At 37.9% G+C, this 144,179-nt stretch overlaps 1 protein-coding gene across 1 annotated transcript; it reads right to left on the reverse strand.

Annotated features, from left to right (window-relative positions):
• Nucleotides 1-1,055: 1,055 nt before the first annotated feature.
• Nucleotides 1,056-114,605, reverse strand: LOC136858752 (lysosomal cobalamin transporter ABCD4). Its single transcript, XM_068226737.1, has 11 exons — nt 114,437-114,605; nt 101,884-102,011; nt 98,013-98,152; nt 87,495-87,611; nt 57,932-58,057; nt 44,850-45,117; nt 23,907-24,064; nt 23,750-23,826; nt 17,107-17,303; nt 10,450-10,580; nt 1,056-4,005 (listed from the first exon to the last, which is right to left on the reverse strand). Exons 1-11 carry the CDS (start codon nt 114,603-114,605, stop codon nt 3,747-3,749), a joined length of 1,770 nt encoding a protein of 589 aa, XP_068082838.1. The 3' UTR covers nt 1,056-3,746.
• Between the last annotated feature and the right edge of the window lie 29,574 nt (nt 114,606-144,179).

Raw genomic sequence — 144,179 nt, forward strand, 5'->3', positions numbered from 1 at the left:
TACAATATTGCGAGTGTTAGAATTCACGTAGAAAGGTGTATTCAAAGAATTAAAATATACAATATATTACAGAAATTGCCAACAGAACTGTTTCCACACGTGGATGACATCGTGCATGTGTGTTGCGTGTTAACGAATTTGCAACCTCCAATAATTAAAGAATAGTTTAAGAATTGTTCTACCATCAGTTTGTTTTATATATTCTTTGTTTACATTTTGATCTGTTCAACGTTCAAAAAACAAGAATTGGCAAATAAATACTTAATTATTTTTATCATTATTATTATTATTAGGAATACCGCTAATTTTTGGCAAGTAATTATTGAAATAGAACTTTGTCATTTTGGTAAGACATTCCTCGACATACTTATTGTCCTGATAAATAGGTATTGTCAACTGTTGTGCTTTGCTATATACATATAGATCACATTTTTCCAAGCCAGTTATGTACATCAGTATTTGTATTTGTGTGTAATACATATGACTTGTCTTTAACTGTATGTTATTTTGCTCGTCAAAGTAAAGATAACGTACTCGCACATTTCCTGACTCATCTACTATTGGTTTATCTTTACACGAAAATGGACACTTAACTTCTAACACTCTGTCAGCTACATTTCCTCCGAGAACTATGCCATCTGGAGATCCACAAATCCAAGGTTGTTTCTTGTGGATTATTAACCCACATCGAATAACACGAACACCAAATGAACTTCCATAGCATTCTGTTGCTTCACTTTCCATTTCACTTCCGTAAGAAAGATTGTTCAAAGCAGCTCCCCCAATTGGAGATTCAGTTACAAATGCGAGAGCTAAAGTATCAAAGTTATATCGCCTAGTTTTGATCCGATGTGCTTTCGTGCTAGCAGATATTCTTATCTTTCTTTCTTGAAACCACCGAGGGCTTCCTGATTGAGATAGAGTATCCAGGGAGATTTTAATTATATGATCTGTATCAACCTGCATTTTGCTGGTAAAAAACATTTCGCCACTGCGAAAGGTGTATTTGTCTGGCAAGCGCTCGTCGTTAGAGACTTGTAAATGTAATAGCTGTGTCAAAATTTCCTCACATTCTTCTCTCTCCACATCATTCACTACCCTGTCTATCAATGAGATGACTACGGCCCTGCACGATTGTTCGATTTCAGTACTTGCTTCTGCTCGAAGCATTGTACGAAGACTGCAAGGGATGTGTTTTAAAATATTCTCAGTTAATTCGAAGCGGGGAAGAGATGTCCTCAAAGTCTTTTTACCGAACAGTTCTTTTACGCGTTTGCCTTTTCTATATTTTTCTGTTGACATTGTTTTCGGGCTCGGTTTTCCCCCATTGTTACGGACGGTCTGTTTTGGAGACAACACTTTCATTATTTATATAATACACTACCGCAGCCACGTGTTTGCAAGTTCCTCTGGCGCCGGCAGGACAGGAACATTCGCTAGTAGAGACATTACGATTCTGGTCAACCTGAACACAAAATAAAAATGCGTACAACTTAGCAAACATGCATTTAGTAATCCTTACTAAATAAACTTTATAAATTGTTACCTAACTATACCTTGCCCATCTCAAGTTTCACGATATAAGGCGACAAACTGACAGACGTTTGCCGGGTGACTTTTCCTGTGATGTATTCGAAATTAACTCTTCAACGCCGTTCACGTGGCCACTGACAACAAGGTTTCTTCCTTTATTGCATGATGATTCACTTAGATCCCCGAACTGAATCGCTTTAAACCCGCAACTTGTTCGAATGTCACACATGTTGTACTGAGACTCTCGCACTACACCTCACCTCTTGTTTCAGAACGGGCCAATATGTAGCGCTAGTAGTAGCATTTTGATCTATTTGCACGGTGCCTATAGTGAAATGTACAGTATACCCAACGTCTGATGTAGAACAAGCACTGACTTGCTGTTTTTTATTTTTTCTACATCAGATGTAGAACAAGCACTGACTTGCTGTTTCATTACTTTTTCTGCACGAGACATTGGGTAGGTATACTGTATATTTCACTATAGAGATTTACTTCTTTGCCTGAGTCCTAAGTGAACTTAAAGACCTCATATTATGACAAGAAGATCACAACAATAATTTTTGTTATTATATGTATTTTAATGTTCTAATTATTTGTGCAAAGTTGTCTTTGTCTGGTATACATGTGTTTTAGCTACCACATAAAGTGTTTAATTTTTATTTGGCTGAAGATGGCCACTAAGTGGCTGAATCTAGTCCAAAGACTGATGTATCATTATTTACTTGATATATTGTATTGAAAAGTAGAACCTGTTGTCAATTTATTTCTTGTAAGACCCCCCCTTGATGTTATTCAACAGGAGTAGGCTACATGCCGACACCAGGTTTCGCGGTCGCCTATGGGCGTCAAATAGAAACACCTGCACCAGACGAACCGAACAAGCCCTTGGACACTCCCGGCACTAAAAGCCATACAATAAATAAATTAATTAATTAATTAAATAAATAAATTAATTAATGTTTGTTTATTCTTCTTTAGCAAAATGGTACTTATAGAATATATATGTACACACAACATTTTGTGTAGTTTTACACTTAATTCCTCATACCATATGGAAAATAATTTTAAACATCTTCCAGAAATGTTGCATGGAATCTTTACTGGATTATTCGTCTCTCATGCAAACTAATTCAAATGAAAAGTTCTACATTTTTGTGAAGACCATTTCAATTTCTTTTTTTTTTTTTTTTTGCTTTACGTCGTACTGACACAGGTAGGTCTTATAGCGACGATAGGACAGGAAAGGCCTAGAAACAGGAAGGAAGCAGCCGTGGCCTTAATTAAGGTACAGCCCCAGCATTTGCCTGGTGTGAAAATGGGAAACCATGGAAAACCATCTTCAGGGCTGCCGATAGTGGGGCTCGAACCCACTATCTCCCGTTTACTGGATACTGGCCGCACTTAAGTGACTGTAGCTATTGAGCTTGGTACTAAGCATGCAGAGCTGTGGTGAGAAGCTGGTCATCATTTAATTTTATTTACTGTCTATAATGTCTAAGTTCCAGTGTCATAAAAAGTACTGTGTACCAAAAAGGCAAATATTTATAGCCACGTCTTTGTAATTTAACACTGTATTTGTCTCCAGTGAAAACTTGACATCAAAATACCCTCTCACCTTCCCTTCTCCATTATGATGTCTTGGAACTAGAATTTACCTTATCCCAGAGTCAGTCATTCTTCCTTTTCCTGTTCCCAAATGATAATCTATATTTGATGCAGTAGAATGTGTTAGTACAGTAATACATCACTTAACCGTACTGAAGGGGACAGAAGAGAGCCACTGAGATTCGCGCTTCAAATTTCGATCACTCAACGTGAGATTTGTGGAGGACAAAGCGGAGGCGGGATGGGATTTCCCCTGGGTACTCCAGTTTTTCCCATCATCTTTCATTCCAGCAACACTCTTCAATATAATTTCAGTCATTAATCATTGCTCCAGAGTGCGACAGATTTGGCAGCTGGCACAATATCTATCCTCGCCGCTAGATGGAGGCTACATTCATTACATTCCAGACCCAGTCGAATGACTGGAAACGGGCTGTGGATTTTCATTTTCAATTGTTCTAAATCTAATAAATCAAATGTTCAGGAGGTAAATTTGTTAAAAAGATTCTTTTCAGCAACTGAACAAAATGTTTTGTATTTTATAATAAAATATTTTAAAATAATTCAGTATAAATAAAATATTCACTAATATACAAAATAACATATTAGTCATTTTCTTGAAGAGTCCAAGCTCCATCTCCTTCCAACAACAACACTTTGTGGTGATACTGTGACAGTCTATCAGAGGTAACAGTTGTCATAATTAGTGTTATTCCAAGTCCAGAACAGTGATGTAGGAGAGCATCTTCCACAGATGGTAACAAAGAATCTGTAGCTTCATCGGTGACGAGAAACTTTGGACGATGATACAATGCTCTGATGAAACACAATGCCTGCTGCTGTCTTTGGGAAAGGAAGACATTCCTAAAACAAAACCAAGTAACATTGTTTATAGAATGATACTACTTTTGGCATCCTTTGGGATCCTTACCAAGGATATAAAACAAACAAACAAACAAACAAACAAACAAACAAACAAACAAACAAACAAACAAACAAACAAACAAACAAAAAAGACAACAGTAAGATCTCCCTTCACAATAATTGTGATATAGCCTTCAAGACATTTTGTTAAAACAGCACCAACTTATGAATTAATATATATAAGGGGCGACCAAAAAGTTTCTGTTCGATAGCCGTTCAATCCTGAATCTGGATGCCAATCAGGCAAAACTGCCGTGAGCATTGAGGCAATTATCCAACTGACGCACCAGGTTGAAGATCCCCGTGTAGTAAAACACCATGTCCTGCTGCGTGAAGAATCACCCGTTGAACATCCTCATCCGATAGGAAGCATCAACCCTCCAAAGACTTTTTCAGGGAACTGAAGGCGTGATAATTGCATGGGGAAAGATCAGGACTATAGGTCGGTGCTTGAGTGTTTCCCCTCTTATTGTCATTAATGGATGAGGCTCGCCTCCCACATCAACCGGCGTCTTGTGTCGAAATGCAACCTGCACGGAACTTGGTGCACCATTCCACAACGGTGGTTTTCGTCAGACATGCTGCCCCATACACAGTCTTCATTCTCCGATGAATGTCGACCGGTGTTTGTCCTTCGGCAGCCAATAATAGGACGTTGGTCCTGTTTGGACGCATATGGTAATATCGTAGCCAGAGTTCACATTGATGCATTTAACGCACGCATCTCGGCACAACACGACTGCCACACTAATAACTTTGCCTATATGTCCGTGCTTGTATACTCGCATCGGAGTCGCACTGCAATAAATGTCCGCTGCAGCAACGCCCTCAAACGGAAACTTTTTTTATCACACCTTATAGAAATTGCAGGCATTTTAATGTGTTACATGCTGGTAATCAAAGTAAATTATATGGTCCATGGTCTTCTGAATCACAGATGACCTAATTGTAGAAGCCAATAGTAATCTACTTATACAGGATGGGATAAAAGTCACTTTTCTCAAATTTTCCTCCTCAGCTTTCATACTTGTGACTTGAGAAAAATAAATAACATGAAAGCTAAAGGCAGGCCTTTTTAGAAAGTAGAGGTACTTACCGTATTTCACGACATAATCGTCGCACTTTTTATACCGAAATTTTCGAAAAAAATTGTAGGGTGCGACCATTATACGATGAATATTTAATACCAGTATTTGTATTACTCAAAAAATGTATTTATAACTAAATTGTATTTGATACAAATTTAAGATGCACGTAATACTCGCGTTTATACATCAAAATAATTAAAATAGTCTAAAACAAAATTCATAATTTTTCGCAACAAATCGGCGAACGTTTTTCCAACCTGAAAATAAAAATGAACGTATTAAGTTAATTTGTCATTAATTTGAGTATTAAAGTTAAAATATTACACTTGCAAAAAATTATCGCTTTGTTGTGAAATGCGGACTTACCGGTACGCAATTTATTCCAAATCTTCGGTGTCGCTATCGCAGGTTTCGCTATCTGATGTGCCGTCCGCGCCTCTGTTAATACCAGTATCAGATTCTTCGTCTCCCTGCCACACTGCGTCATCTTCGGAACCGTCTAGTGCATTCGAAATCCCAGTCCTTTTGAAGCTCTTGGAGACTAGTTCAGGTGGTATAAGATCCCAACTCTTCTTCACCCACGAGCATAACAAGTCCAAGGGTGGACGCCTGATATTTCCGGCGGGCGTCAATTGCTGATCGCCGCTCATCATCCACTCGTTGTAAAATCGACGTAAGTGGTCTTTAAAGGGTTTATTAACACATACGTCTAGTGGCTGCAAAGCAGATGTTAGGCCACCAGGAATGACTATCTGTCGTGTCTTATTTGTAGTGAGAATTTGCTTCACTTCGTTCACGAGGTGACCTCGGAAACTATCTAAAACAAGCAGAGCTGGTTGTTTTAGTAGTGCACCAGGTCTTCTATTTCACACAGTTTTAACCCAGTCCATCATGAGTTCTACGTCCATCCAACCCTTTGGTTGCACTCGCACATGAATTCCACGGGGAAACTGTATATTCTTAGGCATCGTTTTCCTCTTGAAAATGATGTAAGGCGGCAACTTTCTCCCGTCAGCTGTAATGGCTAGCATTGCCGTGCATCGCAACTTCTCACTACCGCTGGTTTTCATTAATACACTCCGTGATCCTTTTAGCGCAATAGTGCTGTTGCGAGGCATATCAAAAAAAGATTGGAGTCTGATCGGCATTACCGATTTGAGAAAGCAAGTACGAAGTTTCCTTGCGCAAACGTATGACAAATCGGTGAAAATTTACAATCTTGTCCGTGTAATCAGCAGGCAACTTTTGGCTTAGTGTTGTTCTCCTTCGCACTGACGGATTGTGTCGTCCCATGAACCCCTTAATCCACCCACGAGTCGCCTTAAACTGAGTTACCGGTATGTTGTGTTTGCGTGCTACCTCCTGTCCCTTAATTTGTAACATTTCATATGATACACTGCAGCCATTGTTACGTATTTCACTGACGTACCTAAACACTTCTTCGTCAATTATAGGAAACTTCCCTGTTTTAGGACCTCTAAACGCGCGTCTAGAAGGGTTTGTGCTTTTTAGCTTGTTTTTTACTTTCCGCCAGACACGCACCAACTTTTCACTCACAGAAAATTTTATTTCTGCAGCTCTGTTCCCGTGCTGTTCAGCGAAGGCAATTACGCTTAGCTTGAAGCCCGCAGAATAGTTTCTGTATTTACCCATAATTGCTTATAAATGCTTCACACGTTAATGTTTTGCGATATAAATGACTTTCCGTAATTGTTCACTATTAAAACAAATTATTTCTGCAAACACCCAAAACACAAATTAAAAACTTAAATTCTCACGCACACATGTCTACATTTAAAGATAAAAATTTCATTGTTCCGTATTGAAATTATTGATGTTAAAAATTAAATAACTGGAGGTTCAACCTGTTCAATACTCAAAAGAAAGAAACGTAGCAATCACATTTCTATTTAAATGGGACCGGTTTCGACCTTAGTCTAGGTCATCATCAGCCATAAAAAACATGTAAAATGTTTAAGAATGTTGGAGGTCAGTTTTTCACTGTTAGGCACAAAGACACGACATCACATTCTGTTAATGTTGTGACTTTGTGCAGAACAGAATGTGATGTCGTGTCTTTGTGCCTAACAGTGAAAAACTGACCTCCAACATTCTTAAACATTTTACATGTTTTTTATGGCTGATGATGACCTAGACTAAGGTCGAAACCGGTCCCATTTAAATAGAAATGTGATTGCTACGTTTCTTTCTTTTGAGTATTGAACAGGTTGAACCTCCAGTTATTTAATTTTTAACACATGTCTACAGTAATCACGTAAATCTGAAACAAATAAATGCATCTGTGATCTGTCAATTCCAGAGCAGCCAATACTGTTAGGCAGCAAGGAAGCATGCAACAATTTATCAGTTTAGCTCGTTGGTTGCGACACACTACTGCGCTTGCGCAAAGCTCGCAAACCGGAGCTCTAGCTAGCGCGGTGTAGATCTACTGTATAGTTGACTGTATTCCGAGACGTCAGTAACAAACATTCATTTTTTTCAATTTCTTTTAAACATACGGTAATTAGGTTAATATTTCTTCCCAGTTATTGATGATTTTACATTACATTACTGACGAGTTTATAAAATAAAACTTTAATAGCATTGGATAATAATTATCTTGACTGCTTGGATAAAAGTTTTCATCCCATGCCCGGACACTTATGACGTAGTAGTAAGATAAGAGTCTAGCGATGACAACTGAGACATCGTAAATAATTCGGCTGAATAATTCCGTGGAAATCTGCGTTATCGTCTTGGATTTCACTTCGTGCGCAATAACACAGGAGCCGGCCCCATGGTGTAGGGATAGCGTGCTTGCCTCTTACACGGAGGCCTCGGGTTCAATTCACGGCCGGGTCAGGGAATTTTACCTGTATCTGAGGGCTGGTTCGAGGTCCATTCAACCTACCTAGCCGGTATTTCCTGGCGACGTTGCCGATAAGCGATCACTTACAGCCTTACGTATTTCAAATGGGAACTCATAATATGTAGGTGGTGAATAAATAGTACACTGTCTCGCGACCACGTTGTCAAACTGCCGATAGTCTACCGGTAAGCCATGCGTCGTACATATACCGGTATTATTTATTTATGCGTTGTGCAACATGTCGCAAACGTGACTGTGTTGCCAAATTGCCCATAAACCATACACGTATTTAAATTGCGCATTCATGTGCAACTTACGTTGCAGTTCCATTTACCTTTTAACCAGATTAGTGAACAAAATTTGGACGTGCGACGATTATGTAATTAAAGGTTTAAAGTCCGATTTTTGTATTGAAAATAAAGGATGCGACGATTACGCGGTGGCGACGATTATGCCGTGAAATACGGTATATCTCCTAGTGCACTGAAACTGCACTGTACTGCTTGAAGTGGTGTCTCAGCACTGTGGTGGTAGTGTTTGCTCTCTCGCTTGACTGTGATGTACACTTGCTATGTAAACTGCCCGCACTTCAGTCAAGCCAGCCAGGCCGCAGTAGGTTGGTCTCAGCGGGCATCCAGCTGCACAAATCTGATTTATAGGAAGGGAAATTAGGGATTGGAATAGTTTGCCATGGTCATGTAATAAATTTCAAACTTCTTTGAAATTAAGAAAAGAATAGGTACTGACAGCAAATCTGCCACCTCAGCAACAGCCCCAAATGCAGATCAGTGGTGATTGACTGATTGATTGATCCAGTTTCACAGGTGGCAGATTCCCTATCTGTTGTTTACCTTAAATAATTGCAAAGAATTTGAAAATTTATTGAACATATCCATTGTAAATTATTCCAATCCCTAACTTCACTTCCTATATATAAATATTTGCCCCAATTTGTCCTCTTGAATTTCAACTTTCAAGAACATCAATCAAACTCTACTCACATCAACTGATGTCATTCAATGCCATCTCTCCAATACCAGCTCGGAAAATATCACTTATTACAGGTCTTTTTTCTCATGGTTACTCCGTATTGAATGACGTTATTCAAGGCAATTATATGAGTATTTCTTGTCCACTTATTCAATACAAATCCCCTATTTGGTGTTTACACTTTCATACAATTAATTTCTCTAACGGACATGTTTCACTCTTATCAAGAGCACCTTAAAATCTTAAAATCTTAAAATGACGTTCTTGAGTAAACATATTAAAAAGTTAACAGTCAATATTAAAATTACAGTAGTCTAAAAACCAAATTACATTACATCTAAAAAAAAACATTAAAGCTCTTCTTAAAGACGTGATAACATGAACAATTAAAATTATCACAATGTCAATTTAAAACTTTGTAACTGAAACTATTATTGAATCTTCGTCTTAAGAACCGTGGTAAATGTCTTTCTATAAAACAGCACCAAGGTGAACACCAATCTTACGGAAAAACGAGAATAAAATGCAACTTAAGTGACGTGGTGTGTCCAGAATGTGTGTTAAAATAGAAAACACAATAATCTACATTGCTTTAAACATAACAGACAGGACGCAGAATATGAGCAGGAGTCAAATGTGGGCTCTAGTTGAAAATGCTGATCAACTTGTTTACAAATGTCGGTAGTAAATTATGTTGCGCAAATTTGTGAGGTACAGAACATCGTGCTCGACCTCCGGTCACATCAGTTGCATTTTATTCTCGTTTTTCCGTAAGATTGGTGTTAACCTTGGTGATGTTTTATAGAAAGACATTTACCGCAGTTCTTAAGATGAAGATTCAATAACAGTTTCAGGCACAAAGTTTTAAATTGACATTGTGATAATTTTAATTGTTTATGTTATCACATCTTTAAGAAGAGCTATTTGTTGTTTTTTAGATGTAATGTAATTTGATTTTTAGACTACTGTAATTTTAATATTGACTATTGACTTTTTAATATGTTTACGACTGTTCAAGAACATCATTTTAAGATTAAGATTAAGGCTGAAGATGCTCTTGATAAGAGCAAAACATGTCCCTTAGAGAAATTAATTGTATGAAAGTGTAAACACCAAAAAGGTGATTTGTATTGAACAGATGGATAAGAAATACTTCTTATTATAATTGCTGTGAACATACCACTTAGTCGAGCAGTTCGTCTCGTTTCTCCCAAGTTTTCCCAGCCCACACTTTGCAACATTTTTGTAACGCTAATATTTTGTTAGAAATCATCCAGAATAAACTGATCTGCCTTTTTTTTTGGATGGATGGACGGATGGAAAATAACTTCAAAATTATTATGCCTAAACAATAGACACACTGGTAAGTCTAGGTTGAATCCTTGTTACTCTGTTGCAGTTTTCACCTTTAAAAGAATACTACAGATTCACAATTACCAATCCCAAAGCACGTGTGTTTCCAAGTCTGCAGTGTGGAACAAGAGACTTTCTAAATCTGCCAGATGTAGCAGTTCAAGCAAAAGGCTGTCCTCGTCAACTCCTCGGCTTCTTTTCTCTGGATATGTAATCTGAAAAGTGAAAAAAAATAATGGATGAGAATGGGGAAGTATTCACCAACACTAAATATAATTACTATCTACGTATAAAACTTAAAACTGGAATCTATTTGCATGGTTGCTTATTTTCAGCTCTTCAAGTCTCAATTATGAAACTATATCCAGAATGATCTAGCAACTATTAAGGTACCATTTGGTTGCACATACAGAGACAAGCAACCAAGACAGAAGACAGAGTTGCGAGACCAAGACAGGTTGCTTTCCATCTGCTCCCCAAAGAATCATATGAACTACATTTGAAAGGACAGAGGCAGGCAACAGAAACCGGCGACTGAGACAAAGCGTAAGAGACCGCTCTCAGACCAGTAGTGTCTCATGCCAAACTGATGCAGCACGTGCTTTCTGAAGTGATATAATGCCGGGAATTAAATTTACTGGTGAAAAAGACGAGTTATTAGTAGAATTTGTTGGAGAAAACCCATCGCTATTCGATCCTGAAGTTGAGTCATAAAAGATGGGGATATCTGTGATAACAACTGGGAGGATAATACTGGGAAATTAAGCAACAGTGGTAAGTAGTTTATAACTGTCTTAATACAATGTAATATTCATAATATATTAATTACACATATTGGAACAAATGGATTATTACTACGTCTATTCGTAATCTGCAATCTTCATTTCCGTATTGACGAAATAGAAATAGGAAAGGATTTCCATCCATCAATGCTTGTTTATTGCACTGTAGCAATTGTCCTGTAACATAATAAGTGCAATAAACAAGTATTGATAGGTGGAAATCCTTTCCTATTTCTAATTGTACTACGTCTATTGGTTAGTTTTGTTTGTTTATGTGACCTGCCCGCCAGAAAACTGCACCAACGTCTATCATAAAATATTTTCAAGTAGCCTTTTTATTAGAATAATTTTCATAGCCATTCTTCAAAGAATATGTGCATGCACATCTGAGCAAATATCTAGGCATGTCGTCTGTCGCGGTCTTCATAAAAAAATGACCGGTGACATATTCAGTTGTCTCCGTCTCTTCCCACTATTGTCTGTATCGTCGTCTCTGTCATGTGCAGCCAAACAGTACCTTCAGGGACAACAAAATTATATTTTCAAAATTTCAGGAACTTGGATCCATCATGAATAAAAAGTGGAAAGACTACATCACTAATATTGCTATACTCAAGAAAGCTCATGCTAATTGTTTAGAAGGCTCCGCATGAATTTTGAGTGTGTGTACTCTAAGACAATTAATAACAAAATTATGTCTGAAATGGTCCACCTTTTCAATACTATATTACGTAATGTTTACACTACATCCTTCAGTCGAGGAACTACGTTCTTTCTTTCTTTCTCTCTCAGATTTTTTAATCTACCTGAGCGTAAATGCAAGTATGAATAGGGGAGCTCTCTCAACCTACTTTCATTAATTTCAATATGTCATACTTATTCAAGCCCTCCGTAAAAGACTGAAAGCATTCGAAACATGGGGGTACAGACGGATGCTTCGCATTTCGAGGACAGACAGAATCCGGAATTCAAAGGTGTTGGATCAAGTTGGAAAGAAAAATGAAGTAATGTTGACCATTAAAAGGCAGAAGCTGGAATACTTTGGCCATATAATGCGGAATGATAAGTACAGAATCCTGCAGCTTGTTATACAAGGAAGAACAGAAGGACGTAGGAGTCCTGGTAGACAACGAACTATATGGATGAAGAACCTCGTAGACTGGTATGGGTTGGACACGATGTCTCTGTTCCATGTCGCTGCATCCAAATTCAAGATCGCCATGTTGACTGCCAACCTTCGCTAGAAGATGGCACATTAAGAAGAAGAAGATACATAGCATAATATGCCTCAACAAGGATCCTGAAAAAATAGCATGTATCAGCAACGATATAGACTAAGAAGGAACACAGTACCTGTTAAGCAAATTACAGAACCTCATTCTACTGAACACAACGTTCCCCACATAACTGAAAATGAAAACCTAAAATGCACCTTGATTCTATCTATACAACAGTTGGACATAAGGTTGGCATACTGCACAGATATTTGAACTTGACACCAAAACCCCAGTGACCCTTTGTTCTCTAAGAACTGTACCACATTTTTAACCTCTCAGCTATACAATTTTTGGTATATGAGACATTCATGGGACTACAGCGAGTCAAAGCCCTTTAATTGCACCATATGTATATATCTGATTTGACATTATGTTGGCATACAGCATAGATATTTGAATGGGACTCCAGCAAGTCAAAATTAAAGAATTGTACCATATGTATATATCTTAACATTAGTATTATATTAGAATAAGGCATTCTTGTTTAAATTTTTTGTAATGTTTTATCATGCACAGTCACTATTAAGCAGGTTCATCAACAGCTGATGATGACCTATTTACAGGTCGAAACTGGTACTGTCTTGTAATGTAAATAATTCTAAACACTTTGTAAAATAAAGTAATGATTAGGTGGAAAACTCATCCTTCATACTTGTGTGCTCAAATTATCAATACAGACCATGAAGCTGATAGATTAAGGTACACATATGCTTCATCTAATGTCGCCACATTTTTCCATCTGTCCCGTGCCAAACAGCCCTCATACAGCTTTCTTGTGTTAGTGCGACATTCCAAAATGTTACATGTGATAAAATTCATTTTTGGGCCTGTACTGAAAGTATTTGTATTAAATAACACTAGTATGTTTTTATTGTTCACCCACCTATTCAATACAATACAATCTTAAAAATTAGGACTTTGTCCTTACCGGTATCAAAATTGTTAACATAAAATTAACACACTGGATAGTAGATGTTTTGCCTATCAATAGTAGGCATCATCAGCCATATTTCTTACCTTAGGAATAGATCAGGTACCATCAAACGGGGTGATTTCGGACAGTTTTGAGGTTATTTTCGTCTTAACTCACGAAGGGAATCTTAAATTGTATTGTTGATCATCCTAATAATGAGGAATATATCCAATTAATGCAATACCCTACAAACAAAAAATATACGCCAATGCATGTTTTCCTGAGAAAACAAAAAGGACTGTTCGAATTCACCCCTTACTTCGGGGTGATTTCGGATGCACATGCATTTTAAACCGCTGTCCGAAGTTTCATACCGTATTAGGTGATTTCTGACACAAATAGTCCTTTATTTCAAATCTTCGTTCTTTTTGCTTTAGTGTTGTGATATTTAAAGTGTTCCGAGGGTGTCCAAAATATGACTAGCTGGTTAAAATAACTGTAATGATAAATGGAATGTGTTACTGATCGATCTTTATTTCCTAACAAGGTAAATGTAAAGTTTTCCAGTCTGAATTGAAATATTAATAGTTATTAACTGCACAGAGATCCTACTGAAAAATCTTAATTTTTCTTACAAGTGATACAAATCTTGGTGCAAAAAAAGGCCGATACAATGAACATGTCGCTGCCACGGCCTATAAATCTAAAATGTGTTTTCTTTGAAAATAAACATTCCTCTGTTCTAAACTTGGACTGGAAGTATTTTCAAAATTTGTTCTTTAGCTCTTGTATCCTCAGCAGAGATGTTAGAGAACACAAATACTTTTCTGCTGTTTTTGTATGGGCGCAAGTATTTGACATCCACATCCCTTGAACGAATATTTCAGGCCAGGCCAAAATACTGGCTGTATGCTACTTGTTCCTCAACTTATATTTATAATCTGCAACAAGGAAAGCCTCTTCTTGCAACACCAGAAAGTCATTACATTCATTGTGTGCTTCATCACATTCATTTTCACTGCTGCTGCCAGTGCCATTACTTGTTCTGCATTGCTTTCATCTCGGCGGAAGTCACGGCCAAAAATCGACTTCCCAGGAAGAACCTTTTATTTGCAGCAGCGGCGGAAAGTAGCAGGTTGTGTTGGAACATGGCCAGAGGGTGATGAGCTTCCTTGAACATTTCCTTTTTCCTCGTTTAGTATTGGTTGTCTTCCCTTTATTTGGATGTACTTGCCGCACTTTATTTTGTAGGCTGGACCTAGGCATACCATACAAATCAAATGCTTTCCTGTAAGACAACTTGCCACTTTTAGCATCACGTGCCGGTAGCGCTTTTTCTAATAATTTTGGTTCGTAATTACACCTCGAAGCAGCTTCTTTCTGCCTCTGATAATTTCTAGGCATTGTCCGAATTCACCCAAACTGCTTTCAATTTTCAGTAAAATGTGCAGAAAACACTATTTTTCACTAAATCACACCCAAATTCCATAGCAATCGTTTATAAACACTTCAGTCAGTTGATCTCTCTAAGAACGATAGTTATAATGCATTCCTTACGGGCATGACAATCGAAAGTATCCACTTAATGATAATGCATTAACTTTCAACAATGCCAGTGCACACGGAAAATTTTCCAAAGTATGTAGTTGATTCGCAATAAAAAGTGCAGAACGCAGGAAACATAACCTCAAGGTCAAACTAAAACACGTGCGGAAGTGCAAAGCACCGGCGGCTCATTGCTATGCGACAAAATACGGCAATCCTACCATACTGTCCGAATGACTTATGAATACTCTTAAAAACTATGTCTTGTAAAATGGATTAGAGATCGTTAAACAATTATTAGAATATAAAATGTAGTATACTATTACTTAACAATATTTGTGTTAATATTTGAGTCTAAAAACATGACAGTTATTTGAGGATTATGACATAGGTGGTTGGTTCTGGATATTAAAAGATATTACAATAAAGATAAAAATCAGAAAGCACATTCCATTTAACTGTCAAATGGCCTGTTGTTAAAAACATGAGGAAAGTTGAGCATTGGTAATGGTTCTTGGTCCTTGAAGTTAATAAATATTGATTTTCATTTATATGCTTGTAAATTTTTAAGAATTTTCTAGTGGCCTGGTTCTTTTTGAGATAATACTAGCTGGAATGATGGTGCCGTAGGCTATATTGAAGTTTGTGTAGACGTCATTAGGCCATCTTCTTTAATGTAATATTTGTGGGAAGAGTTTGTGATAGGTGTGGCTCTTTGTTGTTGGACGCGTTGAGGTGAGTGTACTAGTCGAAAGGGAACGTTGTTGTCAATCGGTGGGTAGCCAAGTGTGTGATGAAATTGTGTAATTAAAGAGTTATTTTGAAAATTTAATGAAGGACCATAATTGGAATGAAGGGCCTGAATAGTGGAAGTTAAATGAAAAATGTTAACACTTACCCCTTCGACTGCTGAGATGTTAACTTATATTGAAGGCTTTACAGCAAATGGCAGTCACCGAGCTCTTACTTCGTGTGTTCCCACAAATACTACATCAAAGAAGATGGCCTAATGATGTCTACACAAACTTCAATATAGCCTACGGCACCAGCATTCCAACTAATATTATCTCAAAAAGAACCAGGCCATATGAAAATTCTTCAAAATTTATAAGCATATAAATGAAAATCAATATTTATTAACTTCAAGAACCAAGAACCATTACCAATGCTCAACTTTCCTCATGTTTTTAACAACAGGCCATTTGACAATTAAATGGAATGTGCTTTCTGATTTTTATCTTTATTGTAATATCTTTTAATATCCAGAACCAACCACCTATGTCATAATCCTCAAATATCTGCCATGTTTTTAGACTCAAACATTAACACAGATATTGTTAAGTAATAGTATACTACATTTTATATTGTAATAGTTGTTTAACGATCTCTAATCCATTTTACAAGACATAGTTTTTAACAGTATTCATAAGTCATTTCCAATCAGGTACCTGATCTATTCCTAAGGTAAAAAATATGGCTGATGATGCCTACTATTGATAAGCGAAACATGTACTATCCAATGTTTTAACTTTTTGTTAACGATTTTGATACCAGTAAGGACAAAGTCCTAATTTTTAAGATTGTATTTTATTGAATAGGTAGGTGAACAATAAAAACATACTAGTGCTATTTAATAATTCCAAGATGTGACGAGGCAACAGCTTGTGAACTCGGCGCTTACGCCACTTTTTTAATTGCAGATCCTTGTTGATTATGGTTTTAACTGTTGAAAAGACATCCCCAACTTACGTGCGATAATCCTTTTGGGGGGCAGGGTTATCACTTTAGACAAAGGCCTTGACTTTCCTCACCACTTCTGGTGTACAGCTGGTGGTTGGTGGTGGTGGATTTGCAATTTCTCCCCTCTGGAATTAAGCCCAGTTGGCCTTTGCCTTTTTTTAATCAATACAGCACTGCTCCCATTCTTTGGTATAAAGAAATCATGCTTCTTGCACAGTCCTTGGATTGCAGAATAGCTATATTTAGCACCGTAAAGGGCTGTTATGTAGCCCTCCCAGTAAGGGTCAATCTGCTTTGGCATTGTTGCAGCTAATGTCATGAAACTCTACACACACGTTCTCAGTACTGACGTGAATCATCACTCCCCATTTTGATGCCGCCAGTGTCCTTCAAACACGCCACCAGAGATACCAAACGACCTTCTGTATTGGTTTTTGGAATATTATCGCTTTCATAAAAGGAACAATATACCACAGAAAAATACCTGATCCTTTAAGCTGCCACTGGTAAAGACAGGTACTTGAGGTAAGAAGAATACATCAGATGAGCTCACGGTACACTCAATGTGCCCTGAAGAAGGCTGCCATAAGCCTCGCAGAACTCTGAGAATGCTAGTTTTGCCAGTGGATTTTGCTCCAACAATCAACATGTTCTCACCAGGTAAAATTTGCAGATTTAGATCTGAAACAGGAAGAAAGCAATTCTTCAGCATCAGAGAATGTGGGAACTGCAAAGACACCAAACTCATTTCACACACCCTCAAAAATTCCTGATGCTATTTACAATGACACTCTCCCAAATTGCCGCCATTACTAGCAAGATTGCATGTGAGGGAGCGACATGTCAGTGTGCTTATGGTAGCGCACCACCCAAGGTTATCAAGCAAGACAGTTTGGCGGGCTACATGCTGCATAGGCTGACAGAAGTAGCTCATGACTGAACTTACATTTCTTTGTCAATTTTCTGGTCAGCTTTCACTACAAGGAAATAAAATATGCTAGAGATTGATTTTTGTTTGAGAACATTATGTCCTCTTACAAAATCTGTAATTTATTTTCAGACACTATGTATATACCATATACAGGGTCTCTCATATAATCCCAGACCGAGCGCACGACGTTTGTACTCTGCGCTACAGCAGCTGCTTCAGCCGAACTTATGTCGCGCACGGCCGCCTCGCTTTAAGCGTGTATACAGTCTTATATGAAATCTTACCTTATAAAAGATGCTGGAAGTTTTGTCCTTCCTGGGTTATACAGGCATTGTATCTGGTAACCACATTCTGGCTGATGCGAGTGAGTTCTGCACTGTAATGTTTCTGATTTCATTCATAAATTTTCTTTCAGTTCCTCCAATGTGTGAGGATTGGTTTGATACACTTTTTCTTTCTGTTTACCCCACAAGTAAAACTCACACACTCCATTTACTGTTGTCTCGAAAAAAAAAATAGGCCCAATTTTTCGTCTTGCACTAAAAGCACACCTAACACCAATCTTCCTATTACAATGAGGGACTTCATAAACACTATTAGGATTTTCTGCACACCAATAGCAAGAGTTATGACTGTTCACATGACCATTAAGATGAAAGCAGGCCTCCTCTGAAAAGAACACAAGCTGTGGGTCAAATAAACGATCATTCAATGATTCAAGATACCGCTCACAATATCTCACTCTTGCGGCTGGATCAGTAGGTTTTAACAATGTTAAAACTGTTCGTGTGCACACATGGTTTTTTATTGGACAGTGAGCCAGTAGTTTCAAATTTATTTACAATTTATTTATTTACAATTATGTGAATCTGAGCTCGTGAAGGTGGCACTTCACCAGGAAATTGCTGAACAAATGCATCGCATTCCCGTCGAGCAACTAGTATTTCAAATTACTTGTACGTACGAAAATAACAGTCTCACCATGTTAACAGCTGAGATTCAGACTGGCGAATGCTAGGTCAAAGACGTGCACGCTCCTTGCAAGGTCAAGAGCTGCCGGTTAAGTCTTGGAGAGTAGAAACGGCGCTGGACGGTCTGGGCGTATATGAGAGACCCTGTATAATCACAAGATAGTAATGGAAATGACATTAATCGTTTAAAATTTGCTACACTAGTGCTAAAGAATTATGTTGTTCCATAACCAGGTGAATATGCCTGCTTTGCTCTTCTTTAGTACCTTAATAAAATGCTTTCTTGGATTGAAATTGTCATGTTTCCAAATTTTGCCATAAGGTATTGTGCACCTAGTACACTACACTGTGTTTTATTAAGGTGGTAAAAGAGTTAAATTTTACCACACAATAAAAGTTTTAGATTCATCAAATTTTAAATACTGCCTCCGTCCCATCACCAGTGTGGTACAGGAACTTCAGCCTGGATGTGTGATCATAAGGTAAATCCAGTACACATGCCGCATACACTGTAGGCAGGGGTTCCCATCGTTAGAGCTAGATGGCAATGTTTTTCAGTTTCTAAGCTAGAGCTAGTGTCTGCAGGTGTGATGAAAGTTGCTCATATATTATCTCAATTATAGCCGACGACTTGTGGAGAGTAAATGTTTCCTCCTGACAATGTTTTTACTTGTGTTCAATTACTGTACATTAAGTTGGTTTCAAATGCTTAAATCAGCTGTTTTTACTACAGCAGAAGTCAGAAGCATAGGTCTAATTATTAAAGAAGTAATAAAAGTTACATATGATAACAATGACATTTACAATAAGATACAAAAGTTGAAAACTAGAAAAGCGGCTGGAATTGATCAGATTTCTGGGGATATACTAAAGACAATGGGTTGGGATATAGTACCATATCTGAAGTACTTATTTGATTATTGTTTGGCCGAAGGAGCTATACCAGATGAATGGAGAGTTGCTATAGTAGCCCCTGTGTATAAGGGAAAGGGTGACAGACATAAAGCTGAAAATTACAGGCCAGTAAGTTTGACACGCATTGTATGTAAGCTTTGGGAAGGCATTCTTTCTGATTATATTAGACATGTTTGTGAAATTAATAACTGGTTCGATAGAAGGCAATTCGGTTTTAGGAAAGGTTATTCCACTGAAGCTCAACTTGTAGGATTCCAGCAAGATATAGCAGATATCTTGGATTCTGGAGGTCAAATGGACTGTATCGCGATTGACATGTCTAAAGCATTTGATAGGGTGGATCATGGGAGACTACTGGCAAAAATGAGTGCAATTGGACTAGACAAAAGAGTGACTGAATGGGTTGCTATATTTCTAGAAAATAGATCTCAGAGAGTTAGAGTAGGTGAAGCTTTGTCTGACCCTGTAATAGTTGAGAGGGGAGTTCCTCAGGGCAGTGTTATCGGACCTTTATGTTTTCTTATATATATAAATGATATGAGTAAAGGAGTGGAATCGGAGGTAAGGCTTTTTGCGGATGATGTTATTCTCTATAGAGTGATAAATAAGTTGCAAGATTGTGAGCAACTGCAACGTGACCTCGAAAATATTGTGAGATGGACAGCAGGCAATGGTATGTTGATAAACGGGGTTAAAAGTCAGGTTGTGAGTTTCACAAATAGGAAAAGTCCTCTCAGTTTTAATTACTGCGTTGATGGGGTGAAAGTTCCTTTTGGGGATCATTGTAAGTATCTAGGTGTTAATATAAGGAAAGATCTTCACTGGGGTAATCACATAAATGGGATTGTAAATAAAGGGTACCGATCTCTACACATGGTTATGAGGGTGTTTAGGGGTTGTAGTAAGGATGTAAAGGAGAGTGCATATAAGTCTCTGGTAAGACCCCAACTAGAGTATGGTTCCAGTGTATGGGACCCTCACCAGGATTACCTGATTCAAGAACTGGAAAAAATCCAAAGAAAAGCAGCTCGATTTGTTCTGGGTGATTTCCGACAAAAGAGTAGCGTTACAAAAATGTTGCGATGTTTGGGTTGGGAAGAATTGAGAGAAAGAAGAAGAGCTGCTCGACTAAGTGGTATGTTCCGAGCTGTCAGCGGAGAGATGGCGTGGAATGACATTAGTAGACGAATAGGTTTGAATGGCGTCTATAAAAGTAGGAAAGATCACAATATGAAGATAAAGTTGGAATTCAAGAGGACAAACTGGGGCAAATATTCATTTATAGGAAGGGGAGTTAGGGATTGGAATAACTTACCAAGGGAGATGTTCAATAAATTTCCAATTTCTTTGAAATCATTTAGGAAAAGGCTAGGAAAGCAACAGATAGGGAATCTGCCACCTTGGCGACTGCCCTAAATGCAGATCAGTATTGATTGATTGATTGATTGATTGATTGATTGACAGTAAGCTTATTTTCAGCCATGCTGGCCTTGAGGTATGACAACAGGAGGCTGTGGCATCTCTACCTGACAGTTGGGAGAGTTGCCACACAGCAATCCGGTGGAGATGCCTCATTGCTATTTGATTCTAAAAGCGATCTAGAAACATTCAATACTATTCAGAGGATACCGTATTTAATTTGAATATTTTATTGCCTCACAATACTTAAAATACATAATTTATTTTTATTGCTTTCATCGTTAACATTATTTTTATTATATAAAATTATATTATTTTCAGAAATAAAAATGTACTTGATAGATCAAAGAGTGTTTTAACATAGATGAGTCTGGAGGGCAGACTAACAACCAATATAATCCTGTGATAACAGAAGTAGGTTCCAAATCTTTTCGTGAAAATGTAAGTGTTCTGGCTTGTTGTAATGCTTCAGGCCAATTTATGCCCCCTGTTTTGATATTTAAGGGTGTAAACAAGAAACCGGAATTTGCTGATGGCTTGTTTCATTGTTCTGACGTGTTCATGAACCCAAAGTCATCGTACATTAGTACATATTTGTTCTACAGATGGTCTCGAATCATTTTCTAAAACACAAGTCACCAGGAAAGGCCCTTCTAATTTTAGATGGTCATGTCTCTCATAGTAGTTTACAGCAGTTGCTTCAGACAGCTGTTGATAACAATGTGATGATAATCTGCCTACCTCGTCACTGCACTCATGCCTTACAGCCCCTGTACGTGTCATTTGTCGGTTCGCTGAAAGCATATTTCTGGAAAGAATCCATTGCACATGCACATTCATAGACACTGAAATTAAAATATGATTAAATTAATGTTGTGAATTATTCCTTTCCTTTACCACTGAATGATTAAATTATATAGACATGTCTTACTGTATATTCTAATGTTCTGTTACATCAACGTTGAAGAAATTGGCTTAAATTTGATTTTGCTCGTGATTATTGTACTCTCCCGAGCAAAGTTGGCATCTATACTGGGTTCCAAGGAGAGCCGCTGCTGATGCAACAATTCTTTTGTTCTTTCCTTTCTCCCATTTATTTTCACAACTACAGGAAGAACAATATGGATTCAGAGAACACCGATCAACTAGCGATCTCATATTTGCACTTAGAATACTGTTAGAAAAGCATTGGGAGAAGGGCAAAGACTTAACACTAGTGTTTTTGGATCTCGAAAAAGCATTTGATAGTGTTCCAAGGAAGACTATATGGGAATGCTTAAGAAAGAAAAATGTACCCAAAGGGCTTGTCCAGAAAGTAAAAATGCTTTACGAAGACTGCTGCAGTTGCGTACAGATAGGAAACAGTAATTCTGATTGGTTCCAAACCACTAAAGGAGTGCAACAAGGCAGTACTCTTTCACCCTTACTTTTTATCACTGTCATGGATGAAGTCATGAAAGAAATTAAGCAGAAGAATAATATGGAAATCAATGCATTTGCATTTGCAGATGATGTAGTAATTTGGGAAAATACAGAGAAGGAAGTCCAAGAAAGGCTGAACACCTGGAATGAACGTTTGAAAGCACACGGATTAACAATAAATAAATCAAAAACTGTTACTATGTCTGTCAACAGGCAGAAGAAGAAAGGAAAAATAATGCTCGAAGGTACACAGCTGGAAACAGTAGACCAATATAAATATCTTGGGTGCATCATTTCAAGTGATAACAGAATACAGCATGAGATTAACAACCGCATTCAAAAATCAGGTCAGTTTTACCATCAAGTTCGGAACCTCCTCTGGAACGAACAAGTTCCCTTAAGATCAAAGCAGATTCTATTCCAATCATACTTCACCCCCATAATAACATATGGCCTAGAAACCTGCACAACAACCCAACAAGTGGATAGCAAACTACAAGCTGCAGAAATGAAGTTCCTACAAACTATGGTACAGAAGACAAAAAGGGACAGGGTAAGGAATGAAAGAATAAGGGAGGAAGCTGGTGTGTACCCATCCCTGAATGAAAAAGTGACAAGGGCCCGTTTGAAATGATTTGGCCATGTCAAACGAATGGACGATAGAAGGACAGCAAAACAATGGCTACAGACAGTCGTGGCCGGAAAACGACCGGTAGGAAGACCTAGGAAGAGATGGCTGGACCAACTGAAAGAGGACATAGGAACAAGAGGAGTCAGCTGGGATGTCGTCTTGAGAGAAGAGTGGTACATGGACAGACAGAAGTGGAAAGTGCTCGTTAACCACACCTGGGCAACTGGAGTGGAAAACTGATGATGATGATGATGATGATGATGAATGTTTTGCTCATCTCTGATCTAATGTAAATATTTTCAAATTATGCTATCAGTTTGCAACAATTTTTAAAAATAAATCTATGGATTTATAACAAAAATATAAGAAATGTGACAACTCGACTGGAATTACCTTATGGAAGTTACTTACAGATCAAAGCTAGGAGAATGAAATGAAATCAACAGCCTGTTTCCAGTCATCCGACCGGGTCAGGAATGGAATGAATGAAGCCCCCATCTAGTGGCGAGGATAGGAATTGTACTAGCTGCCAAAGCCTGTCGCACTCCTCTGGGGCAATGATTAATGAATGACAGATGAAATTAGTGGAGAGTGTTGCTGGAATGAAAGATGACGGAAACCGGAGTACCCGGTGAAAACCCTGTCCCGCCTCCGCTTTGTCCAGCACAAATCTCACATGGAGTGACCAGGATTTGAACCACGGAACCGAGTGGTGAGAGTCCAGCGCGTTGACACCTGAGCCACGGAGGCTCAAAGTTAGGAGAAAATAAAGACAATTGGCGGAATATTTTATTCTATCACAGACAGTAATAAATGATAATCAGTGGAATATACCAACCTTGTAGAATGACATGGCCAGATTCAGGGGCAATGATGGTTACATTTTCTAATAACCAGCCTGGCTGGATCACCCTACTGAAACAATAAACATACCTTTGTTGACAGCAGTTCAAAGAGAAATAATTACATATTTTCCAAGGATGACTACTCCTCACCTGTACTCGTGTGGGTGACTTCGTTGACTGTTTGTTGCCTCCAGCTTCATTAGAAACTCATTCACATGGTAACAGTTTACAGCAAAACATGCCATCTTCTCCCAGACAAGCAGGAAAGAGTTTATTACGGATACCAAATATATGAAAAGGAATGCATTCTGAAAAATATAATAAATTCTATGGCAGAAGGATACAAGTTTACAAACAATAATAAAAAAATATTTTTCAACTGTATACATATTTGAGTAGACTTAGAAAGCCATACAGAATGAGACTTAGATCACATGATGTAGTAGTGTCAAAGTTGAATGTCCAACCATCTTAACCATTTTACATCGTCATCAGCAGCCTCATGGATATCCCTGCATTGTTCCGTTGAACTTCCTGAGCGGGCAACCCATAGCGACATGTTGGAGAGTCTGGGGCATATCGGCTCAGGTTCTCAGTTACCTTCCACTTATGCTTCCATTACTGACATCTGTCATGTTGGGTTCTTATTCGATTTAATGACATCCAGATTTTTCTGGCTAGGTTGAAACCAAAAGGACGATTAACTGGATCCAGGATTAAACCCAGTTTGTCTGGGTTTGAAGAGAGCCTCATATTGTGCCATGTTTGATTCAAGTTAAATTTTTCTTGGATCAGTCTATCACCTAGTACTCATGATGGTTTCCTTGAATTTAACCTGAGGCGTTGATGTGAACAGTCCTGATGTACTGTATTGGCAAGGGAGAATTTTCACGGCATTTAAGCCATTCTTTTTTCGGTGCTATGTGTCTTCTAACATGACGGGGAGGAATGTTAGAAATTACTGGTAGCCATTCCAAAGGATGGTACCCGATATAGTCCTCATTGTATCATTCAGCTGAGTGTCGATTTTCTTTGTGTGAGCACTATTAAGCCGTACTGGACTGCAATATTGAGCTGCTGGGTAAACTAAAGCAAGAGCTGCTGTTCTTAAAGTAGGTGCAGTTGTACCCCAGACTGTTCCTGAGAGTTGATGTAGGATATTGTTATGGGTTTTGACCTTTACAGATGTTCTGCTGAATTGTTCTCTATACGTCAATGTTTGATCCAATAAACGCCGTTGCTTCACGTCCGTAGGTTTAACCTTAAAGTACCCTACCCGTGATCCCCGGGTGGTGCTGAGAAAGCAACAACATTGGCTGCTGGACCTAAAGATCAGCTTTTGGATATCCCAGCAATTACATTACTATGAGTACTAGCCAACTAAGTAACCACGTGACACTACAGCCCTGAAGGGCCTTGGCCTACCAAGCGACTGCTGCTCAGCCCAAAGGTTATGAGGTGCCGTGTGGTCAACACGACAAATCCTCTCAGCTGTTATTCTTGGCTTTCTAGATCGGGGCCGCTATCTCACCGTCAGAGAGCTCCTCAATTCTAATTACGTAGGCTGAGTGGACCTCGAACCAGCCCCCAGATCCACGTAAAAATTCCTGACCTGGCCAGGAATCGAACCCAGAGCCTCCGGGTAGGAGGCGGGCATGCTGCCCCTATAGCATAGGGCCGGCACTATGAGTACTATAAATTATAATATTAAAAACTGTCAGAAGTAAGAAGGAATTACATGAAATCTTCATTTAGTTCATCCTATTAACCCATAATTAACATAATGTACTGCCCAGTGGTGGTGGGCCCTTAGGGGCACAGGGGGACGTGCCCTGTCAAGTTTTTGCACTCAGAATTTCAATAAATAATTTATAATTTAGTTGGGCTACAGCCGAATAACAGAATTATTTCTACAAATATTATCACGACAAATTGTTATATCCTAACTGGATTATGGATTTTGGTAGGTATTTAAATCCACCATGTCTTTAAGCACAAAGAGAGGATACCTTTTGTATTTAAAGAGACAAGCTGTTGCTGTCAGCGCGACAATGACTGCATGAGCCTTGCGAGGCGAGTGGCAGGTGAACTTCGCAGCTCTGGGCACTAGACCGTCTCGTGCCCAAACAATGTGCCTGCGCATTAGAACACAGTATTTGAAGATGGTGAACGTCCATGACAGCTGTGGCTTGTGTGGGTGAGCGGGCGACGGGGAGTGCTTCTGGTTGGGCACTCAGATCCTTGAGGCCTTCTGCAGCGCATGAGCATAGAGCATATAACAGATCACGAGAAATATCCACGCTTTACAAACATCAGTGTAGCCAATTCACCAATTCTGTAACTAAAGTAAATCTAATAATATTTTAGTCTTGTTTATTTAAAAAATGCGTTCATATCGCTCCTGCAGGGATTTAGTTGTTTTCAGAAGTTTGAATTATTAAAATAAGTTATCTTAAATGAGGTTACCGTGTTTCTATATCTGATATAAGTTATATTAGATAACCAAGTGACCAATAATTAGCAACCGTAACATTTTGTTCCAGCACTTACATGCATTCTCTTTTGCTCGAGGTACTACTGATACGTTAGTTACAATAACACTGGGTGTGATGTGAATTATCTTCAGTGTTATATTTTGTGTATTTGTGTGCTTGGTTATTTCAAAATGAATAAAGTCAACGAGTTAATTGGAAAGCAATTCAATTTTGAGACCAGAGTTCGTGCCAAGAGTTTAGGACCACCGCGACCTGATATGATCATTGTGCAGCAAACGGAAGGAAAAAAACAGTAATTTCAACAGAAAATTTAATAGTGGTATGTATGCTAAAGCGAAATAGTTATGTGGATGCGAAGAAAGAAATTCAGTTTTTTGCTTTCCTTGCATTCTATTCAGTGGTGGCGATGCATGGAGCACAACAGGTGCCAAAGATTTAAAGCATTTGATCCATAAACTGTAAAAACACAGTGAAACGAAAAAACATTTAAACAACGAAATGGATCTCGCACTTCTGGGTAAGCTGGACATAAGGATGCAACTTGATAGTGGGTACAGACTTTCACTTCATGAACAGCATGAATAGGTCGACAAAAATAGATATATTTTATCTCGTCTGACTGATTGTGTGAAATTCTGCGGTGTGTTTGAACTTGCGCTCTGCGGCCATGACGAATCAACCGATTCAAACAATTCCGGAATATTTCACGGTTTAGTTGACTTTATAGCTAGCTTGGATATCGCAATGAAAGAATATTTAGAATGTGCAACAGTTTTTAAGGGTATGTCGAAGACGATACAGAACGATATACTAGATGCTATGCTCGAAGTATGTCATACTTTTATAATGAAAGAAAGTAGTGCTGCTAATTACTTAGCCATCCAAGCATATGAAACAACCGACAATGCAATGAAAATGCAGGTGGGTTTATATTGCGCTATCATATAAATGGCGAAATACATGAGCGGTTTTGGGGTTTCTTTCTGGCATCCAGTCATACAACTGAAGGTATAAGCTCTGATTTTTTGTGAACTAAGTAAGTTGGGTATTGACAAAACCCCTGAAAAACTAATTTGTCAAACATCTGACGGGGCTAGCGTAATGAGCGGTGCGCAGACTTTTGTACAAGCACGCATAAAGGCAGCATATAATGAAGCTAATTTTGTTCATTGTTATGCTCATATAGGAAATTTGATTATGCAGAAAGCCACGTCCGATATAAAAGAAGTGAAGATATTTTTCAGTGATATTCAGGGAATTTCCTCCTTTTTCAGTCGCTCTAGTAAACACACTGAACAACTAAATACAGTTGTAATGCGCCGTTTGTCAAAAGCAGCTCCAACGCGTTGGAACTTTCAGACCCGCATTGTCAATATAGTGTTTGAAAACAGAGACGTCCTGATTGAATTCTTCCAAACAATATGCGAAATAGAGACAGATCAAAACACTGTAGAACAAGCTTCTAGATTTATCAGATTACTGAACGACGCTGACTTCATATATTGGCTGAATTTCTTCCATAGATTGATGCCTCATGTTGATATACTGTTCTCCCAAATTCAGATGCGTAATATTGACCCTGTCTTGGTGTCTGAATTCCTAGTGAACATTGTTCGTAACATCAGAAGCATTCGGTCTGATTTAGAGGAAACTGATGACTACGAAGCTCCAGTTCCTCCTATGCGGCAGCGAACTTTCCAGCAACGAAAACAAATCACTGCTTTGGAAACGTGATACTATTTTACTACATGCAGAAGAAAGATTTCGTTTCACAGCCCATTTAGTAGCTGCCAACCTTTTTCGGGTATCAAGTTTTGGAGAATTTTGTACTCGCTTTCCAGGAAAAGATTTCACGTCAACCGTAAACACGTACCCGAAAGTGAACAAAGCCAGGCTCAGGACCGAACTTGAAGTGTTATATTCCAGGGTAGACGTGCGTGCGGCAGATGGTGCTGAGGCGCTTTTGCAACTTTTCCTGCGCAATAATATGCAAGACACGTTCAATGAATGCATTAGGCTCCTGAGCATCATTGTTACAATCCCGATGTCGACAGTGGTAAGTGAAAGGTGTTTCTCTACTCTAAATCAAATAAAGACCTTCTTGAGGAATACGATGAGCCAAGACAGACTAACGGCCCTGGCGAGCTTTCAATTGAAAGTAAAATGGTATGTTCGATTCCCGACTTCAACCAGCGAGTTATTGAAGTATTTGCTCAAGCAAAGGATCGAAGAACGGACTTCATCTATAAATAAGAAGGTTAGTATATTCATTATTACTTGACTTGTAGGGGAACAGGTTATAAATGAAATGTGGATCAGCTTATCCCTGGCCATTTAGCTCAGTGAAATAACACTTGACCGGAAATGGAGAGGTCAAGGGTTCATGTCCCGGTTCTTTGACCCCACCTTTTACTGTCTTTTTCCTTGGTGTTAATATCTAACTGGCACCAACTGTAAACGGGATAAGCTGATCTACAAGTCAGTTGTTAGTGTATTTATTCACATGCGCATTAGTACTATATTTTGCAATCGATACCTTAAGTTTCTACTTGACTGTCCATATTATCTTATAAGTTGTGCCCCGCTGGATAATTTGGCCACAGGCCGCCACTGGTACTGCCTAAGGCTATGCATTGTTTTGCACTGTTGAAATTTTCCTCTCTTCCTCAATCATCATAGTAGAGACCCAGATAAACAACTCTTGGTAACTCAACATTAAAATTTGCAAGACAAATCTTAAAGAAGCTTTTACAGTAATACAATGTTGACGTTTTTAGTTGAACTTCATAACTTATGAGGGCATTACCAAAGAAGGAATGCAATTTCAACAAGAATATGTATCATAGTTTATGTGTTGTGTGTTTAGTTTTTAAGTTTATTATATTGCAGCTGAGGATGGTCCAAAAATGGTCCAAAACTAGTCCTACTTTTAATGAGGTAGAATAATAATTCAATAATATTTGTGCAGTGTTGATTAGGTGAGAAGTCCTTATGAAGTTCTGGTTACTATGTTGAGGTAGACTGATAAAGAAAAAGTTATACCTATACAAGTTAAATTGAAATAATAAATATGGTAGTTCAACCTATTCAATACAAGTAAATAAGAGATGTAGAAATTACATTCTTATTTAATTAAAAGTGGAAATGGTACCAGTTTCGACCCCAATCTGGGTCATCATCAGCCGATTATAACTCGAAAAACAATGCATAAGTAAGAAAGAAGTAAAGGGTCAAGTCCACAGAATATCAGTTGAAGAGGAGATATAAAAATGACGGGGGTAGGCACTGTAAAATTCAGACGAAGTGGAATGTAAGACACTTAAAAGAAGTAATGCGTAATCTTCCGAGCATCAGCACGGCACACGCAATGTTTGGCACTGTCTCACAATGTTCACGAAAAGCAGAGAACAGTTAAATGAGCCAGACTGCATACACCATCAGGCACAAAGTCACAACACAATCCAAGAAGACGAGCAGCTCAACCGATGTTTTTGCAAACAAAATTGTTTCATTATTTCACATAACTTTGCGCTTTGTTGAACAAAGCAACGAATCTACACCAGCCGATGTATTGTTGATTAAATGGTGGCGCGACATAGCTGCAAGACAGCGCCGCACCAAGAAAATTCAGAAGAAAATCACTGATTTTATACAATGTGTGACATTATGTAAAGATTTGAATGTTAATATACAGTATACACTTTTTCTTAACAGAGTTTATGCATTTTTATTTCAACATTCAACTTCCAAAACTATTTACCATGTGCCGTATGAAAAAAATGTGTCAACCGAAGTGGCTCCACCCCATTTATTTCAGATAAACGGGGTTCTACTGTATACAGAAACAGTCTATGAGTAAAAATACTTTAGTCGTAAACATTATAACTTTGGAGCTTTTGCCCTGTCAGGAAACAAGGCGAAATTCTTTATGTTTCTCAGAGAACTTTGCTCCACGTCTTCAGAAGAAAATCTTGTCTGTTCACAAGCACGACTTGTCTAACAATGTAGGTTTGAATTTAAGACTGCCCCAAAGCTTATTATCATGTCTACAATTATGGCCTGTGAAAGCATCAATCTAAATGCTTTAGTTGTAACGCAAGACTGCCCAAGAGTACATACTTTAGCCAGTAGACTGCAGCAGCTACCAAGAACTCTTTGTTGTCCAACTTGCTAGCAAGTGTTTAAGATTCTATGGGACGAATTCATAGACAGCATTATACATAAGTGCCCCTTATAAGACAGGTTTCATTTCATTTCACCTACTTAAGTGTCCCACTTATTGCTATAAGTGGACCTCCTACACACACTGAAGTGGTTCACTTATGTTGCAGTAAGAGGGAGGATAATGATTTTGCTGAATATGTTGCATTTCTTTCACAGAATGCTTTCCGTGCACACAGAAGAGATGGAAAATCCTCTTGAAATGTATTGTGGCCAACAATTTAAAGAAGATTTAGTTTTAGTAACGTGACAGTTATGAATATTCTTGTTCCTTTGGTTGAGAGAGTGAACATCACCTCTAGAGCACTCACTATCTCACCATTAATGAGGATACTGTTTTGAGTGGAATGTTATTGTTGTTATTATTATTATTATTATTATTATTATTATTATTATTATCATTATTATTATTGTCCGTTTCACCCACTCTGGGGTACAATAGATCAATCAATGGTTAGTGACTCATGTTTTCCTGACCTCTCAGTACTTTTTCATCCTTTCAGATCTTGCCTTCCTCTCTTCTTCAGAAATTCTGGATAGTCGTTTGGGCTTCACCCTGTCCTGAAACCTCTTTATTTTATCTTTGGTTATTTTCTTCGCGGATCCATCTACAAGCATCTCTTCTGTAATTTGGAACTCTCGTAGGACCTTCTCAGCTTCCTTAAACCAGTTTGGCTTGGTTTGCTTATTGCAGAAATAGTCAAAGATTCTTTGTGTTATCCTTTTCACAGCCATCTTAAGATGTGGCCATAGAAGTCAATTTTCCTTTTCCTTACTGTGTCAGAAATACTTTCTGTTTTCCTATACAGGGTTTCATTGCTGAAATTTGGTGCATAGAATTTTTCATAGGATTTTCCTTTCCTTGATCTATGGACTGGAACATGGAATGTTCCAACACTGCTACAACGTGGCAAGCTGGAAAATGTGAAACAAGAGATGAAGAAAAATCAACTGGATGCCTTAGGAATGTGTGAAGTAAGATGGAGAAGCTGTAGGGAGGTAGAAAGTGGAGACTACAGATTGTTTTATTCAGGAAATGAAACTGGTGGTAGTAATGGCGTAGCAATTATGATAGGAAAACAGCTGAAGAACAAGGTATTCAAGGTGGACTATACAGATGGATGATTAGATTAAAGGGTGACAAGAAGGATGTTGTTCTAATACAAGTTTACATGCCAACAAGCCAACACAAGGATGAGGAAGTAGGAGAATACTATGAAAAGATTGAAGAACTTATGGTAAAGGAGAAGAGAAGTGCCTGCATTATTGTAATGGGGGATTGCAATGCAGTGGTTGGTGAAGGAAGAAAAGAAGAAGTAGTTGGAAAATTTGGACTGTGTACAAGGAACAACAGGGGTGAAATGTTGGTTAATTTCTGCAAAGAAAACTCACTTGTGATTGGGGAGCTGGAAGACATATTTATGTCAAAATGGAATAGAGGTTCTAATGAAGAAAGTGCAAATGACATATGGAAGAAGATGAGAGGAAACCTCACAGATTCTGCAGAAGTAGTTGGGAAAAGGACATCTGTAAGAATAAGGAAAGAATGGGTCACAAATGCAATGATGAGCAAGATGGAGGAAAGAAGGAAATGGAAGAATGTAGGATCTGAGGATGGGGAACGAATGTACAGAAAACTGAACAACGAATTAAAGAGAAAAACAGATCAAGCAAGGAAGAAATGGATGAAAGAGAAATGTGAGGAAATAGAGAAACTAGAAAAGGAAGGGAAATATGAAATGATGTATAAATTAGCTTCAGAACTGGTATTTGAAGGGAGGAAAAGCAAGACCAGTATGGAAATAGAAATGATGGCACATTGGTGTATAAAACAGAGGAAGTAAGGGAAAGGTGGAAAGAGTATGTAGAGTGCCTATACGAGTATGGTCAAAGAACAAATGATATAGAAATAGAAGATGAGACAAGAGTAATAGAAGATGAAAAAGGATACAGCATTCTGGAAGGCGAGGTAGGAAAAGCTCTGAAAGAAATGAAGAATCGCAAAGCAAGTGGGATTGATGGATTACCAGTAGAGCTTTTTAAGAGTCTTGGAAATAAAGGAGTGAAAGAGCTAACATATCTCCGTAATAAAGTATATGAAACTGGCGAATGGCCAGATGATTTTCTTTCAGTAGTAATGGTACTGATTGAAAAGAAAAAGAATTCAAAGAAATGTGAAGATTTTAGAACCATCAGTTTGATCACACATGCAGCCGAAGTATTACTGAGAGTACTGAACAAGACTTCATGGAAGGCTAGACAACTGTACCTCTGAGGAACAGTATGATTTCATGAGAGGTAAAGGAACAAGGGATGCAACTGGACTATTAAGAACATCAGGTGAGAGATACGTTGAAAGAGGAAGAGAAATATATGCTGTGTTCATTGACCTGGAAAAAGCTTTTGAAAGAGTACAGTGGAAAAAGTTAATGGACATTCTAAGCAGGAAAGGGGTCAACTGGAAGGAGAGAAGGCTGATTAAGAATCTGTATCTACAGCAGAAGATAAGAGTGCAGGTAGGGAATGAGATGACAGAGGAAACCACAATTGGAAGGCGAGTAAGACAAGGCTGCTGTCTCTCCCCCATACTTTTTAACTTTAACATGTATTTGGAAGAGATTATCCAGAAATGCATGAATTGAAAAAGAGGAGTGAAAGTTGGTGGTAGGAGAATAGAATGTATTAGATTTGCTGATGACATGGTCCTACTGGCAGAGAGTGAACGAGCTATGATGACGATGCTAACAGATCTAAATGCTGTCTGTGAAGAATTTGGAATGAGAATTAATAAGAAAAAGGCAAAATGTATGGTGATAAGCACAAGAAAAGTGAAGACAACCATAAAGTTAGGCCAGGAAATAATAGAACAGGTGGATGCTTTAAAATACTTGGGAACTGTAATAACAGACAACATGAGGTGCAGTCGAGAGGTGAAAACTCGTATTGCGACTGCGAAGGAAGCATTTAATAAGAAGAGTAGACATTTTTGTGGGGGCATGGATAGAGACTTGAGGACACGATTCGCTTTGTACGGAGTATGGCACTGCATGGAACTGAGACATAGACATTGAGAAAAGAAGACGAAAGAAGACTGGAAGCATCTGAGATGTGGATTTGGAGGAGAATGGAAAGTATACAATGGATAGAAAAAGTAAAGAAGGAAGAAGTCTTGAGAAGAGTTGGGGAAGAGACAAATATATTAAAAGTAATCAAAAAGGGAAAGCACAATTGGATTGGATACTGGATGAGAAGAGATTGCTTGCTTATAGATGCTATAGAAGGAACGGTAAATGGAAAAAGTAAAAGAGGACAGAGAAGATATCAGATGCTGGACAATATCAAAATAGAATACAAGTATGAGGAAACAAAGAGGGTGGTAAGAAACAGGATTGCGTGGAGAGCTGCCATGTGAAGATCTGCCATATGGCAGAACACTGATGATGATGATGATCTCCAACTTGTCCATTGGGCCATATGTAGTTACAGACAGTGTTTCTGCAGTATAAAGGGCTTCAGGCTTGACTACTGTATTATAATGTCTGATCTTGGAACTCCAGGAGAGGGATTTTTTTGTTATAGAAATCTTTTGTAAGCTGGAAGGCTGTTTCTATTTTTGTTCATTGATATTCCATTGCTTTCTTCTCAAGACCATTCCAACTTATCCATTCACCAAGGTATTCAAAATACCTGACGATCTCTATTTTTTGTTTCCCTACTTTCTAATATTTTGGAGAATTCTGTATAGGCTTTTGGGCTTATGCCATGTCAAGAAAATAAGGTGAAATTCTTTACGTTTCACAGAGAACTACAGTATACAGTGGAACCTCGATTCTCCATTTTTGGAGGGACCACAAAAAAAAAAAAAAAAAAAACGTACAACACGGGAAAATGGAAAATCCGGGAATGAATGAACCATGAACAATTTGGCAAAGCATCACAAAAAAAGAAATATGTATACTTAAAATCTTACAGACACCCCTAAACCAAACCAAACTACAGCCCCAATGAGCTTTCCGCCTACCAAGCGAGCGCTGCTCGGTCCGAACGCCTGCAGATTACGAGGTGACACGTGGTCAGTGTGACGAATCCTCTCGGCCGTTATTCCTGGCTCTCTAGACCCGGGTCGCCATCTCACCATTAAATAGCGCCTCAATTAAAGGTAATCGTAGAATGAGTGAACATGGAACCAGCTCTCATATCGAGATAAAAATGCCTGACCTGGCCGGGAATCGAACCTGGGTCCTCCGGGTGAGAGGCAGGCAAGTTCGAACGCGGGGCTGGCTTCAAACATTAATTACAGGTACGCGACTTAAAAGTCTCGAAACTTTAATTCAGTTTTACCGGGGAAACTTCGTCGGTTTCCTCTGAAAACTTCTTTCAGTTTAGCAACTTTGATCGGTCAAACTGTTTGAAAAACCTAAAAACATCAAGCCAAACAATTGACCACAAGTATTTTTTAATTCTCTAATCTAATACTTTACATTGGATACAAAAGTGCCCAACATGATGGCGAAATCCCTTTTTCTTTAAATCTTCCATTGTAATTTGGTCACCGGTATACTGTTCGTAGTCAGTTTGTGGAAATCTTGTACCGCGCAAATTAGGCCTACGGCCTACATCGACTTTTAACCCGCGAGTGGTCGCTAGCCGAAATGTAATGTGAGTGGTCGCGCGTGAGACTTTTTCTCACATTAAAGTAGTAAGACATTTTTCACAGTATTGAGGGGCGTAAGGTTGGATTTTACTGTTGAAATGAAACGCAAGTTCTACCTTATATATTTTCTATAAAAATGAAATAAGAAAATGAAATGGCGTATGGCTTTTGGTGCCGGGAGTGTCCGAGGACAAGTTCGGCTCGCCAGGTGCAGGTCTTTTGATTTGACTCCCGTAGGCGACCTGTGCATCGTGATAGGGATGAAAAGATGATGAAGACGTCACATACACCATGCCCCTGGGCCAGTGAAATTAACCATTTATAGTTAAAATTCCCGACCCTTCCGGGAAACAAACCCGGGACCCCTGTGACCAAAGGCCAGCACGCTAACCATTTAGCCATGGAGCCGGACATAAAAAATGAAATGATTAGCTGTTTATTAAAGACACAAATTACTACTTAAAATAACATATGCAATGTACATAAAAATAACTTCCGTCCTGAAGTTTAAAAAATAAAATTTCACACACACATTATATCTAGTAATATTTACGTAAAAAGCAAGGTTTCTGAACACAATTACATTTTTCAAAAACAAGAAGTGCTCATAATACAAATACTAAGGCTTACAACAGGCGTAAGTTTCCCGCTCCACTTGAAACTAACACCAACGCCATTAGTCGCGCGATGAGAGAAACTCTCACGCACTGCGCACAGACACATAGGAACCTTTGTTCTGACTAGGGGAGCGGGTGCTTTCCCTTCAAATGTGAATCGCTCTACTCACGACAGTTATAAACTCAGCTAGAAGAGGGAACAGTCACCTCCCTTTCATCACTGTGAAGTAATAGCACAATAAAAAATAATGTGAGAGAAAATCTCATATAGCGACCACTCGCGGGTTAAAGGTTATGCTGAACTCGAGAATATTGTTTCGAATGCAAGTATCGATTCTCAAGTTTTCGAATGCTTTATATTCAATTATGTCCGTCACTAATCACGATAAATTGGAAAGAGAAAAAGTATCATCAAAACTTTCGAATTTACGGTTATTCACGATCTTGACCTCAGCTGAAAAACGTGCTCGCTGTCCAAGTCGGTACGAGTGCGAAATGATGCAAAGGTTTTTACATGTAACGTGCACAAATAAAACTGTGACGAGAATTTACGATACCCTCATTTGTTGGACATATATATTTGTGTGTCGGGACTTTTATCTGCCATTCTCGGCCATTGTTTGCATTGCCGTTAATTTATGTGCCTGAACTATGCCTATCTGAAATGCATATTTTACCATTATTATGTCAATAACTTCGATTTTCCTCATTGGCACAATAAGCAAATCCTTGACTTGAGCATGCGTAGTCTCTCTTGAACGGAGCGCTCTGCAGTTGTTTTTCTGTCTCGTCAACTAGCGAGCGCGGAGTCTTGTTCTGAGCGAGCTGTGAGATGGATGCCATTAGCCTTGCTCCTTAAAAGACTTTGAAAAGTGGCGAAATGGAGTTCGATACTCCCGGTTAGGTGGGAGATTGAGTAGGCAATATGCCTAAATACGTTTTCTATCTTATGTTCCTCTAGTGATTGTGATTTGGTATTTTGCTAATTCTTTTATTTCTACTATGTGAGTGTTGACTGTGGCCTGCGTGCCAAGCAGGCAGATTACCTCTGAAAACATGTTTCTGGTGTAAGTTTGTGATAAAGGATTACACTAATTTGGATACAAAACCACCAGCATGTAAGTAATATTTATTCAAAAATTATTTTGGAGAAACGCCAACTTCAGTGGATTACTTGGAGGAGACATTGTTTACAACCGTCGTCTTGGAATTTTCAAAAACATTAACTTGTCCATTTATGAACCAACGTTGTCACTTATTTAATTTTAGGCCTACCTCGAGTTATCGCCAATGTTGTGTGAATTGAATCTGGAATCTATACCCGGTACTTGGAAATTTAGTAGCCGACTGAAAAATTAAATCACTATTGTTAGGATTCTCATGTAAGTGATATGTAAATTTAATTACGAGGCGAATTGGAAACTCACGGTGAGCATATGTGCATTATGTCATTCTAACCTTGCTATTATTGAAATTGTTGTACGTTTTTGTTTTCTGCTCCATATTCGGTGTGCGTATTGTTTTGGTTGTTCATATTATTATTATTTTTATTATCGGGGTGTGTTTCTCTCACTGCCTGTTTTCCCTGATTTTGATATGCGTGCTCTGATCTGTCTGATTTTGTGTGATTTTCCTGATTGTGTTTTGTTGCTATGTAATCCTTTTCCTGCCGATACCTTCCGCGTTTGGTCTTATCTCATGTGCTCATTGTCGTGCTTCCAAGGCCACCTTATAGTTAACTTAATAACGACCATCTTGGTCTTTTGTAAAATTATTTCTTATATTAAATGCCACATCCTAGAATTTAAATCTTATGATACATGTAATTATAATTTTGTTATTATTATTCGTGTCGGTAACTTCTCGGTTGGGGAAATCTGAAATTTATTTACCCGGTTCATGTACTTTGAGGTGATTAACGCTCACATACCTTATTCTTACGTAGTTTGTTTTCTTCTTGCTTTGTTACGTCACTAGCCTAAATATTTATTATCTGGTGAACGCTAATGTTTTTAGCAGGCCTTGCCTATTATTAATAAAATTTAATAGCGTGGGTTGTGAGTTGCTAGCTGACCTTTAGCATGTGTTGTTCTGTTTACATTGTATGAATTTATATTGTATGAATTTGGGGAATATTTTTCTGGTTCCTAATTATTAACATTTGGTACGTTTCATTAATTTATTTTGTAATATTGGTACTGCTTGCCACATATTTCGGGTTCGTGTGTATGGTGTGTATTGTCTAGTAATTGACCCATAGTACTGTTGTTAACCTATGTTAACCCTATCTTACGTTTGAAAAATGTGCACATATAGCACTACATATCAGTACTTTGAATGTAAAGAATTTATTTTAATAAGCTACCATATACCAATATTTTAGTTATAAAGAGTTCATTTTAACTAGATCATCCCATGCTTGTACCTAACAAGCGGCAAAAATAAACAATATAAACAAGGGAGTGAACCCTTTCCCATCAGTCTAACTTTAAACATTTCCAACTGGCCTTCATATTAGACCACAACTTTACAAATGGTAACAAACCATAGAACTAATGTCAATAAATGTAAACCCCATTTTAATATATAAAACAAGTACAGAAGGTACCACATACTTGTATTTTAGTATTAAGGATCTATTTTAATAATGTACTATATACCAGTATCTTAGTCATGAAGAATCTAAATTAACAAGGTTATTCTATGTTTCTTCCATTTGACCGAACTTTAAAAAGTGAAATTTCATAACTTATATATAAGAATGTAATTAGGCTATCGACATTTCAAAAAAGCAGATATACAGTGACATACCTCAAACAACGGTATATTTTTTTGAAGACCCTACAATAGTCTCACTATTATCAATGTGCACAAATGCAAGAATAATTTTATTCTATACTTTGTAATATAAATTGTAATATGACAACATGTAGCAAACATGTACTTTTAAACTAAAAAATGTACACACTTTACCATTTCAGTAAGCAATTTGCCAGTGTTTTCATCAAATAGATAAATTATATTGAATGTAATAATTTTGACACTGTATGTAAAGAAGTATAGGACCTATATACGCAATAATTTAGACATAGTGAGCCTATAAATCTCACACACATGTTTTCAAACTAAGATGTACCCACCAACATTCTAAATACAAAAATGTTTTTGACTCAATTGAATTAACTAAAAGATTAATATTTTACATGTGATGTTTTTGTATATATCTTTTTTATATGTATGTTAACTGAAGATGATCCGTTAGGGATCAAAACCGGTCTTGACCTAATTTACCAATTTTGAAGTAAATAAATCTGTGTATTGATAAGGTGGTGACTTTTAAATTATCTTTATACTGTGATACTAATCAATACGGAAATGAAGCTAATAGATTATAATAACATAATCGTATGCGATAATATTAAAATACTAAATTTGCGTTACTTAAGAAAGAGCTGTTTAGATTCCTGCCTGAAAGCTCAATGACTATACAGTGCCCTGAGGGAAATGCCGAAAACCTGTTCGGCAATACACTCGGAAAAAAAGGAAACATCTAACCCTGGACATAATGTAGTCGCTTTGCAATTACAAACATTTGACGAAACTCGTTCCGTCTTCAAGTAGAGCTATTACATAAAATCAGCTTCATGGTCCGTATCGCACTTCAATAGATTCACAATTAAGTATTTATTTTCCACCTAGTCGATACAATGATTGCTTAAGGCAATTTTTAATGGTCAAAAGTGGTACATGTTTCGTATATTATCAACATCTTCAGCCACATAACACTGTTTAGATGAAAAATATATAAAAAATTGACAAAGTAATGCTTTAGAGGAAGTGTCCTTAAAATTAACATAAGATTGACAAGATTATGTTAATTTTAAGGACACTTCCTCTAAAGCATTACTTTGTCAATTTTTTATATATTTTTCATCTAAACAGTGTTATGTGGCTGAAGATGTTGATAATATACGAAACATGTACCACTTTTGACCATTAAAAATTGCCTTAAGCAATCATTGTATCGACTAGGTGGAAAATAAATACTTAATTGTGAATTCAAGTAGAGCTGTCGAAATGAGCTCTGTCTCCTTCCAATTGTTGTGGACACTCTCTGCTTTGTGATTTTGATTCTCTAAACAATACCACTCGAATACGATGCTAAGATGGTCCCTAATGCAAGTTCACCACCGATCGCCTTTCCGCTTCCTCAAATTACCGCAATGACTGGACGTTTTATTATTTATAAGTTTCATATTCCGTATTGATTGGATTCAATGTAATAGACAAGAAAAATGTTCCACCGATCAATACACTTATTGTGAATGAATTATTGCATTAGTACTAGTACTAGGCCAAAACCGGTACTAGTGCAATAATTATTCCAGCAATGTTTAATACATTATCTATCAACAACAACCTAGATCTCTTCGTAACGTTTCCTTCCTTCTGTCATGATATTTATCATATAACTTAATTTTCCTTCTTGTTCTTTAGCGTTCTGCTCCTGTATTTACTGTAAATGTATTTTTCTTTTTAATAACGTTGTTTATGTAAATATGTATTATATATGATTGTACAGTTTTTATTGTGTATATTCGTGTCCTTTGTAAGTATTTATATATCTTTCATTTTAGATTCATATCTGTTGTACATAGCTCAGATCGTTGTAATTCGGCGTCATGCTGTTGCTGATCCTGAATAAATAAATAAATAAATAAATTCATTCACAATAAATGTATTGATCGGTGGAACATTTTTCTTGTCTATTACAATGACTGGACGTTAACACCAAGATCCACAAGTATGTGTTGCCGTCCTTTCGTGAGATACAGTTTCTTGAAAAACGCGTGCTCGAGGATTTAGCGTTGATGGGACTGAAATTTCTGAACGGTTGATATGGGAAATCGTTTCTTCGAGGGACGGATAATGTGGGATTTTTACAACGTGATTTAATTAGGATGCTCGCGGGACCACGTAATTTGGACGGATAATACGGGTAAACGTAGCTTCCGGGAACATATAATCGAGGTTCTACTGTACTCTGCATCATCAGAAGAAAATCTCAACTGCCCGTGTGAAAGGCTTCTTAAACACTGCTCTGTGAAACGTAAAGAATTTCACCTTATTTTCTTGACATGGCATAAGCCCAAAAGCCTATATCATGTCTATTGTAACATAGTTATATTCTGTGTTAGATTTGCAGTGTTCATAGTGCAGACATTATTTGGAGCAGAGCAGGAAGCATACGGTAAGAGTAATGGAGTTCAGAAGGTTAAGAAAAAGCTTGGATTTGGTCAAAGAAAATTATGAGTACGGTACAGATAAAGGCATAACTGTGAACTATATTCACATATGGAAAAGATAATGGACACCATTCAATATAGAACCTGGTTCACTGAGGTTGATAGGGACTTGCAAGACATCGGGGTCACACATGATGATGTCCTGAGATGTGATCCTCTTTGAAAGAAACTTGGAAGAAACTATGATTTCCAGAAAAAGGCAAAACCCAAAACAAGCAAGAAATGGACTAAAGAGGAAGCTCACTGAAAATGAATGCAGGAATACTGGAAGAAAATGGTTAAAATGACATGATCCATACATTGCCAAATCAAACACTCGAACTAACTACGGCTTTTCAGAGATGTCAAAATGCCAAAACTTTTGTCCAACAGGACAATCCCACCAGGAAATCTGCTGATACCACAAGGCTAGAGTATTTAAGCAACTTCAAATACCACTGAACTGAGCGAGGATCAAACTCACCACCTATGTCTCAGAAAGCCAGAGCTCTACCATTTGAGCAATTCAGCCAGGTCTTATTGCTGTAGCAGTATGGTTATTGCTTCTTTAATGCTGTAGTATGGAGTGAGAAAGTGGGACACTGCTAATTCACTGACTAGGGTAGGGGGCCCTATATCTGGACGATTCAGATGTGTTTGGATATATCACATAGCAGTGAATATTTTTACCACTAAAATACACACAGTTTCATATTATCTTCTTTAATGATACTGGTGGGTTTAACAACATTTAGATAATATTACATACTTACACAAAAACAATATTTTCAAAATTAATTGAAAAGGTCCGATAATAGGAACAGATGTTCTTAAATCCGGACATAACTGAAACATAGTGTGCCATTTTCCAGACATCACATTTATGCCAGTTACGATGGTTTAGATCCCCACCATTCAACCTAACACATGCACGGTACATTACCATTTACATTTCATATTGTTTTACAATACATCTGCTATACACAAAATCACGCTTTCATGCTGTTACAAGTAATGAAAATCATTTTATTTTCCGTATTGAAAGAATCTCAATAATAATATAAGAGAATTTATTGGACTCCAACCTATTCAATACATTACAGGATGTTAACATTTTTAGTTAAACATCGTTAAAATGGAGACATGTTTCGCCCTCCATGTGGGGCATCATCAGTCATATCAAAGCACCTCAAAATTAAACCAGACGTCTGGTTGGAAATTATGAACATAATATGTAAGAAAGAATACATTAAAAACACGTACAAAGTCCTATCCTAAACGAAATAACAATAGACTAGTTACACATAGTAAAATACGCTAGTGGTTTCTTAATATTAAAATGAGGCCATCATATGCACAGTATGAAAATGGAAGTAATCAAAGTCCATATGATATTGAGTTCGATGGTAGTTCTACGTAGTATATACAAATGTTGGCAAAATAAAACACAATTTATAATTACTGTACACTTATTTATAATTGTTAAAATTGATGAGGTAAAACATTCCAATTTGTCTGTTTGTAATTTGGCTCCAACCAAAATAATTCGCCCTAGGATTCATGAGGTAGTCAACTCCGTTGGTCACTCTCTATTTGAATGGAGTGCACAGTGCAAGTGAACAGCTTTTGTTGATTATAAATTGAGGCTGTGCTAAGACAGAGTTAAAACAACACCGGCTTCAAATGAAGATAGTTAAAAACATCATTAGGTTCTTCCTAGTTGACTTCCATTTTTATACTGTGCATATGATGGCCTCATTTCAATATTAAGAAACCACTAGCGTATTTTACTATGTGTAACTAGTCTATTGTTATTTCGTTTAGGATAGGACTTTGTACGTGTTTTTAATGTATTCTACATATTATGTTCATAATTTCCAACCAGACGTCTGGTTTAATTTTGAGGTGCTTTGATATGACTGATGATGCCCCACATGGAGGGCGAAACATGTCTCCATTTTAACGATGTTTAACTAAAAATGTTAACATCCTGTAATGTATTGAATAGGTTGGAGTCCAATAAATTCTCTTATATTATTCATGCTGTTCCCACACAAACTTCGTGAAACCATATCTGGCACAGGACACAATGAATCCATGATCTCATATGTACTGAAATAGTCAATACCACAAAAACACATAAACATGTAGGCTATAGCCCTTATAAGGTTTTTTAATTTTTAAGGACAGGGTTGAGGTAGAACCTCATTTTCCCTCTAACTTGGACACCCCTCTATAAATGAAGCTGGTCAGCCCTGAGGGTCATATAAAGTCTGTCCTGTTAAAAGTGCTGAATTGCCTGATACGGTTACCTGATTAGGGTTCAGTCGCCATGAAGTCAATACACAATGGGCTTAGAGAAATAGCTTTTGAGGGTGGGTTTTCCCTGTAACTGTATCTTCTTTATTCCACCTGGCATTCAAATAAGAAGCAAGTGAGAGAAGGCGTATGGTTGCGGGGTAAGGGTTGCAAAAGGTAAGTATTGCTGCCATGCATGTATCTATCTAAAGTCTCAAGGCCTGATAATAAACATCTGTTCCGTCCGTGGTGACTCTTGCGTATTAAGGTGGTGGTGTGAAGTTTTAATGTGGTAGTACAACTGTGCCATACTTACACGTTTACTATAAGTAATGCATAATGAATAGCTTAATAATGAACATGGATCTGATTTTTCTGTCACAACTAATGTTTGTAATGAGTACAGTATCTGTTACACCTGCCGTACCTACAAGCTGCCGCGACTTCTCGTCAGACGCAGATAGTATCTTGCGTTTAATGAGCAATTTCATCATCTCAGAATGTATCTACAGCATTACTGTACTGATATGTGAAGAAAAAGTCATACCTCTTTATCTTGGGCACCCCTCTAAATTGAACTGGTAGCTTGAGAACCAAAGTTATCAAACGTAAATGAGTAACAATATTTAATAATTGTCTTTATACATGTCGGTGGGCTCTTTAACCTGTAAAATTAACCAGCTTTGAGTATATCGTTGGTATGTATTGCTGTCCAGAACTGGGAACAATCGAGCATCCGGAAATAAGAACGAGTCTGTCCATCGTTTAAATTGCGTGCCATGATGACACGTGCTGTGACCAACATATTACCACCCACACATTGCCGGGTTAAACCTTTCTCTTACTCTCGGGTTTAACATTTTCTCAATTTAAATGAAATATAGTATAGGAGGCACGTCTTACCGTGTTTCTGTTGATAACGTCTGGAGCAAGAACCGCGCGACTCCTCCCATTCATTACCGTTTCATTCTACTGCAAGAGGGTACTGTCATCCAATTATCTGTTTCGAAAACACATCTGACGCTTATTTCAAATGTAAACCACATAGGCATTACGAGTGTCCAGAAACAGGAGCTGTCCGGATATTGCCCCCCCCCCCCTACCCTATGAATAAAAGAACTTTCAATTTGGAAACTTATGGAAATACAAATTTCTTTTATCTCTAATTTAGAGAAACTACCTGGAAATTACAAAAAAAAAAAAAAAAACCATTCAGGGATGGAAAATTTATAGTCCATATCAAATGGGAAGCATTTTGGTCTTTAGAGGCTACTCAAAACTGTCCAAACAAATGGCTGCTATGTTGTCATGTTACCCCCACCCATTCAACACACAGCACTTTACATAAAACTTCACTGCACTCAAAATCACTTGCTTCACACTAAAATATTTTTACTTCATAAAAATGACCACAACAGATACGACTTCCCATTTGGTACAGACTATAAATACTCAAGCTAATACATGAAACATGATATGCTATTTAAATACATATTATAAATTAAGGCATGCAAATTCCTCACCTGACTGATTAAGACACTGATCTGTACAGAATCCATGTAGTCGTACCAACTGAAGTACACTGGGATAAAGAGTATGACGTAGCTCATAATGCTTCCCAAGTAATCAAATGAGTTGATGACAAGGTTGAGTATTAGCTGTCTTCTGTATAGTTTTTCTTGGGTATTCATCACTCTCATCAATCTGTGATTGGCTCTCAGGAGTTCCAGCTGGCCAGCATCATAAAATGCTAACACTTCTGCACTGGCCTGTATCCTCAGGTGAAACTGTCTACCACAGTAAAATACAACATGTTGAACAATGGAGTTTTCAAATAGATAAAAGTACCCTATAACCAGGAATTTAAATTTCTATACACTACAAGAATAGATTGTAATCATACAGTACAGTATTTATCAAGTTTCAACAGTCCTCCAGCCTGTATTGTGGTTTTGCAGGGAGAGCTCCATAAACAGTAGGGATTCTGTACCCCTAAGCCATTTTCAAGCGGACCCTACACGGTCAGTAATACTGATCAGTAATATGGAGTCGATAATACTGACATTACACAACAGTAGTGTAGAGACCTTACATCATCATCATCATCATCATCATCATCATCATCATCATCATCATCATCATCATCATCATCATCATCATTTTACAGTTCCAGTTTCCCAGGTACTCTTGGCGAGCCTCTTCCATTCTGCATTACTGAGATACGTTCTGTTGTTAATAATGTCCTCCAGTGTCCTTCCCTGATCTGCAATTTCCATTTTTACGATGTCCATCCAGTGGGTTCTTGGTCTTCTCACCATCTGGTTCCCTGCCACATGTCTCTCCAAGTTAACATATGCTGTCCTTGTTGGCTCCATCCCCATTACATACCCAAACCACTTCAGTCTGGACATGCTGACCCGATCTAACAATGATGTCTCAATCCCAGCTTCCTTCCTAACCACATCATTCCTCAACTTGTCCAGTTTGGTTTTTTGAATTGTGGACCTAAAGAACTTCATCTCGGATGCCTGAAACCTTCATGAGTCTTTCTTAACAAGGGTGCAGGTTTCAATACCATAGGTTAAGATTGGTATGAAGTACTGATTGAACATTACCAGCTTTGATTTTGTTGGTACTTTGGGATCCCAGAGGAGTGTTCGTACTAGCTGGTAAAAGTGGGAGCTCTTCTGCACTCTATTCGCCACCTCCTTTGTGGCTAGTGTATCTTGAGATATTACATTGCCGAGGTATGTAAAGCTTTCCACACTTTCTAGTGAATGGTTTCCAAGCATGATGTTCGCTGGTTGTCCCTCTCTGTTTACTGCCATCGCTCCTGTTTTGAGTTCGCTTATCTTGAGATTGAACTCCTGGAACTTAACCTTCCATTCATTGAGTCTCGACTGTACTTGTTCCTCAGTTTCTCCCCAGATCACAATGTCATCAGCGAAGGCCATTGCATTTGTTTCACCAGAGGTTTTCTTGGTGTTGTTCATTATGTCATCCATGATGGTGATAATAATGGGGATAGTGCACTGCCTTGCTGGACTCCACTTTCAGTCAATATTTTGGTCAATACTTGTGCACTTGTAGATCACTGCAGTATTCCATCAAAAAGGATCGTAAAAGATGATATGTAGCTATCATACTAGCACTCTGCATGAAACACAGTGGTAAACATAAACAATGCATTAAAGATTAGCTTAAAAATGAGAAGAGTATTCTCATAGGAAATTCTTGAGAGAAATACAACATACCGACACAGAAGATTATCAAAACTACATCCGAATGAGTAACGGTACTTTTGAGAAATTACTTAGAATGATTATGACGATGATGCTTGTTGTTTAAAGGGGCCTAACATCTAAGGTCACCGGCCCTTATTTGGAATGGTAGAGCATTTTCTAATAAGGCAGAATACACACGTGCAGACCTGTTTATTGGTGACAGGGAGATTAGCGGTGACATTAAGGTATTTTGCAAGTGGAAGAAATTTTGAAGATTTAAAGTTTTCCGCTCTAATATCACCAGTTTCCTTTCCATCAGTGTGGCAGTTGTAGAAACATGTGAAGTATTTTGTTACGTTTTGCAAGAGCACATAAAGGTAAGACATTCATTAGAAAACTCATTACTAATAAACAAAACTTCTTTGTTATAAAGAACAGAAGTTATATCAGTGGCGTACACTGTGATCAAGTTGTGGGCTACCACTAGACTTAGGTTACTCCTTTTCGATAGTTGGTTTAGTGAACGTCAAGCCGTAAGTGTTTGAGCTACCGGAGGAGCTTGCTGTGCTGTCGATGCTGTTTTAAAACTTACTGCCCTGGCTTCTGCCGCTGCCAATACTCAATACCTGATTAGTGGAAATGGTAGCTGAGGGTTTAACAAATTAAAGTCCTTCTTTATGGCTAAATAGGTAGAATGTTTGCCTTTGGTGTGATGGCCCCGGTTCAATTCTCAGAATCAACCTCCTCATACTCTTAATTCCCTTCGCTTCGGAACTGGGTGTTTACGACATCTTCATAGCGTCACCACCAAGCCTTTCCAGAGGCCATGCACCACATTATTATTATTATTATTATTATTATTATTATTATTATTATTATTATTATTATTATTATTATTATTATTATTTTCAAAAGAACATGTGGAATTTCACAGCGTTACATGCGGTCCTAAACGTCGTCCACTGGTTTATTAGCTTTCTCGGTGGATTAGTGGTGCTGTCTGACCCATGATCACAGGTTCGATTCCAAACAACAAAAGAGAATACTGAACCTGAAAGATTACATTTCATTTTAGCAGATCTACGTATAAAAAGGAAAATTATACTACTCCTATAACAGCAGACATTGCAGTTTCTTCCTACAAGGATGTAAAAGTAGATGAGAGTAAAAATGAAATACTAGCACTCTGTTATTTATATAATTAAGTCAGAAGTATGAGGTGAAGAAGTGTATGTGATAAGGAACGCACGGTTGCTTTCTCTCCCTGGTTAGCAGTGGCGATCGAACGGTCCAAAGCTTTGCATATCTATCCCCTCGGTCCCCTCACCTATCTGATATACAGCAGCAAGCCGTGCGAGGTGAGTCGAGGGGAGAGGGACGTACCGCTAGGGCTGCAATGTCGGCCTCCGATGCCTTGCACTTAGAATCACAAGCGACATTTTTTCTCACTGCTTTCAAGTTCTGTAAATGGAACAATGTGTCAGATGCTTACATTATAATGCGCTTTAAGATTTCCATTGTCTTATTTGCCGTTTGGGCTTCACCGATAACCTTGGTAGGCCTCACAATACACCTCTGAGTTATATAATGTCGGGGCTATGTCTTATTGAACAATCTAATCCGTTTATTCCCCAATAGACTTAAATTAAGTGAAAAGTGTGAACACATTTCTGTCTATGGGAGTGTTGAGCACAACAGAAACTTTGGTTTTATTCAAGAACTAAAGTGCATAAAACACTCACGATGATGGTATGTATACTTTATATCATCTGTCCCTTTCTCTGAATGTTTTGACTCAACTATTTTTTTAATTAATTACGGTAATAAATAATAATTTCACGTGGCTATTTCTAGCCGAGTGCAACTCTTGTAAGGCAGACCCTCCGATGAGGGTGGGCGGCATCTGCCATGTGTAGGTAACTGCGTGTTATTGTTGTGGAGGATAGTGTTCTGTGTGGTGTGTGACTTGCAGGGATGTTGGGGACAGCACAGACACCCAGCCCCCAGGCCACTGGAATTAACCAATGAAGGTTAAAATCCCAGACCCGACTGGGAATCAAACTCATGACCCTCTAAACCAAAGGCCAGTACGCTGACTATTCAGCCAACGAGTCAGGCGATTAATTATGGTAATTTGAATGTAAGGTTTTTCCTCACATCTTCATGGGTTTCATTTGCTTTCAACTTGAGAGTATAAAAGTAACAGTTCATCTCTATTTTTGTTCATATATTCTGGATTGGAAGCTTCCCACAATTCTGGTAGTGTTACGTACAGTTTGATAAACCGTTGTAATAAGTCGCGATCACCCAACGGTTCCACAAGTACTCCTACTTGACTTTGAGAAGCACATGAGTCGTCCATCGCTGCTCCATTATACTGGCACTCACACTGTCAGTATCCCCACCACTCTACAGTACTGATGCTCACAGATCATAAAATCCAGATCTGCTTCAGTACTGGCCTTCATTCCATCATTGATGTCCACACACGATCAGTATTATTGTCAGTATTTGTCAGTACTGACAGTTTTATTGATGGTTTAGGGTCCGCTTTACAGAATTACACTACAAGCTAGAGGATGCTTGTTATTCATTAAATCTGTTAAGACGCAAAGACCTTAAGAGCTGAACAAATATATAACAAAATCTGAATATTAATGATATCTCTTCTGTTCTTGTACAGCTGTCAGACCAATTGTGAAATTAACAAATTTTAATGTTGTCTTAATAAAGACAGGCAATTTGTATTGTAAAGGTGGAGTGTGTGGTTAAGAATTACACAAGTAGTCATGGTTAGTACTGTATATATAGGAAACAGAAAATATCAGTGTGGATTAATTCTCTAGCTCATATTAAAGCAAACCAATAAGATACAAAGCAAAATGAAATATTTTTATCTTTGTGGTATAAGAAAATAACCTGATGTATTTTAACAGACTCCTTTTTATACTGAAAATATTGTACCCGACAATTAATTATGAACAATCAAAGATAGAGTAAATAAATAATAAAATATAACATATGCATTTAATGTGTTGAAAAATAAACACATATAACATGCAATAATATTAAGAAGTGTAAATTATTCTTCACAAAGAAGGGTGCGTACTGGGGAATCATTGATCTCGTGTAAATTTTCCACACATGTTAAATGAGCCAAGAATAACACAATAGCCAAAATACTTATTTCAGAAATTAACTTGTGCAACCTCCAGAAAGCGTTAAAGTTTTTGTTTTAATTAGCACGCTTGGCTACGCAGGCTGCGACTACTCCATACCCTACCCACAACTCGCACTGTCCAACAGCTGATCTGAGGCCACGATGACTTGTATGGGACTGGTGGTTGTTTGTATAATGGTATTCAACATAGGCAATGTTACTTTTGCATTGGAAGAAAAATATGGACCATGTGACATTAAGCCCTTATCCTCACTTCATTAGGTATGACTGATGTAGAACCGCTTTGTGCTTTCAACATTTCTATCAGAAGCATAATTTTTGCAGAAGATATAAAGAGTATCTTACTTTCGTGTGTAACATCCCTTGTTATGCTGATTAACCTTTATTTTCACTATAGCAATATTATTCTATTGCCTTTATAGACCCACAATCAATGGCAGAATTAAATTATTTCTCTTAATGCCTCTACATCATTTTCTCGATGTGCTACACAATTAACGAAATGAAAAAGAGGATGAGTGGCACAGTCCTTCGATGAGTGAACCTAGCACACACCGCAATCCTGTGTAGCGAAGCGCACCAATTCAAATGTGCAAACTTCAACGCTTTCTATAGGCCGCATGAGTTAACTTCTGAATTAAATGTTTTGGCTGTTGCGTTATTCTTGACTCTTTTAATGTATATGCAAAATTTACGTAAGATCCGTGATCCCCCGGTTTTTGCCCTTCCCTTGTCAGATCAGCATATTTCTGCATGCTAAGAAAACAGTGCAGCAAAATACTGTATATAACATAACATTCCATTTTAAGCATAAACTAAAGATAAAATACAGAATAACAGTGCAATACTAACCAATGTATCTTCCAAGCAGATAAGATAGCCCAACATAGCTACCACACTACCTAGCCCAAACATGAAGCACTCCCGTGATGCTGCCCAAAACATAAACAGAACAAAACACATAAGCTTCAAGCAACAAAAATGCATACAGTAATTCAATTTAAGCTACATAAATTTTCCCAGCTTTATTTTAGAATAATCACAAACACAGAGGCAAATATATATGGTGAGAAAGCTTGCACACACACGCGCGATTATTTTCTGAGGGGCATCCAATGAACAATATTACCAGTTCTAAAGACAAATTGTAATGAACAACAATTTTACCATATTTCTGAATATTTAATGTCAATATGTGCTGCATTAAGCAGACCCGGCTAACAGCTGGAAACTGCAAATGATGATGATGATGATGATGATGATGATGTACTGCATCAATGTAATATCAAGTTCTAAAAACAAATTGTAATGAAGAAAATTTGACCATATTTTTGAATATTTGATGCCAGTATAATCCTGTGATATAGAAAAATATATACTATACTACATACTTCTTAGATAGTTTACCAACAAACTAAGAAAATACTGGACATTTAAATTATATATCGCATTGAATAATATATAAATAGCTTCTAACCCAACATGAAAAGCATTATAAAAAATAAAAACCTTATTATCCCCTTTTCCTTCCTTACTCATGTTAGAATTATGACAAAAGTGTACACAGAGGGGTCCAGAAAAAGGAAGACACTCTTTTATAGTCAATATTAATGAAACAAAATGACATACCTTTAAAATTCTTTCATGGTTGGGGAATGTTATTTTAAGTGTTCAAAGTGACCCCCATTAGCAGCCCAACAACATCGATACCCCTGAACTGCTGACCGAAGTACGGTTGTCAGTGATGCCGGTGTGACAGCCACACAGGACGCATCGATGGTTTCTCGTACCTCGTGCAGTGTAGCTGGCTTCTGTCGATAAACTTCATTTTTCAAGGTCCTGCATAGATAGAAGTCAAGAGGTGTAAGGTTTGGAGACCGTGGTGGGTACTCAACAGCTCCTCTTCGACCTGTCCATCATGCAGGTAGACCATCTTGTTATAGGTAAAATCTTTCATTTCCAAATACCTCTAGGATGGCAGGTAAAATCAATGTTTGCAGCATATGAAGATGCACCTCACCAGTTACGATATCTTCAAAGAAGACTGAGCCAATCAAACCGTGCGATGACAGACCACACCATACCAAGATTTTTGAATGTTATAACATGTCGTAAACTTATGGCCTTACTTAGCAATATGCTTAGCAGTAGGTACTACCAGATCTACGCTGTTAATGGCAGAAGTAGAGTGTTTAAATTAAATGATGGTTTGAATCAAGGATCAGTCCTTGCTCCCCTTCTTTTCAGCCTGTACATATACAGCTTCCCAGACACATCTTCAAGAAAATGCATTTATGCTGATGACATTTGTTTGGTGACTCAGTGCTCCAACTTTTATGACTCAAACTACTTTAGCCACTAATATGGAAGCCTTGGATGTATACTTCAAGAAATGGTGCCTGCATATTAATCCTCAAAAAACAGTTATATCTACATTCCAATTATGCAATAGACAGTCGAATTACAAACCAACAATCAGATTTCGAGGTCAAGTGTTGCCATTCCACAGTACACCAAAACACTTGAGAATAACGCTTGACAGAACTTTGACTTTCAAGCAAAATCTCTCGAATGTAGCTGTTAAAGTTAAAATTAGAAATAACATTCTTCAGAAACTTGCTGGTATATCATGGAGAGCCAATACTCATGTTCCAAGATCAATAGCATTAGCCTTATAGTTGGGGACAAAACATGACGACCTCGCCTCACACCACTACACTCCAGCGGCAGCCCGGTGACTATTAAGGGTTAATAGGATTTACTACGTCTGCCGTAGTCAGAATTGCCGAACTGTCTACCACATTAGCACCAAACAAGCCAGAGCAGGAATAAAACCTTTTTTATGGAATCTATTTGTCATTTCGATGTAAACTGAATTATTATTATTATTATTATTATTGTTATTATTATTATTATTATTATTATTATTATTATTATTATTATTATTATAGTGCACTATGTCTTCCGATATGGGCTATATCAAATTTGTTACTTTCATTGACCTGTCCCAGTCTCATCCTTGGCTTTGACAGTATGAAAGTGAACGAGGTATGAGTGATTCTAGTAATACCATTCCTTATGCAGCCAGTCCCTGTTATGAATGGTGTGAAAATATCGCTCATAGGGTCGGTTGGTGCATGCATTTCAGTGGGCTTGGCAGACTGATATGTAATAGCAGCGGCTGGCTCAGTGAGGAAAGCAACGGGAAACTACCTCACTCCTCATTTCCCTAGTACGCCTCTTCAGTGATGCCAACTGTTGGCGGAGTTGCAGAGGATCAAACCAGCCTTCAGGCTGAATACCCAACATTATTATTATTATTATTATTATTATTATTATTATTATTGTAGCTCGGGAATTTAGACATGAATAAAATAATATTAATATTGCATTACGGCGATCTAAAATAGATTATGAGGTAATGAAGAGAGACCCCTGAATACTAAAACGCAAACTTAAACCACCCATAAAACTGGACTTGCTCAGTGATAGTGCGACGGACTAGTAACCCGAAGTCGGGAGGTGCCGTGGGTTCAAATCTCACCGATTGTTCTTGAAATGATTTCTGTAGTTTTCCATTTCACGTAAATGCCGGAATTTTATAAGGCTGAAATATCCACAATAATAATAATAATAATAATAATAATAATAATAATAATAATAATAATAATAATAATAATAATAATAATAATAATAATAATAATAATAATAATAATAATAATTGTACCGGGATGTACACCTCTACGCCGCACATTTAAATCTTGTGCCTAAAAGAACTCCTCTACTGGAGGTACCGTGAAGTTGAAACTAGACCTACTTAAACCTTTACTCACAAGATGTCACCACTAAAATCTGATGGAACTTGGTTATTGTGAAGTTTCCTGTACTATGTGAATTTCTACTTGTTTTGTTTGCCCTTCATCAAGAAGTATGGACATTCTTCCATAGATGTCATTGCTGAAAAACTATGATCATGCACCCTGGTGCGAAGTGAATGAACTTTCGATTTAAAGAAGTTTTGTATCCATAAGGTTTTTTTTTACTAATTGATGCTCATTTATTTTCGGGTTGGCAATATTTATCTTTTCTTTCTGCCAGTTTTGAATCTAGCCAATCCCAAATTTCTGTAATTAATTTTCAACCTATCACAGCCTTCTTCGATTTTGAGTGTAACCTTTAAATCAACCAATAAATTGAGAGGAAGTGGCTGGTTTATTCGTGAAATGTCTCAAACTTTCCCTGAGGGTTTATAAACTGCGGATTTTCACATCTCTTGGCCAATTGATCGTCAGCTTACTAAGCGTGTGTGTCAAAGCAGGAGGCGGGCGGTGCCTCTTTCATCAGGCAGCAGTACACCAACAAGGTAATGGCCACATAACATCTTTATTTCTTGCTAGCTCCGCAGTTTAACCTGAGGGAAAGGTCCGAATCATTAACTATGTAATCTAGTTTTCCTAAAAATGTAACTTTCTGCCAGCGAATGTAAAAACTTCATAAAATCTTTAACTGTAAATCGGGGATAGAGAATCACCTCCATAGTTTGGGAATAGCCCCCGTTTCATCGGCCTAGTGCCCCTTAGGTTTTAAGTGTTCATATCTAGGAGTTGTTCTAATGATAATGCAATAATGCAATATTGGATAAATTAAACACCATAGACACATGTATACAATTCACTAAGGAATCCGAGAATAACTGTGAACTAAATTCTAGACCTAACGATTACTTTTTTTTTTTTTTTTTTTTTTTGCTAGGGGCTTTACGTCGCACCGACACAGATAGGTCTTATGGCGACGATGGGATAGGAAAGGCTAGGAGTTGGAAGGAAGCGGCCGTGGCCTTACTTAAGGTACAGCCCCAGCATTTGCCTGGTGTGAAAATGGGAAACCACGGAAAACCATTTTCAGGGCTGCCGATAGTGGGATTCGAACCTACTATCTCCCGGATGCAAGCTCACAGCCGCGCGCCTCTACACGCACAGCCAACTCGCCCGGTCTAACGATTACTAGGCACGAAAAACATCTTACTTTCAAAATTTAACCGCAAACCCACTCATACAATAAATACTATAAAAATAGATTCTATTCACCCTAATCCCCATAAAAAAAGCAGCATACCAAAGCATGATTCCTGGAGCATTTAGTATACCGTTATCAAAAACAGATCTCAACGATGAATTACAATTAATTCATGAAATAGCCCAAAAAAATGGTTATAAAAAAGAAATGATTAATTCCATCATTCGTGATTAATTCCATCATTCGTAAGTTCAAATCATGACCCAAAACTACAATGACGAAACCAGAACAACCTAAAAAAGATTATGCAACTTTCACTTTTAATAATACAAGTATATATTCACTAACTAAAATCCTTAAGAAACATAATATTAGAATAGCTTTTAGAACTACACGTAATAATAGACATATCATATATAATACCAAATCAGTCAACGATAACAACAAATATCTTCAGTCAGGAGTCTGTCGGATGAATTGCAACAAATGTCTAACAAGTTATGTGGGATGTACTGGCAAAAATTTCACAATTAGATATAATGAGCATGTTAATGCCATCAAGCATAATCATTTTCCTGCAATAGGACAGCACATGCACGAGTACAGGCACAAATTCACAGATATAGGTAATGATTTGAAAATATTAAGTACAAAACCCAAAGGTCCTTTACTTAATATAAATGAAGAATTGTACGTAACATTTGATCAGTATACAAATCCCAACTACAATATTAATGAAATATCTGAAAAAACCAATATTTTGTTCAATAAGATTATCCCTATCTTAAAGAATGACTACGTCAGACTAGTCAACAAACAACGTCATATACAGGCTACAGCGCAGACAGCGAACTTGCCTGACTCCGCCCACACACACGCTGAAACATCCCCCACTCGTCCCTCCGCCCCCCTCACAACAAACAACACCAGAACCATTAGTACGAGATACAATACGCGACAGACAGCCAAGCAACTCACATCACAACCACCCCACAGCACTAAGTAGATTATTTCAGAACTTATACCATATTACGTAAAGTTTCATTTCAACTAGAATTTTTAATTCAATTCATTCATTCCGACTTACAGATTTTGTCAACTTCATAAAAAGGGAAAGGAACCACCAACATTTACGCCATTCAGGAGAAAATTCCAGAACAACAGTCACATCAGACAGGCCAGAATATGTTCAAGTCAATTAAGTGGTTGAGTCATACACAAAGTGTATAAGCATTGCATATTAAAGCTTGTAATTTGAATTTGCATTTATAAAATATAAGGAAGTGCTGTCACTTACTATTTGGACTTAAAAGACATTCATATATAGCATATCTTACAATGTGTCAAATATCTAATGTTTTGTGTAAAAGGCAAATTTGTGTAGTATTTTAATGCAACAACATAATATAATGCAAGAACTAAGGCCAACAGCTATTTTAGACTTTCAGTGTCACAAAGTACATTAGTCACACTTCATAACATTTTAATGTGAATATGTAAAATTTTATTGAAGTCAACACGCAATTTAGTCTACTAAGTACATTATCATGCTTTAATATTTTAATATGAACATGTAATATAACATTTTATCAACATGCAACTTTAGTTAAATAGTATATTTTACTGGTAGCTCATTGCTATAACATTCACAAATATGAACGAAACTCCCCTCAAATATGACTATACATTTGTAAAATGGGGCTTATTTCAACTGAATACGCAAAACGCCTATGGCAAACATTTACATTCAATAAGCTTAAAGACCGAACTCATTCTGCTACAATTGCATGTGTATATTACGATATAAGCTTGTTTTGTCACAGTTTCAGTTATGATGTAATGTTTTAAAATTTTTTAGAAAGAGTAAAAAAATATTTTAAATAATATTGTTAAACAATAGAGTATGTCATAAATATCTTTATGAGGCATAAGGTGAAAATGCAAATAAGATTCTAATGTAGCTGAGGATGACCTTGTTAAGAGGTCGAAACCGGTCCTAGACATGTGATAATCTGCATTACATGTAAATAAAAAGTATTGATCAGGTGGAACTTTCTTTTCCTTTTATGACAATTGGTAACTATCAATATGGAAAAATGAAATATATAAATCAAGGTACTAGAGGACGACACAACTCCACTTCCCTTTTCTCCTATGGATTGCACAAACAATCAAACCGTGTCACATCGCTACTACACTAGGTTGTGCACAAAGACAGATCCCCAAGGCAGCGCAGATTAAACATCTTTCCAAGATATGATATATAATGTGAGGCAAGCTGCCCTAACCAGATGACCACCATTTTTAACTAAGAAGATACCAAAGAACTTTTACCAGTCAAACAATCAACACAGCAAATCCTTTTTCCATAACCTAAAGATTAATGATTGTGCTTATTGTCCAATATTTTTCATCTAAGTTTCCTTATACAGCTGATGATGACCACTAAGTGGTCGAAACATGTTCTGTGAGTAATAATGTTTATTTAATTCTGCCCAACGCAAAAAATAAAGTATCAATTAGGTGGTTCTTTAATTATTCTTGTTGATTAACATTAGGTCTATCAAAAGACTATATACAACGAATGTTTAAGTATATGTTCCGTTCCTTTATGCCATGTACGTATTTATCGTACGATGGATAATAATGCAGATGATTATGAAAATTTGGATTTTTAGTCTAAGTCCCTTGAGATATATCGTGCATGTCACTTCAAGGTAGGCAACAGGAAAAACTAAAAAGCCATTTTATTCTTTACGATAGGATAAATATTAAGGGAGTTATCATCAATGTCAGAGCGCCACGCCAGTCGTCAGAGATACAATATGGAACCTGTGAACCACCGAGAATTTTGCACAACTTCGGACCGGGCCCTACTAACACAGACTTTAAAGAATAGAAAGATTTAGTTTAAGGATCTTACAACCAATATCTCGTCCAGGTTTAAGGCATCCTTATAAAATGCAAGCAGCTAATATTTTTGCAGAAAATATTTAAGTGTCTCTGCTACACTGTTGATAATGTTAAGTAAAATGTACAGAAGTGCAGCTTTATCATTTCAGTATTACAAATATAAACCTATGAATGTTATTTCTTTATGACAATGATACTTATATCTTTGTAGAGAAAGTATTTCATAAACTTTTACATAGCATTTACTTCACCATGCCATACAGTACCTCACCTGAAACTCTCTTCTTTCTCCTCATGTTCTACAGTATAATTTACTACAAGAGGAGAGACAGCTTTGGTCAGAAATTTACTAATCGTAACAAAGGCTACAGCAGACACAGGTCCAAACCACCCAAGACTGAAACAAAGGAAAGATCATTAATTTAAAGAAACCTAATAATTAATTTTAAAAATACCACAAGTCAAAGACCATGTTTATAGGTAAGGTTATTCAGAGACCTGAAGCTGAATAAAAGATAAGAAATTTATAATCTGAACCCCCCAAACCAGCTCTTCTATCTCAGAAGCATTATCATCACCAGTAACAACAAAACAGCTATGGCTAATGATGATGATGCTTGTTGTTTGAAGGGGCCTGACATCGAAGGTTATTGGCCCCTAATGGTATGAGATGGATGACATGAGGTGATAAATAAAAAATAAAAAATTAAAACGCATCCACTGACTAGAGTTTAAAAGAAATGGTGATGAAATAAATGACTGTGAGATTAAAACAATCAGTGAATCTAATTCGCAATGCCTTATTTCTAATAAAAGGATAGAAAATAGAGGTGATAATGGAATAAGGCATTGCCTGGACAGTCAGATATATATATACACATATAATTCATGATATGAGTTAAAATTACACATTAAAATACGCAACACGAACTAAAAAAGAGTCAATGGGATAAAAGCGTAGTCGACAAAAAATACACTAAGACAAGAACAACATTACACACGAGAAAAAAAGACCACTGTCCCTCATAAAACGGATGACGAGGTCTGCGGACTGCTCGTCATCACACAGGATGAGGGAGATGGTACGCGGGAGTTTTAGACTACGGCGTAGATCGACCAGATCCACGCACTCCGTAAGGATGTGTACCACGGTAAGATGATTGCCGCAAGTACACACCGGAGGGGATTCTCCTTTCAATAAATGGGAGTGCATCAGGATACCATGGCCGATCCAAAGACGACATAATACCACTGCTTCCCTCCGAGAAGCCCGAAGGAAAGTCTTCCATACCTTCGTTGTAACTTTTACCGATCTCAGCTTATTTGGAAGAGAAGTGGCCTGCTGCAGTGTTACTGCCTCCTTGGCAGCCTTATCTGTTAACTCGTTTCCCTCTACACCCATGTGGCTTGGGAGCCACAGAAACGTGATTCTGGTGCTGGCATCCGAACACCCAGTCAGCAAGTCCTGGATTCGCTGCACCAGAGGGTGCTGAGGGAAACAGGTATCAACAGACTGTAGCGAACTCAAGGAGTCCGAACACACAAGAAAGTGTCGGCGCTGTGTACTGCAGAGCTTCACAGATAGCATAGAGCTCTACTATGTACACACTACAGGTTTCCAGGGGAGCAAAAAGAAACATATCAGTGTCGACAATGAACGCACAGCCCACTTTAGTGTCTGTTCTTGAGCCATCCGTGTAAACGACGGCTGAACCTCGATACCGGCCAACAACGGAGAGAAAGCTATGGCTAACAGAGCGTTCAGAATGAAAAATAAAACCATGGCACAGACAGAATATTAAGGCCTTTGGTTTGCCAAGATTAATACTGCCCATCCAGGTGGCCAACAAATAACAGGATATCACATGGGCAATGTAGCAACATTCTCAGCCATTGTGGAACTTATGATCTACTTTACATACATACATACATACATACATACATACATACATACATTATCATTATAGACTGTTATGCCTATCAGCGTTCAGTCTGCAAGCCTCTGAGGATTTACTAAACGTCGCCACAATCCTCGATTTGCGACTAGTGTTGTGGCCTCATTTACTTTACTCTTAAAATAAATTAAGAAATTCTAAAAATGAACAAATAAAGTGTTAAGAAGGATGGAAGTTCTTCTTGCTCAAAAATCTGAAGAATGGCAGCCAAAATATCAAGAATCTCGTAATTCCTCTCGAGTCAAAGCTCTCTGCACATGTGTGGGAATCAGAAGACTTGAGCTGTTTTAAAGGATCACACCTTTGGTTCATCTGTCGTAACACATGCACATCATCTTCTTAGAACATCTTGCATTCAGTGAACTGGATATTGGATCTTCTCTGTTAATAATCTAACTGCCAAATTGGCAAACCGAGTGAGTTGGTTATACTGTCTGAGTCACATATCTGCAAGCTTGTATTTGGGAGACAGAGCATTTGGATCCCAATGTGGGCAGCCCTGAAGATGGTTTCCCATCTTCACACCACGCAAATGCTGGGGCTGCACCATAATTAAGGCCATGGTCTCTTCCTTCCCATTCCTAGCCTTGTTCTATCGCACTGTCACCATAAGACATGTCTGTGTCAAAACAAATAGCAATTATTGACAAAAAATGAAATAAAAACAAACTCAGTAACTTTCAAATACTAACAAAATATTATTTGCAATTCAATAAAAACTGAATATTATTCCTGTGAATTACGTTTTCTCTTGTTCTTTTAAAAAAGTTTTGTATTTAGCTGTAAAATAACTACATATTTGTAAAAAGGAATGAAGAATATAACAATTACAGATAGAAGAACTACTAGCCAATGCTTAATAGCCTTAAATTACATCGTTGCTCTCCAAATGGCGAATCATACCCAATGTATTTTTGCTTGCAAAATTAATACACCAGAATCACACATTATATTTCACTTTATTTTCAGGGACTTAAGTGAAACATTCCCTGACCCTTGACTTTCTCTTGGTAGCCATAAATGTTTACTACCTATAACCATACCTGACTTAACTACAGACGAGTTGCGTGAGTCCTTGACCGTGATTAAAGATAAGTTACCTGAATTTAACGCCATTCTTGTGTCATTTGGTGCTTCTAAGCCCTCGCATGGCCAATGAGCCCGGGTTAATGGGCAGTTATTACATTATTTAGACAGAATTAAGGATTTGTTGTCTCTCGAATTGCCGGAAGTTGAGCAGCAGAAATGTCAAGCCTTACTAGAACAGTTTTCCACAGTTTTCGACAGAATCAGTGGTTTGCTTGAAGGCAATAAGTTAAATAACATGGTGTCTCAAATTCAAGTGTCGATCCCATCTGGAATAAGTGACAGTGTTAATTTTGTTGAGGCACCTGTTGCTGCTCAAGTGTGCGATCTGACACCTAGTGCTGGTGTTAGGCCTATTCAGGAATCTGAGGTGACTAATGCTGCCCTAGGATCTTCTGTTTCATTGTCTGGAACTAGGACACCTGTAAGTCATTCTAATGATATATCTCTTTTGCATGTTGGTACCCTTACAAGTTTTCCTGTGGTTCCTGCTAATTCTGTTGTAGCTCAGTGTTTGCCCTCTGTTCCTAATCAACCCGGTTCTGATTCAATGGTGCAAAACCACCCCCCTGTCTTAGCGCCACCGGGATCAAGTTGCATAACCTCTACACAACCGGTTAATGCCTTTTCTCAAATGAGGTTATCTGCGCCCGTAATGTTGCAGGCTAACGTTAGTCCTAACCTAACCAGTACTCCGTCCTTTTCACAAGGGCACCCGAATCAAAGGCACGAGGCCTTGCTAAACCCTCTGGACTATTCTAAGCCTTCCCAAGCACCCCCTACACCTGTCTTCCCCCAGATTTTCTCCAATCTGCCTCACCCGCTGACCACTGTGTTTAAGGGAGTCTCGAAATTTTCAGCTAACTCCGTTGATGAAGTTATTTCCTTCCTTCGGTTCCTAACGGAATTCAAGGATCAGGCAATAGTGTACGATCTCAGTAACGACAACGTATTTCAAATTCTATACCCACATGTTTCTGGAGCTCTTTCTGAGCACATTGTCAGGGCCATTGCTGAAAGATGGTCAGTAGATCAATTTCATGCCCACGTACTTGAATATTTCATTCCTGCTCGTGCCTTGTCGGCATTAGTGCAGAAGCACTATTTCAGAGTACAATATCTTAACGAGTCACTATCTGAATATGTTCAAGACATTAAGCTCCAAGCTAATATTTTCCGGCTCCACTATTCAGAGGCCCAGATAGTTGCCAACATAATTAAAGGTCTCATCCCGAACTATAGATCATATCTGGCTCTTTCACACCGACCAGCAACGTTCGCCCAGTTGGAAGCCGTTACAGTGTCTGCTGAAGGCATTCGATATGCTGACCAGTTACGCCTTGCATTAGCCCCACCTCCTAAAACCATACCCCCTCCTCAGGATTCTAAAACCACCCCGTCACCTGCTTCCAACTCGCGTAATCCCCGTTCATGTTTCAATTGTGGCTCCACGGCTCATCTCAAGCGGGATTGTCCCAACGCCGGGACATTAGGCAATGCGAAACCTGCGATGGGTGGAGGCTCTTCCACCAATACTTCTTGCCGTAACTGTGGACCAACTAGGCATTTCTCTAGGCAGTACCCACGTAACACTTCTGGCTCTGGACCCCCAGGCCATAGTAGTGTTAGATGACTAACCGCCGGTTCTGATGACAAATCCCAAAGCATGGCTTCTTGTCTTGTCGATCATGACTATACCTTGGTTAATCTACTTAATTCTGAGGCTAATGATTGCTCCCAGTCTGACTCTGCTCTTCATTTCTTACAATCTTGTAGGATTTCTGCCAGACCTCCTTGTAAACTACCACATTTATGCATAGAGGTAAATAATGAACCTGTCTGTGCGTTGCTAGACTCTGGGAGTAGTGTCACCTTGATGAGTGAGACCTGGTATGATTCTATGAAAACTGTTTGCAAGCTACCTACATTACAACCCGTGTCCTTAACCTGCCATACTGCTAATTCCAATTCATTGAATATTGTAGGATCACTAGAGGTCAAGATTAGAGTCCGTGATTTCACCTGGAAAATGCCAGTACTAGTGGCAAAAGATTTATCCTGCCAATTCATATTGGGTGCAAATTTTATTGTTAAAACAGGCATGATTTTGGACCTCCAGTTCAACAGATTCCATTTTAAATTTTGTGCAAGAACCTTTGAGCTGTGTGATCGCTCCCCTATTCTGCCTTGCCACGTTAATGCTGTTCCTGAAGATTCTGATGAACCCAAGGCCTTTGATTTTAATCACTTACCAGAAGAGCAGGCCAATCAACTTAGGAAACTCTGCGATAAGTTCCCTGATGTCTTCACCGACAGGTTAGGCGTCACCAACGTATTAGAATACAAAATTGAGGTTACGGATAACATACCTGTTCGCTCTACTCCGTACTGGTTGTCACCTCCCAAAATGAAAGCCCTGAAAGCTATCATTGATCAAATGCTCGCTGATGGAGTGATACGCCCGTCCAAGTCAGCCTATTCTTCTCCCATGTTTCCGGTCCCTAAACCGCAAGGTGGTTATCGGCCTGTAGTCGACTATCGGATGTTGAACCGTAAGGTAGTCCTCCAATCTGTCCCACTTCCACGGGCTGTAATGTAGGTAGCTTGCAAACAGTTTTCATAGAATCATACCAGGTCTCACTCATCAAGGTGACACTACTCCCAGAGTCTAGCAACGCACATACAGGTTCATTATTTACTTCTATGCATAAATGTGGTAGTTTACAAGGAGGTATGGCAGAAATCCTACAAGATTGTAAGAGATGAAGACCAGAGTCTTGGTTCCCTAATACAAAAATTTTCACCACCTTCGATTTAAATCAGGCTTATTACCAGATACCCCTTGCTGAAGAATCCAAGCATCTCACTGCATTTGCAACCAATAGGAACCTATATGAATTTGAATGCCTCCCTTTTGGTCTAGCAACTGGAGCGGCCGTCCTTACACGGTTACTAGATTATGTCTTATCGGACATTAAGTTCAAGTTCGTTTATAATTACCTCGATGATCTGGTAATTTTTAGCGAAACCTTCGAGGAACACCTACTCCATCTCAACGAAGTGCTTGAAAGACTGCGTAAAGCAGGTCTAACCCTCAAGGCATCCAAGGTTTCCTTCGCACAACCCCAGATGTCCTTCTTAGGACATATTGTGTCAGGGAGGGGTGTCTCAATCGATCAGTCTCGTACTGCCACCATCCAGAATTTTCCCCCTCCAAAGAACGTCAAGGCTGTAGCCAGGTTCATTGGCATGGTTAATTTCTTTCACAAGTTCATTCCTAATTTTGCTGAACGTGCAGCTCCATTAAATGATTTGAGAAGAAAGGATGCCAAATTTGTGTGGGGTGATGCCCAACGTGAAGCCTTCATGGACTTGAAATCTGCCTTATGTAACGCCCCTGTACTGGCTATGCCAGAATTTTCTAAACGCTTCATCCTTCAGACTGACGCCGGAGTTCTTCTACAGGAATTTCAAGAAGGGCGTCGTCCTATTTCTTATGCTTCCCGTGCCCTGAATCCTGCTGAGCGCAATTATTCCATTTATGAGTTGGAAGCCCTGGCTGTTGTCTTCTCCTTAGAACACTTCAGAATGTACCTGGAACATCTCCCTTTCGATCTGGAAACTGACAATCAGGCGTTGAGCTGGGTACTGGCCAAGCCGTGAAAGACCGGTCGTCTAGCACGTTGGGCAGTGCGCATCTCAGCCTTCCAATTTGAAGCCCGCCACATTCGTGGCACCGAAAACATTGTAGCTGATGGCCTCAGTAGGATGTTCCATCCAGACAGCTCTGACCCTCAATCCAAGCCAGTAGACTCATCTCCCGAACAAGTATCAGCTTTTGTCAATGTAGTTCTCACTGACTCTCCCTTCCTTTTCAAGGATATTGCCAAACATCAAGAGGACGATCCTGAGATAAGGCCATTGTCGACAGGATTAAATCCGGTGAGCATGTTAAGCCCTATATTCTTAAGAATGGTGTCTTGTGTTGTCCTGCTCGTGGTCGCAGAGACCCCAAAATTGTAGTCCCAACTAACCTGGTCCCGGCTCTCTTCAAATACTTTCATGAATCCCCAGTGGGTGGTCATCTGGGCGTTTTCAAAACAAGAGAAAAAATCCGTAACCACTTCATTTGGAAATCTATGGATAGTGAGATCCGTACCCTTGTCAAGTCCTGTAAGATTTGCAACATCAGTAAACCTTCCCCGAATACTCGTCTAGGTCTATTGTCTTCTGAGCAAGCTTCTCGCCCCATGGAAAGACTGTTCATAGACTATATTGGTCCTTTCCTGAGATCTCGGAATGGTCATCGTTTCATACTCGTGTGTGTTGATGCCTTTTCGCGTTTTACGTGGCTGTTCCCCACTCAGATGGCTAACGCCAACACCACCATCTCGTGCTTGAAACAGATATTCGCCTCGTTTGGACCCCGTCAATTCTTGGTAAGTGATAACGCAAGAGCCTTTACTTCTGCCCAGTTCCGGAATTTCTGTTTTGATCTATCCATTGCTCATGTAACCACTACCCCTTATTACCCGAAGCCAAATTATGCTGAGAGAGTGAATCGTAACGTGCGATCTGCCCTCATCGCTTATCACTCCTCAGACCACTCCAAGTGGGATTCCTCATTGAATTGGTTGTCATTTGCAATTAACACTGCTGTCCATGAAAGTCACAAACAAACCCCTGCTTCGTTAATGTTGGCTTTTACCCCAAATTCTCCTCTATCTAACCCATGGTCAATTAATGACCTTCTGCCCGAAGATGCCACCCCATAAAAGATTCGAGCTAATTGGCACCGTGCACGAAAGAACTTGAAGGTTTATTATGCTAAGGTGCAGCGTAATTACAACCACGGGCGAAGACCGCACGATCTCTCTGTGGGTGACCAGGTGTCTATTAGAACACATCCCGTCAATAGTGCTGCGGACCATGTTATGAGTAAGTTGGTCCCCAGATTTCGAGGTCCCTGCACCATCTTAAAGTTCCTTACCCCGGTGACATTATTGGTGAGCGATCCCGAAAGGAAAAGGATCAGCAGAGTTCATCTCTCCCAGGTCAAGGTACCGTAAGTCTGGTAGGGAAAGGGTAAATACCATTGTTGGTGACCATGTAGATTTAGTTGTTTAATAATAAGTTTTATTGTAAGTTAGGTGTAAGTAATCGTGTAAGTGTATACTTTAGGTATCCTCTAGTGTAATTGATTTAGTATTATAAGTTAGGTACGTTTTAGTTTAGGGTCACTACTTGGAATTTATTCCCCTCACTTTCAGGTTTAGGGTAAACTCCTATAGTTTCTTTTCATCCCCACCATAATCTGGTCACATGTATTATAGATAGCAGTGCTTACCCTGAGGCTAATGCCCTAATATCCCTGGTGTGCGAGGGAGAGTCCCTCCTGCATACTTATTAAGCCACCCCTTGGATGACTGCGCAAGAGCTTTGAGCCCAGCAGCATACTTTCCTTAAGTATTCCCCTGTCTGCTGTGGTTTGTGTGTGTTACAGCGGCTGCAGTGACCAGTTTCTTCGGACAGCAACCTGAAGTGCCAAATTGGGAGGCACAGTGTGTGCCTTGGGCTTTACCATCCGGCACCACTATCCTGCGGCGAACATCCTATTGGTGGAAGGCGGACTGGACGGTGTCTCACCCCTGCTTATTTGCTGCAAGAGACCACTGAACTGCATCTCACCTAGGTGTCGGGTTTGGACTGACATTGAATGGAGGCTGGCGGCAAACGGCCGTGTCGGCAGCCGCATCGTCAGCAAGAACCTGTGGCCTAGCTGTGCTGTGACTGGTGTGGAAAAGTAGTGCAAAATTCTTAGTCCATGACTCGCCTAATAGGAGGCTCTGAACGCTGTTTAGCAACAAGTGAGAAGTTTCGGTATTTCTAACATTTGGCAGAAAGTATGGTGTACATGATTTGGTGGACAGAGTACAAATTGTCTAATCATCAGTGAAAGAAGGCATTTTGAAGTGAAATGTGACTATCCATGTGGATTTTGTGATATTTATTCAAGAGGTGGATCTATATTATTTTTTAAAATTATGTGACAGTTTGTGTTGTTTGTTATCAGAAAGTCTACTTCAAGAAATCATGTGTGTTAGAATGAGGTATCTTTACTATCTGTACTGTGTGAGAACATTTTATCGCTTGCTCCCCAGTGAGGTTATATTAATGGTCGGGGGGAGGAAGATGTCTCAAGTGAACTATGTAGTGCAAGTGGAAAGTGGTTTTTTTAAGACTTTATTTGTGAAGTACAATATGATGTTTCATTTATTATGACCTAACCTGTACTGTTATTTGTAAAGCATGATATAACGTAATGACCTAACCTGTACTGTGTAAGATTGGTGACATGTGCATTTGTAAATAGTAGAATTCTGTTTTATATTTCCTGGAAGGATCCAGAAAGTTACATGAATTATGGAACAGGGTGTGTTGTTTTGTGGGTAATGTATTCTAGAAAATATTTCTGACTGTTCTGGAAATACGACATTCGCGATCAGGCGTATTCTAGAATGTTAGTCAAAGTTCGCGACCGAAAGTAAGATTGTGATTGGTGAGTCTACGTGGCGATAGGGAACTCGTGGACGCTGATTGGCTGCTCCAAGGCCGGAATTTCCTATATATAGAGAGCGAGGCAGTGTTCGAATTAATTCGGTATCCTGAATTCTGTTGGTCTTGGTCTATCTGTTTGCGAGCAGCCTATCTGGTTGACGTCGCCCAGTTTCCGGGATGGCATTCCTTTGGGTAAGCACTCTTGAATTCTGTTCCTGCTAAAATTTCCATAATGTTCTGATTTGCTTTTCATACAGGAGTCTGCCCTAACCTCGCCTAGATTCGCCAAATTAGTTACTTATGACGCCTTAGTTTTCAGCTGGGCTTACCTGTTCGTTTCCGAGGCATTCCCATTTCTTGTTTCACTAAAATATGTAGATTGTAGTTTAATATTATTTCCCTTGGGGTTTGCCCCTGGTAGTTCTGTATCACTTGAGGTACGCTAGATTTTGGAGAACCTGTTTCACTTCACTGTAAATTGCATTGTACAACGGCATTGGTAACTAGCTGTATAGTTCATTTGAAATTTGAATTTACACTGCTACAAAAATATTATCAAAGGATCTCTAAGCTATGTATATCACAGAACTTATAGTTCGTAACTTGGAATTGTATTTGGAATGTATTTGTAAAATTCTTTTGTAAATAATATTTTTCAAATCTAAGGGTCACGGCGATTTATTTCGGAATCCGCAATCTAAGCCATGTACATGCCTTTGGTAGGTTCCCAGCCTTTTCCACCTTCCCGGTTTGATGTCCACTAGTTGGCCCTACTGATATTTACGTACATGTTTTTGTTGGAGATCCGCGTAATACCAGCTAATGCTTTTCCAAGTGTGTAGTGATTTCTGATATTGTGTAGTTTGCTCTTACCTTCCCCTTTTAACTGTGTTTGTGCCTTGTTTTGTGTTACCACTGTAATAGAGGTAACAAAGAAATTCTAAAAAAAATAAAGTGTTAAGAGGGACGGAAGTTCTTCTTGCTCAAAAATCTGAAGAATGGCAGCCAAAATATCAAGAATCTCGTAATTCCTCTCGAGTCAAAGCTCTCTGCACATGTGTGGGAACCAGAAGTGGTGTAAACATCTCTCTCTTGAAGCACAAGACTTGAGCTGTTTTAAAGGATCACACCTTTGGTTCATCTGTCGTAACACATGCACATCATCTTCTTAGAACATCTTGCATTCAGTGAACTGGATATTGGATCTTCTCTGTTAATAATCTAACTGCCAATTGGCAAACCGAGTGAGTTGGTTATACTGTCTGAGTCACATATCTGCAAGCTTGTATTTGGGAGACAGAGCATTTGGATCCCAATGTTGGCAGCCCTGAAGATGGTTTCCCATCTTCACACCATGCAAATGCTGGGGCTGCACCATAATTAAGGCCATGGTCTCTTCCTTCCCATTCCTAGCCTTGTTCTATCGCACTGTCACCATAAGACATGTCTGTGTCAAAACAAATAGCAAAAAAGTTTATTGACAAAAAATGAAATTAAAAACAAACTTGGTAACTCTTCAAAAACTAACAAAATATTATTTGCAATTCAATAAAAACTGAATATTATTCCTGTGAATTATGTTTTCTCTTGTTCTTTTAAAAACGTTTTGTATTTAGCTGTAAAATAACTACATATTTGTAAAAAGGAATGAAGAATATAACAATTACAGATAGAAGAACTACTAGCCAATGCTTAATAGCCTTAAATTACATCGTTGCTCTCCAAATGGCGAATCATACCCAATGTATTTTTGCTTGCAAAATGAATACACCAGAATCACACATTATATTTCACTTTATTTTCAGGGACTTAAGTGAAACATTCCCTGACCCTTGACTTTCTCTTGGTAGCCATAAATGTTTACTACAAATATTAAATCCAGTAAATTAAGATTAGACGAGTGCAAAACTTTCCCATCCACCAAAAGTCAGTGAAGTTGAGTGAAATGACAGATTCTCCTATTTGCTTCCTGGATCGACTGGAATAAATATGACCTCCTTTCACCTTGTTTTCCACTCACACATGCATCTATATCTGTGGTTCCCAGTCTTTTAAGTGTCACAGCCACCTTGAAATACTTGTTTTGGTAGACCCCCATACTATACAGTATTTGCATAATTTAGGCTGTTAAATTTTGTTTGACACAAAATGAGTGCAATATTACATCAATGGTCGATAATGTACCCCTGTAAAAAATACATTTTACATGATATACACTGCCGGCTAAAAGTTTCTGGAAAAGCTTTGAACAAGTGATGAAAATAATTTTTTGTCTGTATTGAAAGTTTTGAACAGTTAAAAAATGGACTGAGATTGAAAGAAAACAACATACCTATACAAGGAATTGACAAATATATATTCTAAAGCTAATATTGTACAATCAAACTATGTTTTTACATTACGTCTGAACAAGAAATAGACAATATGTACACATTTACTCCCACAGATCACCAGAACACATCAAACTCTCTTCTCATCAAAGAAACCCTGCTTTGCCGCAAGTACACTTAACTATTCTCGGCATTCTCAGAACAAGTTTTTCTAACACTAATGCAGGTATACTTTGCCAGGCATTCTGCAAGAGACCCACAGCTTTTCCGATGAAGAAGGACAGTCTTTTCGGACTTGCCGATCCAACTCCTCCCAAAGCAGCTCAATTGGATTTAAGTCCGGGGATTGGTGGGGGGCCATTCCATCAAAAACAATTCCCCAGAGTTTTGTTTGTTTTGAATATAATTCATGCAACAGCAAGACGTGTGTCTGGGGGCACTGTCTTGTTGGAGGACAAACCCACATTGCTGTCCAGACAGAAGAGCATAACGAGATAGCATGGAATAGTAGCCGTTTTTGTCCAGTGTTCCTTGAACTTGGTGCAGTCTACCAACTCCAATGAATGTGAAAAAATGCCAAACCATCATAGAGCCCCCTCCATGTTTCAATGTAGGTGTTATACAATAAGATACATTTTCTGATGCTGAACATCGAACATAAACTCGTCGCCGTTGCCCGAAAAACTTCGATACTTGGTTACAGTAATATGTTCTGTCATTAAGCAATCATTAAACATATTCGAGCGGGTACATGTTTTGTCCGGAAACTTTTGGCCGCCAGTGCATATAAAACCCTGTTCCTAAAGATTAAATATATAGAAATATCTTTACCTTACTTTAAACTTTTTTGTTGTAGTGGAAACCATTCCTTTCCAGTTTCTACTTAGTTAATTTGTAACTGCTAGGTTCTTCAGTCTGTCAACTAAATTATGAATAAGTAAAATTTAGAAAACATCTGAAAAAATAAAATAAATGAGGCATGTTTTTAAGTAAGTACCGTTTTGATATAGAAAAAAAGGAATGCAAGTTTTTAAACAATTCTTTCTTTACATGTAAGTCTGCACCTTAAACTACTTCTCAACATAAGTTCCAAGCATATTAAGACACTTGTCATATCATAAAACCAGCTTCTAATTTCCAATCTCATAGAAATCTGCCGCCTTATGTGCCAGCCACTGCAGCATGGTTGTTTTTAGGTCAAGAGATAAATTTAATTTTGGATCCGTATTGACAATTATGTTATATAAATTGAAAAATTAGTGTATTGGTCCACCTAGTGAATACTTATAAGTTTATTTAAAAGCATTAAAACAGACAGCCGAAGATGGCCTAATGTGGCCGAAACATGTCCTGTATTTTAATAAGATGCTTTTACAACATTGATTTGTAAATATGGAAGTACTGTTTTTAGGTCATTATCCTCGAGACACTGACCTCCTAAATGCTTTTTTAAGTGAAGGAACAAGTGGTAGTCACTAGGCGTTAGGTCAAAATTATACAGAGGATAATTAAATTGTTCCCAATCAAATGAAGCGATGAGGTCTCAGGTTCGATTAGCCGTGCGAGGTCGTGCATTATCATGAAGAAAAAGATTCCCCCTTGTGAGCATGACACGCCGTTTGTTTCGGATTGCACAATGGAGTTTACGTAAGGTCTCATAATAAGTCTCGAAATTTACTGTGTCACCTTGGTGCAAAAAATCCACAATCTACACACCCTACCTATTCCAAAACACAGTGCACTTGAGTTTGTGAGCTGAAATTGTTTGCTTACACTTTCACTTTCTTGGGTGATTGCTGTTTTGATTCCGGCATAACATAAGCCACCCATGTTTCGTCGGCGGTGATAAATCGGCTTAGGAATGCATCACCTTCATTACCGTACTGCTCAAGGAAAGCAAAAGCACTGACTACATGTTTGGTTTTGTGGACCACTGTCAGCATTCTCAGTACCCAGCGTGAGTACATTTTCCGATAATGAAAGTGTCCTGACACAATTTTATAAAGAACACTGCTTGAAATATCAAGCAACTCACAACTTAATAATGAAATTGTAAAGCGTCTGTTTTCTGGAACCTTTGCATCCACTTTTTGCACCAAGTCTGCAGTAATGACAGACGGTCACCCACTATGCTTCTCATTGTGGACAATAGTACGGTCTTCTTTAAATGCTCTAACCTATTTTCTTATCATTCCTTCACTTAAAGTAAGTTCTCCATACTCTTCACTAATATGCCGATGAATTTCAACAGGTTTCACGTCTTTTGCATTTAAAGAACTAATCACAACGCGTACTTCAAACTCTGTGGGATAGTTAATTGTCAGGGGCATTTTCAATATGAACAAATAAGCTTAAATATGGGTGAATGCTTCTGTAATCGCGTTTGTGGCTAGCCTACTGAGCGCCCATGCTCTGAACGATGAACAGAGCGCTGCAACGGCCATATTTAAAAACGGTGCTTACCTGAAAGACATGCTTCGTATAACAACAGATTATACATGAAAATTGTTTCTTTTTCGGGTATAATCTGTTATTACGTTTCCTTTTTCAGGTATTTCTAAATTTTATTTATTCATAAATTAGTTTTGACAGCCTCAAAAAACTACGGGCCGACTGCAGATATGGTGTTTAGACGATGTATACAGTTAAATAATGCCTAAGTATGGCTGCCGCATTGCAGAGACGTTATTTATCACTTAGACCTGTCTAAAACCGATGTTCAACCGGCCATATTTGAACACTGCCGAGAACACTGTTTAACCTCAAATGAGAGGAGTGAATCACAATCAGAGAAAGAAGTTAATCGATTAGGTGGTTCTTTATATTAACTTCTTTATTATAACATCGATACGGTCATGAAATGGATGACTTGTAATCAAAATCAGAGGTTATGTACCATGAAAAGTGTAATTTGTAACTTATTGTCATGTTGAGACGATTCCGGGAAGAAAGGTGGGTCACCTGCCGCAAAATCGCAGCAATTCATTTGCAATGTATGGGGAGGTAGAGCTTAAAATAAGATTTCGCTTTTCAAGAGACTTATTTCTTAAGACTGACAAAGGGACAGTTCAGTAACTGTCAACTAGAATACAATTCTTGGCAACCAATATAGTTTATTATACATGGGGTAATAGCCATGGAATTATAGGTCACTTCGACTATTGTCGCGGCCACCAAATTAGGCGGGTGAGGAAAACTGCGCTGTCATCAGATATGGGAACGGCAAAGCGACAGATGGTCGACAGTCGCTTACCTCCGAGCACGTATTGGCAACACTGATCGTGCAGTGCTGTCTAGTTGAAGCCTATCCACTCCAGGCCACCTTACCCGAGTCATTCCCTGTTATGCAGCTGTTGAGTTTGCACCGTAGGTGCAGTTAAAATGGATAGTGAGTGTGAATTAATTTGGGCTCAAGTCAAGAGAGAAGTGGCAGAGAGGACCAAGAAATTCAAAATAAAGGACGTAGAAAAACTCACGTCAGAAGCCATCGACCATTTGACTGCTGCAGATTGGGAAAAGTGCTTCAATCGCGCGGAAAATCTTCAAACAGACGATGGGGGCCAAGGAAATAGTAAGGGACGAAAGAATGGAGCCATTCACCATCAGTGTAAATGATGACTTGACAGATAGTGAGATGTGTGATGACAGTGACTAAGCAATCTTAGACTGCCTTGAAGCTAGAAACCGATTCTTAATTCATTGTAAATTAATGTTAACCCATTCTTTAAAGTAGTTCTTTTTCCATATTACTCAGTACAATATACAGTATTCAAATATTTAAAGTTATAATGTAATAAAACTGACACGGATTAACATGTAATCCGAAAGTATTTACGGCGTCTTGCAGCCTGTGCTGGCGCGCGCGCCCTGAACTGCCTCAGTCAGCGACATTTACATGATTGCTTTCCAGGCCATTTTCCAGGAAAATGGCAAGACTCACGGAAATATGTTTCAGATAAAAAATATAAGTCAGGCAATTTTTTAGATTTATCCCGCACACAAAATTTTATTGGCTGAAGAAATAAAAACTTGGCCGCTTACTGAAATTTTCAATACATGATTCTACGGATTTAAATTTACTCATTCAAGATTTTATTTTAAAGATGTAATTATTTGAAGTGGTTTATATGGAAAATAAATATACCATTAAAATCAGCAGTCTTTTCTGAAGCTTGTAGTATAATTTGTTTTGAAACATTGTATGAAGTAACATCAGGAGCTTGAACAACTTGAACAACTTGCCTCGCGCTCCGAAGTGATGTGTTCAGTTAGACATTTCTTCGCCAGTTGCTACAAAACCTTGGCAAAAACATAATTTCTCTGACCCGCCTAATTTGGTGGCCGCGACAATAGATACATGTCAGAATTACTTGTCCCAATCGTCAGAGGGCTGTCACATACATGAACCGGGATGGATTCACTTATATTTACTGCCAAGTTAGCACACATAATAGTGAACACTAAAAAGTAGATTGTATAGTCATGCCAATTCAGATAAGTTTTCGGCAACTATGAGAGAGAAAAAAGTGAGTGGTAGTGCTGGTGATGGTGGTGATTATTGTTTAAAGAGGAGGACTGGGGTAGAAGAGCCGTGGCCACAATAACAGCCTTAGTATTTGCCTGGTGTAAAAATAGGGAAACTACAGAAAACAGGGCTGCCAATGATTCCTTTCGATCCTACGATCTCCAAAATGCAAGCTACATTTATATGGCCTGTACAACACATTTGGTTACATATTATTATTTCATCTTTCCTTCGTCGAAGCTATTTACGAGTAGATTACACTCACCATAACAATGCTATAATCAAAGCTACACTTCCCCATACAGTGGCGTGTTACGTTAGTGTCAATAACATTGTGAGATTTCATTTCCACCAAAAGCGAAAAAATTATCTGCGGGCAAGTCATGCTCATGCACTTAGCCATATTTGAGTAATGTGTAAGACGACAAACAGCTAACTACATAAAATCAGCTTCATGGTCCGTATCGCACTTCAATAGATTCACAATTAAGTATTTATTTATTTTCCACCTAGTCGATACAATGTTTGCTTAAGGCAATTTAATGGTTAAAAGTGGTACATGTTTCGTATATTATCAACATCTTCAGCCACATAACACTGTTTAGATGAAAAATACATAAATTGACAAGTAATGATTTAGAGGAAGTGTCCTTAAAATTAACATAAGATTGACAACATTAAAACAAACAAATAACTCAAGAGAAAATATATAAATTATTTCTACAATTGAAAGCAGTCATCAAGAAATTGACAAGTTCAAGGCAGGTTCGGTCATCACACTGACTTTTTAAAGCAATTTAAAACTGTTAGGGATTTCTGACGACTGGGACAAGTAATTCTGACATGTATCTATTATAGCGTTTCTTGATGACTGCTTTCAATTGTAGAAATAATTTATATATTTTCTCTTGAGTTATTTGTTTGTTTTAATGTTGTCAATCTTATGTTAATTTTAAGGACACTTCCTCTAAAGCATTACTTTGTCAATTTATATACTGTATTTTTCATCTAAACAGTGTTATGTGGCTGAAGATGTTGATAATATACGAAACATGTACCACTTTTAACCATTAAATTGCCTTAAGCAATCATTGTATCGACTAGCTGGAAAATAAATAAATACTTAATTGTGAATCTAAACAGCTGACTAGTTAAACACTGGCTGAACATTGTTTATACAATGGAAGGTCGTGCTCGATTTAGACGTTGTTTAGGTAGATGTTGTCTAAGGCTTAAAACTAGTCATCATTTCTGCAATCAGCCCTAACAGTTTTAAATTACTGTAAAAAGTCAGTGTGATGACTGAACCTGCCTTGAACTTGTCAATTTCTATTATTGATACACCGAATAGTAAATCTGGCTCTGCTACTGCAATTGTTGTTTACAGTTTTCAAGCACTGTAAATCCCAAGTCTAAATAAATAACGTCTATGGTATTTTCAAAACATTACATGTTTTTCCCCATTGTACGTAGAAGTTGTAAGTTCCTCACAATTCTGTCTCTTTAACAAACACGATTTTGACCATCCATATTTATACTAACTTGGAAAATCCCACAACACTGAAATACACAAGAATGTAACCACTGTACATGACAAAACAACATACTACAAAATAAGGAAGTTGAAAACCGGGATTCCATATGAATTTTAAGGATAAAGGAGAAAGTGGGGGTTCAGAACATTATTGCTCTTTGCCCAAGGCCAGATTATGGCACTTGGATATTCCTAGAACAGTCTGAGGTAAAATTTATGAGAATTAAAAACAAACCGGGAATATGGTACGCATAATCAGCATTCTTCGCAGACTTCTTTCATCGTACTCGCAAATCCCCTGGACCACACGCTGGAATCTCTGGTCTAAGTTATTCATTCATTCACTGTGAATGGAAGACTGAATCACCTGTTCAGTCGTCTGGTTGACTGAGACGTCTCAGCATGTTATTGTTCTCAATGTACCGTGTGTCACAAAGAAGCACACTTTGTCTTCTCGAGAGGCTCATGTGATCTGTCTCCTCAGCAAGACATTGAGAAGTTCTCGAGCTTCTTAAGACTTGCGCTCTTGTTTCCCATCCCTTGTGTGAAGAATACTTCTACATGAAAAAGCAATGTTACGGGAGGAAGTTATCCCAGACAGTTTACAGAAGGTTGTTCGATTTATATCCAACTGATTTTCAAGGGTACTTGCCTCATCGTCACTATTGGTCATGTTTTGTTGGACCCCCAGCACTAAGGACTATCGCCCGACGTCGACGTTTCCATTAAACCAAACTAGGGCAAAGTATAGACATTGGAATTCTGTCCCGTTCCTCCCTGCAAGTTTTCCACAGAACATCCAGAGTGGTTGGACGCTGATGTTGAAGACGTTTTACAATAGTTCAAATTCACAGAAATCAAATGGACTGGCACAAGAGCTCTTCAAAACTGTGTCTTGAAACAGAATTACACAAATTCAAAATTCTCATTCCATTTCCTGATAAAAATGCACAGATATTCTGGCAGTACGATTTAAAGTCTTATTCATATGGATCCAAACCTAGTTTGAGTCTGTTCAGTACAATTGTGTGATGTCTGTCTGATAGATATGTGCCAAAATTAAGACACATATTTTTAAGCCTTGTGTGTCATCAACTTAACCACACTGGGTTGGTGAACATTTTTTTTTTTGCATGCCAATCAGCGAACCCCTTTGAAGCACTGCATGCGACCCTTTCTTTGGAGCCCTCTTCCTGGTGCTTTTCATGAGCAAATGTTCGACCATGTGCTCCTTCTGTGCTTAATGGACCACAATAGTTTTTGTGGTGCTACCCCAACTGTTAACTCATTCTCTCGACACTCTTTCACTATAATATGTGTGCCCATCGCAATTTCTGGGACGTGTTCCAAAATGGCGCCTACGGAAGGTAAAGACCACTCAAGCTAAAAGAGTACATAACAAAGTCTTAACATTTAAACACAACAGGAGGCCATGACTTACTCGAAACTACTATATTACGAAGGCAGTGCAGAACAGAGTAAACTTAAAAATGAGTACAATTTTATTGTTCCACCTTCTCAATACTTAAAATCATTTAACGTTTGTTAAAACATTATAGGTACTAGTTTCGGTCCGTTTTTTGGACCATCATCAGCCTAGCCAAGAATACAAGCAAAGACATAATCTAAAATAAAATGATGTGGATAAAAAGGGGATGGGATGGTAATGGAATGACATATAAAAGTAAAAACCTTATACAATGTTACAATAAATGTGGCCAGAACAAATTAAAATTAACAGAAGTATAAAAGCATTGTGATGTCATTTAAAGTCACTTGATGACAAAGTCTTAGATTAACGGTTGAACTTGTGTTGCACACTTAAAATCGAGTAAAATCTTATGTGAATTCTTGTGTTTCTGGAAGGTTCTAGAAGCAAGTTCCACAGTGGCGCAGAGGGAATAATCCAAAATGACCAGTATAGAATTGATGAATTGAGAAGGCTGGACTCGTTTTTATGTAGCGTAAATAATTGCTGTTTTTAAGGTAGCCTCAATTCAGTTGGAACCCATGAACCTCGGCATCCTGAGATTTGGCTATATCAACCAGAGTCTTGGCTGCAGGATGAACAATATCGAGGAGTTTCATTATGGTAGCACCATCATTTGAAATTGTAGACTTGCCATTGTTATCCACAATGAGTTTGTCCATTCCCCGCGGACCGAGGATGGTTCTAACAGCATCCACCACTGCCTGGCAGGCATTGATATTAGAAATTAACTGAGGTTTCCCCTGTAGATTTTCAGTTCCCTCTTTCAACAAGATGATCTGTGGTTGCATTTTCAATCACACAGCCTAATCTATCACCAACAAATTACACAAACACTAAAAAAAAGGACACCAACGGACAGCAGCAAAGAGAATAGACCATGGATTATTCCCTCTGCGCCACTGTGGAACTTGCTTCTAGAACCTTCCAGAAACACAAGAATTCACATAAGATTTCACTCGATTTTAAGTGTGCAAGACAAGTTCAACCGTTAATCTAAGACTTTGTCATCAAGTGACTTCAAATGACATCACAATGCTTTTATACTTCTGTTAATTTTAATTTGTTCTGGCCACATTTATTGTAATATTGTATAAGGTTTTTACTTTTATATGTCATTCCATTACCATCCCATCCCCTTTTCATCCACATCATTTTATTTTAGATTATGTCTTTGCTTGTATTCTTGGCTAGGCTGATGATGGTCCAAAAAACGGACCGAAACTAGTATCTATAATGTTTTAACAAACATTAAATGGTTTTAAGTATTGAGAAGGTGGAACAATAAAATTGTACTCATTTTTAAGTTAAGTCTTAACTCAATACGGAGCCCTACCATGAAGTTTATTACTTTAAAAGAACAGAGTAAAGTCAGGTAGATTGTTTCAAAAACAAGTAAAATAAAAGAGATTATTGAGAAGAAAATCACTTGAAAAAATTAACCCGAGAGAATAAGAAGTCGACTGACATCGCTCTGTGGAAATAAGGAGGTTATCAAGATTCTAATAGAAATACCGAGGAAAAGCTTTGATAATATTGAAGAAGACAGCGAAACAATATATAAAAGTAAGGTGGAGGATATAACATACACTGAGAATTACAAAAATTCATCCAAATACGTGTACTGATTGTCCCAAAGCACAAGATTGGTTAAACTATGAAAACAGAAACTGGAAGCCGCAGGAAGAGGAAACAATAGCATTGAAATACTGCATTAAAGGAGAAGTCGTAAAAGAAGACTGAAAAAAAAATAGCTTAGAAGAAATATTACTTTAGTTAACTCTCTTGGTGCCAGGCGGTAGTGCGAGCATCCACCCTTTAAATTGCCAGAGCCGATCTGGTCGGCCGTTAACAATCCAGTCGGAAGTTGCCAGAGCCGATTACATCGGCCGGCTTAAAATTCTGTGATATACGTAATTTTGAGGCAACCTATAGTGAAGTGCATACTTTTTTTACAACCTGTAGTAAAGGGGCTACATGTCATTGTGTGCCTGGCCTTGCTTTGGCAGTTCTAAGAGGGTGTTATACCTTTCACAAGAGTCGTTTCCTGTGTTTACAAATACCGCTAACCGGTCAGTAAGAGATTCCTCCTTGCAGTGAGTGGTTTTGTGACAGGAAAATGGCATGTTATTCACGTGATAATTTTTCGGCAGGTATTGATGACAATAAATTAATGCAGTATTTAGAACAGTGCGAAGTTAACGCTGATTATTTATCGGATAGCGATAGGGAATTTAGTTCAGAGAGTAGCGACGAAATTATACCGGACACGTCCGTGGAATCACCGCAGCTAAAGGAGAGACGTTTAATTATGTCTAACAGCACTAAAGCTGCTCTGAATATGGTGGTAGATGAAACTAGTGATAAATATGATGATGATGATGATGTCTCTGGAGAACATTTTGTGGAATTTGTCCCAATGAACCCGACAACATTCCTCAACCTCCTGTCTCCTTCAAGAAAGTTCTTGGACCTAAACATGCCCTACCGTCTGATTCTGCGCCCGTATCCCACTTCTATTTACTTTTCACTTACTCTCTGCTAAACCTTATAGTCACATATAGTCCTCTATCATTACCTAAATGCCGAACTCCGCGGGCGAAGTGTAGCGTGCCTGCCTCTCACCCGGAGGTCATGGGTTCGATTCCCACCCAGGTCAAGAATTTTCGCCTGGTCCTGAGGGTTGGTTCGAGGTTCACTCAATCTAAGTGACCCTAGGTGATTGCAACTGAGGAGATATCTGAGGGTAGGGGACCCCGGTCTGGAAAACCAAGAATAATTACTGAGAGGATCTGTCTCACTGACCATGATTCACCTCGTAAAGTGCAGGTACCGAACTGAGCAGCGGTCGCTTAGCAGTTCAAAGCAAATCACGGCTTTAGTGCCCTACATTTCTTAATTTCGTAAATTCTGTTGTATTGTAAAATTATTTTTCTAATATATACTACAACCGAAAACGAGAAACTACTTTTTCTGAAAACAAAAAAACTATAATATCAACTACTATTTTTTACTTATTTAATAATTCAGAATTATTTTAATACTGTGTTGTCCACACGTAGAAAATTTGTTGTCAGTATTTGCTAAACATCGATACATACACGCGAATTTTATCGGTGAGTAAAATTGTCTTGTTTTTATTAGTGACATATGTTTGAATTTTTATTTTTTACGTTTTTATTTTTCTCGTTCAAATTAGTTATTCTATAGAATTGTATTTAGAAATACATTATACATAATTACGTATATTCTTTTGTATCATAAATTATTTTTTCAAAGTAGATATTGAGAGAGAAAGTGCGAAAATATTTTTCTCATCCTAAAAATAAACGTTATCGACAACTATAAATCAACAATAAAACGTTTTTGACTCTTTATATCACTCCAAACCAGTTTCTTATTCTACGTAGTCGATATTTAGAAAATTTCCTGCCGGTATTTGCTATACACCGGTAGATATACGCGAATTTTAAAATACATGTATTTCCACTGAAAACGGCCTGGCACTTTACAGTAGTAGAGTAGAGGCGGAGCTCTGGCCTCTTCCAGCTGATGGGGAGCGGCCGACTAGATCGGCTCTTGGCTCCAAGAGGGTTAAAATCTAAAATGAATAAGTACTTCTCAGAAATATTTGATCTTATCAGCAGTTATTCAAAGAAGATGATGGTCTGCTAAACACCCAGATGGACAAACCTGGAGGGAGATATCATCCGAGCAGTTAAAACTATCCGAGATGAGAGAAGGATATCGCCCAGCCAGATCAACCTAAGATGAGGAACCCAGCCAGTCATCGAACCATGGCCAGAGTACTAGCCATGTGACGAACGGAAGAAGAGCAACTGAGGCCCGAGATGACGAAAGACGAGCTAAGTGTTTATATTAAGTAATATAATTCTTCATTCATGTGTTTTTGCGGTATATGTGGTAGAATAGAATAGCCTAAGCATGAGATAATTAAGCGTGCAAGTGAAAACAGTGAAATGAAATGCATTATATTTAATATACTAATGATATATTAAGTCAATGTAGAACAAAAGGATATCTCGTGGAGTACGGTTACGTATTAACAAGTGATTCAACGAGGTAATTGAGAATACGGTTAGGAAGAAAAGTAATATAACAGCTGATTTCAAAGAGTGTCAAATGATGAATAATATCTATGAGTTTCATAAATCCATCCAATCTTAGATTACGTCATGTGTGGGTCGCTTATTGAGAAATGATATTTAGAATCAAGTTATTCCTTGCCGGATATTAGTGTTAAAAGTACATATACAGTATTTTAAGGTTATGCGTTGTATTTTACAGTGAATTGGTCAATGAAAAGGAATATTTATGCAGAGAAAAACGTTATGTCTCAATAGTAGCAAATTATATAAAGAAGGTTATACGTGTTGAACATAGATATTGAGGAAGTTAAGAAGGTATTAATTGAAGGTTATAAATGATAATATGGAGCTTTATGAGATGATTTAAGTATAATATTACGCGTTGTGATAGCTAATGAGACATATATGTGATGAATAGATGTTAAATATGCATGGAATTGATGCAGGTAGACGATGGAAATACTGAAAAGGAATACGCCGCAGGAGTAACTTATAATAAGGTATGGATGGTTAAAATACGTATATAGTTGAGCATTGAAGATGATATGGATGTAATTACAGCTGTTAATAGATAGATATATGTGTTTCGTGTCGTATTCTCAGAAATACAGAATGTGAGGTAGGCAAGATGACATATGTAGCTGACGTATAAGCATAATACCGAGACGTCACACTGCAGATACTTGGTGAATTTCTTGCACACATAATATATGTGAAATAAGCTTAACAGCTGAATGCATATTGAACCGTGATACAATGAATTAAGAATTATACAGGTAGAATAGGGAGACAGACTATTTTATATGTTGAGTATTGTTTTATATTTTAATTTAAGTAATTTAAGTGGCAATAGGGTCGAAAACCTTAGCACGTCGTGTTTTCATCAGATGATATTCAACGCAAACGAATTCAGATTTTAACATTGTAAAATGTGTAAATTATGTGGAGGAATCCCGAATTTTTCTTAATGATGAAATAATTGTGTCACATTAATGCACATGAATGATTAACTTAATTTTTCAAGGATGATTGGAGATATTTTGACTTCATTTCAGAAATATTGGATTCATAATATCGTGATAATTTAAAAATAAGCTAGCGCTGACTTAAACTTTAATTTCTACGGAATAATATTTATTTTTGAGACAATAATTATGGAGTTCATGAAGTTATTCATTCTCATTTCTTTCAATAATCCATTAGTTTAATAAATATGTTTCTTGATTATTTTCATAATTCAATGAGTGATCATTTATAGTGATAGATAGTAGACTGACTTAGTATGTAAGGTAATTTTTAAGTGAGTTGCGTTATGAAATTATGGTAGAAGATGAGTTTGCGAATCTATGCGGCAAGTATATTTTAAGGTTAAGTTAATATTCCACCTTTACAATACCATAAGTTTATTGTTTATTTATGTAAACAACATTATTAAATAATACGGGACATGTTTCGTCTAACTTGTAGACATCATCAGCCGTAAGATATTCAAGAAAAAGCTTTAAAAAGGACAAGGACAGAACAAACACAATAAAATAAATCAGTTGTTGAACACGTCAATCAAAATAGCGAGGATGTCCAGATTGTTCCAACTACAAACATTCAAATCCTGTTGACGAAAAAACTTAAATTCACGTACATGAGAACGATATAGTAAAGCTTGTTGTTAAAATTCTTCTTGAGTGTGCCGTTGATATGCAGCAATCAGGTGCGTCGGCAAAAGCTGATAATGAAGTGTATAATGTTATTTGTAGCAGAGAAAAGACGATCAACGAGCATGTGTAGGGAGTCCAGAGAGAAGATGTAAAAAACGTCATTTGGTGCAAAGTTGACATTTCTTATTAAAATTAGGTGGAATATCAGATCGTATGACGTACATAATGTAAAAATACAGTGAAATTAAGTAAGCTGGTTTAAAAAAGAAGATTGTGGCGCATCTGATTACTTGCGTTTTCGCTTCTCAAAGAGTAATTAGTAGTTTTTTTTTTTTTTCCCCCTGACTGAGGATGAATTATGGAGGACGTGTGTGATGGGAGCCGTTGTGAGGCGAAATTAGGGGAAGGTTGGAATCAATAGACGGGGAGTGATCATATGGAAGTTTGTTTGAATGTTTGTCGAAATATGAACTGTTGAGTAATGCCTCAAAAATTATGTTCATAGTTTCTGAAAACTCACTTAAATTATGATTGGGGTTGCGTTTTTGATCTATGTTAATATAAATGTTTTCTAAAATGTTGAATAAACTGTCTTTACTATGAAAACAAAGAATTTTTAGGTCCTGTTCTATGGAAGTGAAGAAATGATTCGAATCTGTCATATGAGTGCTCATGGCGGAGTATCTTTTATGCTTGGCGGCATTGACATGTTCTTTATATCTGATAAAAAAGCCTCTTCCGGTTTGCCCAATGTAGCTCACGGAGCATTGAGTGCAATTTAACTTATATACACCTGATTTATTGTATTTGTTCATTGTGTTATTGATTTTATGATGGTTGTAAAAGAGATTAATGTTATTGTTAATTGTTTTAAAGGCAATGTTGACCTTATGCTTCTTAAAAACATTGGTGATTTTGTAAATCTTGTTATTGGTATATGTGAAAGAAGCATAGTTTTCTGTTTTTCTTTTTGTTTCACTAAGAAGGATTGAACTGGGTCTGTTGACAATTTTGTTGACTATCCTGTCAATGAAATGCTTACTAAAACCGTTTTTATTTGCTATTAAGCGAATGGAGTCGAGTTCTTTTTTACGATCTGCATCAGATAAGGGGATATGGTAGGCTCTTTGGATCAAACTATAAAAGGTTGCTCTTTTTTGAGATTCCGAATGTATTGAATCTTGCCAAATGGTATTAACAGTTTGGGTGGGTTTCCTGAAAATAGTGTAAGAGAATTTATTGGAGCTGTTGTTGATAGTGATATCTAAGAAGTTTAAAGAATTATTAACTTCAACTTCGGAAGTAAATTTGATCCATGGATCGATTTCATTTAACTGCTCGAGAATGATGTCACCGTTGGAGATGTTATGATCTATTATGGCAAATATATCATCGACAAAGCGTGTCCAGAATACAATACCTTTAATTTTATTGTGAATTTTAGAATTTTCCAAATGGTCTAAATAAATTTCTGCCACTATTCCTGAAGCTGGGGAGCCTATAGGAAGACTGTCCTGCTTGTCAATTTTACCATTAAAGGTAAAATAATTATTGGAGGTTAAAAATTCTAAAATATTTAAGAATTCCTTTGTTTCTTGTAAGCTTTTTTTTTCTTTTTTTTCGTGCCTTTTTTTTTTTTTTTTTTACCGGTATATTAGAATTATATTATGTTATATTGTTATATATATTATATTATGTCAAAGGAGTACATTTTTTGTTGCTACAAATAACATTATACACTTCATTACCAGCTTTTGCCGACGCACCTGATTGCTGCATATCAACGGCACACTCAAGAAGAATTTTAACAACAAGCTTTACTATATCATTCTCATGTATGTGAATTTAAGTTTTCTCGTCAACAGGATTTGAATGTTTGTACTAGGAACAATCCGGACATCCTCGCTATTTTGATTGACGTGTTCAACAACCGATTTATTTTATTGTGTTTGTTCTGTCCTTGCCCTTTTTAAAGCTTTTTCTTGAATATCTTATGGCTGATGAAGTCTACAAGTTAGATGAAACATGTCCCGTATTATTTAATAATGTTGTTTAAATAAATAAACAATAAACTTATGATATTGTAAAGGTGGAATATTAACTTAACCTTAAAGTATACGTACGGTACAACAATACGGACTTTACGATGAAATTTATTTTATGTAATCTATGCGGTAAGGCGAAGACATTCATCGGATGGTATCGCGTACGGTCATTGTGTCTTTCTTGGAATTCACGTAAAACCTGACTTATAGAAAAATTAAACATTTTTCTTCCTTGTGGATACCCTGGGACTACATCTGACTAGCCGGAGTGATAGCTGTGTCTAACCTGGACACGGGTAGGGTTCATATGCTTACAATTTTATATTTTTCATTCCACCTTTTCAATACAATTAATTTTATGTTTTTAGAAATTCATATTGCTACAACTCTAGGGATGTTTCGCTTGGTTTCAAGCATCCTCAGCCTTTGTAATCATCTCAAGGTTAAGACCGATCATTGTTAATTTGCTTTGACAAATTTGTGCTTAATTGTAATTCTAAAATTAAGTAGTAAAATACATATGCATAGGAATTTGTGAACACATTGACAGTTTAACAATATTAAAGACAATACTAAAATTGGAATATTTGTTAATTCTAAAGATTGACGTCCAAAACATAGTAATGTCTTCATAATGATGAAAATTTGGCTAAAATTTTTTAAGTTCAGTTTATTAAAAACAATTGTTAATTGACTACTTGTGTTAAAATTTGAGTCGTAATTTTTGTTAAAACTTATTTTATTGGTGTCTGAAGATTAAAATCTTAGATATGCTGGAAATCTGCTTCAGGTATTAATTTTGAGGCATGCTACTTTAATATATTAGTTATGAACGGTAAAAATGCTAAATTAGGTAGTTTCGAACTAGTCTTGATTTGACGATCAGATTTTATGTTGGCAGTAATCTGTTAATATGAAGGCTTAATCAAAAGGGACGTCAATCCAAAAATCTTGAGGTGCTGATGTGATTTCTTATTTCACAACATTTGAATGATTATGCATCTGTAACAAAGGAAAAATTACGTGATAATGTTGTGTGTTATTAGGCTTGTATTGTGATCATATTGGTATGTATCACTTACCCCTTTGACTGCTACTACAAAACTTCATGGTATTTGTTACTTTACGGCGACTGTTATCCTTTGTGGTTCTACTCCTTGTGTTATACATATGGAGAAGCTGTTGTGAAGGGCGGGTAGGGGACTTAGGGGAAGAAATATTACACGGGGCATTAGACATTGGCTATTGTGTGGTGAGGAGACTTTATTTGTTGTCGCGGTGGGGGTAGGGGAGGAAACGGTAGGAGGGGCGTTGGACCTTGGCGTATTATGTGGAGGGGAATCTTTATGCGTTATCGAAGTAGTATTTGTGATTATTTTTGTGGTGGGAGTTTTCAGATTAAATGTCTTCAAGAATTTACTATTAACTGGTTGGCAAGTTTGCAGTAATATTGGCAATTGTTCTATTAGTGGACTTTTTACATCGACCGCGTCATTCAGGTTTTTTCCTTATTAAAATATTGGTCCAAATAAATATATATATTCACAAACTCCGTCATTAGTTCTAACAGTAACACACAAGGTGGCAGTAGCATTACATTTTTTTAAATTTGCTTTACGTCGCACCATCACAGATAGGTCTGATGGCATCATTACGAAGACATTACTGGGTTTTAGACGTCAATCTTCAGAATTAACAAATATTCCAATTTTAGTATTGTCTTAAATATTGTTAAACTGTCAATGTGTTCACAAATTCCTATGCATGTGTATTTTACTACTTAATTTTAGAATTATAATTAAGCACAAATTTGTCAAAGCAAATTAACAATGACAGGTCTTAACCTTGAGATGATTACAAAGGCTGAGGATGCTTGAAACCAAGCGAAACATGTCCCCATAAAATAGAGTTGTAGCAATATGAATTTCTAAAAACATAAAATTAATTGTATTGAAAAGGTGGAATAAAAAATATAAGATACAAAATTGTAAGCATATTATAGCAAATTTCAATACGGGTCTTAACATGAGATTAGTTACATGTAACTGTTTCACTACGCGTGGGTACAAAGGACATGCATTGAAAAGGCCATAACATACTTTTCCAAATAACTGTTGACTTTCAGCATCATTTCACGATGGTCACAAATGACACTTGTACATCTACAAGGTGAGACAACAACAAACCCATAGTTCCAACAGTAACACACAAGGTGGCAGTAGCATTACATTTTTTAAAATTTGCTTTACATCACACCACCACAGATAGGTCTGATGGCAACGATGGGATAGAAAAGGCCTAGGAGTGGGAAGGAAGCATCCATCAGCTTGAGTAAGGTACAGCCACAGCATTTTCCTGGTGTGAAAATGGGAAACCACAGAAAACCATATTCAGGGCTCCTGTCAGTGGGGTTTGAACCCATTATCTCCTGAATGAAAGCTCACAGCTTCGCAACCTTAACCATACGGCCAACTTGCTCAGTAGTAGCGTCACATAATCAGTCAGATATAAACCAAACAACCTTCTGTATTTTAATTCAGATACTTACTTCAGATACACTAAGTAGATGTACGCTCCAATCACGAAGGGTAAAATCATAACAGCTGTAACCAAATCACTGTACTGAGAGCATAATGCAATTATGTCTTGATTTACGACTTCCATTCTGAAACAAACAAACAAAAATGCATAAGCATACATTCTATTACAGTCGATTTTCAAACTCCTGGGAATAACTAAATCCCCTCACATCCACATGCTTCATATGATCCACTATCTATGCCACATTACAAACATCACTCCAGCCATCCAAGGATTGTTCCTATTTACTATGTAACAAGAACCATAAAAATAAATAAATGAACAAATGATGAAAAAAAAATTATAATGAATATAGCCCACATGAATGAGAGAAACAGGTTTATTAATCATTTACTATATTCAAAATTCCCGTACATAAAAGATTTTAATTAAAAGGAAGTTCCTCTTACTTAGTTTTTTGCATATTTTTCTTCTGTTAATCACTGCAGGAGAATATCAGTATCAAGAATGTGCTACAATCATAAGTATGGTTTGTCCATGGGTAAAAACCAACTTATGCTGGTTTACTTGTAGGTTCTTTCCAACACAGTCAGAATTGTATTCATGTATTTGTCTGTGTACTGTCTACCTTTCCAACTAACTCCTGGTGTCAGTCACTGATGGTCAGAAGTAGTCTACAATTTCAAGCACATACGTACTAAATTGTACACTTCAGTCACATGAGCAAAAAACTGAATCTGATGTATATGTGTTTCTTCCCACCATAAAATACTTTCCGTGCAAAAGGTGGCAAACTGTTGTTACATATCGATACTGCCACCTCTGTGGTAGGAGAACTGCATAGTGACAACTCACAGGATGCAAACAGTTGTTGGGTTATGTCTTTGTAGGTGCGCGGACTGGTCTAGTGTATTCGTCCAGCTGTAAAAATAGAAGAAAGTAAAGAAGAGCAGAGAAGTGTGGTTCATTTTCTGGTGGCTGAAGAAGCTGGAGTGTCTGCTGTGTATGGCAAACACTGCATGTCCATGACGAGTGTGCTCAAGTGGCATAGGAGATTCCGAGAAGGGCGCACATCACTGCAAGATGATGTGCACCCAGGACAGGCCCATCAAGCCATTACTCCTGATGTGACAGGGCAGACTGATGGCCTTATCTGGGAAAACTGACGAATTACGGAGGAAAAAATTCATGTTTAGTTTGGCATTAGCCATGGCACCGTGCATGCCATTATCAAAGATCACTTGCATTTCTGCAAAATTTGCATGGTGGGTTTTGCATCAACTGACAGAGAGACAAAAGACTGACAGAATGGCTTCATGTCTGGCTCATATGCAGCAGTACCGCGAGGAAGAGTATGCGTTTCTGTCCAGTATCGTCACAGGAGACGATACATGGTGCCACCATTTTCAGCCCGAGAGCAAATGACAAAGCCAACAATGGAAACATCGTAATTCACCCCCACCAAAGAAATCCAAAGCTGTTCACACAAGTTCCGGTAAAGACATGATTACATCCCTCCTTGACTGCAGGGGCCCTCGACTTCCTCAAACATGGAACCACAATCAATGCGCAGCACTATGAAGACACTTTGCAGAAACTGCGACATGCCATAAAGTCAAAATGGCCTGGAATGCTGTCGAACGGAGTCATCCTGTTGCATGATAATGCTTGCCCCCATACTTCCCATCTGGCGAAGGCTACAGCTCAGCGATTTGGTTGGGAAACACTTCAACATCCTCCGTACAGCTCCGATCTTTCACCTTGATATTTTCACATTTTTATAAGCTATAAATTTCAGTTTTGTTCCGTATCGAAGTGCTATTATAATAAATAAATTTTTTCAATACAATATATCAAGTAAATGCAATTACATCAGTTTTGGGACTAGTTTCAGCTACTTAGTGGCCATCTTCAGCCAAAGACAAATTAAACAGATTGTGGTAACTAAAACACATGTATACCAGACAAAGACAATGTTGCAGGAATAATTATAACATTAAAATACATATAATAACAAAAATTATGGTTATGATCTTGTCATAATATGATGTCTTTATGATGACTTAGGACCTCAGGCAAAGAAGTAAATCTGGAAATGATAGCCAGAATTAGGAATGAATAAACATACAGAAAAGAAATTAAAAAGGAAAAAAATTATTTATGAGACTCACATCTAATGTCTGATTTAGAACAAGCACTGACTTGTTGGAGGAAACAGGCAGGCCATGTAAACAAAGCAGCGGATAGGGAACACCCCAACTCATTCCCTCCACTTCCCCCCCTTATTTACTCCCTCCCCTCCTTATCTACTCCTTTGTTTACATTGCCTGCTTCCTACAACAAGTCAGTGCTTGTTCCCTTGTACCATGGTATTGAACAGGTGGACCTTTCTCTACCCTTTGATAGTGATCAGTTATTAATACGGACCATAATGAAATTCATAACTTATGTGTCCATTGTCGTCATATTTCAGCTGTTCCCAAGTGTGCAGGTTTTTTTTTTATCTTTTCTTAAGTCTGTAATTAGTCGTAAAGGGTAATTTGGCCTGTACATTTTCAACAACACAGCATGTCTTTATGTATGATTTTCATGTTAACTCAGCTCATGTTCAAAGACAGTTCCAAGAAAACTTCCCAGGTGTAGATATTCCAAGTCATAAAACACTCCATAATCTTTATAATAAATTTCAGAAAACAGAAGTATCCAACTTAAGAAACCAAAAAAGCAGCACAGGGTTCTCACAGAAGAAAAATTCTCCAAAAATAGCCATTTGTCATCTTGCACAACAAGTGGGAATTTCACATGGGTCTGTGCAAAGGCTGCTAAATTATTACACTTTAACTCAGATAAAATAACTGTGGAACGTTCTCTTCAACCAGGTTACCCTGTACATAGGTGTACATTTGCGAATGTATACAATGGACAAATAGACCCATACTTAACATTCTTCTCACATGAGGCCTGTTACACATGAACGTGTGTACACAAAACAATCATTACTGGAGTACTATTAAACCTGACTTTGTACATGAAGTGTCCCAGCATGATCAATCAATCAACCAATCAGTCAATCAATCAATCAATCACCACTGATTTGATCTATTTAGATTATGTCTTATGGCTGCCGGTCATCTGAAATTAACAGCCATTGTTGGATGGGCATGACCAAGAGCCATATTCATGACGATTTGATTTTCGCGAAGGGAAAAGTGTTTGCCTTTTTTTGTCAAGTCTATAATTTATTAGTCATAAAGGGTATTATGGCCCACGCCCATGCATTTTCAACAGCACAGTATGCAAGGTCATGAAGTTCAAAGACAGTTTCAAGAAGACGAGATGCCCAACTAAGTTGTTGTTGTTGTTGTTTTTTGCTAGGGGCTTTACGTCGCACCGACACAGATAGGTCTTATGGCGACGATGGGATAGGAAAGGCCTAGGAGTTGGAAGGAAGCGGCCGTGGCCTTAATTAAGGTACAGCCCCAGCATTTGCCTGGTGTGAAAATGGGAAACCACGGAAATCCATTTTCAGGGCTGCCGATAGTGGGATTCGAACCTACTATCTCCCGGATGCAAGCTCACAGCCGCGCGCCTCTACGCGCACGGCCAACTCGCCCGGTCCCAACTAAGTGGCATGTTCCGAGCCGTCAGTGGAGAGATGGCGTGGAATGACATTAGTAGACGAATAAGTTTGAGTGGCGTCTTTAAAAGTAGGACAGATCACAATATGAAGATAAAGTTGGAATTCAAGAGGACAAAATGAAGCAAATATTCATTTATAGGAAGGGGAGTTAGGAATTAGAATAACATACCAAAGGAGATGTTCAATAAATTTCCAATTTCTTTGAAATCGTTCAAGAAAAGGAAAACAATAGATAGGGAGCCTGCCACCTGGGCGACTGCTCTAAATGCAGATCAGTATTGATTGATTGACTTGAAAATTCCCAGGTGCAGATGTTCTAAGTTGTAAAACAACGTCAAGAATTTCATTGTTTGGTCTGTACTGAATTGAGATTCACAAAGTAACGAATTGAAGTAATGGGATACACCTATTCAATACAAATTTAAAGTAAAGGGATCCACCTATTCAATTCAAATTTGTATTGAATAGGTGGATCCCTTTACTTTAATTCATTACTTTGTGAAGTTGTAAAACACTCCATAATCCTTATGAAATGAAATGGCATTTGGCTTTTAGTGCCGGGAGTGTCCGAGGACATATTTGGCTTGCCAGGTGCAGGTCTTTAGATTTGACACCCGTAGGCGACCTGCGCGTCGTGATGAGGATGAAATGATGATGAAGACAACACATACACCCAGCCCTCGTGCCAGCAAAATTAACCAATGATAGTTAATTCCCGACCCTACCAGGAATCGAACCCAGGACCCCTGTGACCAAAGATAATCCTTAAAATAAATATTGATGAAAAATTATGAAAAATTTGATTTAAGGGGTTCCATCAGTGGTGAAAGAATCATTAGATCAATTAGTGCGGATTTTACAATCTTTATCCACTGAGGATGAAGAGGAAATTTTTGCAAAAATAAAATAAATAAATAATTTATTTTTGTGTTACTCCAATTCCATAGAGGAACAAGGCACTCCTCCATACTAGTTCATAAAATGATACAAGAAAGAGTTCCAATGCAGCCCATTAATGTATCAATCCCACAAGCAATACCAAGTCAGCAGATGCAGACAGAGCTTGCATCTTCTGTAATTATAAAAAAAATTACTTATCCTTTGTAAGAGGACAAGTTCCAAGTTAAAATACTGAATAAATATTCTACTCCACTGTTTAATAGCCACTTCTGAAAATTTCGAAGAAGAACATAGTAACCTGTTTTCAGTTGGAATGTCAACAATACAGCTTTGATCCCACAATTGCACAACAGAACTAGGTCTACCTACAAACGTGTTAAAGAATATGTACTAGGGGCATACTATATTGTGTATGTATGTTGGGTAGTCAGCCCGAAGGCTGGTTTGATCCTCTGTAGCTCCGCCAACAGCTGTCATAAACAGCCTAGGGTACTATATTGTTTTACACTTTATTTTTTGTACATCCAGGTATGGTTCACATTTCACTTTTGAAGGTAGCGACGTGTAACTAGCGTCTTGTTCCACCGTTTGGTAGCAGCACACGCACAGGGGCCAACAAATGCACTTGTCATAGCTATTTCATAACAACACTGTCAGCGTAGGACCAGACAACATGGAAAGCAACCGTCAGGGACAGCGCTATATGACTTGGTTCCTATGGAAAGAAGGCGTGACCACGGCAGAAATTCATCGGCGCTTGGTACAGTCTGTGGAGAACATGCACCTTCATGGAAAACAGTTAACAACTGCGTGGAAGGTTGGAAAACAGGGTGCACATCGGTGGACAAGAGAACCAGTTCTGGAAGGAATATGACAGTGTCAACACCAGCCAACATTGCCCAGGTCGAACAGGCCATCCAAGGAAACATATGCATCACATTTACGGAAATGGAGGCAGCCATGGAAATTAGCCGAAACACCCTGCAGCGGATTGTGCACATGAATTATAGCACAGTAGAGATTTCCACCTATTCAATACTAGGATGTGTTTACAATATTTACATTACATGGTATTAGTTTCAACCCTCCTCGGGGTCATCATCAGCCATATTAAAACATACACAATGTATGGCGAAATCCTAAAACATGTTTTTTAATGGTAAGAATCTTATCGAGATATTAAATTTACAATATGAAGTGTGGTTGAAATGTTGCAAAAGAGAAAATGGGAGATATTACGTGTGATGCAGGTGAGTAATAATTAAAACAAGTAAATAATACATACTAAGAAGTCTGGAATAAAAGTACAAATAAGGTGCAAATGAGTAATAATTAATGCAAATAAATAGTGCATACTAAGAAGTCTGGAATGAAAGTACAAATAAGGTGCTCTGTGTTGTAAAAATTTATACACGTATGGAATTCAGTAAGTCCTGGTAATAATGAACACAATGTAAAATGACACATATAAAAATATACAAGTGCGTACAATGTCTGGGTAGTAAACTGTGAAACTCTCTACATGCAGAGTCGACTTTACACTGTATCAGCTAAAGCAGAGAAATTTGGTGTATGTTGATGGGCTGCATTGTTGATTGTTGGAGTTGTGCAGAATGTGAAGTTATTTTGATTTCTTGTTAAGAAGAAAGTAGACACTGCGCATGGAGATATTAATTGGTGGAATTCTCAGTTCATAGCAGAAACCAAATTAGACCTATTAAAATTGAGAAAAGCCAGTAAAAAGCAAAATACACAGAAAGAGGAAAAGATTACCATAAAGTACTCACCTGCATCACACGTAATATCTCTCATTTTCCCTTTTGCAACATTTCAACCACACTTCATATTGTTAATATATCCATAAGATTCTTACCGTTAAGAAACATGTTTTAGGATTTAGCCATACATTGTATATGTTTTAATATGGCCCCGAGGAGGGTTGAAACTAGTACCATGTAATGTAAATATTGTAAATACATCCTAGTATTGAATAGGTGGAAATCTCTACTGTGTTATAATTCATATGTTATTCTCAGTTTAATACGGACCAACGACATGAAATTCATAATCCTTGAGGATTGTGCACAGCACTTACAGTTGGGGAAAGTGTGGTGCCTAGACTCTTGTCTGCAGACAGAAAGCAGAGGCATGTGGACGTGTGCAGAGAACTTTTGCAATGCCATGATCAAGATCCAGCTGATTTCATGGCTAGGCTTGTGACTGGTGATGTGAGACCCACACTAGCCGAGAGACCACCGCTGCCATTGATCAAGTGGGATTCACGGTGCTGCCACCCCCACTGTATTCTCCCAACTTGGCATCAAGTGATTATCACCTGTTCGGTAACATGAAGAAACCTCTGCGTGGTCGCCATTTTGTGGATTTTGCAGAACTGGACACAGCAGTCAAGGCATCTGTACGCAGCAATCTGAAAGAATGCTTTCAGGAAGTTCTGGAGAGACTAACACATCAATGGCAAAAGTGCATACAGTTACAAGGAGATTATGTTGAGAAGTTGGACGTAACAACTGATGTGTAATGTACTTCATTTGGGTGAAAAAAAAATAAAGTGTAAAATGATATAGTACGCCATTTGTATTTGTGGTCTTCAACTACCATATCAAAAATACACTATGAGTCATTAACAGCATGAATTAGTTGAAGAATAAACAACGATAAATTTCATGCTCCTTCATTACTACAGTCCTTTCATCTCTGATGACAGAGTCAAAGAACTGATGCTTAACAAGATGAAATTCTTTACGATTTCCAGGGAACTTTGCTCCGCGTCTTCTGACAGCCCAAAAGCTTATTATCATCTCTTCTTGTATTTAACCTTCTTCGAAGACCTTGATTAATTGCTAAATATGATGAATTTTGCTGAGAACAGAACTGCTCTGTCATAATAAATAATTTATAAGTTACCGAAAAGTGCTGCCATTTATACACAGTAGCGTCTCTTTGTGGAGAAAACATTCCAATGTTAGCGACCTGAAACTAAGAATTATAGGAATCATTAAAAAAGCAATTTGTACGAGCTCTGTTTTCTTATTAGCTAGTTCGTTTCTGTATTTTCTTTCATTATTAACAAAATTATTAGCAGAAATACACACAAAACATGCACCCCACGTACAGAACACACCTTTGTGCACGATGTGTATAAACTCTTGAACCAGCGTCATTTGGCATTGTCGAGTGTGCCTGAGCTACACATCTCTGTGTCTTGTGTAACAGATGTATCCTATATACATTTCCATTTATTTAGGAACAAACTCCTGGTGAGTGTTTGCAAATAAATTTGTTATCTATGAGGACGGATTCATTTATGGTAATGATCGGGAGCCACCTACAAATCAAGACTCCATTATGTCCTTTGCCGTGGCTAACCGATTTGCATAGCACCACATCAAAGTACTGGAGACTTTGCATGCACTATGAGGAATGGTATCAGGGGTATATATTAATTTTCCAAGGTCATGGACACAGGTATGATACACCCATTTGCCATGTGAATTCATCAGTCTCTTTAGTGCCTGTGATAGATTTTAAGTGAAGATTAAATACAGTAAAACATTTTAAATTCAAAGTTGTGTTGGGACGCAAAAATCGGACTTCGAATTACGTGATTTCAAATTAACCGCCAACTCTTAATTCATAAATGCCAACCCCTGCCGCATCAAAAAATATTCTAAGACCTGTACTGCATGCAATTAACCTTCATTCAAAGTTTAAAATTTGAAATGCCATGGAAAAAAACTATTTCCAAAATGTATCCAACGAGGTGCATTTACAGTATTCAAATTCACAACACAGTATTCACCTGGATAACTCACTGATAAACATAACCTCACACAACGAAAGAAAACAAAAGCATGATTCAAAGACTAGGACAAATTATGCTGGCTCCCTTGTGCAAGTCCTTTATTCACTGGATTACTGTACTGGATGCATTTTAGATGCCCCGTACTTGCACGGAAAGTGGCCAACACCCTTAAAACATCATGGCTTATCGAACTTCCCTATTACGAGGGGAAGAAATCTCTCGCTTCCGTGTGCATTGCAACACAGTGCAATGCCCCCCCCTTGTACGATTTTCTGGCTGGCACTTCCCTCCTATAAAACTGTACGGTAAGTCCGTTTGGGCTAAGCATTAAAAAAACAATGCAGTTTCATCGGCACTGACAATATTCAGTGCGTACGAATTGATTATATGAGCCACGCTTTCTCGCCAACTGTCGGCATTGCTGGTGTTCGCAGATTCTGCTTCTCCGCACACTGCCTACTAAGTGATATTATGGTGTTCCTTAAAATGCTGAATACAAAAGAATTACAATTTTACTCTAACTTAGTAAATATGAAACACACTGTAGACATACTGAAGTGAGTGAAAATACTGAAATCTACCCCAACACGTTCTGGAAGACACATTCTTTCATGACGCGGATAAATTTCAAATTTAAATTACCCTGAAAAAAATTGTTTTTATATAAAGGCAGTTTGAATTAAAAGTCTGAATTTTGGTAATGGGACCGACATTATTCTTTGAATTACGAATTATCCATATTTCAAATTAAACAATTTAAACAACATGCAAAACTGTACCTCATGTTTCCGGGAACGAAAGCTTCTTCGAATTAGGTGGGACTCTGAATGAACCGATTTTGAACTATCAAGGTTCTACTGTACTAAATGACTTTAAATTGTATAATCACGCCTTACTTATATGTGTAATATTGTTCCTTTGGTGAAAGTTTTATTCTATAGTCATCATCATCACCATCTGGAGCAGTTTCCAATCACAGGCTGGGTCTGCTTGGAACATAAGCCCCTCCATCGTTTTCTGTCCGTCCACCACTTCTCTTCTCTCACTGTCGTCCAGTTCTCTCCTCTTGCCTCGATGCTCTTCTTACACCTTTCATCCATCTGTCCCTCGGTCTTCATCTGGGTCTTCTATCCTTCCACTCCATTTCTAACATCTTTCTTGGTACCTTCTCTTCTCCCATTCTCTTAACATGTCCATACCACTGCAGCCTTGATTTTTCTATCTTTTCCTGTAGGGGTACCTCATTTACCTTTTCCTGAACACTCTCATTTCTTATTCTGTCCATTCTTGTTAAACCTACTCGACACCTCTGAAACTTCATTTCCACTACTTGTATTCTACTTTTATCCCTCTCCTTCATCACCTACATTTCTGATCCATATGTCAAAACTACCACACGATAAGTCTTGTAGATAATTCCTTTACATCTCTGTGGTACATCCCTGTTCCGTACCAATCCACCCACACTCTTAAAGAATCCATTTGCACACCCTCCTCTTTCATTGGTTTCCATCCTGTTTCCTTCATTTTCTTCAATCTCACTTTCCCAGGCATTTAAAGCTTTCAGCTCTTTTCAACTGCTCCCCTCCTAATTGTCATGTATACTAATGAATCAAAATCTTGAAAAACTATTATTACCGCACTTAAGTAGGAAAACCATCAACCTCTACCTCTTTTTTTTTTTTTTGCTAGGGGCTTAACGTCGCACTGACACAGATAGGTCTTATGGCGACAATGGGATAGGAAAGGCCTAGGAGTTGGAAGGAAGCGGCCGCGGCCTTAATTAAGGTACAGCCCCAGCATTTGCCTGGTGTGAAAATGGGAAACCATGGAAAACCATCTTCAGGGCTGCCGATAGTGGGATTCGAACCTACTATCTCCCGGATCCAAGCTCACAGCCGCGCGCCTCTACGCGCACGGCCAACTCACCCGGTACCTCTACCTCTCTGTCAAAATTCGTTCAGATAGCAACAGAAAACTTACCACTGATGTACTGTATATACCTACCCAACCCTGCACACTATATTGCACAAACCCGGGTAATTTTTGTTGTCTCTACAGTTTTGCCCCTCTCCCCACTTCAAATTCCCAATTACCACTACAGTTTATAGCAGGCAGATTTCACACAGAAAATATCCTTCTAGTAGTTTATATCTACTCACTGATTGTTAAATTTGCCACTGCTTTCAGACATGTGATAAAAATTGTTGCGAATAAAATAGATCTGATGTAAATGACCACACAAGAGTCGTCTACACGAGATGTACAGCTGTTGCTGAACGAACCAACGTATTCCTTTGACCTGAAAAACAAAGAATACAATTTTATTATACACAAATATTGTATTTTATCCAATATTTTTTGGAATGTGAAGTAAGTCTTAGATCGTTGAAACGTGGTGTATTACTATGGGAGAAATAGTATTCATAGACATAAAAAGCACATTCAATCAAAGGTATTTAATTCCCTACCTACCAAAAATTTAGCAAACATCTTGATACAAAGCATAAAAATTTTAAAAAGCATGTGTCTTTCCTGAACAAGTCATATCCATATAAGCAGAAAGAGGAACAGGAACATACAACGCAATGACAGGTCAGCATCAGAAGAGGGAGCAACAAATGTGAAAACACGAAAGGACAAAGACCACTCAATCGATCTGTCACCACTGATCTGCATTTAGGGTAGATGCCTAGGGTGGCACATTCCCTAAGTGTTGTTTACCTAGTCTTTTCTTAAATAATTGTAAAGAATTTGCAAATTTATTGAACACATTCCTTGATAAATTATTCCAATCCCTAACACCTCTTTGAGTGTTCTCGCCAGAAATTTTCATCAACCAGGTGACAGGAATGAGCAGCCGGGCAGGACATACTACATAAAAAAATTAATATTATCAAATTTCAGTTTATTCCCCTCAAAGCAACAACAATAATATCAGACAGGTAAACATTAATTGCAAAACTGAACTATTTTAGTGTTATTATCACAAACAAGACATAAGAGTATTTTGAACTTCTCATGTTCTGCTGCTTGTTCACTGGGACTTACCGCTCGGAGTGCCATAAGGAATCTAGTGCTCGCATGCTATTCCAGACACTGCCCGCGCACGATACTATGTGATAGTCACGCTGAACATTTGAACTCGGATGTAACTGATGCAGTTATGCTGACAACAATGAACATTTATCATTCAAATAAACAGATTTACAGTATTTACATTTTAATTTGGAACACCCAATGACTCAAATATGTATTAATTTTATAAAACTAACACACATCTAGGTTATTTTAGCTGGGGGTTCTGTAAAAACGGCAGAGTGGTGCGCCTATTAAAAAGGTCCTAGGGAGAACACTGTCTTCCTATAAATGAATGTTTGCCCCCAATTTGTCTTCTGAATTCCAACTTTATCTTCATATTACGATCTTTCCTACTTTTAAAAACACCACTCAAACTTATTTGTCTACTACTGTCATTCAACGCCATCTCTCCTCTGACATCTTGGAACATACCACTTACAAGTTATAAATCTCATTTTGCAACCGTATTGGATTTCAGAGTAATAAATTATTATATTTAAGAACCACCTTTCCAATATTGTATTGGAAAGGTGGTTTTTAAATATAATAATTTATTACATACCACTTAGTCAAAAAGCTCCTCTCTTTTCTCCCGAGTCTTCCCAGCCCAAACTTGGCAACATTTTCGTAAGGCTACTCTTTTGTCGGAAATCTCCCACATCTTCATACACTGCTGTCTTCAAATAGACTGGGTCTCTCCTCTACATCCATTTCTTGTCGGCTCCTAACAAGCTTGTATCCACTTCCTAGATTCTTGAAGAGGGTGGGCATCAACACTTATCAACTCTTGTACTGGTGAGTCAAATGCTCCACTGTAGAGCGTCGTTGCTGAGATATCAGTCGTGACACCCAGATGCTAGCCTTGCTGATTAATCACTTGTGGCCAGTCACCAGTTTGACCTCCTGCTCAATGTCTTTCTACAGTTCCTCTACTCTTGGTACACCCTCAATACCATGGTATGGAAACAGCCGAAAAGAGTAGCTACTGTTGAGATACTGGTACCATAAATACAGGCTCCAATCATCGGCCCATGATCAAAGATGCTTAAGTTACCACGTTTACCCATCACTGCTTAATATTATCATCTGACATGCAAAGGAAAGTCAACACATTACCTGCAAGCCGCCCATGAGTCGCGACATGGTATCATGTCATTAGTCACAAACTTTCACACCCCAGGTGTTCCCAGTAAAATTATCATTCAGAGTATAATGATGTATGTATGTATGTATGTATGTATGTATGTATGTATGTATGTATGTATGTATGTATGTATGTATGTATGTATAATTCTCTCAGTTTCCTTGTTAACGACTGGCAACTCAAACGTTAAGCAGTACCACCCCCCGACAGTAACCAGATTTAGGTCCGTCTTCAGTCATCTCTGTTGTGACCCGTAGCAGATGGCTCTTGACCAATAGCATGCTTGCTTTGTCAGTGACAGTCCACGTGGAGTACTTCAAAAGTGTGCCGGTCATTAACAAGGAAGCTGCAAGAACTATATGTATGTATGTATGTACATGGTCTGTCATACAAACTCCGACCGAATGCATGGTGTTTGTACTCTGCACTACGGCAGCTGCCTCAGCCAAACTTACCTATGTCACACGCGGCCACCCTGCTTTACGCGCATATACAATCTTATATGAAATCATACCTTATAAAAAATGCTGGAAGTGTCGTCCTTCCTGGGTTACAAAGGCATTGTATCTGGTAACCACATTCTGATTGATGCGAGTGAGTTCTGCAATTGTAATGTTTCCGATTTCATTCGTAATGTTTTCTTTCACTTCCTCCAGTGTGCGAGGATTTGTTTGATACCCCCCTTTTTTTTTTTATCCTACAAGTAAAAATCACACACTGTTAGATCAGGAGAACAAGGGGGAAATAGACCAGCACTGATCACTCTGTCTGCAAACACTTCCGAGATTATAAGAAGGGAATCTTCTGCTGTATGAGCAGGTGGTGAATCTTGTTGGAACCACCCATGCAAATTTTTCTTCTTCCGTTAACGGACGAAAGAACCGTGTCAAAATGTTATTTTGGTACCTCTCTGCACAAACTGTCGTCTCAAAAGAAATAGACTCAATTATTCGTCTTGCACTAACAGCACACCAAACCACCAATCCTCCTATCATAATGAGGGACTTCATAAACACCATTAGGATTTTCTTCACACCAATAGCGAGAGTTATGACTGTTCACATGACCATTAAGATGAAACCAGAACTTTTACATACGAAAATACAGTTTTGCAATTATAAATGTCTCACCATCTTAACAGGTGAGATTCAGACTGGCGAATGATGCTTGCCAGTTCGAACACATGCACGCTGCTTGCAAGGTCAAGAACTATGTGCACGCCTCCCATACTGCAGCTTACGGATCGGAGAGTAAAAACACCACTTCACTGGTCTTAGTTTATATGAGAGACCCTGTATGTACTGAGTTTTATGTCTTAATTATTATTTAAAGGACTGCTAACAGGAGACGAATGTCTGCAGTCTCCCACTGGCCACAACTGAAAACAACCTTTATGGTCAAATAGCTGACGCCCTCTAGGGATAATGACCATAAGATATCTTCACCTTTCAATCTGAAGGAAAAACTCGCAAATATTCTGTAGGAAGAATCAGCTTGCCAAACAGACTATAAACATTTGCATATAGGAAAAAGGAGCAAAATCTGCCAAGGCAAAAATTGCCCTACGTCAAGAACCTTACAGGAGATCATGATAGTCGAGTAAAATCATTGTTAGCTATTCACCAAGGTGGCCGCAGTTTGAATCGTGACAAATACATGTGGGATTTTTTGAAATTAAATTCCACGCCCTCAGGTTCAGATTCTCCATAAAACTGAGGGATTTAAGTGCTATGATCACAATATTGTCTTGCATAAAATTACAAGATAGTTCTCAAATTTATATTATATTAAATCTAAAGAATACTTACAACAGCAATGGCCAGAGCATATAATATACTAGCCATAAGTTCTTTATGAAAGAACTCAAATTTTTTATTTCCAAGGATATCATAGAACTTGCTCGGAATAAGTCCTACAGAATAGATGAGGAATTGTTCTGAAAAGAAAGAAATAAAACAGTTATATATTTTTTTAAGATTACATATAGATAGATAGACCGATTTCTCAAGATAAGCAAACTCAAAACAGCAGTGATAGCAATAAACAAAGAGGGACGATCAGCGAACATCTTGCTAGGAAACCATGCACCAGAAAGTGTGGAAAGCTTTACATTCCTCGGCAGTGTAATATCTCGAGATACACTGGCCACAAAGGAGGTGGCAAATAGAGTGCAGAAGAGCTCTCACTTTTACCAGCAAGTACGAACACTTCTCTGGTATCCCACAGTACCAACAAAATCAAAGCTGGTGATGTTCAATCAGTACTTCATACCAATCTTAACCTATGGTATTGAAACCTGCACCCTCACTAAGAAAAGACTCATCAAGGTTGCAGGCATCCAAGATGAAGTTCCTTAAGTCCACAATTCAAAAAGCCAAACTGGACAATTTGAGGAATGATGTAGTTAGGAAGGAAGCTGGGATAGTTACATCATTGTTAGATCGGATCAGAATGTCCAGACTGAGGTGGTTTGGGCATGCAATGAGGATGAAGCCAACAACGACAGCATATGTTAACTTGGAGCGACATGTGGCAGGGAAACGGGTGGTGGGAAGACCAAGAACCGACTGGATGGACACCGTAAAGATGGGACATTGCAGATCGGGGAAGGACACTGGAGAACGTCATTAACAACAGAACGTATCTCAATAAGACAGAATGGAAGAGGCTCGCCAACAGTACCCACGAAAATGGACATCAGATTTCAGTATAATATTGATTCAACAGCACGCATGTAAAGAATAGATAAGAGAAGGCAGTTTGACAGGGGGAGAGACAATTTAATTAGCCTACTGTTTTGTAAATACAGCACTACTCACAGTCAAATTCCCGAAACAATAACGACCGGAAAGTGAGTGCACTCTTAGGGAAACAGATATAATTTAGCCTCAACTGTCATAGAAATTTTATAATCATGTGCATGATTATTTTAATTTAAAAAGAGCTATGTTACTGACAGTGATGGGAGAAGTACAAGAAAAGAATAATTGAGCTGAATTAAAGTTATCTGAGAAATATTTCACTCAATTACAATTAAAAATTACTTTCTCAACAAGTTGACCTAATCAATAAAATTACGATTACAATTACTTCACAAGAAATAATTTTGAGAACATCTCTAGCAGTGACGGATATTATAGGATAAGTTTGATGTCTTTGGAAGTACTGTGTAGAGATGAAAAGAATGCAATAATGTGGAATGTGGATGCAAGCACCAACTTCCGGTACAGGCCAAACAGATCGGCTCTTAAATGCTCGTATCTGCTACACGAAAACATTGACTCACACTTGGCAGTGTTCAGCATCTCGTGTGATCTAATCAGATATGTGAACACTCAGAAGAATCGGTCTGATTTTTTACTTAGTTGATCCACATATTGCTTTGCCACAACTGGTACTCCTCGCATATATCAAATCACAGAATTAATAAGAACAAAAGTCTGCAATATTACTGGCTAAATCTTTTGCAAGTGTTATTTCAGCATGCTATAAAAAACAGGACTATTGCCTCGAAAACTTCCAGAGACCAAGTTGGACATAAAGGTTTAAAGTTTACAAATTTGATGTGTGTTGGGTATTCAGCCCAAAGGCTGGTTTGATCCTCCACAGTTCCACCAACAGCTGTCATAGTTAGATATAATATATTATATCAAATCTCAAGTTGATAGTCCTATTAGTTCATGGGTAAGGGAATGTATTTTGAGGCAGGAGCCACTGCTTCGATATGTTTGGGTTTCTAGTGAAAGAATTACTCTTAGTAAAGATAAAGCATACCAATTTGTTTTGTTTTTTTGTTTCTTTTTACAATTTGCTTGAAGTCGCACCGACACAGGTAGGTCTTACGGCAACGATGGGATAGGAAAGGACTGGGAGTGAGAAGCGGCAGTGTGGTTCTATTGCAAGTGACTAATCTCATGTTTTAATCCGTATTGAAATCTGTTAGTATACAAAATAAAGTTTTATTATGAATCCACCTGTTCAATACATTATAATGTTGTTACATTAAAATAACTTCATTAGTTAAAAAGTTATATATGGGACATGTTTCGCTCCCTTATAGAGCATCATCAGCCAAATCCGAATCTCAAACAATTGTTTTTTACGTAACAAAGACTTAAGAACCATTAGAACACTTTTGACAAAAATCATAAAATTTAAAATCCTTGTATACATGGCTCAATTACATGTGCTTAATAGGAACATACATTAAAATTATGGAAGAGAGAGTACTAAAATATAAAATAAATAATATATATATCATGTCCAAAATCCTAGAAAGATGTGAAGATCAATCTTAGGAGCCAAATTTGTGGATCTTCTTAGCAATGAGATCTGGTAAAAAAGTTATTTATCCCTTGTGGATAAGAGTCTATAAAGATTCAAAATTTATCGTCAAATTTGATGATTGAACTTATAACAGGATAAATGTTGGTCTTCAAGAAATTTAAATGCTTGTCATGTGACCTCGGCGAATGCTGTTGAAAAGATATGTTCTTATAGTTGTCAATGACCGTTCGTTGAACTAAGGGATTTGATAAGGATGATTGAAAGGGACGTAAATCAACGTTTGTATTGAAAGCTGCTGCTTGGTTTATCTTGTTGAATGTCTGTAACAAGAAAAGGAATCTTGTAAGTAATCGGAATTTGTGTTGCTAGTTAAGAGTGTGTTTCTAGAAACTTCACTTACCCCTCCAATTGCTGTTTGTCGGTTTGGTGTTGTCCGAGGTTATGTGGTGACTGTCTGTTCTGTGTCTACTCCTTGTGTTGTAAGAGTGAGGTGGTGGGGGTTGAGGGGAGGGAGTAGGGGTAGGAGGAGAAATGTTTGTGGGTGTGGTTTTGGAAGGGGAATGTCTAGTAGGAGCGCAGGGAGGGGTTGAGTTTTTAAATGTTGGATGATTATTAGTTATTTTGGGAATGAAAACTGTGGCAAAATTACTTTTTTCTAGATTAAGCGTCTTTAAGAGTTTCGGTAATTGTTCGTGCAACGGATTTCTTATTTCAATTTCGTCATTTAAATTTTTTTCCCTATTGAAATACTGGTCTAAGTGGATATAAATATTTTCTAATTCTGTCATTAGTTTACCTTTTTCTATCTTCTTTATAATTTTTAGGTCTTTCTCTATGGTTGTAAATTGGTGGCCTGACTCTCTCATGTGAGCACTCATCGCAGAATGTTTGTTGTGCTTTGTAGCATTAACGTGTTCTAAGTATCTTGTGAGAAAGTTACGGCCAGTTTGGCCAACATATGAACATTTACATTCTACACATGTTAATCTATAGATGCCAGAACTTAGATAAGGGTTCTTGTTGGAATTTATACTATTGTGGTTGAAAAAAATGTTTCTGTTTGTATTTTGTGTTTTGAATGCTACATTCACATCTCGTTTTTTGATAGGATTAGTTATTTGAAAAATGGCTGGATTGGTGAATGTAAATGTTGCGAATTTGGACTGCTTAGTTTTTTCGGGAGTAAGATTAGTTACTAACTTTTGTTTTACTTTATTGATGATCCGATTGACTGTATTTATTTTATATCCATTAATTGAGGCTAGATCTTTTATAAAATTGAGTTCCTTTTTTAAGTTACTCTCTGAAAGGGGGATTTTGAAAGCTCTATAAACTAAACTGTAAAAAGCCGCCTGTTTATGTGATTTTGGGTGAAGAGAATCATTTTTTATCGTTAGAGGAGCGTATGATGGTTTTCTAAATATCTGAAATTCAAAACTATCTCTTATTCGTGTTACATTAATATCCAGGAAGTTTATAGTTTATAGACTCTTATCCACAAGGGATAAATAACTTTTTTACCAGATCTCATTCCTAAGAAGATCCACAAATTTGGCTCCTAAGATTGATCTTCACATCTTTCTAGGATTTTGGACATGATATATATATTATTTATTTTATATTTTAGTACTCTCTCTTCCATAATTTTAATGTATGTTCCTATTAAGCACATGTAATTGAGCCATGTATACAAGGATTTTATATTTTATGATTTTTGAATAGAATAAGTTTTAAGTTTGTCAAAAGTGTTCTAATGGTTCTTAAGTCTTTGTTACGTAAATAACAATTGTTTGAGATTCGGATTTGGCTGATGATGCTCTATAAGGGAGCGAAACATGTCCCATATATAACTTTTTAACTAATGAAGTTATTTTAATGTAACAACATTATAATGTATTGAACAGGTGGATTCATAATAAAAAATTTATTTTGTATAGTGTGGTTCTAACCGCACAGCCACGTGCTCAGTTTCCGAATGTATGGTGAAACATTATTTAGATAGACATTTTGAGTTCCAGTATTTTGATTTATATTGCTATTTGCTTTACGTCGCACCGACACAGATGGGTCTTATGGTGACGATGGGATAGGAACAGCTTATGAATGGGAAGGAAGCGGCTGTGGCCTTAATTAAGGTACAGCCCCAGCATTTGCCTGGTGTGAAAATGGGAAACCACGGAAGACCATTTTCAGGGCTGCCGACAGTGGGGTTTGAACCCACTATCTCCCGATTACTGGATACTGGCCGCACTTAAGCGACTGCAGCTATCGAGCTCGGTATATTTTGATTTACGTTGTTGTTGAATTTCACTGATGTCTCATTATTCTCAGCGTAACACTCGTCCGTTAAGAAATCAAATGGTTTTAATCTCTTTAACGTCATATTTAGGTGTGTCTACAATAGTAATGATTCTATCATAATTTAATAAAAATCACTTGTATATGAGATAGGCCTATATGATATTCTATTTCTTTCTTTCTTTCTTAATCCATTAACCCCCCAGGGATGGTTTTTCCCTCGGAGTCAGCAAGGGATCCCACCTCTACCGCCTCAAGGTCACTGTCCTGGAGCTTGAGACTTTGGGTCAGGAGATACAACTGGGCAGAAGGACCCATACCTCGCCCAGGCGGCCTCATCTCCTATGCTGAACAGGGGCCTTGTGTGTGTGGGGCTGGGAAAATTGGAAGGGGTAGACAAGGAAGAGGAAAGGAAGCAGCCGTGGCCTTAAGTTAGGTACCATTCAAGCATTTGCCTTTAGGAGAGGTGGGAAACTACGGAAAACCACTTCGAGGATGGCTGAAGTGAGAATCAAAACCCTTTCTACTCAGCTGACCTCCCGAGGCTGAGTGGACCAAGTTCTAACCCTCGTACCACTTATCAAATTTTGTGGGAGAGCCGGGAATCAGACCCGGGTCTCCGGGGGTGGCAGCAAATCACACTAACCACTACACCACAGAGGCGGACATAATATATTTTATGGAAGTAAATGTGCAGTGTACTTACATTTAATTTATTTCACTCATGTTGTTTAATGATATGAAATGAAAAGGTATGAAAATGCATCATATTATTATTTTTTCTTTTGTGATTTAACATAAGCAATGAAATTCCATAGACATTGTGGCTAAACCTATATTGAAACTTCTCTTGATATGTGAAGAATAATAATAATAATAATAATAATAATAATAATAATAATAATAATAATTTATTTTATTTATTTATTTATTTATTTATTTACAGAGTTTACGCCCACATTGGAGCACATAAATCACTTAAATCAGACTACAACAAATTTGTCTTCCTTTTCTTCTCCCAAAAAGTCTTGAGTCTGGTTGACCTGGCTGCCCTCTCCGCATCCGTTATAACATATTGTTCCCTCTGTACAGTGGTCAGAGGAAGCCTGATGCATTTATTCTTCAAAATACTTTTCTCGCCTCTGTTTTCTATGGTTTGCATGCTAATATTCAACTCCTCCAAATCACTTTGAACTTCTTTAAACCAATTGTTTTTTGATTTACTATTCCAAAAGTAATTAAATAATTGTTTTAAAACTCTGTTATCACTTAGTCGAAATATATGACCAAAAAAAGGGCAATTCTTCTTTTTCTCATCGTGTCTGTGATGGACTCACTTTCCCGATAGATAACCTCATTCGGCAACAATCTACATCAGAGAAGGAAGGAAGGATGCCCATGGAGCAAATTCTACATCGAGAAGAAGAGAACGAGTAACCACGGAAACCAGATGACTTCAACGGAAGCTGCAATTGGTGAGCTTCAATTAGATAAAGCAAGCAATAAGTAAATTCAGTAAATTAAATTCTAAATCCCTCCACGCTTTAAGGAAACTTTTCCGATTCATCTCATTTTTTCGTATAATAAATTCATTTGTATTTTATATTGCGTTAATTTTCTTTCTTAAGCGATACTTAATGGTTAATTATTTAAAATCCTACCCCTGTGATTTAAGTATAAGTCTCTATGCTAGTAAATATAAATTTTGGTTTACAGTTTTATTTAAAACTGTAACCATGGCGCCCAAACATTACATAGAGAAATGGGGAACCATGGAATGTTAATTGTTTCTATTTGCGTGGCAATTTGCGGGCAAGCCACAAATAGTTTATTTAATATTCATGTGTCCCAAGATAATAACTTCCATCTCCTCAAGTGTTTTTTACGAGAGGAGGAACAGTTACATTTGTCGCACCAACGTGGAGCTCGAAAACCATTAAGTATTCGTGGAAGGAAAGCAGTAAAAGTAGAGTCTGTGTTTGTGGGGGTTAAGTGAGTGTCCATATAATTTGTATGTGTGATTTTGGGGGAAACATGGCTGCACAAGGTGAAAAGGACATGAAATTGCGTAGCGGAAACTTAGTAAAGGGAGGCGAGACACTGAATTCTAGGAATGTTGTAGATGAAAGTATTGAAGTAGATAAATCGGTAGAGAGTGGTGGGAACATGGAAAATAGTACAGAATCTGATGTAGCTAAGATGGAGGGCGAGAAAGTTAATACGAATAGTGATAAGAATATTGAACAACTGTTGGTGATGATGCAAGGGATATTTGAGCAAACGAATGAAATCAAGAAGGAAGTACAGAAGACGAAAACCGAAATTAGCAAGGAGATAGAACAGACTAAAACGGAAATTAGCAGAGAAGTGAATGCTAGGATGGATGCTTTATCATAGATTAGATGAAGCACTAGAGCAGCAGAAACTTTTTGAGAATCAGTTAGCGGAACAGGAGATGAGACATAGCCAGCATGAGAAAGTGGTAGAAAGTAAGTTAACTGAACATAGGAGCGAAGTAGACCAGCAGATCACAGCAATTAATTGTAAAATGCAGGAACAAGTAGGAGAAGTTAATAAAGTTAGAGAAGAAGTACAACAACAATACAATGATCTGTGTGGTAAGGTAGAGACTAATGCTAAAATATGTAATGAAAAATTTAAGAAAGCAGAGGAATATGCTATTGAAATTAAAGCCACCAAGGAAAGACAGGAACACATTGCAAATGACGTAGAAACTAGAGAGAAAAGAATTAATGAACGTATTGAGAGGTCGGAGGCACTAATACGTAAAGAAATCAGAGAAAAGCAAGGTAATATAGGAAGTCAATGCCATGGTACAAATTTTATATATGAAACTGATTTACCTAAATTCAATGGGAGGCAGACAAACCCTTTAGATTTTTTAAACACTGTTAAGAAACGGTTTGAAAAGCGAATAGAAGAAGGAATCATTGGATGGGAAGAAGCGTTAGAGATAATTGGTAAAACTTTTAGTGGGGAAACGAAATCATGGTTTGCGGTGTATAAGAGCAGCATGACCAGTATGGTGGAATTCCAGAAATATTTCACGGAAAAATTTTGGAGTGAAGCTATACAAAGCAGGGAAAGAGAACGCATTGTCTTTGGGAAATTTAGGCCACACGAAGGAGTTTCTATGACCGAATATTTTTTAGCCCACGTTATGATTTGTAAAAACGTAGATGGGATGTCAACGGAAAGAGATATTGTTAAGTTATTACTCAGGCATTTTCCCAACAAAATCCGCAAAGCTAGCTGTATGCAACAGATAGAGTCTATTCAGGGAATGGAAAGATTGCTAGCAAGTTTCGATGCGTTAGGAAATAGTAGTAGTACACGAGAGCACACAAACTATCAAACACCACCCAGAAGACAAGAACACAATCACCGTGGTCAGTTTCAACCGAGACAACAACCTGTAGGTAATCAGTCACACCAGCAAAATAGAAATGTTCAGAGGGAACGCAATGTAGAGGAAGATACAAGCCGAAATCAGGATACAAGGAGACACAGTAATTTAAACTGATAGTAGACGGTAATGAGAGATCAGATTATCAGTCTTCAGTACATGTTGCGAGAAATTGTGTAATGACGCACATGGATTATGATCTCGATGTCAGAGATGAGTTATTAAGGGAGGTGGAAATGGATCAAGTCGAAGTTGGTAGTAAAAGTGAGAACCCCGTTGTTACGATCGCTATATGGAGGGCGCATTATCAGGCTTTATTGGATTCAGGCAGTCAAAGATCATGTGTAAGTTTGAAGTGGTATGAGGACAGAAAGAAGGAGAATATTGAGATTGAAGAAATGCCTGTGAAATCCACATATATCGTCACTGCTGTAGGTAAACAATCCAAGCAAATATGTAAACAAGTTGCCATACCTATTTGTATTAACGGGAAGTCGAAAATTCAGATCTGTCTTGTTATTCCAAATCTTATATTTCAAAATCAAATCAAATCAAATCAAATCAAAATCTCTTTATTTGCAAATGAGGTGTCTACCTCGGTGGCAAATGGTACACTAAAATACATTATTGTCAAGCACTAAATTTTAAATTAACAAGAGACAAAGAAAATTTTCCTAGAATACAATATTATACAATTTACGCTAATAATTTGTTCTATTAAACACATACATCATCCTTAATAAATGTATATTGTTTACAAAATTCTACTTATAATATCTTACAAACATAGTCAACTCATATACAGTATGTGAAATTACTTCTAATAATAATATACAACTGGTATAAGATTAAAATTAACATTGAATTTATTTACATATTTATATTTTACCCATTTTGGAACATAAGTAGCATAACGACCTGCTGCGTCTTAACCAGAGCCCCTTTTGCTACCACTTTTCAGAGTTCCTGAAGGGCCTTCACAGCTACCGTAGCGGTCCCAGGGCCCTCGAAGTACCCACTGTACTTCACCCCTACAGCTTACTTGGGCTGTCCAAACTCCATAGACCAGGGGATGGAATTAATTTAATCACACACATTTTTTATTTACAATATCCTGCACTGGTCGAATGCCCTCTAATATTTCATTTATTTTCTCTGTTGTTGTTTATTCTCTTCTTGAATATCTGTACAGATTTTGGAAAAGGATCAAACACTACCCCTGGTAAACTGTTCCACTCCTTCACGCCCTTCCCAATGAATGAAAATTTACCCCAATCGCTTCTGCTAAAATTCCTTCTAATTTTGTACTTGTGGTCAGTTCTACCAATATAATTATTTTCCAACTGAAGCCTCTCACGGATATCTCTCCATGCTTCTTCTCCTGTATAGGCTCTATATAATCCTATAAGTCTAGTTTTCTCCCTTCTCTTACTTAAAGGTTCCCAACCAAGTTCCTTTAACATTTCTGATACACTACTCTTTCTCCTGAAATCCCCTGTTACAAACCTTGCTGCTTTCCTCTGCACACCATCTAGTTCTTTTATTAGGTATACTTGGTGAGGATCCCAAACACTGTTTGCATATTCCAATAATGGACGAACCATACTTAAGTAACCTTTTTCTTTTAATTCTTTGTTGCATCCTTTAAGTAGCCTCATTATGACATGTAACGATCTGTATGCTTTCCCAACAATGTCATCAACATGACCCTTCCAGTGCAAATTACTTTCAAATCTCACACCTAAGTATTTGCACTTGCCATCTTTAGGGATAACTACCTCATCCAAAGTATATTCAAATTCAGTTTTAAAGCTCCTGTTTGTAAATGTTGTAACAGTTGATTTGCCTCCATTAACCTTCATATTATTTTCTTCAACCCATTCTTGGATACTCTCAATGTCCCTTTGTAATTCTGAGCAATCCTCAATGTTATTTATTTCCCTATAAACAATTATGTCATCTGCATACAATCTTATTTTCGATGTTATATTGTTCCCTAAATCATTTGCGTATATTAAGAAAAGTAACGGACCGATTATACTACCCTGTGCAATTCCCTTCCAAACTTTCTCTTCCTGTGATATATAATTTCCTACTTTGACTTTCTGAACCCTTGAATTTAGAAATGTTCTTATCCAACGTATAACCCTTACGTCCAGTCCTATTCCCTCCAATTTCTTTAATAATATTCCATGTTCCACTCTATCAAAGGCTTTGGAAAGATCTATGGCTATGCAATCTAACTGGCCTCCTGAATCCAACTGATCTGATATGTCCTGCTGAAATCCCACCAGTTGTGCCTCACAAGAAAGTTTCTTTCTAAATCCATACTGGCTCCTCATGAACCAATTTTTATCATCACATATCCCTCTGATGTACTTTGTAAAATACTGGAGAGTTTAATATCAAACTATACTGGTCAGGCTGATTGGTCTGTAGTTCTCTGGTTTCCTTTTATCACCCTTTCCTTTATAAATTGGTATTATTATAGATTCCTTCCATTCCTTTGGTATTACACTATTATTTATGACATAGTCAAAGAGAAATTTTAAATAAGGCACTATATACCACCCCATCATCTTTAATACCTCACCAGTAATTTGATCACTTCCTGCTGCTTTTCCTTGCTGAAGCAGTTGGATTTCTCTGAAAATATCTTCATTTGTGAATGAGAAGCTTCTTGTTTCCCTATCTCTGAATTCCCTACTGAAGAGGTTTGCTTTCTCAGTATCTGTTAAATAGTGTTCACCCCCTTCTCCCACCATTGTAGGAATTTGGATTCCTTTTCCTTTTTGATTCCTAATATATGAATACAGCTTTTTCCATTTCCCTTTGTGGTCATTACCCTCTTGAAGAATGCCATTCATATAATTCTCTTTTGCTTCCTTTTTCACTCTATTCAGTTCCCTCATTAGCTGTTTTCTAGTTTCTCTATTCTCCCTACCCTCTTTGACTTTCCTGTTTACTATTCTACATTTTCTTTTTAATTTTCTTATTTCCCTTGTATAATAAACAGCGTCTGAGGTCATTTTACCCTTCTTAACAGGTACAAATCTCTTCTCTCCTTCCCAAATGATTCCTTTAAATTTAGCCCAAAGTGTATCCAGATTACTCCCTTCACTTATCCAACAACTGAATTGTGATTTAAGGTAAGTCCCAAATTCATCAACTTCAGTTTTTCTGTATAATTTCTTGTCTTGTGTGACCCTCTTATTAGGCCTTTTTGGTACCAGTCCTACATCCATTATTACAGCCTTATGGTCACCTATTCCTTCAATTACCTCAGTTTTATCAACAATTTCCCATGGTTTAACCAAGAATACATCTAGTAAGTTATTGAGACGAGTCGGTTCTTGTACTACTTGTGTAAATCCTCCCTCCCAAATTAACTTATTTGCCAGTTTCTGTTCATGGGCTTCACTTGCAGCTCCATTCCATTCAACTTCAGGCAAGTTTAGATCTCCCCCAATTATTACCATATCATTATTATTGTTTTTATGAGTATAATCTATTATTTTCTCAAATACTTCTATGTCTCTTTCCTCTCTTCCAGGCCTGTATGTTCCTATAATTCCCACCTCCTTCATATTATGACAGACTAATTTTATCCCTAATATTTCATCCCTGTCATCGGTAAACCATTCATGTGAACAATAAGTTTCCTTCACCAGAATAAACACCCCCCTCCCTTTTTATCTCCTTGGTCTCTACGATAGACTGTGTACCCTTCTGGAAATACTTCTCTATTACCCACCCCTTCTCTCAACCATGATTCTACTCCTATCACCACATCAGTCTCATAAGATTCCATCAATGTACCGAATTTTAATTGTTTATTTACTACACTCTGACAGTTTACCAAGAGCAATCTCAGACCTCCTTCCTCCCTAAAACTTGACTGTTGCAATTGGGTAACGTTTGACTCATGAGTTGAGAACGTCCCTGGAACCCAGATTCTTGTACATAGATCTTGATTTAAGGGTCTGGGTTTTCTGGCAAGTTTCCCTGTAAGTGCCAGTTTAGTGGTATGGGTTTTCTTAAGTACAGATTGGTTTGCAAATCTCTGTTGATAATTGTAGCAATTTGTCTACAGAGATTTGCTTTTCCATTACCATTCAGATGTAACCCATGCCTAGTAAACATTTGCCTGCCAAGACCTAAAGTATCTACTACATAGACATTTCTAAAACTCTTACATAATCTCTTGATTTTTATATTTACATCATGTACAGCTTTGTTCACACATGAGTTCTCTAAAAGGTCATACCTAGGTGGCACATTAACTACAATTACTTTTGAGTCAGTTAGTTTGGAAATCTTACCTCTGAGAGTCATAATTAGTTCCTCACCTTCATTTGCAGCAATGTCATTTGTACCACTCACAATTACCACATAATTGTCCTTCTCTAACACAGGATCACAACTTGAAAGGACGTCTTCAGTTTTAGCACCTGATTTTATTAGTCCTAAAACCTCAGTTTCTGGATTCTGCAGCTCATCCTTGATGCCTTCTGCCATACCCTGCCCTTGACTGTCTGCGTAGAGATGAATCTTTGGCGATCTTGACTTTCGGTTGGTTTTCTTCTTCTGTAGGTTACCTCCACTGGATTTAAAATTATTTGGAAAACTTGGTATGTCTTCTTCTGGAACTTGCCGAAGTAACTGAAATCTATTTTGGCACTGCAAAGAGTTTTTTCCCGGTTTTAAATTGTACGTAGTTTCTCCCATATGTTTAACTCTCTTGGTGCCAGGTGGTAGTGCGAGCATCCGCCCTTTAAATTGCCAGAGCCGATCTGGTCGGCCGTTAACAATCCAGTCGGAAGTTGCCAGAGCCGATTACATCGGCCGGCTTAAAATTCAGTCATGTACATAATTTTGAGGCAACCTATAGTGACGTGCATACTTTTGTTACAGCCTGTAGTAAAGGGGCTACACGTTATTGTGTGCCTGGCCTTGCTTTGGCAGTTCTAAGAGGGTGTTATATCTTTCACAAGAGTCGTTTCCTGTGTTTACAAGTACCGCTAACCGGTCAGTAAGAGATTGCTCCTTGCAGTGTGTGGATTTGTGACAGGAAAATGGCATGTTTTTCACGTGATAATTTTTCAGCAGGTATTGATGACAATAAATTAATGCAGTATTTAGAACAGTGCGAAGTTAACGCTGATGATTTATCGGATAGCGATAGGGAATTTAGTTCAGAGAGTAGCGACGAAATTATACCGGACACGCCCGCGGAATTACCGCAGCTAAGGAAGAGATGTTTAATTGTGTCTAACAGCACTAAAGCTACTGTACTCTGAATATGGTGGTAGATGAAACTAGTGATAACGAATATGATGATGATGTCTCTGGAGAACATTTTGTGAAAATTTGTCCCAATGAACCCGACAACATTCCTCAACCTCCTGTCTCTTTCAAGGAAGTTCTTGGACCTAAATATGTCCTACAGTCTGATTCTCCGCCCATATTACATTTCAATTTAATTTTCACTTACTCTCTGCTAAACCCTATAGTCACATATAGTCCTCTATCATTACCTAAATGCCGGTCTCCGCGGGCCAAGTGTAGCGTGCCTGCCGCTCACCCGGAGGTCATAGGTTCGATTCCCACCCAGGTCAAGAATTTTCGCCTGGTCCTGAGGGTTGGTTCGAGGTTCACTCAATCTAAGTGACCCTAAGTGATTGCAACTGAGGAGATATCTGAGGGTGAGATGGCGACCCCGGTCTGGAAAACCAAGAATAATTACTGAGAGGATCCGTCTCACTGACCATGATTCACCTCGTAAACTGCAGGTACCGAACTGAGCAGCGGTCGCTTAGTAGGTCAAAGCAAATCACGGCTTTAGTGCCATACATTTCTTAATTTCGTAAATTCTGTTGTATTGTAAAATTATTTTTCTAATACATACTACAATTGGAAACGAGAAACTATTTTATCTGAAAACAAAAACTATAATATCAACTACTATGTTTTACTTATTTAATAATACAGAATTATTTTAATACTGTGTTGTCCGCACGTAGAAAATGTGTTGTCAGTATTTGCCAAACATCGATACGTACACGCGAATATTATCGGTGAGTACAATTGTCTTGTTTTTATTAGTGACATATGTTTGAATTTATATTTTTACGTTTTTATTTTTCTCGTTCAAATTAGTTATTCTATAGAATTGTATTTAGAAATACATTATGCATAATTACGTACATTCTTTTGTATCGTAAATTATTTTTTCAAAGTAGATATTGAGAGAGAAAGTGCGAAAATATTTTTCTCTTCCTAAAAATAAGCGTTTTCGACAACTATAAATCAAGAATAAAACGTCTTTGACTCTTTATATCACTCCAAACCAGTTTCTTATTCTGCGTAGTCGATATGTAGAAAATTTCAGGCCGGTATTTGCTATACACCGGTAAATATACGCGAATTTTAAAATACATGTATTTCCACTGAAAACGGCCTGGCACTTTACAGTAGTAGAGTGGAGGCGGAGCTCTGGCCTCTTCCAGCTGATGGGGAGCGGCCGACCAGATCGGCTCTTGGCTCCAAGAGGGTTAACATTAGGCCTAAAATGGCTACGCGTCACTTCCGTCCACGGCGATCTTTCTTCTCCAATGTCTTCTTTATCTTCCAGTTTCTTTATTCTGTCCTTTAAGCTTTCATTTTCATGTTTCAGAGCGCATAAATCTTCTTGTAGCACTCCTAAAATCTTAATTATAGTTTCATATGTCTCTCTTTCTTGTTGTTCTGCCTCACTATCGGTTTGTTTACACTCGGGACACAGCCACTCACTTTCTTCAATATCAGTCCTATTTACAATATTTGCACAACGAAAATGGTACCATTCATCACACTTACGACATAGAATCCCATTTTTAACTACTCTTCTGCATTTGCCACATTTTTCACTGCATCTTACACCATTATCTACTACGGATATCACAGACTCACACACAGTAGTCGCCATCTTACTTGTTCTGTTTGATGTTATCTATTTGATGTTATCTTGGGATCTGACTGGCTAAGTTTATACTCAGCTCGGCTAGATTACAATGAGGCGATAGTATATTTAAGGTGGGATAATGAGGATGTTAAAGTCACGTGGGATGCCGAAGTTCAGACGAAAGTGGAGGTTTGTAACATGTGGTGTGTTAATGAGGTTTCAAAAGATGAAGAAGAGAGAGCGGATTTTAAGTTGTGTGGAGTGTGGTTAGAGGAGAACCACGATGATGCTTTGAGAGAAGCGGTAGATAGTAGCAATTTGGAAGAAGGTCAGAGGGACCGATTGTTGTATGTGTTGAGAGAACACAAGGAAGTATTTTCATCGAAACCTGGCAAAACACATGTGTATGAACACTCATTTTCAGTGCTGGATAAAAGTATATTCGCTGGACCGAGATATCCAATACCACATAAGTATGCTAAAGCAGTAGACAATCAAATTGAAGCCATGTTAGAGGATGGTATTAATGAAGTTTCGAGTAGTCAGTGTGTCAATCTTTTATTGAGAAAAGCGACAGGTCTTAGTTGTAGTAAGATTATTAGTGACAGGTATGTTCAGGAATTAGGTACGCCTAGTAGGTTATTATCTGATAGCGGATCTCAATTTACATCGAAGAAGTGAAAGGCTGTGATGACAGAGTTAGGTATCACACGTTTTTTTTCTCAATTAGGAATCCGCAAGGGAATATATGTGAACGCACGATGAAGGAATTAGGTAGGATGTTTCGATCTTTAGTTCATGACAAGCACATTGCGTGGGTTGGTTCTTTAGCGTTGATTGAGAAATGGATTAACATGGTTCAGCATGATAGTACGAAATTCACCTCATTAGAGGTTCATTTTGGCAGCAATCCAAGGAAAGAGCTGACAAAAGTACTAGGTATTACAAAAGAACCTCAGCGTGATTCTCAGATATATGTCAGATTAGCGAGAGAGGATTTGATTAAAGCGGCTGAGAAGCGTAGTAGACAGCAGAAACGTCACGTGTTAGACGAATTTCAGGTAGGAGATTCTGTTTTGTTACGTGTTCCCATGCTCTCGTCCAGTGAAGAGAAGGTGACGAAGAAATTCTTTTTGTTGTATCAGGGTCCATTCCAGATTCATTGTCGGGTTGGTACTTGTGCATACAGATTGAAAGATGGTAATCGTGTCATGTTGGGCACTTATAATATTCGCTCTCTAAGACGATATATTTCTGCGAATTAAGTGTAATGTTTCCCCGATGTTGTTTTGACAACATTAAATGTACGTGAGTTAGAAAATGTGAATTCATGTATAGGTTGTGAACCTAGACCTGACACCATTGTAGAAGCCATGAGTAACTTGGGATTTTCTTTTGAAACTGCAGAAGGAAATTAATGCAATGATTTTCTAAGTATATATATTTTTTTTGCAATGAAAACAAGAAATTGCTTGCGGCCATCTATGAGAGGTAAGCCACGTGTGATTACGTGTGTGTGTGGTGTATATATTATGATAACCTGGAACTGCCGAACACTTTGATGGTGAAGTGCAAAGATAGTGTAATTTACCTGTTGTAAATATTATGAGTGTCGCTGACAAACTTTCGCAAGAAAATTGGCAGGATTTATTACTAATGTTATCTGGTATAGTTGAAATAGACACTCGACAGTGAGATACAAGATTTGGTTTTGTATGTTTTTTATTAAGTGTTTGTAAGATGTAATGATGTATATATCAGCCGTTTTGATGTAGTGTGTTATTTTCATATATGTTATATCTGTAAATAACAGGAGGGCGTATGTAACCGTCCAGTCTTCTCCAGCCCTACTAATTTAATATAATATCATTTTACGCGATATCGTTTGATATCAAGTTTATCCGCCATCGGCAATTATTTGTAATAACATATTTATTCAACGTCAATCATTTGTAATCAAGGCTTTTGGAATCATATTGTATATATGATAACATCGTTTTATTATTTAAATTATTATAATATGTAGGATAAGAATTCATTATGTTGTAAATACGGTCAATATGTTGAGACATAGTTGTTTTCATTTCATCTCATATTTGTGTATACGGAGGGTTATTCTTGAAGCTTGGAATTTTGCGTGAGTCATGGGTTTATTGTATGACCAAGGCTAGTAAACAGCGACCCGTGCGCGAGGCTTGCAAGCTGGTCAGCTAAATCATCGCCACGCCTTCTGGACTTGTCGAGAAAGAAGAGAAAGGGAGTTGATGCTTCGATCTATCGAATCAGATACTTCATTGTATATGAGTTTTGAGATTAAGCTGTTACCAAGAGTGGGGGTGAGCCCGGATATATACTGATCAACACGAGAACGGGACCTTACGACCTTACAACCTTACAACCTAACTACGAGAAACTCCATCACTAGTACTTCTACTGTGAACATCTACTTTGTACAACGTGATTTGATTTTTGAAACAGTATGTGGTCGCTCCGCGACGTAGTATTTTTGTACAATGTGTTATCGCTTCGATACAGTACTTAGATGCGGTAATGTTATAGGATCTGCGTGAGACGAAACAAGGTTATGGCTTGTGTGATATTCAGTAAATATTGTGGACGAAGAACTATGTTTAGTTCAAGTCTACGGAATTTTGGTACAAGTCTATACCGTATAAATAGTATAGCTCAGTTGGATTGAGATTTCTAGTAATATGGAAAAATTCATATCTCTGAATTTTCTCCTCTTGCGATCAACGCTGATCAGTTTTTACAAGTATAGGGCCAATGTCTAATTTAAAGACTAGGCAAGTAGGGAATGTTAGTCCAGATAGCCCGTACTACATCAGAGAAGGAAGGAAAAATGCCCATGGAGCAAATTCTACATCGAGAAGAAGAGAACGAGTAACCACGGAAACCAGATGACTTCAACGGAAGCTGTAATTGGTGAGCTTCAATTAGATAAAGCAAGCAATAAGTAAATTCAGTAAATTAAATTCTAAATCCCTCCAAGCTTTAAGGAAACTTTTCCGATTCATCTCATTTTTTCGTATAATAAATTCATTTGTATTTTATATTGCGTTAATTTTCTTTCTTAAGCGATACTTAATGGTTAATTATTTAAAATCCTACCCCTGTGATTTAAGTATAAGTCTCCATGCTAGTAAATATAAATTTTGGTTTACAGTTTTATTTAAAACTGTAACCATGGCGCCCAAACATTACATAGAGAAATGGGGAACCATGGAATGTTTATTGTTTCTATTTGATTGACAATTTGCAGGCAAGCCACAAATAGTTTATTTAATATTCATGTGTCCCAAGATAATAACTTTCATCTCCGCAAGTGTTTTGATGACGAGGTGGAAAAGTTACACGATTTAATAATCCCATTCGGGGATTATTTAAAATACTTATTAAAGTTTTTAAAATATTTATAATGTAAATTCAGTAGTTCATATTCGTTTATTTTGTTGGTGATTACCAGCGCATATGTCAGCACGGGTAAGATATTATCGCATACCTCACCACTCTTGCAAGTAATTCCTTTTAATATATTTTGTTTGCTCATGTAATTCTTTTATTATGTGTCATTTAGATTTTTGCTGTGAGGATTGCGGTGAGATTTTTGGTTTGTGTTCTCCTTCTATTATGCCGTTTGAGCGCCATTTTGGTGATATTTAATAACATGCCCACTGTTTGACCGGTAACTTTGAAATTCTTTTGCTTATCCAAATTTTATTTTCCCCTTCTGATTATTATTATTATTATTATTATTATTATTATTATTATTATTTTGGCTAACTTATTGTGATATCTTGTATTATTTTGTTTGGTGCATGTGTTATTCCTATTAATTTTTGTGTTTTGTGGATATCTGGTATCCCTCGCTCTCATTCTTGATTTTCACTTTGGTCAATCAATCAATCAATCAATCAATCAATCAATCACTACTGATCTGCATTTAGGGCAGTCGCCCAGGTGGCAAATTCCCTATCTGTTGTTTTCCTAGCCTTTTCTTAAATGATTTCAAAGAAATTCGAAATTTATTGAACATCTCCCTTGGTAAGTTATTCCAATCCCTAACTCCCCTTCCTATAAACAAATATTTGCCCCACTTTGTCCTTTTGAATTCCAACTTTATCTTCATACTGGGATCTTTCCTACTTTTAAAGACACCACTCAAACTTATTCATCTGCTGATATCATTCCACGCCATCTCTCCACCGACAGCTCGGAACATACCAGTTAGAATAAAAATTCTTATAATTTTATTAAATACCACCTATTCGATACAAAATCAATCACTACTGATCTGTATTATCTAACATCAAACACTACTGTTCTGTATTGAACAGGTGGTATTTAATAAAATTATAAGAATTTGTATCACAAGTACCTGTAGATCTTCAATAGGACAAAAAAATGAAATTTATAACCTGCAACATACCACTTAGTCGAGCAGCTTGTCTCCTTACTCCCAAGTCTTCCCAGCTCAAACTTTGCAACATTTTTGTAATGCTACTCTTTTATCGGAATTCACCCAGAACAAATCGAGCTGCTTTTCTTTGGATTTTTTCCAGTTCTTGGATCAAGTAACCCTGGTGAGGGTCCCATACACTGGAACCATACTCTAGTTGGGGTCTTACCGAGAGACTTATATACCCTCTCCTTTACATCCTTACTACAACCCCTAAATACCCTATTAACCATGTGCTGAGATCTGTACCCTTTATTTACAATCATATTTATGTGATTACCCCAATGATTCTTCGTTATGGTTTATTAATATTAACTGCGTTTATTTGATTCTGTAATTGCCTCATCTTGATCTCATGCGCTGTGTAAATCACCATTTTTCCTTTACCTTTTTTTCTTCATGGGTTTAAAATGTATTATTATTATTATTATTAATTTTGTTTTTGTTAGTGTTAATTTCTCATGGATATGTTATTTAAAATTTATATTATTTAATTATTGCTTCATCCTATATAGGTCATTAGAAAATTAAATGCATAGTTATTACTTTGGGAACACTTTAAAAATTTGAAGATCGTAATTAGGTGGAAAACCATAAACTCTTATGTTCATATGTTCAAAAGGGTGATAGTTATCTTAAATATCTTTCTAGTTTTAGCCAGCTAAAATGGAATAAAAATGTAATGTTTTCTCCACAAAGTGCGGGAGGGTTGAGGGGGCTGCCTTAATCGCCGCTACTGGTCAGTTAGTTCTGCTCTCGTCTGTGTGACCTCCTCAATTCATACATCACGAGCCGTCCCTGAGTAAATCTGAAAAATTGTCCATCATCACTAATTTTTTTCACTTTTGTGTTTCTGTGCAATACCGGTATACATATTGATACGCTCGGTTATGACGCCAGCATGTACCCGCCTCACTATGGAAAAACACCCGCCGCCAGTCTCGCTGGGAAAATGGGCTTCAAAAACTGACATACAACACGGAAGTGGAATCCTAGAAGATATTCTGCATATGATAAAGACTGCTGCTGTCTTTATTTCGAATATGGCCTCGTGAAGGATGAAATTATAGGCACCAGTTCACAATTGTAAGCTGTGATGATGAGAGGACTGTTCAAGAATTGGAAGTAAGTAATTTGCGCTGATTACGATAAAAAGATGACAAAAGACGTACTAGATAAATTGGTGTCACGTCTTTCAGAAACAGGCCACAAAGTAATAGCATGTGTGTGTGACATGGGCACAGCAAAACAAGGCTGCGGAAAGCATATGGAATCGATTAAACAAAAACATGGTTTTTGAACCCACGGACATCAGAAAAAAGTGTACTACTTCGCAGATACCCCTCACCTGTCGAAACTATTTTTAGGAACTGGTTTCTCAACATCGGCTTTGATTTTTCTGATAGTAAAGTTGTCTCGAAAGAACCTATGGAAGCTTTAGTTAAGAATGACAGCCACAAAATCGATACCACTCATTTAAACTGTAGGGGCACAAAAAAAGATGAACGTACAAAAACCTGCAGAATAATGCCACACAGTGTAACTGCAACATTGGGTTATTTCAAATTAGGAAATGATGGAACTGTTGCTGAAAGCACAAGTAAATTCATTGAAATTGTTAATAATAATATGTATGGTCTTCAGTTAAAACAACAAGACGAAATTTTACACAAAATGTGTGGCCTTATTAACAGTATGACCTGCAAGGGGAAAAAAGTTAAAGAAGTGTTCCAGAAAGCTATACTTGTGACTATTTCTTCCTTGAAATATCTGATCTCAGAAGTTCAGACTCTAGGAATGGTTAAAAATAAATGTGATAGAAAGAAAAGCCTTAAAAGTAGAACTAATAGGCAGTACCATATGGCTGATAAAGCAGGCATGAGGGAGTTTTTAAAAGGTAACTATGATCGGTGGAAAACGATAAATAAAAATGCAAACAGACTCTGGAATGGGTTTAAAGCAATTGTTGAGGAATGTGAAAATAGGTTGGTACCTTTAAAGGTGGTAAGGAATGGTAAAGACCCACCTTATTACAACAGAGAAATAAAGCGACTAAGAAGGAAGTGCAGACTGGAAAGAAATAGAGTTAGAAATGGCTGTGGAAGTAAGGAGAGATTGAAGGAACTTACTAGGAAATTGAATCTAGCAAAGAAGGCAGCTAAGGATAACATGATGGCAAGCATAATTGGCAGTCATAGAAATTTTAGTGAAAACTGGAAGGGTATGCATAGATACTTTAGGGCAAAAACAGGTTCCAAGAAGGACATTCCAGGAATCATTAATGAACAAGGGGAGTGTGTATGTGAGGATCTTTAAAAGGCAGAAGTATTCAGTCAGCAGTAAGTAAAGAGTGTTGGTTACAAGGATAATGTACAGATAGAGGAGGTGACTAATGCTAAAGAAGTATTAAAATTTACATATCATAACAATGACGTTTACAATAAAATACAGAAGTTGAAAACTAGAGAATTGGCTGGAATTGATAAGATTTCTGGGGATATACCAAAGACAATGGATTGCTATACAGTAGCGAATCTGAAGTACTTACTTGATTATTGTTTGCATGAAGGAGCTATACCAAATGAATGGAGAGTTGCTATAGTAGCCCCTGTGTATAAAGTAAAGGGTGATAGACATAAAGCTGAAAATTACCGGCCAATAAGTTTGACATGCGTTGCATGTAAGCTTTGGGAAGGCATTCTTTCTGGTTATATTAGACATGTTTGTGAAATTAATAACTAGTTCGGTAGAAGGCAGTTCGAGTTTAGGAAGCTCAACTTGTAGGATTCCAGCAAGATATAGCATATATCTTGGATTCAGGAGGTCAAATGGACTGTATCGCTATTGATCTGTCTAAAGCATTTGATAGGGTGGACCATGGGAGACTACTGGCAAAAATGAGTGCAATTGGACTAGACAAAAGAGTGACTGAATGGATTGTTATATTTCTCAGAGAATTAGAGTAGATGAGGCTTTATGTGACCCTGTAATAATTAAGAGGGGATTTCCTCAAGGTAGTATTATTGGACCTTTCTTATACAATATATATAAAGTAATGATAGGTATAAAGAGGAATCGGAGATAAGGCTTTTTGTGGATGATGTTATTCTGTATAGAGTAATAAATAAGTTACAATCTTGTGAGCAACTGCAAAATGACCTCAATAATGTTGTGAGATGGACAGCAGGCAATGGTACTATGATAAACGGAGTTAAAAGTCAGGTTGTGAGTTTCACAAATAGGAAAAGTCCTCTCTGTTTTAATTACTGCATTGATGGGGTGAAAGTTTATTTTGGGGATCATTGTAAGTATCTAGGTGTTAATGTACGGAAAGTTCTTCATTGGGGTAATCACATTAATGGGATTGTAGATAAAGGGTACAGATCTCTGCACATGGTTATGAGGGTGTTTAAGGGTTGTAGTAAGGATGTAAAGGAGGCGGCATATAAGTCTTTGGTATGACCCCAACTAGAGTATGGTTCCAGTGTATGGGACCCTCACCAGGATTACTTTTTTCGAGAACTGGAAGAAATCCAAAGGAAAGCAGCTCAATTTCTTCTAGGTGATTTCCGACAAAAGAGTAGCGTTACAAAAATGTTGCAAAGTTTGGGCTGGGAAGATTTCGGGGAAAGACGACGAGCGGCTCAACTAAGTGGTATGTTGCAAGTGATTAATATCATTGTAAATCCGTATTGAAAGTTCTTATACTTGCTAAAAGAATTGTTTATTGTTCATCCACCTATTCAATACATATAATCATAAGAAATTTTAGGATTTTATTCTTATTATATGACAGTAGATGCCGGCCCCGTGGTGTAGGGGTAGCGTGCCTGCCTCTTACCCGGAGGCCCCGGGTTCGATTCCCGGCCAGGTCAGGGATTTTTACCTAGACCTGAGGGCTGGTTCGAGGTCCACTCGGCCTACGTGATTAGAATTGAGGAGCTATCTGATGGTGAGATGGCGGCCCCGGTCTAGAAAACCAAGAATAACGGCCGAGAGGATTTGTCGTGCTGACCACACGACACCTCGTAATCTACAGGCCTTCGGGATGAGCAGCAGTCGCTTGGTAGGCCAAGGCCCTTCAAGGGCTGTAGTGCGATGGGGTTTGGTTTGGTTTGGTATATTACAGTAGATGAAATGGGACTTTCAACACAGATCTACAATGATATTAATCACATGCAATGTCAAGGCCAACCAGGCTGGTGTAAAAACGAGCAAGTATCTGAACCTCAAGATAAAAATTAGTAAAATCTCCAAAGATATTAACTTCCTAAAAGATTGTTTGAAACTTGGTTTAGTACCGAAATTTCTGAAACCATTACAAAGGAAAAACATTCCAACTCAAAAATGAATTGATACCCAGAATAAGATTAACAAGCTCTAGTTAAGAAACTAAATTAAACTACTATATATGAAAAAATAATTTTTGAATTTACAACTACATTGAGCGCATTTGACTATTTCACAATATTTGTCCGCACTTGAATGGAAACCATTCTTGAGACATACCAATGATAAATTAACGAATATACCAGACAAAAAAAACAAAAAACCATTAGACCGTAAGCTAGCTCGTCTGACGGAAACTAAGCCCAAAATGTTTGATAATAATAACACAAGGATCCCCACCACTTTGTTAAAAACATTCCTACCACAATCAACTTATCTGACACCAATTTCTCTGACAATGAAATGAACCTCCTTACCAAAGGCCTAAAATATAATTGGCCCAATCCACTCGACTCTACTTCGATCTTTCATCAAATAATAGTCTGGGTTCGTCCAATTCGATAAGTAACGGCATTTCCAATAGATTTAAAAACGTGAAAATGCATTAAATTTCATCACATGCTGAGCAGGTAGAACATCAACTATCAAAGACATGACATATAATATGATAAGAAATAAAATATTGCCATGCAACTCAAAATAATTTATTTCCTGATGAAGTAAATATTTATATCAAATGGCATAGGAAAATATACATCTAATTGATATCTTTATGGAATTACATTAAATTATTAAAACGTACGTGTCAGGAGACTTAATTACTTGATGAACCAGCCCAAAGCTTAGCCTTCTTATTGGCATATTTTCTCAGTGCTAGCTCCTTACTCTTTTTATTAAAATGCCATATCCTAATAAATGTCCTGGTCCTTACAAAGGGACAAATTATTTTGTCATGGAATACTGGAAATTTTGACTTAATAGTAGAAATAAAAGTTTTCATTACGTTTTTGCATCTGGATACAGTCTTACGGTGAAACACACCAAATGAAATTTCTAACTGAGCTATGTTTTTAACCACTCATGACTGGAATGTGTGAGGCCCCCTTTTGAAATAACCGAGATCCAGTAACAGGTCTCTTCTCGCACGACATTTTTGTCTCTTTCTTCGTATTTACTGTATAAGTATCATGGATACTGTATTATTTCACAAGCTTCGAAATATATTCAGAAATGTTATTAGCACACAATAATGTTAATGTTATTGGATTTTACGTCCCACTAACTATGTATTTGAGCACCTTCACCACCGGACTAAGACAGGATCGAACCTGCCAAGTTGGGCTAAGAAGGCCAATGCTCTACCATTTGAGTTGCTACTCAGCCCGGCTATTAGCACATAACAATAGTTACAGAAAATATTATTTTCATTCAGTCATTTATATATGACACCTTTTTACCGTACGGTTGTAATAATTGAGATATTCAAAAGTTTATTACAAAGTGTTTCAACAACCAAGCATTGCTGACGAGGAAGTATTGTTATGCCATCACAGTAGCAAACTAACTGGCTATGGTGATTGTTACAACATAAGATTGATACTGAAGCCTCCACCTTATCAATACATTTATTTACATACTATCATTCACAGTACCAGTTTCGACCCTTCAAGGCTCATCCTCAGCTGACAATTATAAATATGGTTCTTAAAACATCACAATGGAAAATATTGTACAGTCGTGACAATTGTCCAATTCAACAGACCGTCTAAAACAAATGATACAATTAAAATAGTAAATACGTCCTCTCTTCTTGGATTGTAAAAGGGTTACGTAGTATAAAAGGACATGTCATTTGCAAATGTTTTTGTTGTTTTGATCAGCGTAAAAATTGAAACTTACAATGCTATGTATGCACTGATAGTAGTATTCTTGAAGTGTCCACTATTTTGCGTTAAAACTTATGGCTAATTGCTTAAAACATTTCGAGGGTTTATTCTTGTAATAACTATATTGTTTGTTTCACCGTGTTCCTCTGCTGGTAGTATGAGCGTCTTGAAATGACTTGGACACTGTTTTTGAAGAATTGGATAGTTGTCTAGTGTTCAATTTGAGGCATATTTAATATATATGTACAAGACTCATAATATATACTAATGCTGAGTTGATAGTAAAATGCATTTTGTAAGAATAAAAATTTGTTTTAGCGATGTGCTCCTTAATTTGGTGTTGTATAATTTTATCAAGTGTCAATTTGTTTTACAATACTTGTTATCTTGATTTTGAAAGATAGCGTGAAGGCTTCTTCCTTTAATGTTGTAGGCCGTATTTATCTGTAAGTAGAAACGAAGTGTGTGAGAAGTTGCGTCTACTAGGTTTTTTGTTAGAGGTAAAAGAGTGTGTGTTGTACTTACTCTAGATGTTGACACTGTTGTGCACGTCGCTAAAACAAATTTTTATTCTTACAAAATGCATTTTACTATCCAACTCAGCATTAGTATATATTATGAGTCTTGTACATATATATTGAATATGCCTCGAATTGAACACTAGACAACTACCCAATTCTTCAAAAACAGTGTCCAACGTACTTCAAGACGCTCATACTACCAGCCGAAGAACACAGTGAAACAAACAATATAGTTATTACAAGAGTAAACCCTCGAAATGTTTTAATCAATTAGCCATAAGTTTTAACGCAAAATAGGGACACTTCAAGAATACTACTATCAGTGCATACATAGCACTGCAAGTTTCAATTTTTACGCTGATCAAAACAAAAAAACATTTGCAAATGACATGTTCTTTTATACTACGTAACCCTTTTACAATCCAAAAAGAGAGGACTTATTTTACTATTTTAATTGTATCATTTGTTTTAGACGGTCTGCTGAATTGGACAATTGTCACGACTGTACAATATTTTCCATTGTAATGTTTTAAGAATCATATTTGTAATTGTCAGCTGAGGATGACCCTTGAAGGGTCGAAACCGGTACTGTGAATGATAGTATGTAAATAAATGTATTGATAAGGTGGAGGCTTCAGTATCAATCTTATGTTGTAGCTACAATCAATACGGAAACAAAACTTATAGATTATGATTATGATGATTGTTGTCGTTATTGTCTTTATAATATGCAAAATAATAATAAGGTTATTTGTGTTACGTCTCACTAACAACATTTACGGTTTTCTGAGACTCGAGGTGCCATAATTTTGTCGCATGGGAGTTCTTTTACGTGCCGACAGTTTATAGCGCCACACACGTTTCCATAATATGTTCACTGCATTTTAATCAGTACAGTGGTTCTACTTCAGATACTGACAACACAAACACTGTTCACGTAGTGAACCACTAAAAAATTATTATGTGCTAATAGCTGGGCTGAGTAGCAACTCAGATGGTAGAGCGCTGGTCTTCTTAGCCCAACATGGCAGGTTCGATCCTGTCTCAGTCCGGTAGTGAAGGTGCTCAAATTCAAAGTTAGTGGGACGTAAAACCAATAACATTAACATTATTATGTGCTAATAACTTATATTTCTGAATATATTTAGAGGCTCGTGAAATATTACAGTACCCGTGATCCGATATACAGTAAATACGTAGAAAGAGACAAAAATGTTGGTCGGTCACTTGCTTTCTTGGCTTACGCTGCGTGAACCATCAACGATAGACCCCAAGTGTAAGCGTACGAATTGTAGAGCATAGAAACCTCTACAAAGAAGTCTGCGATGGTATATACCTATTTCCAACCGGTTGCCCTCTAGAAGAGATTTTATGCTATAGTCTGCAGGAAAAAAAAGTAACTCCTTAAAATTAAATAAATATTTCAATATTATACTACAGTTCCTCGTCAAAATAAATTGTTTGACCTCCTCCAGTATTTTATAAAGATCACAATAACCTTGTCAGGACATTATTTGCATGAATGGTTCAGAAGTTATGACCATTTTAGACTGTAGTGGTAATACGTGTCAGCAGGACGGGCGAGCGCTGTCTCATATCATATGACGTCACGCAGAAGGCGGCCAGGGAGAGAAACAAGTGAGCGCGATGCGGGAAGAGACCCCCTGTAACATTATATTAAGGACACTTGATACAATCAATTTTCAATCATACCTATTGCTATAATTTTGTTAATTAAATACAATACCATGATTTTACATCTCAACTCTTCTATAATGACTGCTTATCCAATTTTAAGTGTATAGATTTATTATCTTAGTAAGTTATAAGTCAACTTTAAATCAGGTGCCTGATTTAATCTTGAGGAGATATGATGGCTGATGATGCCTCCAAAGAGAGGCACAACATGTCCCATTTCATCTAATATAATAAGGATAAAATCCTAAAATTTCTCATGATTATATGTATTGAATAGGTGGATGAACAATAAACAATATTAATTCTATTAGCAAGTATAAGTGGTATGTTCCGAAGTGTCAGCGGAGAGATGGTGTGGAATGACATTAGTAGATGAATAAGTTTGAGTGGTGTCTTTAAAAGTAAGAAAGATCACAATATGAACATAAAGTTGAAATCCAAGATAAAAAATTGGGGCAAATATTCGTTTATAGGAAGAGGAGTTAGGGATTGGAATAACTTACCAAGGGAGATGTTCAATAAATTTCCAATTTCTTTGAAATCATTTAAGGAACGGCTAGGAAACAACAGATACGGAATCTGCCACCTGAGTGATTGCCCTAAATGCAGATCAGTATTGATTGATTGTAGTAAGAATGTAGTTCATTACTTAACAATAATAGAGTTTCTTGTTATTACTGCAAGCATGTGACACTAAACACAGTTTCAGATACCACCAGCCAGCAACTACACAGTAATATGCAGCAGTGGTTTGACCTCAGTTCATAATTATTTGGAATGCTAGGAAAAATATTTCAAGGTTTCTTGAGTAGTTGCTTTGTCAGTACTGTGATCATCAACCAATGGCAGAAATTAAAGTTATGCACATTGGTGCCAGATATTTTGTATCCTTTCTCCCCAAACTGCTCCCATGTAAATATTTTATTATAAGCTTTGTAATTTCCTAACTTTTCTAAAAGAGTAGCATCAATGTTTCATGTCAGACCACCACTGCTGAACACTGTTAAAATGCCCTGTGGTTTTATCAATCAATCAATCAATCAATCAATCAATCAATATTGATCTGCATTTAGGGCAGTCGCTCAGGTGGCAGATTCTCTATCTGTTGTTTTCCTAGCATTTTTTTAAATGATTTCAAAGAAATTGGAAATTTATTGAACATCTCCTTTGGTAAGTTATTCCAATCCCTAACTCCTCTTCTGACGCATTTGTGCCGATTACTTGTATCTTTTACCTTACACTGCCCCCATGTAAACATGTTAATATAATCCTTTTTAACTCCATATTATTAATGAACATTGTTTTCCTCAATGAAATTTAGTAATATTTTCCTAACATTTGTGATAGTGTAACGTCAATATTTCATGCGGACCACTGCTGCTGGACACTGTTAAATACCCTGTGGTGTTACGTATTGAGGCCAGTCACTTATCTTTCCCTTATACTGCCCCCATGTAAATATGTTAACCTTTGTAAGACATACCCTAACATTTTGACGCTATTATCCTTCACAACTGGTAATTTACAGCCAATGGCTGATATGTTGGTATCCACATTATCACTGAACATTGTTTTTCACATTGACTATCCCTACTGTAACATGTCAATATTATTTCTTAGTAATTACAATTTAATGCCTTGAGGTAGTACTGTGACTGATGATGCCTTCAATGAAAGGCAAAATATGTCTCTTAAGGAAATAAAGATACATTCCTAATTGTTTAAAATTCTAATGTATTGAATAGGTGATATTATAAACTAATTAGCATCCTACATATAGTATTTTCAATACGGATCCATAATGATATGTATCACTTACAAGGTGGCATTCCCTACTCATCACCACCGATTTCGCTCATATTTATAGAACGTGCAGGGCTTGGCTAGAAATGGAAGTAGGCCTACCCGAAGTGGGAACTCCAGATGGCCAAGTGTATAGAAAATACAAATAAAAATGTTGACGCGGCTCTCGCACCGTATAAGCCACTTACGTTAGTACGCATGCCGAGCAATTGTTGGCATAGCGGTTCGAGCTTGGACCGTAAAAACAGGGCCAAATCCACATGTACGACACAGTTCGCACCCGCAACCTCACAGGTGTGTGAAAAGCTGTAGGAAAAGAAGAAGGAAGATATATTTTACAAAAATGTTTTTAATGCCCTGGAGAATTCTTGATTTGTCATTAACTCGTATATCCATTCAATCTCCATGGTGCCAGGCTGAGTGGCTCAGAAGGTTGAGGCGCTGGCCTTCTGACCCCAACTTGGCAGGTTCGATCCTGGCTCAGTCCCCGGTTGTATTTGAAGGTGCTCAAATACGTCAGTAAATCTACCGGCACGATAAAGAACACGTGCAGGAGAAAATTCTCGTATGTCAGCGTCTCCGAAAGCCGTAACAGGAGTTAGTGGGACGTAAAGCCAATAACATTGTTATTATTATTTAAAACTGAAGAAAAAGCTATAAAATGGTAAGTTTTTTAAGTGCGGTAATAATCGTTTTTTGAGATTTTGATTCAATACTATACAATAAAACTTTCGCGAAGGGAACAATATTACACATTAAGTACAATTAAAAAGAAGCACGGCGTTATTATACAATTAAAATAATTTAGTATTTGACTACACACTAAGAAACTACAGTAACACACACTACAGAGACTGCCAGACTGACGAATATGCGCGGTAAGCGGGTGAATCAGACCTGTGTCCATGAGCTTAGCAAAAAAGTATACCCCTGCTAACAGACCCTTCTTCACAGCACATGCAGTCTCCACTATAATCCGCGCACCTTTTAGCGATATTTCTTTATACGGGTGGGGGAGGCGTAAGGAGGGAGCCCTACGGTTCCGGTAATACTGCCAACTGAATGGAAATTAAATCTGAATTGTATCAATAATATGATCGTTCGATATGAATTTTCTAAACCTTTATTATCTTAAGCCAACAACTGTGTCATACACACATTATATAACATTGTATAACATGTCTCGATGCGAATCTTGTTCCCAGCATGAATTCTATAGTTTGGCTTCGCTGTGTAAACAACAGTACTAGTACATAAAGCACACGCCAGATGTCCCACAGCGTTGCATAAGCGATTCATAGTTTGTGTTTCAAAGGTTGCCAATGCGAATCTCGAAGATACCCGTCGTCGACCTATTCAGCACTAGGGTGTCCATGCATCGCTAGAAGGTGCACGTACAGTACTTGCTGTAGCACTATACAAATCGGTTAGGGGAGACGGGATGAACGATATTTTGTGCGTATTTCCACTGATAATTTTGTTAATAATTGAAGAAAATAAGGGAAAGAATTAGCTGATAAGACAATAGGGCTTGTATAAATTGCTGTATTTAATAAATCCTAATTTCAGCCGGCTAAAATGGAATGTCTGTCTGTTAGGTCATCAGCCCAGAGGCTGGTTGGATCCTCAAATAGCACCACCAAGGCTATGGAGTTATAGGAAAACCACAAAAACCAATGGCAGAGCCCAAATGAGGCGTACTAGGCAAGATGAGGAGTGAGGTAGTTTGCCATTGCTTTCCTCACTGGACCAGAAGGTGCCACTACAGCACGACTGATCCTATGAGCAACACCTTTCATAACACTCAGACACTATTTATGTTCCAAAAGTCATTACTCAGCACCACTCATACCCCAGCAGCTTCCATATTGTCATAGCCATGGATGAAACTGGGACTTTGGTGGAAGCTACACTTTGCTCTAGCCTGTGCCAAGAGACGAATACAAAAATTATGCATCCATCAAGAAATGGCAACAGGAATAAAAATGTAATATTTCTCCAAAAATACTACTGTCTCCGAAAACCGTAAAAGTAGTTAGTCGGACATAAAATCAACAACATTGCCAGTAATATGTGCAAAATCATTTTAAACGCTAACAGTCATTAACTATAAAATAAAAATGGTGGGAAAAGATGATTTCGAAAATTCCAAGGTATCATGTTTAGTTTCGCCTAGTGATGATAGCTACTTAATGCCTCTATGCTAAAAAAGCACACAAAATGAAGTAATATACTCCTTTCCTTGCAAACGTTTGTATTATTCCAGCCCCAAGCAAAAAATGCGTGACTTCCTTAATACTAACATTCTGTAAAGTACTGCAATTGTAATTTTACTGATTACTTTTTTAAAACGTGTTTGTAATCGTAGTTGAGCAAAATATTTCTCAAGTACTGTACCGGTAATCAATCAAGTAATCAAGCCCAATTACATTTCTCTTTCCATCACTGCTTGTAATAATTACTGGAATATCTATAAAGGATATCTCACCTATAAGCGAAATAATGAGGATCCAAACCAAAAGTATAAATGGAAGAGACGTAGTATGTGGGAACAAAATCCCAGTAATATGTTTTAAGCTGATAAGAAACGTTTTGCATCCAGGCGAGGCATTCATTTTTCATGACGGTAGTTAACTAGGCTATTTCCAACGCAGTCTCGTGTATTATACAATGGAAGAGAACAATCTGGTAGTTTCTTCTTTGTGTATCACAGAATAACATCGCATCTAAAAACCAATGATGCACAATTCACCGCAAAATGCATGTTGCTTCACGAACAATGACCCACCTCAAACACGTTTTGTTGACACCTATCAGCGCCTATCAGCTGATTGCGACACATTAGAGGTATGTCGGTACTGGCGTACCGGTACGCCTCACCTATTCTCCGAATGGAGCAGTGACAACCTGCTCCAGGATCCTCTTCTCTACTCTCTTCTCTCTTGTCTTGTCTTGTCTTGTCTACCTTATTTAATGGGCTTCGCTTGAGAGCGGTATACCCAGCCACGTAACCGAACAAAGAAACCGAAGTATGGAGGAGGTGGACACATAACGTCAAAAGTGTAAAAAAGGTGGGGAATTAAGGAATGAAACAACATGACTACACAGGAAAACACAAGGACACAAAGGGACTAATCTTCACGCCAAAGCGACCGATACTTGGCGACTTTCTACTAATCACAAACAGACCGAGTCAACACCGAGGGGAGAAAGAAAGGTATCGAAACTACTAGACCAGTTGGGAGAGAGAAAAGAAATGTATAAGGTAACTACGGTTAGATATCGAAAAGCGAACACGTCTATATTGTGGTACCGCGAAATTGGGAATGATATTGTAAGAGGTAGATAGACAACCATTATCAGAGGGAATACGTGTTATTTGGTTACATTACTACCGGCATTCCTGGTAGACCTATTCTGTGAAGCAAACGAATATTCGAGGTTGCGTAAAAGAGCCACAACTTCCTCCTGTAGAGTAATAAGCCTTTTTGACCATGTGGCATCGTGCTCAGCTGCCTTAGCATACGCCCCAAGTTCATCGGAAATAGCTGGAATTAATGTCGAAACCGGGTTCGAAGCCCGGGATGTTTCTGGCTGTACGGTCGCAGGCGACACAGCCTGCTGAGAAGGAAAGGGAGGGCTCGTCCCTGATACAGAGGCAGTGGAAGATATGGCAGGCGTAACCGAGGGAGGTATTTTGAGGAGTTCACGGTATCCCTGGACATCATACCCTGGTGACCTATCCGGACTCGGAGTGGGGGATGAGACAACCGCCGTAAATTTACGTTTTCTGGGCTGCTGAGTCTGTAGAACAGGCGCAGATTTCTGGAGTGGAGGAAATTGTTGTAGGGTCAAAAGGGGGCTGAATCTATTGGACACTGGGGTAAAAAAGGACTCGGAGGATAAAGGAGAAACTTCCAAAGCCTGTTGTTTTTTCATAGCCTGTTGTCGTTTATGTTCTGGGCATTGTAGGGATCCCACGGCATGCTCCCCGGAACAATTTAGACAAAGTCTGGTAGTATTCTTACATACTGTAGTTTCATGATCTTGTGCGCAATTGGCACATCGAGGGAGTTGAGCCCTACAGTTTTTTCTGGTATGGCCATATCGCTGGCATCGCCGACAGATAGTCGGTTGAAAGACAAACGGGTCGACCTGGGTTCGAACCCGATAAATGGAGACGAAGGCAGGTAAAGTCTGGCTACGAAATGTGAGTTTAATGGTGCCAGTTGGAATATAACTGACACGGCCATCCTGAACGGAGCGGCGGTTCATTCTCTGAGCTCCAACGATAGGGGCGGTCGATTCAGCAACCTGACAAATTTCCTCTACGGACAAATCTTTATCAACCCCTCGAATAACGCCGATCTTATATAGGGACGCGGAAGGAATAAAAGCTTTAAGATTTTTTTCCTTTAAGAGAGGATTGGTGAGAAAGTTATTAGCTTTTGTGCTTGTCTGAAACTCAATTTGAATCCTATGGCGACCTCGGCGAGCAATTTGAGTAACACCTGAAAATTTACGGTCATAAAAAAGTTTTCCCAAAGCCATGGGATGTATACTGCCCAAGTTCTTACTTACATCAATGGCCTCCACAAATACTAGATAGGGGCCTTTATGGGTATCATCGTATGTCTGCGTTTCAGGTTTAAGAGCATACACATCAACCTTAGTAGAGGAAGCACGGTTACGATCCGATGGGGGTGGGTCATTTAACACAAGTGTATTGTCCATAGAGTACTCACGAGTATCAACTTCTACAGACTCCTCCTCCATACGCTGACCCCCACTCGACTCCGCCATGATGTGGGGAGTGAATTAGAATTTAAGACATAGAATACAAAACCTCGTACCGCTCCCAAGGAAGCTAAGTAAGACGAAACCCTGAACACCCGAACCTACTCGCACCACACGGAGTAATATACTAGCACCGACAGCACACGTCCACTCTCCAACGCGCACCACAGGCAACTTGCCTCTTCTCTCTTATATAGCCCTTGCACTGCTACTGTGACAGTGTTGCGATGCGACTCGCAGTTTGCTGCTACCGGTCCTCTGCTACTGTGACAGTCTTAAGCTGCGACTCGCAGTTTGCTGTACCGGGAAGTGTTGTTACTGCTATTCGCAAACGGTCCAGGGACACAGGCTTCGTCGTCCCGTACCGTTAGGGAGGTTGTGACAAGAACAAGACCGGTATGGTGTTCAACATTTCATGTGAACGAAAGAAATTCATAGTAATCTACTTCAGCATTAAAACGTTTCTACAAATAATAATAATAATAATAATAATAATAATAATAATAATAATAATAATAATAATAATAATAATAATAATAATAATGTGATTATTATTAATGACTGTTTTTCTTAACATAGTTAAAATTTAGTTAAACGTCACTTTTAATACTATAACTAATCATTTAATCTGGCGAATATGATCAAAGAACATTTTAAATTCACAACACTGAATACTTTCTAAAACGTCAGATATTTCAAAATGATCATCAGCGATTTCTAAACAACATTATAGGTCATTCGCATGTCAGAATCTTAGGGAAGAATTGCACACAAAATTTTCCTAGTTGGGAAGTAACTGGGTAAAAGTAATCGGATTACTTGTAACGATTACATTTAAAAAATACTTGTATCGTTACTTTTTCCAGAAAGTCTACTTGTAATTTACTTCTTGAAATAAAATTGTGCCGGGCGGAGTAGCTTGGTCGGTACAGCGCTGGCCTTCTGACTCCAACTTGACAGGTTCGATCCTGGCTCAGTCGGGTGGTATTTGAAAGTGCTCAAATACGTAGGCCTCGTACCGATAGATTTAGAGGCACGTAAAGGACTCATGCGGGACTAAATTTCGGCATCTCGGTGTCTCCGAAAATCGTAATAGTAGTTAGTGGGACGTAAAGCAAATAAGATTTTTTTTGCTAGGGGCTTTACGTCGCACCGACACAGATAGGTCTTATGGCGACGATGGGATAGGAAAGGCCTAGGAGTTGGAAGGAAGCGGCCGTGGCCTTAATTAAGGTACAGCCCCAGCATTTGCCTGATGTGAAAATGGGAAACCGCGGAAAACCATCTTCAGGACTGCCGATAGTGGGATTCGAACCTACTATCTCCCTGATGCAAGCTCACAGCCACGCGCCTCTACGCGCACGGCCAACTCGCCCGGTAAGATTATTATTAGTAGATTTACTGGCAAGTTAAAGAACTCCTGTAGAGCAAAATTCCGGCACCTCGGCGTCTCCTAAAACCGTAAATGTACTTAATGGGACGTAAAACAAGTAACATTATTATGTATGTATTTATTAATTGAAGATAAAAATATTTTCGATACTTTCAACCTACCACCAGTGTGCCATTATCGAATCAGATAAGACAGGCGTGATCATGACATAATCGAAGAACAGAGCAAATCGTGCTGACTACGTAAGCCTATTATGCTATATTCCTCAGCTCCATTTGTGCTTGTACCGGTTGTCACTGGACCGGTAGCGTGTCACCGCGGAGCCATGCTCCTCAGCTCCATCTGTGGCTGGACCGGTCTGTCACTGGACCGGTAGCGTGTCACCGCGGAGCTATGCTCCTTAGCTCCATCTGGCTCCATCTGTGGCTGGACCGGTCTGTCACTGGACTGGCAGCGTGTCACCGCGGAGCCAAGCTCCTTAGCTCCATCTGTGGTTGGACCGGTTTGTCACTGGACCGGCAACGTGTCACTGCTCCAGTCGTGTCACTGGAGCAGTTGGAGCAGTGACACATTATTTCTAGACCGTCGCACCTCTACGACACATGAAGATCGAACACGAAGATTATACCAGCAGATGGCGCGCATGTAACCTTTATCCAGACTTTGTTATCAAATACCAACGAGATACAGTAGAGACAATGCGCGACACTTCCGGATTTAGCCTTGTTAAAATGGGAGACAAGTCGCAAGTGGCGCTCTTAGTGGCTTGACCTGAAAATTCGCGCTAAATTCAAATATCAATGGAAATGTATATACGAAAATGAATAAATGAATTATGTCTATAAAGAAAGTGTTACTAAGATATTAACTTCAAAGTTGCTAAAGCAATTCTGGATAAATGAATGGAGAATTATTTAACAGGTTATTATTTAAAGACTGAAATTAGACATATAATCAAGATGTGAAATGGTCTGCAGTGAAAGGGCTTGATCTTTCATTTATGCTTTACGTTTTTAGCTTTAGAATTCCTGCCTGAACGTCCACAGCTAGATTTTTCTTTTTTCTCATTTAAAAGCATTGTATCATCATATTAAAACACTTGTCAACAAAAATATCAGCACATTCCTTACACACAAGATTCAATGAATTTACATTTAAGAAGTGGACAATTTTCCTTTTAACTTTAAGCCTCAAAAACATTCACACTTTCCCTATAAGCAATACTTGCCATGATGCCATTACATTAGGGTAAAGCAAATTTTCATCATCATATTGTTCCAACAGAATATGTACATTTCTTAAATCAACCATATTTTCGTCGGTGCTTGACAACGTATTACGGCATTCCAAATGGGGTAACTTGGAACACAACCAGTCGCACTCATATGCATTTCAATGCCTATGGCGAATTTATAAGATGAAATGAAATAATGTCGTGTGGCCTCCGAAGAGGCCTAGTGCAGATCTTTTGATTTGACACCCGTATTATACTTGCGCATTTATAAGATGAGCTTGGGAGAACCTCGAAGGGGACATGTTTATATCTCGGAAGATAATCTGCAATATTCTGGCGATACGACTGTAATGGCCAGTTCAGTATTTTTCAGTACGGTGCTGAATCATGGACAACAAAAGCATCAGATATAAATCGGAGAGATGCCTTTGAAATGTGGTGTTGGCAGCAAACGCTCCGTATTCCATCGACAGTCAGAAGAATTCATATCTCCATTCTCAGTTAACTAGATGTTCAACACAGGCTATCTACAATTTGCTGACATCGCCGTTTACAATACATAGGGCACGTGATTAGCCGTGATTTAAGTAGTCTTGAGAAACTAGTTGTAGACGGAAAGCTGACCAGAGTTAGAATAACAATTAGATGGTTGGTCCAGATTAAATGCTTCACCAAATTACCTCTACAGACGTCTATCAGAGAAACAGAAGAGATCGGATGAAATGAAAAGGGATAGTCAGGAGATGTAACTAAGTCATAGGATCAAGATACCTCAGCTATGCGGGTAACGAGTCAGAAAAAAAGGTTCAGAACTTTATTTTAAATCTGTCGTTGACAATATTCCAATCCCTTCCCACCCCCACACCGCTACACCCCTCCCCATATATTGTTCCTGCTCTTCAGGTAAATTATGTCGATGATAATACTGAACTCTGAAGGTCTCCATTGTGTATAAACTCATGCTAATTTTGAATTTGATAAGTGACAAATTATTTGTAACAGGCAGACAGTCATCAAGTGACATAAGATTTTGCTTTTTTGTGCCAGTTTTCGAATCCTAAAACCTGGCTAGCTGGGCTGAGTGGCTCAGACAGTTGAGGCACTGGCCTTCTGACTCCAACTTGGCAGGTTTGATCCTGGCTCAGTCCGATGGTATTTGAAAGTGCTCAAATACGTCAGCATCGTGTCGGTAGATTTATTGGCACGTAAAAGAACTCCTGCGGGACTAAATTCCAGCACCTCGGCATTTCCAAAAACCGTAAAAGTAGTGAGTGGAACATAAAGCAAATAACATTATTATTAAAACCTGGCTAAATATTACTGATGTTTTTTATACGATTCATACCTTCTACAGCAATGACAAGACAATATCGGCTATACCGGTAAATTGAAACTGTTTCTAACAATCCGCGTGTTTTATCAGTGGTGTGTGGTGAACATATTCATTATCCCAGATGTAACAAAGTTCCTTCAATATAAACAATCGTACCCTGCTACACTCTCTAAAGTCAACATTACCATTTTATAAGGCTGCGTTTTTTCGTGGAAAGGTCTACCTGAGAAAGATATTTCAAGAATATTTTCAACCACAAGCTCGAACATACTTCCAAATTGATATCTACAGCAGTGACGACACCATCGTAACTTAATCTATAGCAGATTTTAAACAATGTACTTACAGTTTCATCCGGTGATGCTTCGTGAATGTACAGTCATGGTTTTCACAAAAATACACTGGGACTATTTGTTTTTACTTAAAAAGCCTAATCTAAACTAATCAGCAAAATTTAGCTGGTATTTTACTGTCACTGAAGTTTTATAGTTTCACTCGCATACCAAGTGTACGTGCATCAACGACAAACGAGGGAAAATATTTTGTTACAACATATAACACACGTTATATTCATGAAGAATGCCACAGAACTCGCGAAACTTTCACCTATAATCCAAGAGGAACACTGCAAAAATTCACTATATACCACCATCACAGACAACCAAATGCAATTCTTTTACTTCGGGCTTAACTCTGTGTTCATGCTGGGCAACCTAAATATTTTTCTGCGGCTATCGGAATACATACTCTACATGTGCCATCAATGAATTGCTCGAAGAAACTGTATACATGTTGAAATCCAAGACTAAAATATATTCTTTTATATTACAATTGATTTCATAAACTGGCTCTACTTTTATTAGCAAGACAATGTGCACATGGCTATATTGTTAAGATGTTGATATTTTTCTTGCAGTCTGTAGTGTGTGACGCTGAAGACTTCAAGTGTCAAGTATTAAAACTAACATTACCTTACCTAAGCTAGCTGGCCTGTCGCCGTAAATTGCTGTCGGGGGAGGGCCTACAGCTCCACCCAGCTCCCAGGACAAGGAAGCGTCAAGTGCATGCGTCACCCAAGCGACCTTAAATTTCACCGGGGTTGCTCTCATTTGCGCCGGCAAGGAAAACCAGCTCGCTGGAGAAGCTGAACTACGGTAGTGCGAGCGGATTGTCGAGACAGCTGTACTTGGCTTGGTTTAGAAGTTCGCAATTTTTTAAGCATTATAAAAAGCGTTCTAAGGAATAATTAGAAAATGTTAATACAAAGTTCTTTACTCCAGCAGCGGTGGGGTCGATGGGGTTCAGTGCACGCTATTGTGTTTTATACTCTGATTTTAGATGCTTAGTCCACTGTAGACTTAAGCCTCGGTTGATACCAAAGGCATGTTGCACTAACTTGTCCCCAGTTACTGACAAAATATTGTTGTAGTGCTATTTAGTTTCCCGTATCATCTTTAGTAAAACTTTTCTAAACTGGAATTGCTGGGAGCCAATAAAATATTACCAATTTAGACAGGGAAGGCATAATTTGGCGTGTTCTTGTACAATTTCTCTATATCACCACCCTTTTTTATGGAATTCTTTCAACATACCAAAAACATCTAAGCCTAAATCGTGCACTTTTTTTCCTGTGTTTGTCACAGTGCCAACTTATTTTCATTGTATTAATTCCTAGTTTGCCCTCGTTCTCCAAATGTCAAATCCTGGATGGAGTTTACATCGTTACATGCTAATGTGCCATTTGAAAATATTAATAATAACTTGACAAGTAGATTGTATATAAATGTTAATAATTTTAACTCAAAATGAAGGTAGAAGATAGAACAGTGCAAAACATTTGTGTCTCCTGCTTACCTATATTTCAAATAAATAAATAAATAAATAAATAAATAAATAAATAAATAAATAAATAAATAAATAAATAAATAAATAAATAAATAAATAAATAAATAAATAAATAAATAAATAAATAAATAAATAAATAAATAAATAAATAAATAATCATTATTGTTTTCGTACTTCATGTTTGATACAGTCTATCACACAAGTGTGTATATAGTTGGTCACCCGAAAGTGGCGAGTTGTTGACTATCAAGGTTGTAAGCCACAAAGGAGCCGGGAATTGGTCAGAGGAGCGCAGGAAAGAATTCAGCAATAAAATGAAGGAATACTGAGCCAACAGGAAGGCTCAAGAGGCCACTAAGAACACAATCCAGTACGCTAAAAGTGGCAGACGACGACAAAAACACAGCTAGAACACAAGCACCGTGGTCCACAGATGGCCTAAACGCAAAGAAAAAAATCATCTTCTTGTGCCACTTTTTCCACACTTGCGGAGTCGCGGCTGTGAACTGTATGTGCCATTTCACTGTCCTAAGAATACAATTTAATAGAGTTAAGATGGTCGCAATTGCTGATATCAAGTTTAAATAGAACGTCTACATTCAATCATTCATATCAAGGAGATACGATATAGCGCGAGATCGGAATAGTAAAAATCAACATGGCAGTGGCTGAGACAAAACAAGATTCAGAATTGTTAAACACTGTACTGTTTCAAAATGATAAATGAACAAGCAATCTCAAGAAGCAGCCGTGCTAATTTGAAGAGGGTAGCAACGCACATTTAATTTCAAGAATTACAAGAAAATCATCAGAAGAAAACAGATTTGCAACGTCAGAACAAAATAAAGAACATATAATTACAATAGCCAGTGGTTTAGTTGGACCAGAATGGGCCGGAACGTGGTTCCGGAAAATATTTTCCCGCTTTAGAATGACATAACATTTTTACATTCGGTAAGAAAATCTTATACATAGCGCTGAAACGTCATGGGTGTACTCTAGCGGACTAATGTCGAACCTTACGGTTTTATGTTCATAAGATACGGTCGCTTTTACACTCGGTCAATTGCTTGCTCGCCGTAAGGCACGAAGATCGTGTAGTAGTGATATCGTGTGCGGCGTGTCAGTTGCTGGTGTGCTTTAGTGTGTATAGTGAGCGCAAAGTGAGCGATGGCCGCTTCCCTCACAGGTGATCAGTCAATTGTCGATAAAGAAATTGAAATGCATATGGACGATGAATATAGTTCTTCTTTAGAATCTTCTAATCAAACGTAAGCTCAATTATCTACAAGTAATCAACAAGGGCAAATTCCACCGAACAAGGAAATTTCATCCGATCAACAAAATACTCAACTCAGTGTTGTAGCACAATCTACAAATGTGCCGGAGTACTATAATAAGTTCCATTACGGTCACTATATAGTGTTTGTGGAATCATCCACTGATAAAAATACAGGCCAATTACACCCTATGGCTTTAGGAGGAAGTTTCTAGGAAAACGATTTAAATGTAAAATTCCTGCAACGCAAGGGACGAAACCGTATTCAAATAACCTTCCATACGGCAGCACAGGCAAATGCCTTCTTACAAAACCCGATGCTTGAGACTCTTAAAGTCAAAGCCTATATCCCCTCTTCGAATGTCCTACGTGTAGGACTTATACGAGGTGTTGATAAAAACCTATCAGATGATGAAATACTCCATCAACTTGAATCCTCAGCGCCTATTAAAGCGATACAACGGCTCAATCGAAAAGTCGTTCAAAACGACACAACCGAATATAAATCCATTAAAGTTATTTTTCGCGCACAGACTCTGCCTCAACAAATAGCATTTTACAAAGTTTATTTAGATGTCGAGCCATTTATTTTTACGCCTATCAGATGCCGAAAATGTCAGAGGTATGGGCATACTGAAAAACAAGGTAAAGCA

Source organism: Anabrus simplex, chromosome 1 (assembly GCF_040414725.1).
Source record: "Anabrus simplex isolate iqAnaSimp1 chromosome 1, ASM4041472v1, whole genome shotgun sequence".
Classification (NCBI taxonomy): Eukaryota; Metazoa; Arthropoda; class Insecta; order Orthoptera; family Tettigoniidae; genus Anabrus; species Anabrus simplex.

What these genes read in the sequence shown, in the direction of transcription:
- LOC136858752 (XM_068226737.1), bottom strand. Translation starts at nt 114,605, where the DNA reads ATGGCAGAAGGCATCAAGGATGAGCTGCAGAATCCAGAAACTGAGGTT. An exon ending in ATGCTCTGGCCATTGCTGTT is followed by an intron (nt 98,153 to 101,883) that starts GTAAGTATTCTT and finishes TTTGTTTTTCAG; the next exon opens with GTCAAAGGAATACGTTGGTT. An exon ending in ATCTACTTAGTGTATCTGAA is followed by an intron (nt 58,058 to 87,494) that starts GTAAGTATCTGA and finishes CCTTTGTTTCAG; the next exon opens with TCTTGGGTGGTTTGGACCTG.